This window comes from Muscardinus avellanarius, assembly GCF_963383645.1.
Source record: "Muscardinus avellanarius genome assembly, chromosome: 2".
Taxonomy (NCBI): Eukaryota; Metazoa; Chordata; class Mammalia; order Rodentia; family Gliridae; genus Muscardinus; species Muscardinus avellanarius.
In genome coordinates this window covers 31,264,992-31,409,170 of record NC_137787.1, presented here as the reverse complement: position 1 = coordinate 31,409,170, position 144,179 = coordinate 31,264,992, and the positions used below count along the sequence as shown (strand labels likewise).

At 42.1% G+C, this 144,179-nt stretch overlaps 1 protein-coding gene across 2 annotated transcripts; it reads right to left on the bottom strand.

Annotated features, from left to right (window-relative positions):
• Positions 1-44,233: 44,233 nt before the first annotated feature.
• Positions 44,234-127,809, bottom strand: KLF7 (KLF transcription factor 7; the record flags this gene model as incomplete). 2 transcript variants are annotated; one of them, XM_080689543.1, is made up of 4 exons in its annotated part: positions 44,234-44,285; positions 50,295-50,418; positions 84,894-85,524; positions 127,708-127,809. In XM_080689543.1, 4 exons carry the CDS (start codon positions 127,807-127,809, stop codon positions 44,234-44,236), a joined length of 909 nt encoding a protein of 302 aa, XP_080545669.1. The 2 variants fall into 2 exon arrangements, with proteins under 2 accessions (XP_080545669.1, XP_080545670.1); XM_080689544.1 differs by having other exon boundaries at positions 44,248-44,285; positions 85,096-85,524.
• Between the last annotated feature and the right edge of the window lie 16,370 nt (positions 127,810-144,179).

Below are 144,179 nucleotides of genomic sequence, written 5' to 3'. Positions count from 1 at the left end.
ATATATATCTTCTAGCTTTGTTTTTGCTTCGAGATTGTTTTGGGTATCTAGAGTCCATATTCCATATCAGGATAGATTTTTTTCTGAAAAATAAATATATGATAGTTTCACCTAAAAAAAAGAAAAAAATATTCTCTGGTAAGAAAGAAAGCAAAAAGAAATATTGAAATGTTATCTTTAAGTCATCAAAAGCTTGGTATCAGACAAATGAAACTGTTATGTGAGATTATCATTTTTAATTTTGGATAAATTGCTATAATACTAGATGTCAACCACTAAGCCAAGCATGGGAGAGAGGGATGGGGAGAGAATGGGGTGGGGATCGGGTGGGGGCTGACTGGGCGATGTGTGCATGTATGTCTACAAAAGTTTGTATCCCACTATGATGTATGAATACAGTGCACCAATAAAATAAAATTAAAAAAAAAATAAGTGGAATCTGCACTGTTAAATAGACCTGTGATGTGTTTCTCTTCTAAGCAATATTGCTTAGAATGTTCCACATGGTCAAGGATGTCTAAAGTTTTAAGCTTTCATATAAAGTAAGATGAAATCCACTTTCATTCTACTTTATTCTGGGCTGTGTAATGTACTAATGTCAGTCCCGCAGGATGTGTAATTAACATACAAGGAATTTACATGGATTCTTTTAATGGAAATGTGCTAATAGAAAAAAAGAGTTTGATGGGTTAGACCACATTTAAAGTAAAAGCTTTCACTTATTCATATACAAATTAGCAAACAATTGGGGAAAGCTCTTTACAAAGCAATGTGGAATTGATATCTAAAACATATAAGGAATTTTGCAAACAAGAAGAAAAAGACATGAAATCTGAAGGAAAATTGGGCAAAGAACATGAACAGGCAATTGACAGAAGGGGAAATTGAAACAGCTAGCATGTACAGGAAAGATATACATCCTCATTAGGAATCAGAGAAATGCAAATTTTTTTGCAAAATGAGATGCCATTTTGTAAAATGCACCCACCATATTGGCACAGATTAAAAAGTGCTGGCAAGGATGTGGGAAAGTTTCATCCTCGCTGGTGGTGAATTATAAATTGGTGCAAACAGTCTGTATAGCAATCTGGGAAGTATTTAGTGAAATAAAGAATGAGTATACCCTCACAACTCAAAAATTCCTCTCCAGGGAATATGCTCCAGAGAATCTCTTACTCAGATCTACCAGAAAACATGATAATAAAGAATTGTTGTAGCTTTATTTATGGTATCATAAAGTTGGAAGCAATCTAAGTATCCACTGGAGAATTTAGGTAACCCTTAGATATCCAGTAGGGAAATGAATAAGTAAAATGTGCTACATGAAGGAGTCAGAAATGCTCTGTGCATGTATTGGAATGGTTTGCAGAACTCAGAAGCAATGCACTAGATTAACAGAATATATATATATATATATATATATATATATATATATATATATTCTCTCTATATATAGACATATATACATATATAGACATATATATGAAATATATATGATATATAGACATATACATATATATAGACATATATATATATATATATATGTCTATATATATGAGACAGAGAGAGGGAGAGAGAGAGACAGAGAGAGGGAGAGAAAGAGAGAGAGAGATCTCAAAACCACGATGTCACATAAAAAGAAAAAGGTGTGTAACCCTAAGAAACATTTCTAAAGAACACTATACATTCTTCTAAATAAACGTTAATAAGCTAAATAAACACCTGAAGGTAAATTAAAGGGATCTGTAAAACACACTTGACAAGGTGCTGATGGGAGTACTGGAGAGTGACTGAGGATGCAGACCAAGAAGTAAACAAGAGAAAGAAAAGAGGGCCTTGCAAGGACAATAGTGTTCCATGAATTGTCTGGACTCTGTAGACAGAAGCTGATAAATAGTAGTTGAGTTCCTTTAACAATTATCTCCACTGCTTTAAAAAGTGCTGTGATCAAAACTATGTTTTCAAATTCTTGAAGAAGTCCAACAGCAGAAAGCACAAAAGGATTGAAGAAAACAAGGCCATTTATAGATTTTTCTTGGCTAATCATTCATTTATATGCAGCAGTGGGACAGTGCTGATCTAGGGAGAAGTTCTATTGGTTTTAACAAGTCTGCTGCAGATGAGTGATTGAACAATGGCATTTATGTAAGTTAAATTGTTTCCTCTTTGTTCTCATGCACTGACCATCATTTGAGAACTAAACACTCTATCAAATAACTCTAGATTTCTGACCAAATCGCTGATTGCCAGGAAATGAGCAGGCTGAAAACATTCCTACACAAATCAGGCTGCTCCAAATCTCTGTCAGTCTTCTATTTAAACAAATAGAGATATTAAGAACGGCATGGCCTATAAGCAAGTAGAAAGTTCAGACTGAGCACCTAAGGTGGCACCTCAAATAATTTTAATGAGTCATCTTCTTATTCATTATGGGGAACATTAGTGTAATGGGTTGCATTTCCCTCTATTTAGAACGTGTAAAAGTGCTGCTTATTAATAAAGATAAATGGAACTCAATCTGCAAACTAGTGCTATGATGTGATTGTCTTCCAAGCAGAGTTTCAACATGGGGAAGAGTATTTAATGTTCTTAAGGTGGTTGTCAAGAGGGTTTTGTTTTGTTGGGTTTGGTTTGCTTTTTTGGTGGAACTGGGACTCAAACTCTGGACTTGGAACATGCTGAGTAAGCACTCTGCCACTGAGCTACACCACCAGCCCTCTTCCCTGGAGCTCTAACACTGAGTTAGATGCGACCCTTTTACATCTGGCTCTATTCCGTTCTGAGTTGCTTAATGTACTAGTGCCAGCTCTTTGCCACTAGATGTATATTTAGCATCTTGGAAGGGAAACCCAAAACAAGGATTTTACATAGGCGCTAATCTAATAATTACATGGATATCTGAAAACCAGACAGTAAGGGATAGTGAAAACAATATAATTAAATAACTGGCACAAGGCAGGGAAACTAGAGGAGAGGAGTCTGCCTCTGAGACTGGATGCTGCAAACACTTTTATTAAAGAAGGAAATATGAAAAAAAAGTTGATAAAGAATTTTCTCTTAGGAGACTGATGGGATCTAATAATCCCAAACCTTCCCTTGACCTAGTGTTCAATTTTAAGACAAACTCAAATCATGATTCTAAATGAAAACAGAACAGCAAGGAATTAACCTGGCAACACTCCAGGTCAATTCTTCCAGTTCCTGAGGGTTGGGAATGAATATAAGCCAGGAGGAATTTGGGATTCCTCAGAATTTTATATATAATTTAATCTATTAATTTTCTTTTTACTGCCTATGTAACATTTCAATTTGCCAAAGTCTTCCCACATATTTTCAAAACTATCCAAGCAATGTCCCCCAGGGGTAGGACATCATTACCTCCGGGCCCCAGATGGCGAGGTTGAGAGGTTAAGTGAGCAGCATCGAGCCACACACTTCATTCTGAGGCATCAGGTGCCGATGTGGGATTCTCTCTTCAAGGTTCTGACTCTGTACAGCAAATAAACCTTCCCATGGTAAAACTCATCACGTGGCATCTGCTGTTTATACAATAGGAGGAACTCTCCAGGGCGGTCTCCTGGGATGTAGCATCTGCCTTGGAGGCCCTCAGCTCACCTTCACCTGTGACTTCTCTTTATGGGAGTAGGAGTGTATGATCTATCTGTTTGGAAGCAAGTACAGGGGGCTTGTTCAAAGCACCAGTGTTGAGTGTCTACCAGCATGATTAAGAATGCTGCAGCAAACACACTGGTTCATAAAAGGCACCTCATGTCCTTACTGTCCTGAGAAGGCAGCATGATACGAACGCAAAGAGGACAGACCTTGGAATTAGACTTGGATTCAATCTTGTAACTCCCAATTACCAGCTTAGCAAGCTGGAACCTCATTTTCCTTGTCAGTAAAGATGGGAGGAGGTGCTGACTGGATAGGTTTTGCATGTTCTGGGTTGAATTGTGTCACCCAAAGGTCCTAACTCTCAGTATCTCAGAACGTGACTTTATTTGGAAATAAGATCTTTACAGATGTAGTTACATGAAGATGAGGCCATTAGAGTGGGCACTAATCCAATATGACTGGTGTCCTAATAAAAAAGGGAAATCTGGATGCAGATATAGCTCAGTGAGAGAGCACTTGTCTCGCATGTGCAAGGCCCTGGCTTCAATTCCCAGCACCATAAAACAAAAATAAAAAGAGGAAATTGGACACAGGCACAGAGGAAGAATATATGAAAGGACAGCAAGAAAGAATGTCATGTGAAGATGGAATAATGAATCTACAAGTCAAAGAATTCTGAAATTTGCTGGCAAACCAGCAGGAGCTGGGAAGAGGCCTGCATGGCCCTTTCCTGGAATTTCAGAGTGAGCATAGCCCTGCCATCCTCTTGGTTTAGACTTCTAGTTTCCAGAACTGTGAGAAATATTAAGTTCTGTTGTTCTAAGCTGCCCAGTTTGCAGTACTTTCTTACAATAGCCCTGGAAATTAATACAGTGCAAATATTAAAGGCAATCAACTACATAAGGCATAGAGCAGCCTTTTAAGCAATCCAAGTCCTTGTCTTCAAAGAGAAAGATTTATACCCTGATATGCAGACACATCCTGCTCACTTTCTCTCTTGAACTCCACTATGGTCTGATCACAAGGTTGATGAGTCTTTGAGTCTGATGGAGCAGGCTTCAATTCTACAGATCACTGCCAGAAACGACCAGGTCCCTGGGGGATCTCAGGGTTAGGAATGTTACCTGCGGCTGCCAGCCAGAATGGACTTACTTCTCATCTCAGCATCTGGACTGTCCCTGAAAAATCTGCCCAGACACATACAAATGGCCTGGGAAGCCCCCTGTTGGCCTCAGCTTCCTGTAGCAAAGGAGCCATGTGGAAGTGTAGGACGAGACATTTCCCCAACCTTCCAGAATGGAGTTTGCTCATTTTGAGCACAAAGTTGCCAAAACATTCAAAATATCGGGGCCTAAATAGGTGCTTGATGATATCTATTTAATAATGACAACCCCATCATTCACAGGTGTTGCTTATAAGACTAAGCAGAACGGTCAACGTTCGGAAGCAAGTTTCTCTCATTTTGCATTATTCATTTTCTCTAGCTGCTCCAGTGGGTGGTACTCAGAGAAACACATCAACAACGCCATAGAAAATGAAAAGCGTTTAACCGTTTTCTATCTCTCGTTTCCCCAGGATGACTCTCCCTATATTTGTTAAATTCCACAAATTATAGAGCAGACGAAGCCACTGAAATATTGTATGTGCAGGAAGGAAGGCTCTGAGACTAACATTTGTTAGGTCCTAATTATATTTCAAACTCTGCTAAGTGTGGCACAGAAGTAATATAAGAACCGTGATACGCTTGTACATTAGTTATTAATCCTGTCTTTTTATACAGAAGAAGAAACTGAGGCACAAAAGAATTTATGTAAATTGATCACAATCAAAAATCTACTCTTGGCTGAGCTTTGAACCTTGGTCAGAGACCAAACCCTGAGCACCAAGAAATAAAACCCTCTGCACACTGCCTTTTCCAATTGTTTTTTATTTTTGGAGCATGACACTTTCCAGCTAAGCGGGATCCTTCCAAACATATTCAGTGACATTTGCTTGTGAGACCCAGAGCCAGCAAACGGTAATCTCATTGTCCCAAGCATAATGCAGAGTCACCGTGGCCCTGAGCCCTGGGCTGCAGTTTCTTTTTAATTTCATTAACTAACCTTAGTAGAGGCTGGAATGAGGAAAACACTGGAGCTGACTGGTTCTCCCCTTCGCAGTCAGCCTGGTCAGGGGACACAGTTGTGTGACCTATCTTAGGTGATGGTTCACCTCTGGCAGAGAAGGACCCTGAAAAGTGAGCTTCAGAAATTTCAGTCGCATACTTTGAGGAAAATGAGAATGTGGAAGAAACTTGGAGAAAATTTTTAGGAATGAAGACAGGAAGTTAGTAGCAATGGCTCCCACCCCACCCCCTACCTCAAATGGAAGGAAATGGCTTTAGGAAGTTGAGCCTCAACCCCTGTTTCTGTTTCCTCCTCGTAAATCTACCCCTAAGTAATCTTCAGGGAAGGAGAGCGGTTGCTTTCTCCCTGGCAATAACGGGAATTCCAACTACAGGCCAATTAGAACACACCCAGAAGTGCCAGTAAAATGTTTCACTGCCTTGACTTTATTGGTTTCATAAAACAAGTGAAAGAAATCCGTGAGAGTCCAAAATCCTGGCCAAGATGCTCGCCTCTTCGTGAAGCTGATTGAAAGGACGGTGTGGGCTCCTCGGCAGCCCTCCTCCAGTGCCCCAACCCCCGCTGATCTAGCCCCATCTGCACAGGGCCTGAGGTCCCAGGAGCATCAGCTTATGGCACAGACCTGAGATTTAATCTTTGCTTCCCTGAATAATTGTCGTGCATCCTTGGAGGAGCCACTTAGGTTTTTTCTGAGCCTCGGGGTCCTGGCTTGTCAGTCTCAGGTGATGCACTGGGGTACCTGTCTCAGGCAGAGAGTTAATTGGAGATTGTGAGGCTGGCCAGCTGCTCAGCTATGCAAGGGGCTGCACTTTTGTCTCCTCCCTACATTATACTTCTGGGTTGGTGTTTAAGTCTCAGTATCAATTATCCTTGCTCTTATTGACTCCCTGTTGCAAGCGGGGCGTGTACGTGTGCGTGCATGCGTGCGTGCATGCGTGAATGTGCGTGTCCGGCATGCTTGCCTTCTTTTCATCCTTTCTTTGTTCCTTCTCGAGGCTTCAGAGAGAGGAGCAACTAGAATGGAATGTCCTTGTCCAGCCCAGGATGGGGAACAGCCGCTTACTACCATCCCCTGTCCTGAACCCCCTCCCCATCCTCATCAGAGCAGTCAGTAGAATGAAAGCCCAGGAAGAGTGAATGCTTCGATTATGTATCTGACCTTTGCCGGTGCGGGGACGTGTGTGGACCTGGACGCTTTCCTCCATCCCCTCCCGGCTTCCGCCTCCGGGCTTTTCTGAACCTGTCTGCGTGGGCTTCATTCTGCAGCTCAGTGGAGTCGGCCTCAGTGGGCTGGATGTGGGGGAAAGACAAAAAGGCCAGAACCCACCCCATCCTCCTGCGTCATGTTGGCAGCAAACAACAATTACTGGTAGTAATTAGCTGTCCAGAATAACAAGGACATTATATTTTGCTCAGCTGTCCTGCCAAAGCCCGTGAGCAAGTCTTATGTACCTCAGCACAATGAAGTCCATTTGAAAATCTCCTTCCAGGATTCTGGAAAACGTGACTTTTGTCACTTCTTTAGAACCAATTCCCCCACTTGTCAGGTTGGATTTGCCTTTGGGGCCCAGTTCAAACGGGTGAAGAGAAAACTTGAGTTTAAGAAAATTGTCACTTTGTCCATAATTTTTGGCCAATCCTGTTTACCACTCCTTTGCTCTCTCGTCCACAGCTCTTGGATTATAAGGCTTCACGTGGACGCGATGTTGTCAATATTGAGGCAAAAGCAACAATAAAAAATTAAGCTCAAGGGGGGAAAGGGTGAGAAGAGTCTATTTAAACCCCGGGAGGGGTTGGAAAGCCAACTCACCAAAATAGCAGTATCAAAAAAAATAAAAATCTGAAAAACAAATTCACCACCAAACCGTTTCTACTGCTCCATTTATTTCTACTAGTGTGGTATTAATAGAACGCCTAACAGCAGGGAGTAGGAAAATAAATGTATTCTCACTCACAAGGGAATGACTAAATGACTCACAAATGCAAAAATAAATAAATGGCTGCCTATGAAAACCCGAAACTATATTACCCCAACTGAAACAACTAAGCTTTTTAACTGTAACCTAACATGTTAAATTCAATCAGTTTTATTTGAGGCCATAGATAGATCGAGCAATCAATCTCCATTATCCTGGGCTTTTTTTCATCTTCATAGTGCTATTTTTCTTCCTATGAAACATTTCAGTTCATTTCCTTGTGCCTTCTTCAGCGTAATGGCTGATCTTCACACACACACACACACACACACACACACACACACACACACACACATCTCCCTTTAGAGGGAACAATGGGAAAGAGAGCAATGGGGAAAAAAGAAGTTGAAGAGAGACATGTGTTACGTCTGGATTCTGGTAGCAGAGAGGAGGAGGTGCCTGTGACAGGACGGCAGGTGGGTAAATGCTGTGTACCCCGCTTGCTTCAAATGTTATGCCGTTAACAGGCGATGCCTCCTGACACTATAAATAGATCAACTTTTTGTCTCCCTTATAATTTGTGAACAGGTAGGCCCTGAGGACCTTAATGGGGTCATGCCAATTAACTCTCAGATTTCTGCAATCAGAGTGATAACAACATCCTTAGCAACCATCCTATCACCACGGCACCAGCCCACTGCTGTAAAAAACCTTCTCATCTATGAAGCTCCTGGGTTGGGCAGCCAAAGCTGTGCTCCTGAAACCCACAGGCTGGGAACTTAGAGTACCCCCGCCCCTTTCTCATCCAGTGGCACAAATGACACATTTCCTCTCTCAAAAGAAGAAGAGTGAGAAAACAAAATTTCCATTGGCCCAAAGAGCTGAAGATCATGGTTTCCTTCAAGTAGTATAGAAATTCTTAGTTGGTTCTTTGGAATCATCCTCTGTGAAGGCAACTAATGAACTTTATCTCTCAACTTTAGCCTGATAACACATACATACCCTACTTATTATTAGGCTACCTTTATCAACAGACGTTAATATTTACTTCACAGAATAGTAATTGATACCCCAAAGACAACTAAATAGAAAGCATCAGCAACGTCTAAGCCTAATGGTCATTTTACTTTTATACTTTTATTGGTGCAATGTAATTATACATCATGGTGAGACTCAGTGTTATACAAATGTTCGTGCACACACCTCTTGGTATACTTTCTCCATATACCCGCCTTCTTCCCCTTTTCTTCCTCTCCATACATGTTAGGGAGATTGGTAGTGAAACTCTATATGGACATAACTTTATTTGAATTTTTCTTTCTTCCATTTTCATTTTCCCCCTCCTTCCTGGAGAAAGATTAAACATATGTAACAATCAGGAAAGAAATCAAGAACACGTAATTAAAAATATTTGGGGTGGGCAAATTTATCTTAACAAACTTCTTCAGCTATAAGCATTTCAGTATGAACGGACATTTATTATACAGAACCTTTTCCTACTGACTTGGGAAATCCTTAAAAATCTAAGGTGATTGAGTATGTTTTTGCCATCAAGGAAGTTAAAATACTTTTGGAGAGGGGCGGGGAGCGCGCGCCAGGCGTGGTGGCGCACTCTTGTAATCCCAGCATTTGGGTGGCTGAGACTGGAGGATGGTGGTTCACGGGCAGCTTCAGCTACTTAGTGAGGCCCTCTGCAACTCAGTGAGACCCGGTTTCAAAATAAAGAATAAAACATAGGGCAGGGGGTGTAGCTTAGAGGTCGAATGCCTCTGGGTTCCATCCCCAGACCCTCAAAAGAAAAAAAGAAAAGAAAAGAGAAAGAAAGAAAGAAAGAAAGAAAGAAAGAAAGAAAGAGATAACAAAAGCTGAATGGGAGCTGTCTTTATTGTGCAAAGTCAGTCTTTGTGACCCTAGACTTCCTTATATGATCTCTGACAGTACATCTAAATAAATAAAATGGAAAAAAGAAAGGAAGGAAAGGAGGAAAAGGAGAAAGAAAGGGTGGACAGAAGGAAAGGAAGGAAGGAGCACCAGTCTGGGTAGCAAGCAGAGTCTGCAGAATAGCTACACACCCCAGGAGAAGGCAGTAGCTCCCTCTTATCTGAGGTTTTGCTTTCTATGGGTTCAATTACTTACTGCCCATCATAATCTGAAAATATCAATTTCAGGAATAAACAGTTCCTAAGTCTTAAATTGTGCCACTTCTGAGTAATGTGATAAAAGTGTATGTTGTCTTGCCTGGTCCTACCGGAATCATCCCTTTATGCAGAGTATCCATGCTGTGTATACTACCTGCCCATTAATAGTTTAGTATACTTCTTGGTTATCATATTGGCTTTCATGAATATTGCAGTGCTTGTGGTCAAATAACCTTTATTTTTACTTAATAATGGCCCCAAGGCACAAGAGTTATGCCAAAAATTCTATTACAGTATGTTGTTTTTTGTTCTATTTTATTACTAGTTATTGTTGCTAATCTCTGACTATGACTGATTTATAAATTAACCCTTATCTTAGATATAAACATATAGAAAATACATAGTACTACAGGGCTTGGTACTATCTGTAGTTTCAGGCATCCATTGGGGTTTGGGAATGTGCCCTCTTCTAAAATCCACTGGGGCTGATATGCACCCCAGGGGCTCTGCATTTGTTGATCCCCTGGATGGAATGCTGTTTACTTGAGTCCTCACATCTCCTTCATTTTTATTTAGTAGGAAAATGCTTTGTTTTGTATCGTGTGTGTGTGGGGGGGGGGAGTGCTGGGGACTGAACCCAGGGGCATTCTACCTCCAAGCTACATCCCACCCCAATTTTCTATTCTTTACTTTGAAACAGGGTCTCATTAAGTTGCAGAGGGCCTCACTAAGTAGCTGAGGCTGGCCGCGAACCTATGATCCTCCAGTCTGAGCTTCCCAAGAACTGGGATTACAAGCGTGTGCCACTACACCGGCTTGCTTTGTACCTTTTTATTGTTTGTATTTTCTTTCTGTCTCATACAGGATCTCTATCCGTCTTAAATAATGCTAGCTTAATGCTCTGTACAAACGCTGAATGAATTAATGGGAAGAGTTTGTTCCCGGGGATGGAAACCGCATATCGGAGGAATGCCTGGTAAGAGCGGAACTGAAGTGAGCTGTGTTCCCAGATTCCCTAAGTACCGGTGACAGCGCTGGCAGGCCTACGACTTCAGAAATGATTTGTAGAGCCAACGTTATCTGTAATGTCAGCAGTTACCATATATTTCTCATTGGAGGATATCAATTCTCCGTTTTCCTAATTGATTCCAGTAACATAGATACCTTGAGTGCTGTATACAGCTCACTGATTGCTGGGCAAACATTATTGAAGTGTCAATATTTGCTCTTTTTTCTCAAGCATCATTGTTCAAAAGACTGCAATTCATTTGGGGACACCGCTCTTATTTTTAATGCACAGAGAGTGCTGATACAAACTAAATCTTCATTTTATTATTCTTTATCCTGGCCACAGAGGTGGTTTCACCTACCAGCTACTGTGGCTGTTCTTAGGTAAGTTCAGAAATGTTCAACTTTTCCAATGAGGCCCAAGAAAGAGAATCTAGAGTGGCTTGGGCTAATGATGATCAAGGTTCATAATCCTCTTCTGAACAGCATTAGATATGGCAGCTAACTTTCCTGTCTGGCCACTTGCAATACAGCCTCTTGCTTTAACTTGAACCAGACATTGACCAGAAGTCTCACCATCACGTGTCTGCATTACTGCAAAATTGAACACATGCAACATACTTTGGAATGTGCTCTTCCATTAGGGCAAACAAATGTGCATTCCCCTTTTTTTTGGTTTATTTGTTTTGCCCTAGCGAGAGGGGACTTTCCCTTGGCAGAGTCAGTGACCTTGAGGCTAGGTCCCCATTACTCATATGGAGGTGATGTGTCCTATTCTTATTTCTAGGTGCACAGAGAGCCATACTCAAGTGCTTGGTGTGTTCCAGGAAAATCCTATAGCTTGCTTTTCTTGGAACATGTGCCCTGCTACTTCACTAAATTAGTATGTGTCATTCTGGTCCTGTTTTTTCAGATTACCTTCCTTCAATTCCCAGTGGGTGAGAATTCCAGACTTGGAATCAGACCAGACCAAATCACTCATGTACACGGGGCTTAGAAAACATTTTGTGACCAGGAATTTCAGTTCGGATGACTCTGGACCAGTGTTTTTCAATTCCTTGATATCTAAGTTGAGGATATTAATAACTGCTCTGTTCATTTCATTCCAGCATGTTAATGGCAGTTGGGGTGCTTCTGAAAAATGAAAACAACCTGAGATGACCCTGAGATAAGAACTTATGTGACATGCCAGGCAGTCATATTTCTGATTAGTCATCATTGGGCCACCTAGACTTTCAGTTTACTTCTAATTGTGTTTCAGATAATGCTATTCCCAGTTAGGCACATGATCATTGTAATTTCTGGTAATGAAATGGCTGGGGAGCCCATTCTGTGCTGGGAAGAGAGCCAGAGCTTGGCACTTTGTAAGAAACAAGTGTTATGGTCTAGGACAGAGAGATGAAGTGCCCGTGCTAGTTACGCATTTACAGCACGCATCAGATTGAATCTTCATCTACTGCCCTCCCTCATACCTAAGATTGATATATTTTCAAAGGGACATTCCTCAGCTTAAACACTGCAGAAAACACAGACACCTGCAATTTTTCTCTCCCTTTTGTGCCCTTTAACACTGTTGGCCTTCTATGATGGCAAAGTCATTTTCTCTCCTCATGATCAGTAATTTACCCAACCAGCATCAATAAATAATAATAGAACTTATTTTGATGAGTTAATCAGATGATTATGGATAAGACAGGAGAAGGAAAATAGCTTCCCCAAGGGTATGAGATCATTAGTTTTTCCACAGTTTTTTCCTGTTTCTTAACATCTTATACCTCAGATGTGTTCATAACAAAATATTCACTTAGCTTCAGATTTCTGGGTCTTTTGACATTCCAGTGAAAACCGAGACCTGGATCTCAGTGGCTTCTTTTCAGTATATCAAACAGTTCCTTACTCAACCTCCTATCTACAAAGAGCCCATTCTCCTTCAGGGCAGAAACCCATCTCTGCTGAGTCTCCACATACTGGTGACCCTGCACACATTTACTGGGGTTTCTTTGTCACTAAGCTACCAGCTAGGTCCAGGCAATGGGAGGCACTTGAAGGCCAGAGGAGAAAAGTCGATTCTCTCTTTCTGCTTAAGGTGGCAGCTTACAGCTGTGGTTCTGTCTCCTCTGTGGCTGCCCTTCCTCAGTCCCTCCCTGGCTTCTGTCTCTGGAGCATCACTTTTCAGGTATTTCTTCAGACCTGTGGATGGCAGCAGCTTCTGCTGTTGTTAATCTCTGGCTGCTTCGTCACTTCCTGTGTGGCTCCGTATCCCTTCTATCATTTGCATAATCAGTTCTTGTATTATATTCCTTCTGTTTGAAATTCTTAGTGGGGCTGGGAGTAACGGCTCATGCCTGTAATACTAGTAATTCGAAGACTGAGACAGCAGCCTTCCAAGCACCTAAAGACAGCCTTAGAAAAGTAGTGAGATGCATGCTCTGCAACCTAGCAAGACTCTGTTTCAAAATCAAAACAGGGTTGGGGGTATAGCTCTGAAGTAGAATTGTCCTGGATTTAATCCCCAGTAACACACACACACACACACACACACACACACACACACACACACAGAGGGAAAAAAAAGAAAAGGAAGGAAGGAAGGAAGGAAGGAAGGAAGGAAGGAAGGAAGGAAGGAAGGAAGAAGGAAGGAAGGAAGGAAGGAAGGGGAAGCAATACTTAAGGTCTTTGCTTTCCTGACCTGACATGATCACAGCCCATTTCATTCATTTCTGGGAACTTTCATTGGATACAAATATGGATTAAATCCTTATTCAGATTTTAAGTAATCTTGCCAAATATTAAAGTGAATAATATGAGCAAAACAATAATAATAGCACCTCTCAGTATTCGACCAGTTTCCTTTGTACCTACATGCACCCAATACTGTGCTAACATGTCGCTCACATCAAGTCACTGAATTCTCTCAGAACATCCTGAGCTAAGTATTATGAGCATCACCCCCATTTTATAGATGAGCAAACTGAGTGTGAGTGAACTGAAGTAACGGGACCACAGCCACACAGATGACAAGTGTCAACACTTGCTTTGAAAATCTATTCATCCCATGCTTCTTGCCTTTAATCTTCCAGTCATCCTGGCTCTGAAACTTGTGATGATCGCCCAGGACCACATGGGGATGGCGCAGCAACTCAAGAAATGAATCCTTAAGGAGTCCAAGCAGCTTGGTTTTGAATAATACTGCCCATTCCCTGGCTTAACCTTTTGAGACTATTTCCTCCACTTAGAGGCATTAAAATGGATATTTTCTGTCTCGAGGGCACAGGGAAAGAACAAATGCTGGAAGCTGCGGATGGACGATGGATCTCCCTCAGGATGCTTGTGAGGGATGAGAAACCGGCTTCTGCTCCAGGAGGGGGCCTGAGCACCCTCAGATGCCTGCTGCTCCCTGGGATCCTGAGCGCCCTGCAGGCCCTGGCTGCGACAAAGCAGAAGAGCAGCAGCCTCTGGAGCAGGTGCATAGCCTCGGATCTTTCCTAACCTAAGGGCTGAGAGATAAGCTGCAGAGAAAATAAGATGAAAGAAGAAAAGGCCCTGAGAGGAGGAGGGGAAGTTTCTGCAAACAAAGGGAGATTGTGTAGACACAAGTTACATCCTTTCTGCTGGCTCCCCCTCCACTTCTCTTTCCATTTTTTTTTTTTTGGTAAGCTTTATTCTCATCCTGATTTGCCTAAGCGTTCCTTTCTTAGCCTTTCTTTCTCTTTCCATGTCTAAATATGGGGGGGGGGGTCAGGAATGAGAAACAAATGAGCCAAATGTTTTACCTTCGGGACCAAGTGATAAAAATAACAGCTCCGTTTCTGCTCTGAATCATCTCCATAGTACTGAAAGCATTCAACACAGCTTGGCAGAAGGAGGAGCTGGGAAGAGAGGGGTTAAGACTCACGCTGTATTAGAACTTGATTTATGGCATGGATCAGGTTCACATTCCTCTCAGGGCCTGGTTTTGAGCAAAAGAAATGACAATCAGCAAATATAAAATCTGAAATGGTCACACAGCACTCGCCACCTTGGTCTGGGGGAGGTTGGTCTGAGTGAGACTCTGCAAGCGTCCCGCCTGCTTTGAAGTATACAAAACATCTTTGGTCCTTCAGTGTGTCCAGAAAGAAAGAGGAACGATGGACTTTTGTGTTACCCAGGAGCCACTGACCCAATCTGAGCTTGATAAAAAAAAAAAAAAAAAAAAAAACTCTTTGATCTTCCTGTTTTCTTCCTTTTGCTGCTGGCCTTCCATCCCTTCCAAAAATGTGGGCAATGGAAAAGAATTCAGAAAACCAGCAAACTGACCAGTTACAGCTTCCTTCTAAGCAGCACCGATGATGTTTGTTTAGCTGCCCTTTTCGTTTTACTTTGAGTTCACAAAAAGTTGTTTTTGAATATCAAAAAAAAAAAAAAAAGCCAGGAAATTTGGTGACCCTTCCAGTCAAATTCCAGCTTAGACCTGTGTCTAACAGATACCACATTTTCAATTTGACTATGTGAAGCCGGGGGTGGGGGTGGGAGAGATACTCTTGTTTACCTTCTTGCACAAACTGGTGAATGGTCCGTGTGTGCTAGCGCTGAGCAGCCACATGCACACAACATCTTTTTATACCCAGCGCCAGCAAATGCTGCGACGATTTAATGCAGCAATCACAGGAGCTACTGAGGATGCAGGTTTCATGAAAAGAGGGCATGTGCGTGTAAATACGATGATGGTGTGAGATAAAAAAAAGCAAAACATACGCAGATATGTCCTACAAAAGCTAAGTGCCTGCTATTTTGATTATTATTAAAAAGAAAAAGAAAAATAGCAGATGGAGAAAACAGAAGGCGCATAAGTGTGGTCTGAAAGACAAAGGAAAGGGGAGTAAGCGATGTCTTAACATTGAGAGTGTCCCCTTCACAGCAATTATCGCTGGCATATTCCTCCCTGATGCGGGGAGACATGGGTTGATATAAAAGGGCTTTTTCATTTTTACTCCCTAGAGTTTGTGACTAACTGGCTTCCCAGGTGACAATTACTCTGCTTCCTCCCAACACAACGCTCTTCCCTTCTTCCACCCTCACAGGAAAGCACTTCAGCAATAACCTCCAACACACACACACACACACACACACACACACACACACACACACACACACACAGTCATTCCTCTAGAGCTCTTCTTCCTCCGCATGCTGCAAGTCTGGCCTTAGTGGTCTGGAGAGTGGAGACTGGACACAGGAAGAGACAGGCTGTGCAGAAGAAGAAATCTCCTTTTCAGAGTTGAGCAGCTCTCCAACCTCACCTGGAATTAAAACATATTCCCCTGCCACCTTGCTCTGTGAGCCTGTCAATTAAACACCCAGATAAAGGGCCATGTGTTCCCTTAAGCCACTTCCATCCTGCCGGAGTACCTGACTGTCAGTGTCTGAATGTTCCGAGGCCAGAGGGGACTGCTGACCCGCAGGAGGTTGCTGGTGTGCTGATTTCAGGGCCTCTGCTCAGGCAGCGCTGTCTGCAGGGCGCCAGCATCTCCTTTCACTTACAACTCTCCAGGGTGCCAGAAATTCCATCAAGATTGAGTTGTCATATTGAGGTAAAGCAATAGGCCCCATCTATGCTTTGGAGCAGCCCAAGGATTTCAGTAAGACTGTGCGAAACCTTTCTCCTTCCCCAAAGAACTCTTTTTCCTCTTTTGAGATCCCAGCCATCACAGGGAAATCTATCAGAATTGACAACAAACATCCCAGTACAAATTAGGGGATTCAAGTTATGTGTACTTGTATGAAATAAGGTACATAGGTTGCCTTTGCAGATACTGGAGATTGGGGAAAAGGTCGAGGTGAATGTAAAGGTTAGAGAAAATACAGAATAGTGCATCCATGCCAAGTGAATTATATGAATATGATATACTCTATGATGATTCAGAGCAGGAGTAAATCATGGAAAGCTTCCAGGAGGAGGTAGGGCTGGGATTGGAAGGGAAGATAAAACAGACTTGGGGAAATGCTGTGCTCACCCCATTTCTTGCAATGCTCCTTTGGGGGATTCATCTGGAATGCACAGGTGCTATTCTGGCTCCTACCAGCAGGCTCTCTCCCGTGTTCTCAGAGGCCACCAGCCTTCAGCCCTCCCTCTTCCCATCTATTCTAGCAGAGCAGCGCAGGGACCTGCAACACTAATTGGATCCTCATGTAACTCTTTACTGACTGTAGGAAAAAGATCAAACTTCCATCCATAGTTCATAAGGTCCAGCTCCAACTTGTCCCTTCCCCAACTCTGAGCTCCAGCCATACCCCTCTCCTCCAGGCTTAGAACAATAAATTTTCTCCACTGCCACAAATCTGTTACCTTTCCCCATTTTTCCAGCCTCAACCTAAAGATTCTTTCTCCCAGAAACCTCATCTGGCCAGACTAGAGTCCTCCCTAGCACGAGTCGGCTCTTTTGTAGACCCGCAGCAGTGCTGCTAGCGTATGAGTCACGGCCCCTGCCTTGGGCAAGCTTCCTGCTTAGTGGGATGAGACACAAACCCAGCAAATAAACACTTGATAATTTCAGATGATGTCAGGAACTGTGGTGGGACAACAGAGAGTTTGAGAACAGTGAGGGAAACGAGGAGGGCAGTGGGAGCAGAAACCCGATTGTGCCTGGTGGTAGCAACAAGCGTAGAAGCTTTCTCATTCACCCTGACCCCAAAAATGTTTCAGTAGAAAACTGAAAGTGACCTTGGTGGCTAGAGAGTGGCAGAGAAAGGTGGCTATTCTCACCTGGAGCCTTGAGAGTACATCAGTGGAAAGGACCCTACCTAAGCTGGGAGATGGAACAAACATGGCATCTGAAACATCTCTGGAGGAACACAGGTTAGGAATGCATCAACAGAGGGACTGTCTTCAGAGGGGCTATGGCTTGCATCTGGAATGTCCCCACGAGCACATGCACTAGAGGTTCACTCCCCAGTGTAGCAGTACTCCAAAAAGGGGCCCAGGAAGGTGACCAGACCCTAAGGGCCCTGACATCATTAATGGATTAATCCCCTGAGGGATTTGGTGGCATTATTAAAAGGTAGTGGAAACTGTAGGTATCTGGGCTTAGTTGGAGAAGGTAGGTCCCTGGGGCTGTGCCCTGGTAAGGTCTACCTTGTCCCTGACCCCTCCTCACCCCTCTGTTTCTCCGAACAGCTCTCTTTCCCCATGTACTTCCGCCATGTTGTTTTGTCTCATGTTGGACCCAAAGCAACGGAGTCGGTCAGTCATGGGCTGGACCTTTGAAACTGTGAACCAAAATAAACCTGTCCTAAGTTATTATCCTGGAGTATTTTGCCCCAGCGATGAAAATCCAACTAACACAAGAGGCGTCATCAATGAAGAGGTGCTTCAGCATTCAGACTGCGTACCCCACAGATCTCCCATCAGCCTCTCGTTCTCATTTCATTTTCAAGCTTCCATTCACTTTAATCTGAAGTCTTGCCTCTCTAGCTCTGTGTACTTTTGAACACCAAATTTTAACACTGTGTCCAGCGTCATCAACTTGGAACTGGAATGGTGCCAAATACACTAAAATGGCATATTTATGTGAAAGCTAATCTAGAAGAGAACCATATTTCACAATTGCAACCTGATTCATCTGGATGCTGTTCTGAAAAACAGGCTCCTTCTCTTAAATTGAGAGCTCTCAGGGGCCTGTAACCCTGGGATGGAAAGGACAATCTATGTTCTGCCCCGAGCACAGAGCCTGAGACAGCAAGAACACAGCAAACGTTAGAGGTTCTTATTAATATTATCATTAACAACCTTCCCCTGGGGGTCAAAGTTGTCATCCCATAAATGTTATTACCAACATTAGAGCCAAGGGGTCATTGATCATTAAAGCTGAAATACAGGACTTTTGTGGCAAGGGTACTTGCTGGGTGGAAGGTGAAGAAAAGGAGGCAGGATGACCATTGGGACTGGGCTTTCCATTAACAAAGAATGCCTAATTTATACTTCAATCATTTCACCAAATGAGGTATTATCGTCAGGCTAGGGGATCATCTCATAAGGCTCAAAGAAGTCATTCATTACACAAACTTAAAATTGTGTTCCATTTTTGGATTACACGGCCTATAGTTTTCAATAATTATTATTTTTTATAAATCTTTTAATTATCTCATGAGCTTAAATTGCACTGCAATCTTATATTAAGTGTTATTAGGTTAAATGTAGATACAGGTAATAGAATTCACAGTGTGCTTACCTATTTAAATAATTTTTGAGCTCCACTTTGATTTTTATTTTTTAATGAAGTAAAAGCCTCCATACAATAGAAATGAGGCTGCCTGGCCTTTTGACCAATGAGAGTTCCAGGTTAGAGATTAACTATTTTAGTGATTTTTAATCACAGGAACACACTTGAGTCATTGGTAGAATTTCTTGAAAACAATGCCCTGCCCACCTAAAGATTCTGATGTAGGAATTCTGAGGTACATCTGGAACCTGTGTCTATTCTGAAATGCCCTTGGGTGTTCTGGTCCATAGTTCTGATTAAGAGCCAACAATGTGGCCAAGTCATCTTTCTTGCCTCCCCATCTGGGGCTCCACCATGGGTTCACAGCCTGCATGTCATTTACAAACATATGCCCAGACTTGGAGGGCCTGGGGCAGGTGCGTTTGTACTCCTTCAATATCAGCAAGTGAGTCGTCTGTTTTTTGCCATCATTATTAAATCAGAGCCCTGAAGCAGGACCACAATGTGGTGCCTCCTAAAAGCCATGTGCATTTGGCTCCAAAAAACCTTTTTTTCTTTACCTTTCTTTTTAAAAAAGTCTCTCTCTCTCTCTCTCTCTCTCTCTCTCTCTCTCTCCTCCCTCCCTCCAGCCCTCTATCCTCATGAAATTTGCTGTGGGAGGCACATGTCCCCATACTTGAATTGCTGATTAACTGAGAAGCCTGCTTTATGGATTGACTGGACTTTAGTTCCTACACCACTGGGCATAGAAACGTGATCAATGAGTTCCCGCTTTCTTAGCATAGAGACTCCTGAGTTGTTGGTCTCTGACTCCTGAAACTGCATATCTCACCCTCCAGGCACTCCTAAAAAGGAACTGAAGTCAAGTGAGCCCTCTTTCCCCTCCAGGACACAGAAGTCTGCCGTGCATCTGTGCCTCTGAGGCTCCAAGAAAAGATCGAGCCTTTGTCGATGGGCTGTGCACTCCTGAGGGACAGCCCAGGACACAGATGCTCCCCATAAAGGGATTGACCATGTGTCAGCTTTGTGCTTGCAGAGGGTCACGGCACATTAGCATTAGGCTTAGTGTTTCTCAGAGGGACAGGGCATGCTGTCTCCAGAATACATTCAAATTCTGGACTTAATGTCAGTGCATTTGACACTAAATCATATCCTGTCTCATAAAATCAATAATCTTGTCTTTCTGTTGTTCTATAATTTTGCATGTGAGTAGTGTATCTTGTCTCCCCCACTGGACCATAGATTCCTCTGGAGAAATTGTCAGTAGCCATTTTCATGTCCCCACTGGACCATAGATTCCTCTGGAGAAATTGTCAGTAGCCATTTTCATGTCCCCACACCGTGGTGCACAGTGTGGATTCAGCAATTTCAGATCAAAGCGACAAAAGACTTCAGAAAAGGAGGCCAAATCCACTTCCAGGTTACTAGTGCTATTACATGTTACATGTTCACAGTGTTTAGGCCCTGTCCTTACTTGGCAGAAAGGTAGGGTGTGAGGAAGTCAATCACTGAATATATTCATTCCTGTCCTGAAAGGTAGCTCTCTGCAAGTTAAGAGCTCCAGGTGTAGCCTCTACCAGGTAATCACCTATGAACATCACTGGTTAAAATTCCTGATATTTATTGAATATTGGAAATCCCAAGACAAAAGGCAATAATGATAATAGACGGTAAATGAGGTATATGGCTTCAAGTTTTTCTTATTTGAGAACCATGTTAGGGATAAGAAGATAATCTATCAATTGAAAAGGGCCTGCAGAACCCTGAAACACAACCAGTGAGGGTATAAACTCATTAGCGTGTGGTATGAACAGGATTAACCTATTTAGCCTATCAATCCTTTAAATAATTCATCCATTCATTTTTTATATCAACAAATAAAAATTGCGTGTATTTATCATGTACAACATGTTGTTTTGCACTATGTATACATTGGGGAATGGCTAAATCAAGCTAGTTAACATATGCAATCCATCAATTCTATTTCTAGGGATTTAGCCTGAGGAAGCAATATGACCAGTGTGCAGAGATGAACGTTAAGAAGCTCCTATCAATACTGGAAATGACCCCCAAGTCTACTGCTGGGGGAAGCTGCATTTCGTCATTAATAAGATGCCTTTTGTTATTGTAATGTCTCTGAAAATTGACTATTAGTGTCTTACAGTCAAAGGAGTCTGCCAATTATAATCGGCAGCAATTTTTCCTCCTTACAGCCATGTAATCTTAGAACTGCAGGCATCTTTGGCTCAATGAAGTATGGCCTATCGATGTGGAAATAGGGCTACCACACACGAAGTTCAAAAGGAGTCCCACAGAACAGTCCATAGAGAAGATCCCATTTGTGTTAATATATATGTCGATTTCTGGAAACAGATACATCATTTGTGATGGTGTTTGTCTCTGGGTAGAGTTCTAAGAGCTTTAACTTTGTGCTTCTTAAAAATGATTTACAACGACTCACATATACTAGGGGAAATAAAGATATCTTCAAGTGAATCGTCTGCTTTGGCTTTTTCTTCCCACTTATGGGGCTAGACTACTCAGAATGAGGAGATTTCAAGACTGACTGCCCATAAAGGAGATAGGTGAGCAAAATATATTGTCTTTCTCATCTACAACATAGGCAGCAACGTGGTCACAGCTCCACGCCCGTGGCTCTTGGCTGTCAGCTCCTCGATCCAGGCAGCTTTGATGAAAGAAACTTGTGTGGATGAGCTCCTGCATGATATATTTTAAGTTTAGCCTAATAGAGTTATGGTGAGGGCAAGGAGGCCTTATCAGGGAATCCTGCTTGGGGGTGACGGGAGAGAGAAAAAGTAGTTATCTGAGGAGAGAAGTTAGCTATTCTAATTACAGAAGAACAAGGGATACATTTTTTTTTCTTTCTTTTTTTTTTTTTTTTTTTTACAAAAACTTAGAAGCTATAGACCCAGCAACTGCAGCAACTGCAGTCATTTGGTAAAGATGCTGCCATCCAGGTAGCATCACCTCCATCCATCCCTGGCTTCAGAATTGAACACCACTTGCTTAAAAGGAGAATGGAAAACACAAGAGTGATTCCTTAAAAGTATTAGAGATTTTTCGGGGTTTTTTGCACTTAATTTTATTTCGTTATTTAAACAACCATAATCGGATGATGACAAGAGTCATTTAAATTTATTTAACGTGTGATTTCTTACATTTCTAAGCATTGTGCTAAATATAAAGTTACTATCAATGAAATCAGCGTTCTTACCACTTTGGCACTCAATAACTTTTCTGCCTTCCCCTGCTATTATCTGAAATTTTAGTAGCATCTCATCAGTAAAGGCTGATTGTGGCTGCCCGTCTGTTCCGTTAATAATTTCTTAATTAAGTGAAGTGACAGCTGTCCTTCCTCGTCTGTACTACCTTGTCACTATCTTTCTTTCCAAAGTAATTTTGTTCTTGTCTTTCTCATTTTCGTTCCTTATTTTTTTCCCCACATGACAAGCTTAGCTCTGATGTCTTCACAAATGGATCTGGAATTTCTTCTCTGATCCTCACCCCGCCTACCCCAATCTGTTCTCTCTCTCTGTCTTCTCAGTCTCAGGTCTGTGTTCATTTTTCCCCTCCAGAGGCTTTTCTCCCGGCTTACTACTTTTTTTTTTTAAATCTCTGGTCCTTTCAGTTGTCTTGGGTTCCTTCCTTCCTTCCTTCCCTTCTTTCTTTCTTTCTTTCTTTCTTTCTTTCTTTCTTTCTTTCTTTCTTTCTTTCTTTCTTTCTAGTATCCCCCTCCCAAATAATTTAATCAGGTCACCTTCTTTTTCAGTCTATTTCTCTATAAGTTTTGCCATACAGTCTAGCTATCCAGTCATCAGAACATAAACCTCATGCAAAAAGACAAAATGAGTGCCAGATGCCTTTACGGAAGCCCCCGGCGATCTCAAAACTGTGGCCTCATAAGGCGGGCCCCGCTGCAGGCGGCTCTTTATTTATTCAACTCCAAGTATTTTTTTCCCTAGCTATTTTGCTTAATGAGAAAGGGAGGATGTTAACTTTGGAACACGTATTCTACTCGGTACCCAAATATAACTCTCCCAGGAGAACGGGTTTCTTAAGCCGTTTGTCTTCCAGGACTGCCTTTTACTGGGGACTGTTGTCATTGTTTTGAAGTGTTTCCTCTTGTTGATACATAAACCATCTATGAACTTTTAAATGTCTAGAATTATCTTTGATGCAAGAATTTAAAAAGTGCTCTGGATCCAACCCTTACTGTATCTAAACTGGCTTATCTATTTCTGAATTGCATATGTAGCAGCAGAGATGGAACAAGAAAAGACCTCAGTGGGTTCTTGTTTTATGGATGAAGGCCCTGAGGAAGCAGTTTGGGGACATGTGCTGGTTGTGACAGTAACCACTAGCCACATGTGATGAGTTATATTTAAATTAATCAAAGGTAAAACAACAATATGCAGTGTCTCTTAGTTATGTTAGCCACATTTCAAGTGGCCGCCATGGTGGCTAGTGGCTACCATATTGGACAGCACAGATACATAACATTTCTATGTCAGCAGAATGACCTATCGGGCCACCCTGGGTTGGGATGTACAAGGCTGAGGGTCAAGAATCTGTGACTCCTTCAGGCTAAGGAACCTAGTGTCCTATGCTCAAATTTATTTTGTAATCGGGTCTTACAGTATAAAAACCTGAGAGGTCTCATAGAGAGGGAAATGGAATTAAATAAAATTTCATATAAATGATTGCTCATGAAAAGGCATTTTTCTGCTTACCAAGCATCTTCGCATCTGTCATCATATCCAAAGCTCACAATAGTCCTGTATAAGACGAGTCCCAAGGATTCAGCATCTTCATTCAGAGGAGGAATCTGATTCAGAGAAATTTAGGCTTGTCCAAAGCCATACTTTGCTTAAATTAGGACATAAACTCAAGTCTCCTGTAAATCCTTTGATCTTTTGGTCATGTTGAAAAGTACCAGGAAGATGGGAGTTTATGGAGGAGAAATTTTGATGGGAAGGGAGAGGGAAACTGGGGGCCCAGAAGGACTCAGGCTTTTCACATTAGGAATTAAATGGATGCTGATGGTCTTTACCGAGACAGAAGGATCTTGCCATGGGATCAGATGAGAATGCCTATCTGCCTAAATGTCTCTATGGCTCCTCATTGCTCTTAGAGCAGCTCCTCACCCACAGGGTGCCATGATCTGGTCAGTATCCAGCCTTTCTCCTATCAAGTATCCTTTGGAGGGGCTTGGCCCAGCTCTGTGGTCCTGTCTCCTTTATGGGCTTTTCTCATGCATCCTCTGCCCAGAAAGCTCTTCTACAACTCTTCCCATGGAAGCTCGTTTTTCTCTCTGTAAGCCTTATTTCAAATGTTACCTCCTGAAAGAAGCCTTTTCTGACCATTCTATCTAAAGTGGCCCCACTGTCAATTGCAGTACCCCGTTCATTTCTTTCATAGCATTGTTTCAGAATTTTAACTAAATTCTTCACTTACTGTTTCCCTCATTTATTGTCTAGGAACCCTGCCACCTGTGCTTTCTGAGGTATCCCCCAGACTCTGAACAATACTTGTCATAGTAGAGTCTATGGAACGTGTTCTTGACATTTTAGAACCTTATTTGCTCCTCAGGGGATAGGGAAGGAGGATGAGTTATAGTACGGAGGGATACATACTGCGGTTCCCTCTCTTCTCTTTTCACTCTCCTCTCTGCTGTTCTCTCTGCCTGGAATGCCTTTCCCTCACTAATTGCATTTTCATATTTCAAGACCCAGATCCAACCTCACTTTCTCTGTACAAACTCGCCCATTTCTCCCCTATACAGACCACTTTCTCCTTCTTCTGTGTTCTTTGAGCAATGTGATATGCTTCTGTACTCACACCCATGTTAAGATTAGTGTCACAATCTGTTCAGAGATCACTAGATTGGGAGCTTCATGATGGTGGTGACTAACCAGCATTCCTAGGGTTGTCTTCCCCTCACACTCCTTCCAGTAACAGCTCCTATATCCCTCCACCCCCAAAGTCATCATGGGAGCCACCATAGTGGCCATGTGATCCCATGCATCACCCTTGCTGATTGGTTGAGAAGCAGAGAATCCTAACCTACAGGCAGAGTCATTGGTGCAAGATGGCCTTTCCTGAGCATTTCAGAATTGAAACCAAAAAAAGGGAACTCAGCCTTTCTGGTTTTGAAGCAATAAACTTCAGAGACACGGGCAGTCATGTTTTCTGACATGAAGGCAAAAGCAGTGGAAGTCTTTAGAAAGAGAAGAATGAAATAAATGAGCAGAGGGGTAATAAATGAAAAGAGCTAAGATGTGAGGGTACGTGGATCCCCAGTTTTAGAGGTACTAGAAGTCATGTTACACTCCTGGGGTTTCCACAGAGATATCCTAGTATCCCTATAATAAATTATTACACACCAGAATTCTTATAATAAAATCCCCTTTGTGAATAGACCACTTCAAGTTGAGTTTCTGTCACCACCAAAAATAGATGGGTAAATATAAATACACAGTTCTAACTAATATAAATTGCCTTGTGCATCTTTGAATCCCCAATGTTTAACACAATCTTTAGCTCATTGTTTACTCATTAGCTGAATTAGAGAATTAATTAATCCTTATCCTAATTCCTCTGTCACATAATACTAAACAAAAATGCCACTGATATTTCAAGAAGACCAAATACAAGAGCATAGTTATGTTTTAACTTTTAAAATTAGATTAACTTTAATAAAATATGGTGTAATTCACCTTTGGAGCAAAGTTCCAGAATATAACTTGAGCATAGACATAAACATCGATGAAGTGAAACAAATCTCTGGATAACCCATCACAGTGGGGTAAAACATACTTAATGAGTGCTGGTCAGCACATGGATGAGAAAGAGAATTAATAGAATGGCTTAAGACCTTTGCAACAGTGAGATCAGCCAAGCACAGAAAGGAAAAGGACATATGTTTTCTCTAATATTCCCAAACTAAGGAGTATTGAGGATATGAAAGGGACTCCAGATAATGGAGGGGAAACCTCAGCAAAGCTAGAATGGAAGGGTAGAAGAGGAAGAAGGCTGAGGTTGATTGATTGAGGAGCTACATTCCAATATGTGTAAAAGTATGAATGTAGCAGTGGACACTCATTGTTGGGAAGGGGAAAGGGGAAGCGGGCGGGGGGCCAACAAGCATAGTCTGAATGTATGCCATTTTCAATATGATCTACATAAAAATAAAAAAATAAAGTGAAGCCAGGGGAAAAATACAGAGGGGAGAAGAAGTTGGGTTTATACAATATCTGTTTCCTTATCCTACAGGTTTGCTATATTAAATGAGATGATATATTAAACTTCTTGGTAGAATTCTCACTACTATCCTCTCATGTCACTAGTAAATACTTGGATACATATTTTTCAATTCCTTTTATACCTATGAGAGCAGTTTTTAAAAATATAAATAATTAAACCAAATCAGTAAAACCAGCTTTCCTGGCATAGTACCCGAAGTGCTATGCCCTGTGATTGGTTTGTGAGAGCTATTATGAAGCTCCTCTCATTGGGGTGCTCAGCATGGCTCGGGGATGCTCTTCTGAAATGCTCCTGGTGCCTTTCTCTTTGCTCCCCTTTCTTCCCAAGGCACCAGGCTTATAGAATAATGACAGCATGTTAGACTTGCCTGGCATCTTGCTCCGGAGGGAAGCCAGATCACTGACAAGCAGGCACTGTCTCCTATCACAGCCAAAGAAACTGACCCAGCAAGAGGGTGCTCCCAGAAAGCCATGCTGAGGAGTAACAGAACCAAGGGGAAAACACAGAATCTCCTGCTCATATCTGAAATACTTTACTAAAGACGCTGTCTTCCCTGTACAAAAATAGCTGGTGTGAGGCCACCTGAGGGCTGCCATACTGCAATGGGGAAGGGAAGAGATGGAAAGGGGTGGGTGCTGTCATAGCCCCTCCACATCCAGCTCCTTGCCCTCCTTCCTCTTAGGCTCTCCAAGAATTGCAGGAAATCAGACCTGCAATATGGAAAAAATAACATTTGGCAAAGAAAATGGCAAACATTCCCACTGGGCTTCTGTTTCCTGAGAACACACGGAGCAGTGTTTCAGGTATGAAGTCTCTGGAGGAAGAACAGAAGGGCCCTGGGCAAGGCTCGTGTCAGCAGTAAGAGAGCCCACCATTGGGGAGTACCTTGGCTCTGCACAATGGGGGCCACAGCACTTGGGGAGCCCCAGGAGAGCAGGTAAGAGAGAGACCAGGTGGCACGCCTGACTTACCGCCACTGTCTTTCCTTCTGAGCCCAGCCAGAGGCCATCGAACCAAGACTTGGGAAACAGTGAGCAGCATGTCCTGCATCCCAAGAGCTATGCTAAACCTGGATCTAGGAAGCCCCATCAGTCAACTACAATTACAATTCCCATCAGTCACAATAATGACTAGCACTCACAGCATGTAACGTGTGTCAGGCCGGACTGGTTGTCTCCTGTGTATGAACTTGCGTGATTCTTAGAATTATCTTTGAGAAGTTAATAGAATAGTGACATGGTAGAAAGGCTGGGCATGGTGGCACATGCTTGTAATCCCAATAATTGGGAGGCTGAGACAGGAGGATTGCGAGTTCGCAGCCAGCCTCAGCTACTTAGTGAGGCCCTCTGCAACTTCATGAGGACCTGTTTCAAAATAAAGAATTAAAAAATAGGGCTGGGGGAGTAGCTTGGAGGTAGAATGTATCAGGGTTCAACCCCCAGTATAAAAAAAAAACATGGTGGATAATTCATAATTACTGTCTGCTGGTGTTTCCTCAATATTTTTACAACTTATCTTGGAATACTTTTAGAGGTTCTTTCAAATTGAAAGAGGAAGTCCTGTTAAAAAAAAAGAGAGAGAGAGAGAGAACTGATCCAGGAGAGGAAGAGTGGCCCATTGTCTCTCTGCAGCCATGTCCGTGTTTCTCCGTTACTGTAGAAGCTCAGCTGAAAGAACAAGCCTCAGAAAAGCTTAGGAATCTGCCTTAGGTCACACCGCTCACCAGAGGCTTGGCTAGAGGGGGAAAAGTGCTTCCTGACAGCTCGCCTGCAACCTTTTTGCCTGTGCACCCTGCTGCCTCACAGACAAAGACAGAGAAATGCATCTTTTTCCTCCCTGTAATGGGATTAGGTGTTTTGCCTCCATTGCACAGGTTTCCTCTTGAGTCTCAGGGAGCTGTCTGGGAAAGTGGTCTTATGCAGCGAATTGCGACTGAGAACGAAGTGGTGGTTCTCTATGATGGGCGGGTGGGTACAAGTGTTAGAGCATATGAAGACCTGTCAACATAAACAACTGGACTATTTGCAAGGCTGTGCTGTCTATTTTGAGAGGGTTGACCCCAGGATGAAGGAGAGGAGACAGCTCCTGGGCATTGCCCTGCGGGAACCCACCTGAGCTGCCCACCCTTCCTGCCAGCTATGTCTTTCCCTGGGCTCCTGAAGGATGAACCTCCGTGCCTCGCTTCTATCCCCTGGCGACAGCTGATTCAGCCAGGGACGAGCCACAGGCCTGAGCCTGGCCCATCACATTTTCTCATGGGAAACCGGAATGGGGACCCAAAGACTGTGTCAGCTTCTGTGAGGAGCTCTGTGGCAGATCATGTAGAGAATGACTCTAAGGGAGGATTTGAGGGTAACTATGGTGGGAGCCTCCTCGAACAAGATGCAACGGGCGAGGAAGCAAGTAAGTATGTAGAGGGAAAGACAAAGCAAACGTGTGAAAAAACCAAGAATGGAACCAAGGGAGAAGAAGCCATGGCTCAAATTCCCACAAGAACGGTTTTCCCCCACAATAGGGTTTCATAAAATCCCTTTGCATCATCTCTTAATCTTTCCATCTTGATACAGTTGCGGTACATTTGCATTCTTTGTACAGAGATGTTGACTTTTTACTGGGCCTGATAGCACATGCCTGTAATTCTAGTATTTGGGAGGCCGAGACAAGAGGATTGCGGGTTCTCAGCCAGCCTCATCAATTTATTATTATTATTTATTATTATTATTATTATTATTATTATTATTATTATTATTTTGGTGGTACTGGGGTTCCTGGAAGCCCTTCTACCTCCGGGCTACACTCCCAGACCTATTTTATATTTTTGAAACAGGGTCTCTTACGCCAGCGCAGCTGGCTTCGAACCTGCGCGATCCTCCTGTCTCTGCCTCCCAAGCGCGGGGATTACAAGTGTGCGCCACCACACCTGGCCAGCCTCGTCAATTTGTAGAAAGCTCCTGGGCTGAATCCCCAGCAACATGAGAGAGAAGGAGGGAGGGAGGGAGGGAGGGAGGGAGGGAGGGAGAGAGAGAGAGAGAGAGAGAGAGAGAGAGAGAGAGAGAGAGAGAGATATTGAGGACCAGTGAAACAGGAAGACCATTTTGCTTTGAAAGGGGCAAGCACACTAGTGCCTGAAAGGGAACGTCACATTCAGAATCAGAGTAAGAGGATAAGGGGACAGGCTGCAGAGACAAGAAATGGGAGCAGAGGAGACCAAGGCCTTGGGATACCAGGCAGGCAGCCGGGCCAGGGAGCTAGGGGAGGTGGAAATGGCTGCCTTCCAGACAACCTGCCGACTGGCTGCCCGGCCACTTGCATTTTCCAGCCCCCAGAGCCTCATGGGAAGAGCATCAGGAGGATTTAATAATGGCTGGCAAATGTCAAATTACACTGAATCTAAACCAAATTCCAGACATTTGGGGCTGTGCAGTCATTAACGATCAATTAGTGCCCTCACTTCTCAGTCAAAGCATTTTTTTTAAGCCTCTCTTTTTCCTGACAAGGAAACTCCTGCCTGGCTGCCCCCCAACCCTAGGCCCCCTTCCCAGCAAAGCAAGGCATTGCGCGCCTGTGATTCAGTCAGCGAGGCAGCAACCAAGCCCCTGTTCTCACCACGGTTTCATGTCCCTGTTTTTCAGGAATGGAAGGAAAACTGAAGTGACATTTTGTACATCTCGTCTTGCAAACACGGGCAAAGGAGGGAGAAATCAAGCATTTTTATCTTTCTTGGGAATCACAGAGCAATGAATGGTAAAGGCAATGTAGACAATTTTCTAAAACCTTACCTCTAGTTAGAAACAAGTGACCAGGGCTCATGTGTTTGGAGGAGTGGTGTGTATCAACCACACTGGGAGGACATCCTGTGAACTCTGTTCGCCTCTGGTGGCCCATGTTCAGACACAGCAGCGGGATCCCGTTCCTGCACCAAGCAGTAAACAGTTAGCACAACAAAAGATGTTGCTCTATTGATAGCTGCGTATCTGCTGTATCCTTCCCTTTCCAAATTAGCTCAGATTTATGGCAGTTCCCTTCCTGTTCCCTGACCCAATCACATCATCTCTGGGTCCTGCAGGTCAGAGGAAAGAGATTAGCAGGAATCTGCGTCCGAACAAGTTCAGGAAGAGCTTTCACAATCCTTCTGAAAATTCCTCTCCTGCTCATGCTTCTCCCTGTGTGGTCTTACAGAGACATTATTTTTTAGAATAACTCTCTCAGAATATAGGAAAGCCCATGTTCTCCAACTGTATCCCTTCCTCTAAAGTACTTGCTAAAATCTGGACTTAAAGCCAGGCCTAAGTCGGGCATGGTGGTGCACACCTGTAATCTTAGCATTCGGGAGGCGGAGACCAGAGGATCTGGGTTGCGGACAGCCTCTGCTAATTAGCGAGGCCCTTCACAGCTCAATGAAATCCTGTTTCAAAACATAAAAAGACTAAGCCGGGCACGGCGGCGCACGCTTGTAATCCCTGCGCTTGGGAGGCAGAGACAGGAGGATCGCATGGGTTCGAAGCCAGCCGCGCGTGCTGGCTTTAGGATACCCTGTTTCCAAATAAAAATGTAAAAACAGGTCTGGGAGTGTAGCCTGGAGGTAGAAGAGCTTCCAGGAACTCCAGTACCACCAAAAAAAAAAAAAAAAAAAAAAAAACATAAAAAGACTAAGTCGGGCATGGGGGCGCACGCTTGCAATCCCAGCATTTGGGAGGCTGAGACCGGAAGATCACAGTTCGCGGACAGCCTCAGCTACTTAGCAAGGCCCTCTGCAACTCAGTGAGACCCTGTTTCAAAATAAAGAAAAAAAAAAAACAAAACAAGGCAGGGGGTGTAGCTCGGAGTGTGAATGCCCCTGGGTTTCATCCCCAGACCTGCAAAATAAATAAATAAATAAATAAATAAATAAATATAGAAAGACTAAAAAATAGGCCTGGGGTTGTAGCTCAGAGGTACAAATCCCCTGGGTTCCATCCCTAGTATGGCAAATAAAACAGGTTTAGCTCAAAGTGCCTTGCTGACAGACATACACAGGTCTTGACGCTGTCTTATATGGAGTTCTTTAAGTGTCCAGCTCTCAGTCATTTCTGTTTGAAAGATGAGATTCAACAGCATAAATGTGGGAGTGAGGAGAGAGACAAAGTTTTAAGAGAACTAGGACTTGACATGGAGAGCGTGTCATTGGTTCCTCTGAGTCAAGGGCGGGGATGTGGTCCTTTGCTCTTGGTCACAGAGCAGTGTTCCTATGTGCAGGTTAAGGCTCTGCCATCTCAGTGCAGTGCAGCAACCACAAGCCCAAAGAAGAAGACTGAGTCAAAACCAAGAAAATAAAAACTCACACCAGCAAACAGTTACGGCCATAGGTCTGTTCTAAGCCCCAAAGGTGGAGCGTGGCAGCACACCTTAGGAGGGGGCGCTGCCTTCTTGGGAGTCACCCTACAGTGAGTGGGGTATAGTGTTTCTCACTGGGATGAGCCCTGAAGAAATGCAGCCAGATAAACAGATGTCCCATCCCCTGACAAATCACACTGCAGATGTTTGAAATGCCATTTATCTCTCTTTTTTTTTTTTTTTTTTTACTAAGTAAAAGTAGAGAATGCTCTTTGCTTTATAATATTGTTTCATTGTTTTACAAAGTGGGTTGGGCGCTCTGAAATGACCCTGAGACACCTGTTTAAATGCTCTCCCACAGCCCACACTCCTCTCCTCTTCTTCCCATCCCAGAGTGCCTGAAGCAAGTCTGCGGTGAACTTCAGAAAATTGTGTTTTACAAAAGAGCCCTCCGTGATTCTGATATGGGTGGTTATTGGCCCACAAGCTGAGAAGCACCACACACAGTGGGCTTCTTCATACTTTGAAGTGGAAGTTCATTTCTATTTGAGGAATAATGGTATCATGTAAACCAAAGACCACCTCTACAGTAATGGAAAGGAGAAGGTATACTTTTGATTATGTTACAGTCTTGAATCTCAGATCCATTGGATAGTTATCTTATTAGTATTATTCTATTGCTCATGTAGTCTTGATGGAAATCTATAAGTGTACGGCTGACACATCTTATATAACATGTGTCTTGAGTGGCTGACTCACTGCCTGGCATAACAGTGTTTAACAAAGGAAGATACGTTGGAATCCTCCCTGCCATCCTGTAATTTTTCTGTCTCTAACTGTACCTTGGGAAACCAGGACAGCGACCAAAATCATTCTCTTAGCACCACCGTTCTAGACTGTGCTGAAAAAATGGACACTGGGAGATAGTGACCAGTACAGAGGAAGAGGAGATGAGGAAGAATAAGCTCCTGGGGGTGCTGGCCCGGGTCCTTGGGGCAGCCCTAGGGAAGGAAAGCCAATGTGGGTTGGGGAGCCTGCTCTTCACCATCATTTTGTAGGTAGGAGGAAGTAGAGAGGAGGGAGAACAGAAAGACAGGAAAAGAGAATAAATGGGAAGAAAAATAAAAGAAAAACAAGACTGGAAAACTGGAAACAAAAAGGTGTTCCAAGAATCAAGAGAAGGATTTAGATTTTAATCTCTCATTAATAGTGTCATCAGATACCATGTATCTTAGAGTATAGTTAGGTATTTCTAGGAAGCCATGGGAAAAAAATTTTTTTTACCAATCTGACATTGAGTCAACTTATGTAAGGTTTCATTGGCAAATCTTCTAGCCCATTTTTCCATTTCACCAGAGCAGGTCAATAATATTGGGGTTTTGATTTCTTTTGTAGCTAAGGATCTTTGAGCAGAAGTTCTATAATCCTAGCTCATGTCTTCTCAAAACAGTCTGCAAACTTAATCTCAAGAACATAGTATTTTGTTGAGCTACAGAAAATATATTAATATTGCTTTGGGCCTGATGTTCAGCGTCCACACATGGTGATCCTTTTTAAAAAAATATCTCACCATGGACCAAAATATATTCCCATCTTTATAAAGGGACTGTTGACATAATGCCCTTAACAAGAAGAATGGTGAAAGTTGTTGCTTCAAAGAAAGCTCAACAATTAGGGGTATGTAAACGCCATTATAATCTAACTAGGGCTACCCTTTTGTTGATAGCTGTTTCCTGTGATAAACTGTGCAGACTTTCATTTTTATCACAAAGGAGACTTTACTGGCAACACATTACTGCTTCAGCTCCTTTATGAAGTTGCTTGACGATCCCATGGCTCTGCACTGATGCCTTCCGAAGGGTCCCCTGCCTACCTACCTGCTTCTTTCTAACCTGGTTCCCAGAGCTGACCACTTGTTTCTGTATTTTTTCTCATTCATAACTTCTGTATCTTCCATCCTTTTTGCACTTAAAACCTTTCCATGTGAAAGGATGAAACCAAGTCCTTCATGAAGACACACATGATGGAGAAGATATAAGGAATCACCTCTTCTTGGCTAGCTATAGTTTAAACATAGGAAAGGCTCACCAAGTGCTGCGTGCGTGTATGTCACTATCACTGTGAATTGCATTATGATGGGAGACTAATAATTCACCAATAAAAGTATTAAACAAAATGTTGGAAAGGCTTTGGGCAAATAACAAATATTTAATGGCAGAGTATCAGGTATCTGGAAGCTGGTTAGAAAAAGTATTTTGGGGGCTGAGCTGTGTGCTTGTGTGCACGTATAGGCAGTGCCTTAGGCATACCAGGAGCCACGCCATGAAGGTGAGCAGATGTTGAAACTCGGCCTCCCTGCAGGCGCTAGTTTCTAAGCATTAATCATTGACTGAAGAACATGGGGAAAAGATATGACTTCCTTGGTGCAGGCCTGGTGCCCTAGGGCTTCATTCCCAGGATCATGAGCCCACTCATTTCCTTTCCCTGGGGTAAATGGTGCTCCAAGAAGGGGAAAGTGAGGCATAAATTGTGCATTCACTTTACTCTCAGGCCACAGTATCTCTTCCCTTCTAAGAGACCTGTGTCCTAAAGTAACTTCCCCGTCATCCAGTCAGTCTTTATTGAATTTTCACATGCACTTACTTTTAAACTCAATTTGAAATGTGCTCCAAGGAACACCCTATGCACTAAATAATTAGGTAAAGAGAAATGGTGAAGCATAAATTTTAAAGAATGGCACACAACAATGCTTCTTAAGTACCATCAGTAGTAATTGAGTGTGTGTATGTGTGTGTGTGTGTGTGTGTGTGTGTTTGTGTGTGTGTGTGTGTGTGTGTGTATTGGGGACTGAACTACCCAGGGGCATTCTAGCACTGAGCTATACCCCCTAGCCCTTTTTTTTTTTTTCATTTTGAAACAAGATCTCCTTAAGTTGCCCAGGATAACCTCAAACCTGTGACCCTCCTCCTCCACCCCCACCCCCGCCCATCTCAGCCTTCTAAGTACTAAGATTACAGGCCTGCGCCAACCATGCCCGGCTGAGCCTTTTAATGAAAGATAAATATGAGTAGTTTCATTTTTAATTATTTTGATTTAGGTTTAAAGGGAAAATAGTTTATCAGCTCAGTAATTTGGGGAATTTTTTTTTTCTCAGTACAAAGCTAAAATACGTATTTGGAGTTCTGGAAACTGTTCACTTCAACAAAAATATGAAGGAAAGAGTTAATAGTGCAAGGATATCACAAGCATCAAGGTCACACTCCAGTGGCTGAAAGTTAAGAAACACTGCCAAGACCAGTCAAGCGTTACTGCATATCAATATCCCTGGGCTGGTCCTTGTTCTGCAAAGAATGTCCTGAATGACCTTGGGCAAGCTGGAACTCTCTGAACCTCAGTTGACTCAAGAAGTGCAATGACATCAAAGGACATCTCCAAGATCCCTTCCAATTCCAGCATGTGACGATCTATATTATTAAGTTCTCTTTATGGCTGGCTGCTGCACCCTCAGCAGTGAGGGACAGAGGGAAAGCCACTGGATTTAGGAGTCAGGGGACCTGCAGGCCATCTCCCATGGGACTTGATCAAGTCACATCCCCCCTTTGAATCCCAGTTCCTCTACTTGTTTTTTCAACCAATTATTTTAATTGATAAAAAATAGTTTGTATTATATATATATATATATATATATATATATATAACATGATATTCTGATACATTGTGGAATGGTTCAATAAAACTAATATATGCATTACCTCATATGTTGATCATTTGTTGTGAGAATACTTAAAACCTACTCTCTTGGCAATTTTCAAGAATAAACACATTGTTATTAATGATAGTCACCATGCTGTCCCATAGAGACCTTGAATTTACTCCTCCTGTCTAACTTAAATTTTGTACCCTTCGACCAACATCTCCCCAGCCCTTCCCATCTGACCTCTGGTAACCATTATTCCCCTCTCTGCATCTATGAATCCAATGATTTTAGATTCACTATATAAATGAGGTCATGCAGCATTTGTCTCTCTGGGCTCACAGTTTCTCTACTGGGGAGGGCAAAGAGTCATGTTGGTGAATAATACCTGCTATTCTATATACCCTTCATGGACAGTTCAAATGCAGTGTATGTAAAATGAAAACTTCTTAAATCTTGTTTCCCCATCCTCTTTCTTTACATCATCTCATTATTTTAAAATATAATGTGGTCATATGTATAGCCGTTTTGTGATCAGACTGAATTTTTTAAAGTAACAGATTAAGTTCAAACCAGTCAACAGTGATCGTTTTTAAAAGTTCAGAAAATAATTTAACATTGAATGAGAAATTGTGATTTTGATGATCATAGATAAACAAGAAAACCATCACCTATCAAACCTCAAAATCTTGTTTCAGTTAAAAATTTTAGCCACCTCCCATTCTAAACCTGTAAGTGGAAAAGCTAGAAATACTAAATTATTTATCAATTCCACTGAACTCTGCTTTTTATGAGGCTCCTTCCTATTAGCCCAGCCTTCCCCACTGGATTCACAACCTCAGATTATAGCTGTCACAAGGTTCACACAGTTGCTCCCCTCCGACCTCCAGGTTGCACTTTCAGACTACTGTCTGTTGAATTCCAGTTATGGTTACTTTTTCACTTAAGTTACCAGTTTACTTATTTGATCTTCTAGTTGACAAGGAGATAAATACTGCTAGAAGGTAATGCACAAAGAACTTGAAACTTTCAAAAAGGAAGAAAACCACCGAGAACACAGCCCTACCCAAAATCAAGTGTAAAGTCATTTAGTGCTGGGGCAAGTGACCCCACAGTCTGGGTCATCCCTGAATTCATATTATATTACAAAAGTGGATGCTCTAAAAGGTTGGAAAGTGGGTAATGTATATTTAGATTTATTGTAAGCAAAAAAAGTCTCTAAATGTGGATGCTTCTGTCTTCCTCAATATTCACTCACATAAATTATCTCATTTCCTTATGACACACAGATTGGACTTAACATTCTCTCCTCTTAACATTTCAGCACAGTTGCAGGTGGTGAGCCACCTAAAACTTCCAATTTGATATCATTTTGTAAATCAGAAAAGCAGAATAATATGCCTTATTCTGGGTGTGTTCAACAAAGCTATCTTATCCCTCTTTGCTCAAAGAAGTTTCTAGGTAGATGATTTTGGGGATTACTCAGCTAGTCCTAGAACCTCAGAGAGGCCAAGGAATAGGGGAAATGTTTGTAGCCTTCGGGTCCTGTACTTTTCCCCCTGGGTCAAACTATAGTCAGTCCAGTGCTACTACGTGTCCAGTTCCCTTGCCTGCTCAAAAGATGTGGCAGCTGATTTTTCCAAACCAATTTCCTGGTGTCTGCAGCACCCACTGTTTTCTTTACCATTTTAGTAGGATTTAGTATGACACAGTCACTCCATTCCTCTCTCTGCCCCTTCCTTACACTGGTTTTCCTGTTTGGAAATCAGGGAATGTCTGTGCCTACACAGCAAGTTTGGTGTCTGAAGCAGTAGTCCTTATTGTGAAAATTTATTGGGAAGTTTGTCATTTGATTCACGTGGTTAAGGTTATAGGTTTCTTGGCATCATATCCATTTCAGTAAGTCCAAAGAATGAGAAGAAGGTGTGAGTTGTACCATGCCCCCAGGGACCAATGTGTTTCGTGGTGTTTCCAGTTAATGGTACCCCATCTCCTGGGGAACAGCCAGGCAAGGAATGCTGGGGTAACTCCATCAGCTGGATGCTCGACTTTCCTCCCTACTGTTGGTCTTTCCTGGAAGTCGTGTGTGGAAGAGCAGATTTGAACCTTTTCAGTTCTGAGAACTTTCCTCAGGCTTTTCATCTCTCTCTGGGACTCCCAGGCTGCTTGTATTTGAACCTACCTTTTGCACGCTGGATTCCTCTACCCCTGGTTGCTCATTTCCTTCCTGCTTTGTTACCATCTCCTATAAATACACTCCCCCTCTTCTTCACCTCAATTATTCCCTCCTCCTTCTTCCCTCCTCCACAGACCTCTTCAAATGATCTGCTCCAGAGATGCTCCTATTTAACACTGTTCCAAAACAAACAGCTCCCTTCTCCCACCAAATAAACGGCTTTCAATAAGGCGCTCCCAACCCCCTAAACAAATAACACCCCATAATCTACCTCATTCTGAAATATTGCCTTTCATAACCTTCAACCATTTGCTCCCTTCCTTCTCTAAAAGAAATTGCCTTCAGTGTTCTTTCTTATTTGGGCACTGAGCTGCCTGCCTCACTGAAATCATAATGTGCATGTGCACACACATGGCCAACAAACTCCGAAGCAAAGAAAAATGGCCTACTACCTTGGACCCTGCTCTTTCTCCAAGAAAAAAAAAATTTTTTTTTTTGTAAGGCATATAAGGACCCATTTGTGTCTCTTTGGGGATTTTTTTTTCCTTCTCTAGTGAAATATGCTAAGGAGAAATACAGTAAGGCATTCCAAGGCCAAACACATTCTACTGTTTATTACACATATTACATTCTTAAATAAAAATGCGTCACATAACATTTTTTGCATAGATATCTTACAATATACCAATTTAAAAAAGAATTATGAAACAGACCAGTAACAAAAATAAATTTTTCTTCATTAATAATTTTGTAACATTAACATACCACCATCATATAATACAAATAATAGTTTTAAATCTTAAGACTTTTGTACAGCAAAAAAACTTGACAAAGTAATATATTTATATATATATATATAAAAAGCTTAAAAAAAATAAAATGTCAAAAAAAGGCATAACCGAGGGCTATAAGACTGGGTACTTCTGTGATATATTATAAATACCAGAGAAGGCCTGAGAGAATGTGACGGGGGGAGGGGAGGGGCTGGGAGTAGGTCTTTCCAAACACACTTGTTAGACACATCTGGCAAAAGGAAAATGTATAGTGCAAAAATAAATTTCTTCAAGCAACTGTTAAGAGGATAATAGAGATTCGAAAGGAAAGCTGTGGGAGCTGGGAAGCTGTGTGGTGAGCGTAGGATGGGGAGAAGGGGCTCGGGAGGGGTCTGGATGGAAGGGGAGGCTTCAAAAACGTTAAACATTTATTTTTGCCTTTGTGTTAGCAAGGAGATCTTGGCCATAACAGGTGTATTTTTCCTCCCTGGAATGAAGCAGAAGTGAAAAATAAGGAAATTAAACTAAGTCTGGGTTCGGATAGGAAGTGCATGCTGGGAAGAGCAAACATAAAGGTTGAGAACCAGCCAATGAGCCCCAAAGCCTTGAGGACCTAGATATGCAGAAATCATTCTGCCTCCAGACTAAAGGCCTAGGAGTAAAATGTCCCCTCTCTCCACCCACTGCCCCTCCCCCTCTATGTGGAACTAACTCCCGGTGTGGTTTTGATATACTGGCAATTACAAGCATCCATCCCCCCAAAAAAAGATATTAGGCACTGGTGGCTACTCCTCCTATACGTCAGTAGCCTGTTTTCCTTCTGCGAAGGTACACTAGGTACATCAGCATACACATCTGGGTGCGTGCGGACATACCACCCTCATTATTCTGACGTGGGGTCCTTTTTATGGCAGTAGACAGAAGCTGGAGGCAAAGCAATTTACGATTCCAAAGCTCACAGTTGAAAAAATTGTATAAACAGTCCCCAACCAAGAACACATCAATATTCCCTCAGGACCACTGAGAGGGAGCCCTGTTTGAAAAGAGTATCTTGTTTGGGGTATTGGTGAAGTGACAGCCTAGGATTTCTCTCTCCTTTTTGATACCTGTTTCCCGAGGACTTATACGTAAATGCAAAACACCTGAACAATACAGTACTATATTGGAAGGATGCATGTAAGAAAGTTAACTGCAGCTCTGTTCCCTTCCTGGGATTTAGTATTAGGATTCCAACAAAGGAGATTAGAAAGAATGTTAAAAGCAAGAGAAAATCCGGAAGCCTTGGGCAATTAGTCATGAGACATCACCTTATTTACAAACAGGTTTTGCTTCCTTTGACACATTTCTGCCGGTCCATCTCAAGTATTTCCAAAGATCCTCCAAGAGGAAAACAGGCCATCAAGAAGGGATTGCTGTATCCTCAGGCCAGGCCCTCTAGTTTCTGAGCAATCACCATGTTTACCGATTTTTAATCCAGGCATCCAGAATTCAAGTTCTCCCTTTCTGCCCCCACTCCTGCCATTCCAGAAATTGCAAGGGAAAGCTTTCATGAGTAAATTTCAACTCAGTTCTACTTAGTGGATTTCCACTTTGGCAATGTTCTGGGTGCAAAACTGTGGCCAGAAATGCTGACCTTGATATGATTATTATTAAAGATGGAAGAAATAACGAGTATGATAGTCCAATGGGTTGCACCTCTGACTTCCCTTTCTTTTTCCTGTTAAGAACAACTCAAGCAAAAGAGAAGACAAAAGCCATTTCCCACTAGATTTTGCAATTTATAAAATGACTTCCATGGAGGAAATCATGTCAAACCATCACATCAAATCAATGGTTCTTGTTCTTGCAATCTTCATTTATTTCTTTTGGCTTTCCCATAGAACACAGGAGTGAAGGCTACAGGCAGAATGTTCTGAATGTGCTGGGTGAGCCATCCCCAAACCCCACATATTTCCCCTTTGATGCAAATAGACATGGATAATCCGAAAGTTTATCCCAAACTAAAGTCCTTAAAAAATCTTCTCTGGCTTCAGAAAAGATTTTTTAAAACCAGAAATCCGTTCCGCTCATTGTGCATGAAGGTTGGCTGTCTTTTACCCTGTTATAATCAGGCAATCGAAGATGTAAAAGGGCACAGGAGGTGTGGATGGGGAGATGGCATTGAGAGAAGGGGGCATTTAAAGGGCTTTCCAAGGAAAAGCACATAGAAGGAAATGGTCAGCATGGAGGTCATTTGGGGTCTCCAATATATATATATATTTTTTTTTACAAAATGCAGCTTTGTCATGGAATCTAAATATTTCTTTTTCTGGACATAATATTCGTCACCACCAGGCATAAGCTGGGCCCGTGAACCAACAGTGGGGCAGGAGGCCAGTAGCTAGGAGCAGCGTTATCATTTCAGGTTCCCATACCTCTGACTGACAGCCATATGGAAGGAGAAAGAAGCATAATTTGAAATAAAGGAAATTGTCGATGGCTTTGAAACACTTTTACTACACACCAAATCGTGACCCCTGGATAAAGCGTGCTTGAGAGGACAATCACAAGAAACACCAGGCCAGGTTTGTCCTTTCAAATTAGGGATCCCCTGGTATATTAGGAGGTAATGATTTAAACAAGAAGGGAGTTTTATGTGTTTCAAATGTCCATAAAAGAAAGCACTGTTAAAAATAACCAGCCCTCTTGGAAGCAGAACACATTTAAGGTTATTCCTTGTAAAACCTGTTCATATCAGAGATGCACAGGTTAGCACAAATCCATTTCTGAAAAGATCAGGGCCACCTCACCCCGTGGTGAGGACTGGTTATCATTCACAGGTGTCAATCTGGGCTGGAGAAGACGTTTCAAAGCCATACTTAGCACCCACCAAATTTTCAGGCCAATTCTCAGCCAACAAATGACTGAAACAAGCAAGCAAGCACCATCATCTGTTTCAGTGCACCCTGCTCAGAAGGAGGTCAGGGGCAGACTACAAAGGACCTCACCAATACAAAAGAGAGAGAAGTTACCAAACATTTTAGACACTGAAAAGGACGGAAGGGCCTTTGTTCTGCCACATTCAAATGAGACCACAGATGACTACGGGGAGCAGACTGCAATGATTACTCTTTTTTTCATTTTTTTTTAAAAAAAACTTTCTCTTTAATAGAGCCTTGCATTGGTCAGTTCAAAAATTAAATTAAGTATTATAAACCCTTAACAATAGCATTTCGAGAGGCAAGAGCAGCTCCAGCTTGGGAGAGAACATTTGTAAATCATGGCAGCCATGGCAGGATGCCATCACTGGCGTGTGCGTGCGTTCATGCTGGAGGCTGCTACAGAAGGAAAGTAAACCAACAAAACTCGGGGTGTCTAAAGTCTCATCTAGTGCACTGACTGGAGGCGCTACAGTTTAATACAGCTGAGGTTCAGGATCCCTCACACATCCTGCATCCAGAAAGGATGTATCACACATTCACATAGAATCCCATGGTACGCCCTGATGGACTGGCCATAAAATGCACTCAAATGCAGTAGAAACTACAAGATTGTCAGCAAACAGTGCTCCAGAAATGGTTTCTAAGTCATGTCTAGTTTTAAATCTTTGGAATAAAACTGATTTTTTAAAATACCCTCCAACTAACATATACATAATTGCCTCCGGCAAATGGACATTTGTGTGTGTGTGTGTGTGTGTGTGTGTGTGTGTGTGTGTGTGTGTATACATGTGTATACGTGCATGTGTGTGTGTGTGTGTGTGTGTGTGTGTTTAGGATGCTTTGTCTTTTTTTGTTTTTCTTTTTTTTCTTTTTTTGTTCTTTTTTTAAAATTTTTGGTCTAAACTGAAAAAATGGAAAAAGAGAAAGAAAGTTCTAAGGGCCAGACTTCAAAACGCCCCAAGTGTCCAACTGGCAGCTACAGCATTTGTGATAAGGAGGATCCTTAACCCTCAGACAAGTAGTTTCAACATTTCAGTAAAAACAAAGGTTGCAGAGAGCTGGAAACTCAAATGCCAGAGATCTTGAAGGTTGCTGTCATATATGTGTTTGTGTTCCTTATATTATGATTTCCTTTTAAAGACTTCAGTTTTGCATCCCAAATGTGCATGGGGTGGCATTTTAACAGTCAGTGAGTCAAACAGTCAAAGGAGGGCAGGAAGGGAGCCAGCTGGTATGAAGGAGCAGCAACCGTGTGCGGACCAAATGCCATGTTTGTTTTTTGAGACGTGTCTTGAAGGGATGGTCCCAGAATATACAAAATATACAAGCTGTCCTAATAACCACCCCACTTACTTGCATAGGCCATTTAATGGTCCTAAAGGCAGTCTTTGGAGTTGAGGCCAGTGCCAGCTAGCTAAGAATGTGGGTAGATAGAGACCAATATCAGATGTGTGTGTGGGGTGACGGGTGAGGAATGTTAACCCCCTTGGAGTCAGCTTGCAGAGTAAATGTGAGGCCTCCGTTGATCCCGGCCGGGTGCTTTAGGTCACAAGCCATGGTGCGCCTAGCCAAAATAAACCCTAGAGCACACTGCGAGAGAGAAACTTTGCCACCCTTTCCTTAAAGGCCAACCCTTCATCCCGCAGTGGCGTTTGCATGGTGCATATTTAACAAGTGGGTAGTATGAGCTCAGTGGATATGAGAGGAAGATAGGATGAGGTTTGTGAAGCCACTAGACGTGGGAGGCATCCTCAGTCTCCCTCACTCCTGGACAGAGGGATATTTTTGGCTTTTTGTCAGGTCAAAACCCAGAGTTAGATTAAGTACACAGCTGCCCTTTGAGACTAGTGACATCTATGCTGTGACTGGTTCTAGGGTGGCAAAGACACACAGCACAGTGGCCGAGCACTACGAGCTGAGGTCATCCTGCCCCAAGGCGGATGAAGAACTATGATGTCCCATCTGATTGGCTGCCGAAAGCTGGACATCCAGTGCCGAGAGAGAAAGAGAGAGAGTCCTGGAGAGGTTTAGTCCATGGAGAAAAGATAAAACATTTAAGCTTCCAAATAAGCTTTTCAAGTTTTCGTTAGCAAAAAACAGAGAGATTTAAAAAAGAAAAAATCTAGCACTGGCAAAAAGGTGAGGCTCAAGGGATATACTGTGATTTATCATCAAAGACTTTATTCTCTTGGCCACTTTGCAGTCATGCTAGAAGTTTCCAGAATCCCTAGTGCATATGGTGTGCAAGAGTCAAAAAGTAAGAAAAGAAAACTCCTCCCTGGAGAGTGAAGTAGAGAAATGCAGACCAGAAAGGCGTAAGGAGTTATTCCAGAATCTGCCGCCTCTAAGGCCGTCGGTATCGACTCGAAAGATCTCAATGGTACTAGGAAGGACCGAAAGCAATCGACAGTTCTGTGAGGAAGTCTGACGCACGGAATAGTGGGACTTTTCACACACAAAGGACAAGTAAACCAAGAGTTAATTTTGGCTACCAAACTGCAATTTGGTTTTCTAGGTCATTTTCCCCCAACTATTTAAAAGAAACATTAGTGCTACACATATGCAACTTTAAGACGTTGTTTTCTCCTATCAAGCTGCACCGAGAGAAGCAGGTTAAATGAGCCCCTCGTCCTGCCGTCCACCCGCAGAGACGTCACATCCATTGGCTTTGATTTCCATTGGCCACAGCGGGAAATAATTCCAATGAGGATGAAGTAAGCAGCCACTCTGCCTTGCTGAGTTCACCTGGTTTCCTCTTTCTCCTCCTCCTCTTTCTTCCTCGTCGTCTTCTTCGCCTTCTACCATCTGACTAGAGCAAGGCATAAGGAATAGACGTATATATTTTAAATATAGTTGAGTGCATGACAGTGCGGATGTGTGTGGGTCTGTGTGGGAGAAGGTGTGTGTGTGTGTGTGTGTGTGTGTGTGTGTGTGTGTGTGTGTACAGAGGTTTATAAGTGAGAACTTTCTTCTGCGAGGCAGTGGGTCCCTGCCGGAAGTCCAGCTCCCTGCCTCGCGGCATTTCCTTCCAACATCGGCCGACACCATGGCAACTCTGGCCTTTAGGGCTTTTAGATATGTCTCTTCATGTGGAGGGCAAGGTGGTCAGACCTGGAAAAACACCTAGAACATATAAACAACAATGAGAGTATTAGTGACATCCAAGGAAGGAATTTTATGCCCAACACCCCTTAAAAAAATGATCAACCTTACTTCAGAGAGAAGCAGGGCACACACATGTTGAGAAAGAAGGCTGTGTGTTGGGGGAGGGGTTGGCTCAGGGCTCAGACTGCTTGAGTTCAAAGCCCAGCTCTTCTGGCAGCTGTGTGACTCTGAACTAATTACCCTCTCTGGGCCTTAACTTCTCCTCAAATGGGGATAACCACAGCCCTATCCTCATAGGCTGGTTGTGAGGATTAGTCAAGATGACAGATGCAAAATCCTCATAGTATTACCTGATACACAGTAAGATTTCAGTGTGTGTTAACTATTAGGGTCCTAAATGTAATTATTAAAGAAGAAATGGATTTGAAAGTGCTTGAACACCATGTGTCATGCTCACATGCTGCAAATATAGTAAAGAATAATTAGCCTGTGTCATCAAGGAGTGGAACTCTGATGTTTGAACACTCAGATTTCTGAGCCAAATTTTTCAATGAAAAGCTCAGAATCGCTGCCTGTGATTGCTTTAGGCCCATGCAGATACTGTATTCAAGTCAAGAAAAAGGGTGTAGAAAGCACACATTTACTGAGTAGGCTATCAAATGCAGGTTCTGTGCTGCAGGATGTGTTCAACGACCCTCCGCAGTGAGTGTCCTTGCCCTGTGTGTGAGTGGTGAACACGCCAAGTTAAGGTCACACGGCTAGCGATGGCAGCCTTGGCCCTGCAGCTCAGATAGATCTGTGAGCCAGTCTTTGGACTAGGTCTTGGTTCTTAAGATCCATAACTGAGTGCCTTTCTCAGCGTCAGAGTGAACCCAGTGGTCACCTGGCCTCTTCTTTCCTCTGACATCAGATACCAGATACTCTCTTGAGTAGCTCCCCTTCTGTGTACTTAGTGGTATGGGGCTGACCTTCCTCCTGTAGGTAAAGTTATGTCCATATGACCTGCTTTGTTACAGTCACGTGATCCATAGAGGCCAATGGGAGGTGATCCTAACAGCTGCTGAAATTATTGGAAGAAAGAAGCTCTCTTTCCAATGGGATTGCTAAATTGTTAAGACATGAACCTAGAGCTGCTGGTGTCCATATTACCATGGTGTGGGAGAGTCTGCTTGAGAAGCAAATCATCAGAGAAACAGAGGACTAGGGGGATGAAAAGATTAAGAAAGAGTCCTGATGACTACGGCTGAGAATCTGGATCCAGCTGAGCACTAAAGACAAGTCTAATTCTGTTCTTGTCAGTCACCTGAGCTAATAAATACCCTCTGACGCGAGCACCCGTCTGGTCAGGTTTCTGTATCTTACAACTAATAGTGTGGGTGTTTCCATATCCCAGCAGCCTGCAAAGTAAGGTTCTAGCTGGAAACCCAGTTAAGTGAGCACGCAGGACAGCTGCCATGCTCGGCTCCGCTGTGTGCACCCCCTCTGGCCCCTTCTCTTGAAATGACCACTTCCTTTCCTATGAGAATGTTCCCAGGCTCTCCCGAAGCCCAAGACGCCCCAGCAGCCAAAACTCTTGTTAGAACGTCAGCAAGCTGCCCTGCTCAGGTTAGCAGAGCTTCCTGTTCAGAGCAGGATTTCCCTGTGTTTGTTCAATCTTAAAACAAACAAACCCCCAAACCAAAAAATATCCACCCTGTCCCCTGACCTCAACACTCTCCACACCCTCTATTTGTGTCCGTTCCTCAACTAGGTACCTGTACAGGACAGGACTTCAAGGAAATGAAGCCAAAGAGGACAAAGGTACAATGAGAAACAAAACCAAATAGGAAAATTATAGCAGAAAAATCTAATCCAGTAACACACTGAATAATAACAATGTCCATTACACCCATGTATTTTAGGCCCTGACTTGATATGAGAAAGCTAGCTGGATAATCCCTTAGAGATCACTGCAAAGGAGATTTGATTTGCTCTGAAACCGTGAATGTTGCTTTGGTACACAGAAAAAGCTATGTAGCCTGCTGGGAACTTAGTATTTGCCCGCTGCCTGTTCCCTTTGCCCCCTCCTTCCTTTATCTGAGTAAACTAGGAAAAGAAGATCCAAGTTGGAGATTTCTCCTTGTAGGCACTTCTTTTAGAAAGTTACCCTCTTCCCAAGAACTCCACAATAAAAGGTCTGATTCTTGTCCCCAGTGCTAGTTGATATGTTAACAGAATTGCTGAGGCTGGCTTCTAACCTGTAAGCTTCCTGTCTCAGCCTCTCAAGTACTGGGATTACAGGTGCGAGCCACCACACCTGGCTGTTTTGCTTTTTTAAATTCAATACTTTAGTGAGATATTTAGTTATAATTAATTTATTAATTTAAACTTAGAGAGTTCCACATAAGAATAGTAAAAGATAATAAACTCAGCATCTAGAATGCAGAATCAAATACTTTCAAGGGTAATATACCCCCCAGAGCGTATTTATAACTGTATAGCAGCTGCTATATAGTTACAAATAAGAAGGTCTTCAATGACTGAAATCCATACATTACAGAGCACTAGTCACATCCCACAGGCATTTCTCCTGCTTATGAAAAGGGCACATCAAAGTCGCATGGGTACTGACAGCAATCCTCTGAGGGACCAACGGGCCAAGATACTGGCTGGAATTTCTCACCATCTATCAGTACAGCGGCATCAAGATTGAAGCGCCCCATAAACTGGCCCAGATCTTGGATGCACCCCCCCTCAGGGGTCCCCTGGACTGTAGCTGCTGAGCCGGTCCAGCGCTGTTCTGCATATTGCCTCTAATTGAAGCAGAGCCCTGTTCACCACCATCAGCAGTCTCATGCGCTACAGGCTGCGAAATGACCCATCCCTGTAGCAACGTGTCACTCAGTGGGCTGCGCAGTTCTATCTCCTGGTAAGGAAATGGCACAGAGGCCTCACTCATGTCTCTCCACACCAGAATCTTCAGCCAGAGGTCAGGAAACCCAGTGCCTCCAGGGGCAGATAAAGTATGTGCATGCAGTGAACTAAGTGTTGGAAGCTCACTGCACTCTTGAACTCCTTCCACTTCTGATAATGCATAGCTACAAAGTAATACTGCTCTTTGGCAAGAGAAAACAAGCAGAGCAAGGAGGAGAATACTTGGCAACAAATGGCTCGCTTCCATGTTGGGAGGCAACAGGGAGTGGTAAGGACAGCGGAAAAATACTTGCTACGCCACGTGGTCATCACAAATGGCCCGTGGTAGCTCATCAGCCCCAGCCAATGACAGCTACGCGGGGCTGTGAGCCCACAGTGGCCAGATCTGATTCTTTTCAGACAAATCCAGAAATACAGATTCTTTCATGTGATGTTTCATGAGCTTAAATATTGGCTAAGTAAATAAATGACAACAGCTCATGCATTTTAAACTATCCTGTGGACAAAATAATAGCCTATGCTGGACTTAGCATGTGCCTTAAAAAAGGGAGTTCTAAATAGTCTGATTGCTCAAATATTAAAAGGCAAAAAGTAGTGTGCAAGCATAGAATGTGGTATCTGTCTGCAATCCTGCCAAGGGCTCCATTGAACCCTCAAGGTAAAAGTCTCAATGCCAACTCCAAATCACTCCAGACCTTCCCTTGTCTGCTTTGGGCCCACTCCAATTGCCCACACCATTTCCCAAGACTGTCCATTCTGAGCACGCAGGATGTCATTGAACACAGGCTCTGCCTGTCAGGAGACACCCAGTGAGGTCTCGCTCCTTATTTCCAGCACTGTAAAAAATGCCTGTGCCAAGGGACCTTGAGGATACAGCATCTCCCCAAGTACCACATCGCAGAATTCATCCCATCTGCCCAAAAAATATCTAGCTCTGAAAATTAGAGTGTTGTTTTTTTTAGTTACATTGTTTTTGTTTTTGTTTTTAGGTACAAGGGATTGAATCGAGAGACATTTTACCTCTAAGTAATACCCTATTTGATTATTTTATTTCAAGCTGCTGAGGCTGGCCTTGAAGCTGCAATCCTCCCAAATCTCTGCCTCCCAAGAACTGGGATTGCAGGCGTGCAGCACAACGCCCAGCTAATCATAACGTATTTTAATGAGGAAAATAAAGCAAAAGACTAACCAAATTACCCATCACTGACATCTCCTTTGCTGAAATATTCAATAGGTTCTGGCTATTTCACCATAGAAACCACACAAACAGCTATATCAAATGTTAGCATATTGACTTTGGAAAACTTGCAAATTCCTTAATAAGTGGAAAGACTGGAAGAGAGGAACAGTAATTTTGTCAATTTCACCCAAGAACTCTGTCTGTTTCCAAGAATTATGGCAACTCATAATGCTCACAATCTCCAAGGAACAGCCCCAACACCCTTCAAGGACAAGTGACTAGTGTGTGTACCTACAGCTTTCATACCATAACAAGTTACAAAGAATTTGTCTTCCTCTCAGGTGGAATCACAGACTGTCCTCCCTCAAAGGATGGTGCAGTCACCATCTGCCTGGCCTCTTTATTAGCCAGGGAACCAAGGAAACACGAGATGGGAACTGAAGGGCTGCCCAAGGGGAAGAGACTTTCCCGGGGCATACTCTATAGAAGAACGGCTGCTGCTGACTCAGGGACACACAGGGGGCTTCTAGGGAAGGGAGCGGAAATTAAAGGAGCTGTGTTCCTGGGAGGTGGCGCAGAATTCCAAGGGAGTGAGACACAATGGCTTCTTGGTGGCATGTGCTTCCTCAGCCCTGAGCGGGAGGTTATCACTGGGCTCCAGGAGGCACAGGGTCCTTATTTAGTTCTTCAAGAATGAAGATAAGAGGAAAATAGCCTCTTCAGGAAGGGTGGGGGAAGGAAGGAGGAAGAACATAATTGCCCTTTTGTAATCATCTCAAAGGAGCACCAAGCCAATTTGGCCAACCATGAGCCTTGGACATCCCGGCCCTGCTCATCCTCCTCCTCGAACAAGCAAATACTACAGAGGAAGGCCCAGCTGGCGGGAGGTGAGGGCACCGGGCCTGGGGGAGGCAGGATGCACCAGCGATCATATTTCCTCCAAGGAGAGCCAGACCACTGCCGACATCCTGCGAGCTGCTGCCCGAGCCGGGGAACCCTGAGGCTTTCAGGGGCTTTTATCATATTAGAGGCATTTTTCTCATCATAACCGAGACCTTTAGTATTGCATTAAAAAATGGTTAATTTTCTTAAGCTTCCTTTTAAACACAGAAATAGGATTAGAAGGATAACACGCTCAGATGCAAGCCCATTATTTGATTATGTCTAAACCTAATCCTGCCTTCACCTTGGCCTGCAGAGTCTCCATTTTGGGGTTTATTGGTTGATAATGCCAGGGCTGTCAGATACTATTACTTGGGTGGTACTGGTTGCTATGTGATCCCTCCTCCACTATTGAATGCTGAAGGCTTTAAATTGAATTACACGGTGAGTTCTCTAAGCGTTGCCATAGTTTGGACCCTTCTGCCTACCTTCAAGGAGGAAAGAATGGTCTAGGCCTCCCAAGAAGCCAAAGAATGGGGGCTTTCGTTAGTAAATTCATCTCCAGTAATATTTTGGAAAAAAGCCCCGTAAGCTAACTTTCTTCCATTAAGCAAGCTTTTTATTGCTTCATATTAGGAAGGGTGAGGGGAAGCAGTATTGATGTTAATAAAAAGATGAGAAGAAGCAGCTTTAGGTAACCATCCTCTACCCTATTACTTTTCCTATTATACTAAAATGATCTGTCCCATCATCTCCCTGAGGGCAGAAACCATATCATGTTGATATCCAGTGACCAACAGAGCTCTTGGCCCAAAGTAAGGGTTCAGTAAGTGCTCGTATGACGAAACCAGGAATTCATACTACCTCTTAATTACAGGCAGGAGAGCACACTCCCTCATTGCTTTTCCCAGTGGAGAAGTAAAAGGCATTCTCAGGCTCAAATATCTGTGAGACTGGCTTGTGGTAAATTCAAAAACACTCATCTGGAACATCCTTGCACACCCACTTTGTCGCCTCCCCTCGACATCCCAGCAGCTTCTATGCCCCCTTACCTGTCGCAGTGGTTGCATTTAAAGGGCTTTGCACCTGTGTGTTTCCTGTAGTGCCTCGTGAGCTCATCGCTCCGTGCAAAACGCCACTCACACCCTTCCCAGGAGCACTTGTAAGGCTTCTCACCTGCACAAGAAATGGAAGGACCATGGTCAGCAACAAACATCCCATTCCTGCTTCTGCTGCTGGTGGTCAGTCTTAGAAAAGGGCTGCATAAATCATTCTCCAAAGGCTAGATTTCCTAACATTTTTTTAAAGTATGCTACTTTAAATATATATATGTCCTGGTGCTTTTGTTTTGTTTTGTTTTAACCTTCAAACGTGGTTTCATAAGATCCTCAAACCTGAAGCTGTCATTTCAGTTCCCAGAGTCAGAGCATGTCCTTCGACTTGGGAAGGATCAATTTTTATTTATTTTTTCTTCCCCACAGCACTCTGACCCCCCACAGTCCAAGCAGAAAGGAAATGTGCTATTTTCATCAGAACCACAAATGCTTCTCATTCTATTTTTCTCTAGAACCTACAGCAATTTGCCATTTCAGGCTTTTTTGTCGTCTCTCTCTCCTCCCCTGCTACCACAAACCATCGCCAGGTATCTGACTGACAAGACAGCCAGCCCAAGTCTCCTAGAACCACTGTTCCATCGAGTAAATGTAACTGCTGGACCTTCAGGAAAAGGACTATGATTCGAGAGAAACAAACAAAAAATAACTCTTGATGATTTCTGGCATCTTGAAAAATACTGTCATAAAGTGCTAGTTAGGAAGCCTGTAACTTAATGACTCTCCAACTTTCATATTAGAGAACAACATACATTATTACAAAGTATTTTAAGAATTCATTTGTAGAGCAAGGTTTTAGTCACAGACACGATGCTTAGAAACATGAAATCCCAGCCTGTGCTCACATAACCTTCCCCTAGAGTAAATACAGAAGAAAGAATATGTAAAAGAAAGGACATGACTTTGCCTCACGCCTTTTTATTTTTAATCTGTCACACCTGTCACCAAAAATGACAAATATAGACCTTTCCAGCTGTATTATGGGCTGGTTCTAATTAAGAAGAAAAATAACCTAAATGCCCCATGAAATCGAAACTTGGCCCTTGCCACCGACGGGCAGGTGAGCACAGCAGGTAAGACTGCTGAAGCCAACCTTCTGAGGCTCAGTTTCCACTTCTGCTCTTACTGGTCGGTTAGGCTGGGCAAAGCTGGGTAACCTTGGGCACGTTAACAGACCTCTCCATGCCTCTGTTTTCTTAGAGATAACGAAAGAATGCACCATCAAATGTGTGGAAAAGATAAACCAACACACATACAAATGGCATCTCAATTAGAACATTGGCCAGCACATATGAGATTCAAATAACTGGCAACCATTATAAACCTTATAACTCAAAGTGTGAAGGTGCAGAGGTACCACAGCACTACAGACGTGACATTATTTCTTCATTTTTAATAGCTCAGTCTTCACTATGTCGCCCTTCAGAAGACATCGCCCCGCTACGACACTTGACCTACTTTCTTTCCATCTTTCCCTTCCCTTTAAACGTGACTACAAAGCACTCACAATTCTCTGTTTGTATCACCTAGAATCAAACCAAACATGCTTGAAATTTTTATTTCATTAAATCGGTGCCCTAGTGAGTCACTGCTCTGTAAGACCCAGAGAGAAGAGGAATGAGACACACGGGCCTTTCTTTTAAAAAGAACCAAGAGGACATGAAGGAGTGCTGAAAGCCCAGGAGGAAACCCATTCATTTTTGGAAACCAGGAGAAAAAAAAAAATGAATCACTGAGCAGTGTTAAAAGTTCACCTTCTGGATCCTTAAAGCCAAAATTTTAGCAAAACTGTACCTGCTGAAGAGAAGGTACTGTGTGAAGGCATCACATCAACTTGGGGGTCAGCACATTTGGGACTTTATTGACCCTGGACTCTAGACCTCTGTATCCTTATCTGTTTAATGGGGGACAGGCTTTGGAAGTTTAACAGGTTGTCATGTATAAGACACATGTCTTGAGCCTGGCACCCAACAGATATTCAATTAATCTCAATTCCCTCTCCTCTCCTGATATTTTCAAGCCCCCTATGGAGAAAAGTCTAACTAGCTGTCAATAAAACCTTAAGAGCTCATGGCTTCTAGAATCACTCTGGGCAGCCTAAATATTAGGAAACAGGGAACCTGGTTTAAATATTTTCTCAGTATATTGATGGAGAATGGTTTTGAACCAGAGTGTTCTTTCAAGTCTGTTCTGAGCGAGTGGGACACTAAAGGTGGGTAAGAGACCCCCGAGTGTTCTCTCTGGGTGACGTGCTGGCGTCATGTACTTAATGCCATCAATTACCCACCAGGCGCTGTTATTTCAAGTGGAAATGTGGCACAAACAAAAATAAATAAAGCCGGGCGTGGTGGCACACGGTTGTAATCCTAGAACTTGGGAGGCTGAGGCAGGAAGATCACACAGGTTCAAAGCCAGCCTCAGCTACTTAGTGAGGCTCTCAGCAACTTAGTGAGACCCTGTTTCCAAATAAAATATAAAATAAAAATCTGGAGTATAGCCCGGAGGTAGAAAGCCCCTGGGTTCCATCCCCAGTACTACAAAAAAAAAAAAAAAAAGAATTAATTACATTTTTTTTTTTTGTAGTACTGGGGCTGTAATCCAGGGATATTCTACCACCAAGCTACACCCCCAGCCCTATTTTTTTATTCTTTATTTTGAAATAGTGTTTCACTAAGTTGCAGAGTGCTTCACTAAGTAGCTGACTAGCTACTATCTCAGCCTCCTATCTCAGCCTCCCAAGTACTAAGATTACAAGTGTGTGCCACCACTCCCAGCGTAAATGAAAATTTAAAACAGGAGAAGTAGGCGTCTAAGACTTTAGAAATTCAAAATGTCCTCACTCCCAAACACCTTGAAATTTAAGTAAAATTACAGCTTCCCGGCACCTTCAAAATACAAGATTTGAGAAAAATCCCATGAAATTCTTCAACAACAGTCTGAGACATCCAGTCCCCCAAATCAATTCCACAGTCGAACTGACCCATCCATCACAGGCAGCCACATTCTGAAGGTCACTGAAAGGACAAAGAAAATAAAGGAGACTGAAGTGGGTATCTGTGAGTGTTTCAAACTATTTGATTTTTTCTTTTGCCAAATTCTTTTAACCAATTTTGTTTTATTTTGACAAATCACACCAAGGTTTTAGTTACTCCCCAGAAAACACTGTCGCTGCTTAGTTAGTTCCTGGCACACATCGACTCTCCGATGCAGAAGCTACCTCAGTGTGCTTTCAGAGGCTCTGTCACCACTGGCCACTGTCTAGAGAGAAACTGCAGAGAGCCTGATGTGGCTCAGAGTCTTGTCATCTAACAGTTTTCTGCTTGTGGCCAGGTGCTCTACAGAATCACACACAGAGGGCAGGCTCCACTGTGCCCTGATATTTTAGCCACGTTATATTAAAGTGATTCATCAAGCTATTTCCCCAGTGTCTAACAGGTTTACCTTCAAGGTGCCATCTCTGCAAATACTCACTACTAAGAAATTTAAAAGTCAAGAAAAGTTTTGTTGTTGTTTTGTTTTGCTTTGTAGTACAGGGGTTGGAACCCAGGGGCATTCTACCTCCGAGTTACACCCCATGTCCTATTTTTTATTCTTTATTTTGGTGGTACTGGGGTTCCTGAAAGCCCTTCTACCTCCGGGCTACACTCCCAGACCTATTTTTACATTTTTATTTGGAAACAGGGTCTCCTAAGCCAGTGCGAGCAGCTGGCTTCGAACCTGTGCGATCCTCCTGTCTCTGCCTCCCAAGCGCGGGGATTACAAGCATGCGCCACCAGGCCTGGCTTTTTTCTTTATTTTGAAACAGGGTCTCACTGAGTTGTAAAGGGCCTCACTAAGTAGCTGAGGCTGGCTGTGAACTGTGATCCTCTTGTCTCAGCCTCCCAAATGCTGAGAATACAAGTGGGCGACACCATACCGGGCTAAGAAATGAGTTTAGTCAAATGAAGGAGTAGTGCCCCCAAACAAGTAGACTCCAGAGACCAGAGAAGGAGAAAAAATACACGGAATTGGAAATAAGTCTTTTTATTTGGGTCCCAGAAATAGTGGGCTTAGTTTGGCCTCACTCTCAGATTTTGTATTCAGTCCCATAATTCATCTCTACTGGTGAGGGAGGTCAGTGAAATTCTTCCTGACAGCATTTTTTTAGTGTGGCCAAGATAGTAACTGCACACCAATAGATCTGAGGGTTCGACACACCTTTTGCCACAAAGCATTAGTTTTCATCCTAATAGCCTATCTGAAGAGTTTTGCTCATTCTGTAAAAGCTTGGGTCTCTTTCTTTGTAAAAGAAAAAATGTTTCCTTACTTTTTGAGAAAGAGAAAAAGAGACAAAGAAGCAGAGAGGTGGGAAGCTGGTGACAGTCCAGTTCTAACTGGAGCAGTTTCCTGCTAAATCAGCTCTTCTCCCTCCTTCTACCTTGTCTTTCTCTCTCCCTTCTCTCCTCCTCCACTCCAGATACTTCTCCTGGGTATAAAACAGAAAATGCCACCCACACATTTACAATACCTGGAGCAACACACATTCCACTTGCTGCACCTCAAGGTGAACTCGAATGTTCACGAGTGCTATTTGAGATGGGGAGAAAAAAGAGGCTTAAAAACACCAGGACTCAAGTCCAGAAGGGTTGTGTGCGGGGAACGAAGGGGGCACATTGCAGAGATGGAGGGAGAGGCTGCACATCCTCCTGCCCTGCCCACAGCTCTACAAGCAGAGGACTCTCCGAACCTCCTGAGTTTTAGGGAGAATATCAAGAACCAATCTCCCCATCTGGTAATAACCTCAGGAAGCCTGTCCCTCTGGGGAGCACATGCCATCTCAGAAGTGACAGCAGTCTAATCAGGTGTAAACAGATTTACAGCCAGATGAGGGCTCTTAAGGAGAGGAAAGGGTGCTTGAAAAACATGACTGACATTTAGTGAGGTTGAATCATAGCAAGAACTCGTGTTCTCCCACAAAGTGGATCTGAAATGGAGTGTGGTCTAAACCACTGTGGCATTTATTCAGTTTTCTACAGGGTCACTCTGCCTACATCGTGATCATCAGATTCAACTGATCAAGGCACCTCATCATAAATACTTTCTGTGCATACTCCTCTGATGTATGTAGATTTATTCATGAGTTATACAGATGTGCTAACGTTCTAGTATATTAGATATTATAAAATGTGCATTCAATAGGACAATTAAAAAGAATGAGAACAAATTAAATATAAATAGAACTTATACATTTTTCTTCTTGCACTCAAAGGATTATAAATTAAATATAAATAGAACTTATACATTTTTTTCATGCACTCAAAAAGGCTGTAAATTAAATATAAATAGAAGTTATACATTTTTCTCCTTGCACTCAAAAAGACTGCATTGCACAAGCATGCCTCTGAGGCCAGTGCCTGGTGGGATATGTGAAAATAACTGCTCCCGCTGGCCTCCCGCTGCCATGCCCGGCCCCGACAGTCTCTTCTCCCTGCAGTGGTCAGAGAATCCTTTGAAAATGTAAATCACAGCATGTGTATCCCGTTCAGGGGACCGTAATATATTACATATCCATATAATTGGTTCCTTTGACATTCCCTGGTTTTTATTTCATGCATTTAAAGACATTATTCTGTAAAAGGTACCAGAAGGCTTTGCTAGACTGCCAAACACATTTCTGACCCCAAAAGAGGTTAAGATGAAATAGAAGTAAGTACTCCACTGGATCCCTATCACTCTATGCCCGGAGGTCCCTGCAGTCCAGTGTCTGCATGGTCCAGCTCCTGGCCACCTTCCCAGTCCTGCCCACCACCCTGCCTGCCTTGAACCACCACACTCCTGATCAGGGTCTTGGCACCTGCTACTCCCTCCGCCTGGAACACTCCTGGTTCCCTCATTTCCTTCTTCATTCAGGTCCCTGCTAAGTGCCTCCTCCCTGGAGAGTCCTGTCCCCACTCTTCTCTATTAAAAAAAAAAAATTGGCTTGTGCCACTTTATCCCCAACACTTGATCACTCTGAAATTAGACCGAAACGTTTGTGTGTGTTATCGGCAGCTTTCCCCACTAGACCGGCAGCTTCAGGCAGGCATCCATTTTGTTCTGTGCAATACCAACGACACGAAACAGTGCCACCTCATCCTGCCCCAAACCCTGGATGAATGAAAACACACCCTGACTTGGAACCGAGATCCCAGCACACACAGAGGGGTGGGAGCAGGACAGCCTGTTTGATTCAACCTTTTGCTGTCAATGTTTTGAACTGGTCTAAGCAGAAATGTTTGCTTGGCTATTTAATCCTGATATCCCTCTTTAACACAGACTAAAATGTGTTCCTCTACAGAAACATCTCTTCCACTTTCTCCCCATCTCTTGAAGTCTAAGAAAGGAAGCCCAAACCCCTCCTCAAACCTCCATCTCACGTGCTCCTCCTGAGTATCAGCCCCCTGGGAAATGAAGTGCATACTTTTATGAAAGTCACTTGTAAAGGTTCTCCCTGAAGCTGTATTTGAGAAAGTGTAAATGATATGTCAAATGCACCGTGTTATAAAGTTGCATATAAGGTATAGATTGTAGCAGAAAATATGAATATGTGACAACATCTTTCAGGCAAGGTTCAAAAGTTCCTTAGGGAAAAAAAAATCCATCACTAATGCAAATTTTCTCCATCCATTTCCTTATCTGCAAAATTCCAAGTTTCTAATCCAAGTCCTAAAAAAATTAGGACTTTGATATGCCCAGGTTTGGGTTAAATTTCATTTTATCTGTTTTTGTTTATAAGTGTGATTACTAGATATCTGGGCATGTTATGGTCCTAGTCTCTCTGGGACTTAGATGAACAACTTGGAGATTTCTTAGATCAGGAAATGGAAATGCAAACTGGAAAGGAGGGAGAATACTTTTAGTAGGTTTAGATTGCTACCAAGTACAGCCAGAGGAAATCAGTAAGGACCTGTCAATTGCTTTCCCATCACATTCAGGAGCACTAGAGAATTTAAGCCACCTGGGGAATAAGCCATTGCAGAGAGAAAATGTCACTACGCTTTCTTAACTTCAGAAACAGTAATGAGTAAACGTCACTTCACAGCTTGACGACATGCCTGCTCAGGCTATAGGTACCACAAGTAAAAAATACCAATATCCAGGTATTGACTGGCTGTGTTTTGTAGAATTGCCTGAGTTACTCTTTGATTCCACCTGCATCTTAAATATTTTTTTTTCTAAGATTTTTGTTTAGTTGATTGATGAAAAATAAGCCAAAGGCTATATTTTCCAGGGTTTCAAATGCATTTATAATAGCTATTACATAAAATAAAATGTGTACTCACTACTTTTTGCTCCATTTTTAATTTCTTGTTCTTCCATTAATTGCTCATCCAAAGGCCAACTAGTTGCTTGGACCTGTGCTATTGCATTTACACAAGGCACTAGCCACTTTCCTGGGAACATACACATCTACTCTATATTTATTTTTAATTAGTGAAACAACCATAAAATTAGCCTAGGTTACATACTCAAGGCATGGCTTACAACCAAAAATTGAGGTAACTCAATAACTCAATTTTTAATTTTAATTTTAGTCAAATATTTAAAAATGAAAACATACTTTGTTCTCTTGATAGGATTATATTTAACTTTCATTAGTGAACATTTAGCACATGGACTGAAATATACTAGCAGCTAAATATAATACACAGCAAATTCTGAGGACTTACTATAAACAAAAATATAAAATACATATATATATATATCATTAGTAACATTTTTATTTTATGTTGAAATGATTATATCTTTCATATACTGGTTTCAGTAAGACATATTATTAAAATTAATTTTACCTATTTCTTTTTACTTTGTTTAAGTGACATTACTAGAAACCATAAACTACATATGTGGCCTGCATTACATCTCAGCCCTCGCTTAACACATATTTTCTCTGTACGGGGCCCACCATAGACTCCGGCTACAGGGCTCGTCCCTCTGGTACTTCTGCCCATGCCTAGGCCATGGCCTCCCATCCATCGTTTCCATCTCTAGATTTCTACCCACAGTGGGAACAGTCTCCCACACTCAAAATTTTTACATAATTCTTAACTGTGAAAAAGATAGTGGGGGAAAAGACTCAGTAACCAAGCCCTATTGCTCCACCTCAGTCTCAGTGGACTCTCTCATCTCCTCTCCATTTTTTTTTTTTTTTAGTATCACGGCTTCCAAACGTAACTGTCTAGAGGGCCCTGTCTCTCCCATAAAAGGCAACAGCAAACCTTCCCTGTTAAAAGGGTTCCCCTTCTTATTACTGCATTGGGATCACCCGAGACACCTGTTAAAACGCATATTCCTAGCTCTCATCTTGGACCCTCTAAGATCTCTGTGCATGGGTTCAGGAATCTGAGGAAGTGATGTTTAAGCTGAGATATGAAGAAGGAAGCAATGATCAATTGGTGGGTAGTAACTAGAGGGTGGGGGGCTTTGCAGGTTAAAGGAACGACAGGCGCAGAGGTTCAGGAGCATGGGAATCCTCTGTCTGCTGTGGTGACCCTCATGTTTCAGTCACATTTGAATTCCCTGAAGGACTTGTAAAGAAAAGAAAAACAGGACCCCGTCCCGAGAGAGTCCATTTGAGTAGGTCTGACTCTCTAGGTGTGAGCCCAAGGCCTGCATCTCTAGCAGGTTCCTGGATGATGCTGACAATGTTGGTCCAGAGACCACACTTTAGGAACCACTGCTCTTGTAGGGGAGGGGGAAAGAAGCCCTTCATCAAAACAGAGACTGTTCTAGTTCTGGCCTTGCTACAAGGTAGCAGTGTGGCCTTACAGTCAGTTAACTTGGTTGAGAGTTGGGGAAGGAATTAAAACAACAACAAAAACAATAAATGCATACATACATACATACATACATACATACATACATACATACATACATACGTAAGCAGTCCTGTTTCCCTTGTAGTTTTGAAGGTTCAGTAGAAGCTAGTCTGTGAGCTTGACAGGTCCATTACAAAGCAAATGAATGAACGGTGTTACTATGATGGTGGTGTGCCACCACGCCCAACTATCAAGCTAATTAAAAATTTTTTTCTTGTTTTGTATTTATCCTTTTTATTATTGTAACTCAAATGTAATTATCAGCTTTTTAAGAGATTAATCCAATAAAAGTTTAATGTCACCTGGAAATATATTCTCATGATTAGTAGTTACAATAAAGTTAAAAGCCAGGTATATATTAAATGTGAAGGAAAAAGCTACTGAAACATTTATTGTTCCTCTTTCAGGATGACAACTTCACTTAGTTAATTATCTGAAACTGACTCGTAGGATATTTCTTCCATGTACTAGTTCCATGTATTATTCCATAAGCCAAGGTATTATTCCCACGAGTCAATATTATCGGAATCTCATTGTTAAATACATAAACTTTTCTACTCATTTTTAATCAATGTTTGGTTTTCACTTTCAAATGTAAAGGTAGTCATAATGCAAAACAGACTTTCACTGTAACGATGACTCAACTATTAATGTTGGAATCCCTTTAAATTTTTTTAAGAATAAAGAGAGAATTTTTTAAAATTTAAGCTACAAACCACATATTCTATTTATTTATTTATTTATTTTGTGTGTGGTACTGGGGGCGGAACCCAGAGGCTTTCTACCTCCGGGCTATACTCCCAGACCTATTTTATATTTTATTTTGAAACAGGGTCTCACTAAGTAGCTGAGGCCAGCTTCGAACCTGCGTGATATCCTGTCTCAGCCTCCCAAGCACGGAGATTACAAGCGTGCACCACCATGCCTGGCCTACAAACCACATATTCTAAACATGGTCAATCTGAAAGGCATCACCAAGTCACTCTTAAAAGGAACATTTTGCTAAACTACAGACACACGTCCTCTAAAAGCAAACCAGCACGGAAGACAAACCTCCACCTAAAGAGCCGATTGGTTTCAGAAGCTGGCAACTCACTCCAAGGTGAATAAAAATAAGCAAAAGACTTGTTCTTCTTGGGTGGAGGTTAGAAGAAAGAAAAGAGTGTCTGTGGAGCACACATCTTTGAGGAGGGGAGGTCCACCTGCCTCCTCCTGGAGAGGCTTCTGAGGACCTGGGGGTAGTGTGAGAGAGTCAGGTTTCTGGGCATCATGGAAAATGGGGGGAACTGAACCACCAGTCCAGGCGGGGAGGGAAGAAAAGATCAGAACAAGTCTCACCAGATCAGAGACCCATGTGGTCAGCAATTGGTACCTTAATTGCTGACTTCTGTTTTATGTTTCTGGATACACAGATTTTTTTCTGTTTTGTTACTGAAAATTTGAATAAGTCTGAATCATTTGCTATTAGGATGCAAAGTTATCCTTCTGCTACATATGTGATGTATATGGAAAGAGATGGACCAATTGGAAAAAACAAACATAGGAGAAGGTAAAAAAGAAAAAAGCTAAGATTTGCTTTCAGGACCTATAAATGATTGGCTTCATCATCGTGAATTTGTTTTGGTAAAGCTCATGATAACACTGATTGTCTTTCCCTGTTATACGCACAGATGGTGGAGAAGCAGCCTAAACACATCAATAGTTCTTAAGATAATTTGCCTTAAATTTAAAACGAAAAGGTAACTTTATCAATCTTTTACAAGCCCATATTGGGGAGTAGGCGAGCATTCAAGTTTAATAGTTGTGGATCTAGTTCCCTAAAGAAATTAAGAGGCAAATACCAAATCAGGGAAGGTTTAAAACATCAATAATCTATATAATTCTCTTCCAAGATGACCAAACATTTTTTTTCAGAAATTGAACTTCCCTATTGGCTAAAACAACCCAAATAATATCCAAGTATGAAGTCTAAAAAGAGTAACCCAAAAGAAGATTTTAGGTTCGTATTTGGACAGATGATAGCCTAGCCTAGGCCAGACACTCTTTGTTACCACTGAGTAAGTAACTAGGGAACAGGTGTCCTCAAAACTCTGCCACCTATTTCTCAACACTTATCACTATCATGTCTTACACAGACCCTCTACTCTCCATCAACTCTAAACATGTCTCCCCAGACTTCCCACCTTCTGAGGTGTCTTCTGCTGCCAGGTTTGTCTTCCACATGCCATCCCTGCCCCGAGTACTTTACCTTCTCAGAAAACCCTTGTCTCAGCTTTCATTCTTTAACCACTCATCTACTATTTCTTGTAGATATTTATCTTTTTATGCCTTGATGCCCTGCCCTGCTTTTTCCTGTCTACATTAACTGTAAAGTGCTTTTAAATTGGGGACATCTTATACCTGCAATTCAGTAAATACCAACTGAGTCTCTAATGTGTGTCCAGGCACTGGGTTGATGCTATCTTGTTTGCTCTTTGTAAACATTCAGTCTAGCACAGGCTTTAAGCCCACTATATACGTTGACCATGATACCTGTTAACTAATAGATCAACGATCAATCAAAACCCAATAGTTCAAAGGACTTGATGACATCTTGCTTTCAGATTTATATTCCCTAGCATACACTCTCTCTAAAATACCATGTCTCTGTCCATGGTGAGCAGGCCAAGTCAAATACTCAGACTTCTGGTCTAATTCACTCACAAAGAAAATACTGTCTCTTCAGTGTGACACACCAGATCCCACCAGCATTACTTGGATCTAATTGGTACCTACTAATGACACAGCCAGAGATGAAAGTGAAAAAGCCAGTGCACTAAAGGGATGAGCGACTGCCATTTATCACCAGGGAGGTGAAAGATGAGCTTATGAGGTGCAATTTCAAGAATGCATAGAGAGGTGTTAACGGTCAGCCCCTGAGGGCCTTGATGGCAAACTCCCCCCTCAGTACTGACTGCCCATGTGTATGTTCAGAACCTGGTATCTTGCACGGCTGTAGAATCTACAAAAGCACATCCTCTGGGCGGAGATTCTGGCAAAGGTGAGTGTTCCTTCCCTCTGCTCCTACGATATCCTCTGGAAGAGACTTATCACACTGAGTCATTTGTTTACACACCACAGCCCTACAAAACCAAATGGTCCCTTCCAGGCCAAAGGCAAAGTTCCATTCACACATGTATTCCCAAGACTTAGGATGCTGGAGACCAGTCAAAGACCTTCCATTCACTTGGCTGAACAAACACATGCACATGCTACTAATTCATCTTCGGACCTTCCTTCTTGCACGATCTTCCTTCATCCTCTGTCTGCTGCTCCCTAGTAAGAACCATTAGGAAGGAAACACGTTGACCGAAGCCGCCTGTGGGATCTACATTAACAACGCGACCCTCCAATCTACAAACAACTGAGCACAAACTTATTGACACCCACATATGCAGAAACACCCACACACAATCTGACTATATACCCTAACCTCAAACAGCCTTATTTTTGTGTGTGCTAAACCCACAGCTATAAAATGCTTTCTCTTTACCTGTCTACCAAAGAATAAAAGTACCCTTGGAGGAAAACGTCACTGCAGTGTAACTTTACACCATGGAGACAGAGAAGAAAAGATGCAAGAAATATTAATTGGGGGTGGAGTTGACCCTCTGTGCTTGCCCTCTCAAGTTAATAATTTCCTAGTAACTTCATATTATTCTAATAATACAATATTCTCATGAAATGAAAAATGAACATTAAGTTTTCACTCAGAACTTCTGCCATTCCACAAGAAACCAGTGTTCACAAAGTTATTTTGATTTTGCAATGTGCCACAAACTATAATGCACAAGGATTTCCCCTTTGCTCTGTTACTCATTTAGGGTTTCAAAACTCAAGCTTTTTACATGAAGACATGTGCATTAGAGACTAAAAAGAAATGATTCTTAAGCCTAAAAGCACAGCAACAACTTCCTGTTGTTATCTAGTTGTCTATATTCATTCTCCTCTACAGCCTGAGTATGTCTACATTTTATGTACTGGGGATCAAACCCAGAGGCTCATGCATGCTGTGGCAAGCTCACCACTACTAAGCTAAACCCATAGCCCTTATCTTATTTATAGATCTAATTTCTTACTCATTTGTTTTATTATTTTATTTTATATTATATTTTATTTTTTATTTGACAGGGCCTTGCTAAGTTGCCTAGCCGGCTTTGAATTTATGATCCTCCCATCTCCACCTCAAGTACCCCTCGATTTTAGCTGAGCTCATGGCCACCCAAAATAAAGATTTTCTTTCTCAGTTCCTTTGCAGTTGCTTGTTGACATATGACTAAGTTCTGATGATGAAATATGAGTAGAAGTGTCAAGAGCAATTTCAAGCTGTACTTTTAAAGGCTGAGACAGCCCCTCCCCATACCATTTTCCACACAGCTGCATGAAAACTAGGTTCCTGGAAAGCAGGCCTGGTGGCAGCCATCTTGAGCTGCACCAACCTGGGCAATGTCTTAGGAACGGAAACCCAGGAGGAAAGGGAATTTGGGCTTCTGACGACTTCTCAGAACAGAGCTACTTAAGAGCCTGGACTTCATATAAAACAACAACAAAAAATCTTACATCTTTAAGCTTCTGTTCGCTGAAAGCTTTACTTATGATTTAATTCATTCATGGGGTAACAGAAGCATACAAATAAACACGATGCACCACAGGCCAGTATCAATGGTGTAAAAACGATTTCACTTCTCAATCTCACTTCTTCAGAAAACTTGCTAGGGCTTCTAGAAATAGTATCCTATACGCAAAGAAGGTTTAGTGGAAAACATGTCCACACCTCAACTCTCAGTCAGGAGGCCTGGGCTCTAGTATCTGCTCTTATAATCACTGTGTACCCTTAGAAGAGGTAAGTAGTCTTTGAGTCTCATCTTTCTCCTCTACAAAATACAGCTGATCTGTTCTCTGGCACTGGTCTCACACCTATTTTTTATCTAGAGACCAGTGTAAAAGTGGAAGGAGCCCACTGCTTCCTGAGACCTGTGTTTTATTTAATGATCAGAAATAAGAATCCCTTACCCCAACTCCTCAAGTTGTGATGTATTACTGATTAGAAAGCCAAAGGGTTTAGACCAAGCAGCAGAAACTCAGCATCATATGTAGAAAAACAGCTCAAAGCTCAAGTACCACTAAAACCGATACATATCTCACCATATCAATTATCTACAGAGGTGTTTCTGGCTTTTACTATTGGTATGGATGGCAGAATTTACTCTAATGGGATGACCATCCTTTTCCTCCTCATACAGATAATAAGATTATAGGAACCTAAGCATGGGAGAAAGGCACAACATGCTATATATAAGCAAGCCTGACAATCAGTGTTTCTTTGCAGAGAAAACACCTTGAGTGATCATGCTAAGCCAAGACTTGTGGCCCAATTCCACCCTTTTCTATGCTTATAGTGTTTTAAAAATCCTAGGAAAATGAGCTCTAGTCTAATATATCTCATGCACTTCCTATATGCTGAACTCTATAAATACTAAAGGTTTTATATATGTATGTTGTCCTTTAATCTTCTCATAGTCCTTTGAGACACATGCTATTAATCTCCCTTTTTTTCTAGATGAGGAAACTGAGGGTTAAGCCAACCCTCAAGTTCACCCAGCTTACATGGGGCACAGTCTCAGCGTAAGCCCAGGCAGTGTCACCTCAGAGGTCACATGCTTCGACGCTACCACACTGCCTCTTACTCAAGTGTCAACAATTAAGACAGAATGAATGCTTACGTTCCCTTTGGAAATATGTTCTGGTAAAAAAAGTGTTTCAACAGGAAAGAATGTCAGAACTATTCAGCTGCACCCATGTAATAGCTGTTCTAATGTCTGAGAAATGAACAAGCCAAGGAATGTAACCTGAGGCTGGAAGCCCTCCCCAGAGCCCAGAAGCACTTGCTACAGGACCTTCGTGCGGGCAGGCACTCAGTTTTTCTCAGAGAAGACTGCCTGTCAACATCACCGGCATTTCCTCATTTCAATCCCTCCACCTTCGTGAAAAAACGTCAATGTTGTTGGACACAGCTCCCAGATAACCCCCCAGAGGAACCCTCACATCCAGTAGCAAAACGAGGGTTTTGCTCTTTATCCCAAGAAGGCAGAACAAAGGCGGGCTATTTCTTCCACCTCCTTAGCAGGCAAGAGGGTCTCTCATTCCTTTGTCACATCCTTTCCTACACGCAGCCCAGAAGCTGGGCAAAGAGGCCCTCCAAGGAGCAAGAGACACAGGAGACTGGAGAACAGTCAGGGACCAGACTGCAACAGATTTTCAGACCTGCACAGTGTCACCTGCCTGGAATCCAGGTGGGCAAGTGGCTGCTGAGCACTTGAACCGTGGGCAATCTGAACTGAGAGGTGCTCTAAGTGGTAAAATCTGCATGGGATTTCAGAGTCTGCAAAATAGTGGGGAGGGAGCCAGGCATGGTGGTGCAGGCTTGTAATCCCAGCATTCGAGAGGCTGAGACAGGAGGATCATGATTCATGGACAGCCTCAGCTACTTAGTGAGGTTCTCTGCAACTCAGTGAGACCCAGTTTCAAAATAAAGAATAAAAAACGGGGCTGTAACTCGGAGGTAGAATGTCCCTGGGTTCCATCTCCAGTATCATACACACACACAAAAATAGTGGTGAGTGGCACAAAGGAAAAACTGTTAAGTGGCTCACTAATAATTGTTCATGCTGATTAGATATTGAAAAGATAATATTTTGAATATATTGAGTTAAAATACAGTAAGATACATTATTAAAATTACTGCAATTAATGACTTTTTGATTGTGGTTGCTAGAAAATTTAAAATGATGTATGTGGCTCTTTTTTTTTTATTTTTTTCCTGAAAAGCATTCTTACTGACCCTCATTAGGAATTTGGACAATGGTGGTCACTGGGAGCTTTTAAGCTGAGGCATATAATGATCAGAATTGGGGTTTAAAAACATCACTGTGGCTACAAAATGGAGAATGGGCTGAAGAGGGCAATGAGTGGAAATTGGAGGCTCTCTATGAAGTTGTATAACCATGCAGGAGAGAAGAGAGTGGCTGGAGCACAGATTTTACGACTCACATCAGCTGGATGGAGGGAAGCAGACAAATAAACATATTTAGATAGCAATGCACACAAGATAGGGCGATTGATCAGAAGGGTGCGCATCAGGAAAGCCTTCTGGGTTCTGCTGTGTGCAGAGCAGGGGATTGTTCAGCGTCCATCCTCTAGTATTTATGGTTCATCAGGCATCCTGGGGTCGCAGTAGCCTGTATGCATGAAGCTTCCCTGCAAGGGGCATGAATCATAGATGCTCTGGGGACACTGGAATTAGCGCATGCTGTTCCAAAGTGCTTTCCTTCTGAAGAGCTCCCAGAACAAGTACCTCAAGATCTGCCAAGACAAGAAACACTCTGGAATGCTGCCGGAAATGATGCTGGTGATTGATGCTAAGACCAGGAAATGAGCTGAAAGCACAGCAAACGAGACTGACTGGGGTGAACAGAGGGTGGGGTCCTTGCTCCCGTTGCTCCTTTGTTGGTTTCCTCTCTAGGAAATTCTAGCAGAGTACTGCAAGGGAAGAGGCTTTGGAGTCAACAGTCAGCTCTATCACTTACTAGCTGGGTATCCTTGGGCCCTTCTGGGTTTCCATTTTCTCATCCCTAAGATGGGGCAATCTCTGCCTGCCTTGTAAAGACTCTGTGAAATTAGTCAGGTAGAGGACCCTTGGACTGCTTGATCTATAAAGAATATTCCAGAAACAAGGGCTATTATTGCTCAGCATTTCTGCTTTACTGCAGCCTGGTCAGTACCAGTGCCCACAGAGGGTGGTGGTGTCAAGAAATTTTGGCTCTTCTCGTCCTCATAGGTGTAAACAGGCCCTGTCTCAGGAAAAGCAAGGCAGGCTGTTTTAGTGCTAACTACGCAGAGAGCCAGAGCCCAGCCATCCACTGCTGTGACACTGGAGGGTGGCTCCTTCCAGGGCAAGCATTATCATGAATAATTAAAGCAAAGCTCTGCTTATCAAAATAAATGAACGAAGGGAAGGATGCCTCCAACATGGCGGTCCCTGCCCCTACGGTTTTTTGGTTGCTTTAAGAGACTGCTTTATTCCAATCTACTGTTCCTTCCAATAGGATCATCTTCAGAGGCCTCCCCATCAATTTGGGTAAATTAGCAAGCTTCTCCTCCATATGGACCTGTGGCCATAAATCACAAATATGAGCGTGTGTAAAACTATATAGCATGAACCCAGTGTAATAATAAACACATTTATATTTTATAACTGCTATTTTCTCCGCATTCAAGCCGTCTCACTGCCTGGGCCCCAGAGGTTCCCAAGGACTCCCTGCCGGCCCCTGAGAGCAGCAGACTGGCTTGGTGTGCAGTTTCCTTCTTGCCTGTCACAGATCGCTATCTGCCAAATGCCAGCAAGCTCGTCTTTGTATTGTGGGCACAGGCAGGGAACATGCAGGCTTATGGCCCTCTCCGCAGCAGAACACAATCACAGAGGAGCAGGGGACCTTTCAAACCATGTCAAACTGGGCCCTTGACCCAGAGACCTCAAGACTTCAGTGGTTTTGCTGTCTAAACCACCCAACTGAAAAGACCTATGTTTGCACAATGTGATTGTGTTTACACAGAGATTTAACGCCTCAACAGAGCAAAAGCTGTTCGGTTAATTTTAATTATTGCTTTATTCCTTCTCACAACAGATTAAAAAAATGTTTAACAGTGAGCTTGAGGTAATTGATGCCAGACACTTTGTACCTGTGGTCCTTCAAGCTCACAGTAATGGTAATGGGAAGGAGATGCATCAAACTTTCCTTGGCTGAAAAGGGTCCTTTCTTGGCCTTAGCTTTGATCATTAGACATTCCCATTCCTTACCGTAGACTGTAAGGAAAACCACTGAAAAACTTCAAGAACTGACAGTGTGTGGGGGCTGTACACAGGTGGGTTAGAACCCATTCTAAATGCTCAGCAGCAAATTCTAAGCCAGCCAAGAGCTAATATCATCAAATGGAGACGGGGGAGGGGGGCTCTGCCAATTATAATGCCTTCTGATTTTCTTGGCAGGTAGAATAAAATAAAAGCAGGAAGTGAGTTCAATAACACAAAAGCATACAGGAACACAGGATCACACAAAGAAAAATCTATAGGCAAACAACGTTCAAAAGAGTCAAGCTCTCGGGGGTAATGTGTGCTATTCCTTCTACCTTCCAGGAATTCGTCTTTTGGTGTTAACATTTTTTCTTTCCTTGAGTCTCTAGAAGACAATGCAAGTACCCATTGTTCTGAGGTTCCTGTAGATCCTTTCCAATATTCTATGGGGAGGCAGGCTATTCTTCTGAACAGAGGGGAGAATACTACACATACCAGCAGAGTCATACCTTGAGTTTGGGATCTCTGCCCATTCGTGGATTTATAATTCTTGTATTCACCAAGGGCTCTTCTCCTTGAGACATTTAACTCATCTATAAACTATCCTCAAATCATTCTATACCACAGTATGATATATAATTACAATGTACCAAAAAAGTGTATTAAAAAATAGTGGCACAAAAAGAATCAAACAGAATTATTTGTAGCTCCCACAGCTTCCTTCACCTTCTTCTCTAGGGCACCTCCACTGGGTTTCCCAACTTTGTAATAAAAAGAGGACTGATGAGGCATGTTCTTTTAGGGGCAAGGGAGAAGTTTCTATTTATTATTCTCTACAATATGCAAATGCAATAGCACTCAGCTCTCTTTTAAGAATCAATACTTTGTATTTTTTGCATCTTCAGAAACAGTTTTCCTCATTAAAATAAGGGAAAAATCCAATGAACATCAAAGGTTCCTAAGTTAAACCAAAACAGACCGACTGCACGAGACAATCACTGGTTTTCTTAGCTATTCTGAATCTGCAGTCTTATGGGCAAGACAGATAATACCGCCCATGTTACTCAGCAAGCACATGTGCAAAAGCAGAATGGCCAACATTAAGCCATTTACATGCCTGAGCCATAACCACAGCCAAATTCATTATATCCTATGCTGTCAGGCCCCTAAAAGAAATCACCAGTCTCTAAAGGAGAAGCAGAGTGGAACGAGCTCTGCCACATTTCATCGGTGAGAACTGTATCAACCTTTCTCTGAGCCTCAGCTCCCTCATGTAAAATGGGTACAATCAGAATACCTACCTGATAGGTAGAGTAAGGGTTAAATGACCTGATATATGTGGTGGTACTTGCCAAGCTAGAAAGATCGATATGAGTGATATTATTGCTTACTTGGGTAAAAAAAATCACATGGAGGCAGACATTCCCAGGTCAGGCAACCGACTGCTTCCTTGCTCCCAAAGCCAATCTGAGTAGAAATGTCTCAACCTACCCTTCCTTCTTGCACATCTGCTCTGGGGAACCGACTAAATAACCATCGCAACTTCGGGTCACCGAGACAAATACTACTAATTCCCTACAGGGTCTAAAACTGAGGCCCAATAACAACTGTGATCCTAAACATGGTCTGACACTTACCATGACCCGGGGGACCACCTCACTAATGGCAACCTCTCCAAGAGGCCAGCGGTAAGCTAATCTGTGTGAAAGCCACAGATGTCACGCACTCCCCACAGCCACATTCACATGTATGAGAGGAATAATGTCAGCAGTATTATCTGCAAACACCAAGGACAATGCCATACAATTATAATAGCATATTGTCCATTGTATCTGGGGACGGCGCATCTGACAATGTTATTTTCTATGCATGTGAATGCAGCTAAAAGGGCCAATGCATAATTCACATCTCCTGACAACATTCGGGCATAAAGTGTGTGTCCACTGGATAATGCCAGTGCAATCCTTTTACCTGAAATAGCACCTTTCTCCGTGAGAATTCAAAATGCTTCCAGAACTTTCTTCATGGTGCTGGTACAAACCAGGATGGTGAATAACAGGAAATGTACTGAGGTTAAAAACAGCGGTACAATGTACAGCTTTCCCAATAAAAGTTCTACTTCCTGACTGAAAACACGTCCCTCTTGTTTCTGCACTAACAGTTAATCTTCTTTTTGATAACAAGGAAGCGAGTGTTTAAATGAGGGTGCCGTAGCGCAGGAGAGGGCAGACATAGTGTGACAGCACCACATGGCAACGAGGACCCCGGGGGCCTGGCCAGCAAGGCCCCTTCCTGGCAAACCGCCTCCCCCCCACGTACCAGCCTGGCAGCTCATGTGATTCAAATTCCTGCCTCAGCAAAATTTCAAATCATTACGGGTCAAGAGCCTTCAGCAAAATGAAGGGGTGGTGCTCAGGAAAGACCACAATCACATCACGTATGCTCAATCTAGAAAGCAGCTAAGCATCTGGCAGATTAGGGCTGATTTCCTTCACATCACAAGGGGGGGAAACAGCACTTGTAAGTCTTGACAGAAACAGCAAATTACACAATTATTTCTATTTATTCAATACTGTTAAAGAACATAAGACATAGATGGTAATGTGTGTGTGTGTGTGTGTGTGTGTGTTGAACCCAACGACATTCTACCTCTGAGCTAGACTCCCAACCCTTCATTTTTTGTTTCGAAACAGGATCTCATTAAGTGGCAGTTGCTGAGGGTCACGTTATGTTGCTGAGGCTGGCCTCAAACCTGTGACCTCTTGTCTCAGCCTTCCAAGTACTGGGATTACAGGCATATACCACCACACCGGGCTCCTGGGTAGTAATCTTAAAAAGGATAAGGAAATATATTGCCAGTGGTTCAGAAAAACTCAGAAACAAGACAAAGATACATATGGCTGCTTTAGTTAGGCTGGCGTTCCTCTCCCTTGGTACTGTTGACACAAAGCTGACGATTCTGTTGTGGGGCTTGTCTCTGCATTGTGGGATATTTGCTGGGATCCTGCCCTCAATTTACCAAATGACAGCATAACACCTCCTAGTTGTGACAACAAAAAAAAAGTATCTGTGGACCCTGCCAAATGTCCCTTGAGGGGAAAAAAATCTCCCCTGCCCGTACCCACAGCATTAAGAAACTCAGGATCTCACCTTTTGGAGTCCAGCTGGACAAAAAGGTTTGCTTTTACATTTAATGGTCTCTCTGGCCATTGACAGAAAGTCCAGTACTCTCCTTGAACATTCATATGACTTTCATGTTCCTACAGTACCCTAATCGGTTTCAAGGTTCTTAAAGAGCCATGGAAGGTCCCTCAGGGTGGGCTACATCCTGTGAGCACCGAATGCCCAGCCAAAGGGCTGAGGAAGCATCCCGCTCTGCTCCTCAAGCAAAGGGCTGCATCCTTGCCAGGCAAGAGGCATCTTTTTGTTTGTTTGTTTTTTGTTTTGCAGGTCTGGAGATTGAACCCAGGGGCATTTTACCTCTGAGATACATCCCCAGCCCTATTTTTCATTCTTTAGTTTGAAACAGGGTCTCACTAAGTTGTGGAGGGCCTCAATAAGTAGCTGAAGCTGGCCACGAACCTGTGATCCTCCTGTCTCAGCCTCCTAAGTACTGGGATTGCAAACATGTGCCACCATGTCCGGCTATCTTTTTCTGATTCCCCAAAGGGCACGCCATGAGTGAGCAGCAGCTATCAGATTGCTAACTGGTTGACCAGACATAATAAGAAGCAGCCTGGCAGCCAGGCATGGCATAAGAATTAGCAAACCTGTTTTTAGGCCTGAGGAGAATACAAAGGTTAAAGCACCTCCGTGGAATATCTCCTTTCCCATCTCCCAAAGCATGCTTGCTTGTATATTTGCACTCTTGCTATTGATTTAACATGTTTACAGCCAAAAAAAATTTTTTTTACCCTGCCAGAGTATGAAGAGAAGGAGCTCAGAATTATGTACTGGATGTTCACTTATCACTGGGACTAACTGACCACATAGGCCTTCAAAGCACCCCCCCCCCACACACACACACACCTTGAGTTTCCTGGGGTTTGCCAGGGCCCTGATGGCATTACATAACCCACATCCAATTATTGGGTAAAGAGTAGAGTTGGACAAGACAAACACCCAGGATGTCTTTGTACTATGCAATCCACATTCTGCTTAAGTCAAACAAGGCCAGGCATAGTGGCACATGATTGTGAGCCCAATACTTGGGAAACTGAAACAGAAGGATCACAAGTTCAAGCCCAGCCTCAGCAAATTAATGAGACTCTCAGCAGCCTAGTGAGACTTGTTTCAAAATAATCTTTTAAAGAGGAGGGGGAAGAAAATACTGGAGGTAGAATGCCCCTGGGTTCAATCTTCAGTTCCACCCCTTGACACACCGCATAAAAGTCAAATGGGGATGATCCAACACACTTCAACAATGACTAAATCCCTCAACAATAAAACCCGCTCTCTCCCAAAGTCAAGATATAAAATGTGTCAAGTGACAAAGGAATATCCCAATCAAATCAATATTTGATTGCGATGGTTCCCCACAATCAAATGGCTAAGTTCCTTAGTGGACAAATACTTAAGAGTAATTAACAACTGGCCATTTTAACAGAGAACATGGAAATCATACTATACCAGCTCAGTAGTTAACCTCTCACAATAAGATTTTTCTCTTGCTCTTGAATATTAATAATGGCTAGCTGTTTTTTTGAGACATATGGAATACACAATATTTTCTTCATCAGCCTCGCCTGGCTTGAGGCCTTCCACTGATTTAAAGATAGGCTAAGCAAAAATGATTCTAAAGAGACTAATCTTAGAGGGGAAGGGCTTTTAGCTCAGAATAAGGTTCCTTCCTGCCTCGCTTGTGAATGTGGATAGGAGACCTCATTAGTGTGTGAGAATCCAGTACCAGCCACTAATGTCAAATAAGAGTTGCCTCTGCTAACTATTTCTGTACACAGTCACACACCATGCTCTGGTTTTCTCAATAAAACAGTCCCTTCCCAGAGGGATAAAGTTGCCTTTTTAAGGGGCCCCAGTTGACATACACTTTCTCAATCATTTAAAGTTAAATCTCCTTGGAGCATGATTTCATTTCTGAAGAATCTTCCTCCTTAAACTTCTGGTGAGACTTTAAAAAATGATGAAATGAAAACTTCTACTTCAACAGCAGATGACAAGTATATAAAAAGTGATTACACTTTTCATTTTTTAATCACAACATAGATGTCAAGTATATTTTGCACACATTGGTTTCTTTGTCCTAAGAAGCCAATGTGTGCGAAATGTGCTGAATTTACGTGAATGAATTGTACCATGCATGAGCACGGGGACATGTGCTGTACTCATCAGAGGAATAAATCCCATAATGGAAAATGAGGAGGGTCTAGAAGCTCCCTTTCCTCGACCGTGAATAGAAGAGTTTGGAAAACCCCATGAGGCTTTTAGTCCATTTTATCTGTACTTTGCACTCTATATATCAGAAAATTCACTAGAAAAGAATTTAGCTTATTTAAGAGATAAAGAGACGCTATCTTTAGGACATTAAAGATGCTGCTTTGTTATTAAGTTAGTCATTTTAATGTCTGTGCAAAGTCTACTGGCGCCCATATCAAATATAGGTTATAAATGTTCTGCCAGTATTTTCCTTAAGAAGACCAAATTCATTGTTTATATGACAAGTTTTCAAATGTCCTATTTCTTTTAAACTATACTCATAAGGTATGTAGGAAAAGAAAGACTTCAAGAGTCTAATGTGTTTTCATAGCTAAAGGATTTAGTTGAGAAAGCAGGATGAGGGGACGCAGGTGCCAGACATTGTGTAGAATTTGCACTTATGCTCCATTAATTGCCAGCATATCTTCGTCTCCCTTCTCCTCCCCTCCCCCACTAAATCCCTCTGGAAAACAGCAGAGCAGCAGGCCCAGGCTGGTACCCAGCAGCAACACCAGGAGCAGAAGTAGCCAATTACCCTCCAGAATACAAAAAGGGCAGGGGGGGGGATGATGCAGTTACCTAGCAACCAGAAAGAGCAGAAACAGCTGTGTAGCAGGCCCAGGCTGGTACCCAGGCAGAAACAGGATAGCCAATTAGCGCACTGTATTTAATGCTGATGTGGTTTCCTAGTAACAAGCTGTACAAGTCTGTCTGTTGCATTTTGTCCCCCACCACAGACACACACACACATTTTCCTCAATCATGCACAGTATTACTATTTGCCCTAATTACTGTTTCTCAACTGCTTCAAGCAACCATTATTTTGTCCCCAGAGAAATTGGAAGAACTCAGAAAAAAATCTTCTGTAATGACAGTATTTAGTTTCAAATTCAGTTTAGCTGTAAGCCATGAGACACTAAACAACAACAACAAAGGATGAAAAAAGCCAGAGAATTAGTCCTTTGCCTAAATTTATAAGCAACCTATGGTACCCACCCTACATGCAAGTATATTTACATGTGAAATAAACAGAAAAATATTTAATAATGCCTCCTATCATTTTGCCATACACAGGATTTTCAAATAGGTTGAATAGCCCGTGTAGCTGAATTTATTCATATTGATTTTCTGACACTCTCTTCCTAAACACTAGGAACATAAAATGTCTTATTACCCATATCAGAGAAGGGAGATGTATCTTTTGTTGCTCTTTTTAAAATACCAATACCAGTTTCAAAAGGCTCATGGCCAACTGAGAATTCAATATGAGGAATCATTATTTCCTTTCTATATGTTGAGTACAAGTGAAGGAAGTTGTATATTCCGTGGTGAGGGGATTCAAAACACCTTGTTATATGTTCATAATCAAACAATGAATTGCATTAAAGTGACAGTAAGCTACATGACCACACAAAATGAAGACAGAAAACTTTTAATCATGACTCCACAGTTACTCTAAATACTTTTCCTATCTCATCTTGCTGTTTATATATAGAAGAATATGTACCAGAGTAACCTTCTTTGGAGCTTTATGCATTTGCACACAGATTATATAATTCTACATTTCTTAGAGCATCCATCAGACTCCTAGAACCTCTTTCACTTAACACTAGCTTCAATATTGGAATCATCTATAGTCCTTCTTTAAAAACATCCCTGATATAAAAATAGCAAGGGTTCTAGAGAAAGATGTCAGATACCATAACAGACCTAAGAGGGCAATTCTCTATCACTAGGAAAAGGCCTTTTGCAACTGAGGATGGTCTCTACCATTTGCCTGCAACAAATGCATAGCTTTTACTCTCTTTAGTTCATCTAGTGAAATATGTAAAACAATTCCCCAACATACTTGGGATTTTTTTAAAAAAGTATATTTTTTTGCCTGAAAAAATGTATGCACCACTTAACTAAATTCCATAGATCAAATGTCAATTACAATAGTAAAAAGAGGATACAATCAGAAGTTAAAAGGAACAAAAGAAGCCCCAGTATGTTTTATGATAGGTGAGTGGTTTGTAATATGAAAGTGCTTTACATTACAAATTCATTTTATTGTGCAAACAAAAATGAAAGGGATCTTATATGAAAGTAGATAAATTTTGAATAGAAGAAAGGAAAAGATACAGGGTCTGAAAAACAATGGGATCTAATAAGTAAGGAGGCTGGGTTTAGGACAAAGCTGAAACTAGATTCTATAAGGAACTAGAAACAGGGTGCCCTAATCTTCTGTTCCCTAAAAGTTTACAGGGTCCAAATCTGGGTCAATCCCAACAGACGTGCAGTGGAAGGTAAGGTAAAAAGAAATGGGAAAGACGATGGTGAGCTTGTCACTACAGGCATGCCTGAAAAATTTAGCTGGACTGCACTACACTAATATAAGCTACTTAGGTCCTATGACTGGTGACTGCGCATGAGAACATTGCAAGAAAGAGGATTAACTCTAGTGCTGGTTAGTTGAATAGCCAGCACACTAAAAAGTCACCACCTTTTTATTACTTCAAATGGTCTTGCCTCTCCCAACATTTAGCTTGATAACTGTCATGTCTTTATCTTATACACACACACACACACACACACACACACACACACACAGTATTTAAACAAATGATTGGGAAGAAGCTACTCTTAGATAATGTAGCAAATCCAGTGTGAGGGGAGGGGGAACAGTATGAAATGGGGTAGAGATGAGAATACAGCCCTAGTTCCCAACTGTCCCCCATAATACCTCCCAACTAACTTAAAGACTCCTAAAACTCTATTCGCTGTCTTTCATAATTGACAAGTAAAATAAGAAGCAGAAAGTAGTGTGTTACAGCCCGGTTGATACAGGTTATGTACTCATCATTTGCGTATTGCTACCAGATCCTGAGTGAAGGAGGGCAGAGGAAGGCTGCCGAGGTAGGAAGAGAGGAGTGGAGGGATATAAGATTAGGTACTTAGATGGGAAATTCAGAAGAAAATAACTGAGCTTTAGGAAGTAGGCTTGCCCAGGGCCACCCAATTGCCTCCATCAGGGTAGGAACAAAGAGACATTACCAGATTGGGAAGAACCAGGCTTTCTCCATTTGGTACTTGGGAAACCTAGAAGAGTTCACGGTGAGAGAGATTCTCAAACCATTCCATTGATTTCTCAGAACTAGCTTCCTTAAATAAAGAGTTTTCCTGATTATCCATGATCAAGGAAATTTCTGCTCAATTCAAAACTGAGTAATTTTCAAAGACTCATCATTTTATAAATATCTTTTCATCTGTCCTCAGATTTTAACTTTTTATAAAAGAAAATCATTCACAAGGTTTTGTTGTTGTTGTTTTTGCGGGTCTAGAGATGGAACCCAGGGACATTCTACCTCCGATCTACACCCCCTGCTCGATTTTTTATTCTTTATTTTGAAACAGGGTCTCACCAAATTGCTGAGGGCCTCACTAAGTAGCTGAGGCTGGCCGTGAACCGTGAACCTCTGATCTCAGCTTCCCGAATGCTGGGGTTATAAGCATGCACCACCACGCCCGGCTCACAAGTTTGTTTTTTAGAAAGGTCTTCGTAAGCTACACATGACTTTCTTCAACTCTACTTTTTTTTCTGAATTCGAACAGAATCGCTCCATTTTTGTTTCAATACCAGGAGATGTATGAAAATTATGCCTAGCACCAGTAAGTTCTAGTAGCATCCTGTTAGCCATCACGCTTTACAAAGCTCTATTTTAGCTTTCCTCCACCTTCTCAATATAACATGTCCAGCATGGCCACGATCATCATTGTCATTAACACTCTCACTGTACCAGAGAGCTTCTGCATATTATCTCTTTATTAGAGGGACAATCAATCTAAAGTTCACACTTGACCTTCCCAATATCTGTTTTTTTATTTGCACAGACATCTCATGACCCACTTTGTCTCCCTCTATCAAACAGAGCTGGCCTACCCTTTAACTCTCAGAATTTATAAATTGTTATTATGCCCACTGCATGCTCTCAAACGAGATTCTTTTTTCCCCTTCCTATCCAGCCCCCTGCATCCCGATCTGAGAACAGGTTCCAGATATAATGACTTCATTAAACTATATTTTAGGCTTTTGCATAAAAATCTCAGAGACAGAGGAAGATATGACATCTAGTATGGTGTCTCAAAAATTGTTTATAATGAAATACTCATTAATTTTGTGTTTTTTTCTTTCATACCAATTCTCATTTTAACATGGTTATTTACTGTGTGACTACCAATTATCTATTAAAAGGACATCTGGAATAGTCATCCAGCAAAGCCTACATTTATTACCATATTATGACAAAATAAATGTATTTGCTGTGTGAATGCTAAGTTTAAGTCATTCTACTCAATATATATTTACATCTTCATAAATGTTAAGAGCTACTATATTACTAAATTATCATATCATGTAAAATTCTAAGATTATCCCGAAACATAAAATTCTCCCATCAATTTTCTCCACCACTTCTTTTCATACTCCTTTTAAAATTGCTTTAAGTTCCTATAAATGCTAAATCCAAACTATCGAACTCTCCCATTAAACTCCTCCACCTTGTAAACTGAACATTTAACCCTTATTCTAGTTTCTACTCTGTAATCGGGGCCTAATGAGTTTCTGCCTCAACACATAGATAAACTTCATTAGCAGCCATGTGTCTCAGCATATTAAAGGCCCTTCAGTGTCTTAAAATTGCCCTGATTTAGTTGCTATTGTAGAAATTCAAAGAATTCTGATCTGTGGCACTGAGAAGTTTAAAGTGGGTGACAGGCCCCCTACAGTTTGACATTGAGGTATTTAATTTTATCCTGCTGATATGCCTGACCTTGAATTACATCTTCTATTTATATAAATCACTGTATTATCACATTGGCACCATTGAAAAAGATGAAAGCATCAGTAAACACCCTGTCTAGAAACAGAAAAGGGAATTTTTGTTCCTGAAAGTTCCATGGTGTCTCCTGCTGCTGATGCAAGCCTCTGCTTCCAGTCGCCCTCCCTTTGCCTCTGTCGCGGAATGGCCTGCCCTGGTTCTCCTTCAATGTCTACTCACGGCATGGCGCCGCATACCTATGGGTACCTCACACTTGTTTGTCAAGCGAATGAAGACTACGTAAAGAAAAAAGAAGCAAGATGACTTAGTAAGTAGGACGAGAGCTAAGGGACAAGAGGGATAGGCCAGATTTTAATTTTGCCAATGTGGGGTTGCAAAGCCTAGGCTGAGTCAGTTTTACATTTATGGCCCTCAGTTTCCCCTATGCGATAATCTTCCTCTTTCTTATTTCATAGGGATACAGATTAACATGTGCCCCTTTGATGATTGAGCTGGGACTATTATTAGAAAGTCTTTCCTCGATCATAAGGTTTTAAAGAAAACAGTAACAGTAATGAACATAAAATACTAGCTAGCTGGGCATAGTGGTGCACGCCTACAATCCTAGTGCTTAGGAAGCTGAGAAAGGAGGATCTCAGGTTCCAGGCCAGCGTCAACAACCTAGAGAGACCTTCAGGAACGTACCCACACCCTGTTTCAAAATAAAAATGGCTGGAGGTATATTGGAGGTAGAATGTCCTTGGGTTCAATCTCTAAGACTAAATAAAGAAATAAAGAAATTTGCTACCATAGTAGGCCTGGAAATAGAAAAGCATTACTCTGTAATTTCCTTCTATTGGCTCCCCCCCCCCCCTTGTGGTACTGAGGTTTGAACTCGGGGGCATTCTACCTCTGAGCTATAGAACTATACCCCCCACCCTATTTCACTTTTTGTTTTGAAACTTGGTCTCACTAGGCTGCTGGGTTTCGTTACTTGCTAAGGCTGTCCTTCAACCTGTGCTTCTCCCCATCCCAGCCTCTCAAGTCTGGGATTACAGGTGTGCACCGCCATGCCCAACTCTTGCACTCATTTGTCGGGGGGGGGGCACTGGGAATTGAGTCCAGTGGCATTCTACCTCTGAGCAATACCCCTAGCCCTATTTTATCTTTATTTTGACACAGGGTCTCACTAGGTAAATGAGAGCCTCACGATTTGCTGAGGATGTCCTCCAACCTGCAATCCTCTTGTCTCAGCCTCTCAAGTACTGGGATTAAAGGCTTGCATTGCCACACCTATCTTGGCACTATTCTTAAATACTTCATGAGATAATATATTTAAAGGTCCTCCAAACTATTTAGAGGAGTTTTCATTATCCTTTGCATTTAAGCTATGTATATTCCATTTTCTTTTCAGAACAGATTATGAAAATAAGTTCATCTGACATTTTTGTTCACTGTTAATATCACACAAGAACTCAGACTGAGGCAATAGTTTTTCCAAATCTTTGCCCAACCACCTATTAGCTGTGTCTTGCTGCGCAAATGATTGACCTCTCTGGGACATCTCATTTTCATCATCTATAAAATAAAATAACATAATACCCCTGCCATTTAATATAACAACAAAAAGGGTTAAGGTTTATAAAAGACATAAAATAATGCCTGGCATATAGCAAGTGCTTTGTAGGTATTTGTCGAACAACATAAACAAATTATAATTTAAACTTTAAAGAGCTTTCATTATGTGTATGATATAAGTACTTTTGTTTGCCTTCAACACATTTGTCCTTTGGTTTGAAATATTTTTAGCTACCTTTGCCAAACAAACTAGAAATCCTGATTAATCGTAGAGATTGTGCTCCCCCTTGATTCAATACAGCTTTCCTCAAAACAAATATAAAATGCTAAGCAAACTGCACACTTATATTACCATTCCACCTGAGAGCGCATCCTCTTGTATCTTTCAGTGTATAACCTACCACCACCTGGGTTCTCTGTTCCATCAACTCTAGAGAGAGTCCTCCAGGTAGGACCCAAGAGAACATGGCTTCCTCATGTCTCCCTCCACAGTGGCCAGGGACCCAAGAATCGATTGCTTGCCTGCATCTGGACTTTACAAATATGACTCACTCTTAACAACATAAATGTGGAAATGCTTTTATATGAATCTCCAAATTTAAAAAGTCTGCTCACTTAACAGGAAACACTATTTCAACTTTGGGCTTTTCCTTCTTCCAAAGAGTAACCAAGAAGAAATATAGAAAATAATTATTTCCATTTTTGCACTGAAAGTACTAAGATGTTAACGAATCATGTTTTGCTTGAAATGGGCATAATAAATTTTTGTTAATTTTGAGAGTGAAGGTTCCTTGTGAATGAAAATATAAGGATTCTTGAGTTGATTCTGAGAAGATGGATAAAAGTATGGTTGTAGTGTGTGAATTACTCAGAAAGAAAATATATTATACAAAGATGAGAAAATAGAGTGGGAGACAAAGGTGTGCAGTGGCTTGGCCGTTGAAGGACATCTGTACACTCGTGCCAGCTCTGAGTGCTCTTCCCAATGAATAAACCATATGTCCATTTTCATAAGCTTCCTTTCTCTAAGATTTTGCTACTTCACAATACTCTTTGTCCCATACCCTGCCTCATCTTCTTCCACCTCAAATCTGGTTCCTCCATCCCCAACTTCATCTCTTTGAACAATCAGTATTTATGCCCGCGCTAGCAGCCTGAGCATCTGCTACCTTAAAAAAAAAAAAAAAATCACCGCATTGTTTTCTATCCTCCAGGACAAAAAGTTTGAAGGATTCAGCATCCTCAAAACACAGCCACAGAAGGAAAAAAAAAATGCAGATATTTTCCAGCTCAGTAAATTCTATCTATATAAAGATTAAATGAATACACTTTAAAAAATCTTCAATGCAAGCAAATGCATGTTACCAACAATGTATTTTCTGTCTTTATGCAGAGAAGATGAAGACTCACACTTTTGTTTTATTTCATTTCATTCTTGCAACTGTGTCTCCTTTGCAACATATTACCATATAAAAGAGATATGGCATATATATAACTCTGGAGAACAAAATGTCAATATTCCTCTCTCTGGAATGGTTTTTTTGTCTTTTTTTTTTTCCTGTCTCAAAACACCTCTCTACCTGAAAGATAAGACATATTTCCACTGAATTCAAGTGAGTTCAGTGCTAAAATAGCTTTCCTGAATCCATGCAGAGCCCATTTTTTAACACTTCATTTCAACACTTGGTCAGCAGCTCTCCCCACTCCACTCCTCCTATCATCAGACTCTTTCCCACCCGAATCACCGTAGCTATATACCTTTGCCCTCGAGCTTTTACCAGCCATTTCCTTTATATGTTTACACCTAATTCGATCCCATCCTTCATGCTTTTTTCATTATTCTGAGTTCATCCACACCACATAAATTATCACCTTTGTTTTCAGTTCCACATGTGCCCCATTCACACCAATTCCAAATAAATACTTCTGATTCCCATCCATTTAAAACAAATTAATTCATATTCTCACTCCCATCCTCTAGCCCTCGCACTACCTCCCCTCTCAGCTATTTCTCTCTGTCTTACAGCGCCTCATTCTGTATCTATCCTTGTCTGTGAGGAAGGGTTTACAGGGAAAATGCCTTGGTGGGAGCTTGGCAACTGCTTCTGAGGTGCCTGAGGAGAGCCTTTCTCTACATCACTGCCCACCTCAGGGGCCGGTGCTTCCAGGGCCAGTTTTCTCCCCACACCCACTGGTCAACCACCCACTGAAAAGCTTCTTACTTTTCGGTGGTACAGGTCGAATGTCCCTTATGTGAAATATGTGGGACTATAAGTATTTCAGATTTTTAATTTTTTTCTGATTTTTGAATACCTGCAGACACATAATGAGTGATCTCCTTTATGTTTTCTATTCACCTTATACACACAGACTGGAGATAATTTTATACACTGTTTTGAGCATGCCTGAGTTTTGATGGTTCTCAAGAAGTTGCAGACATTTGGAGAATTTGGGATTTTCAGGTTAGGGGTACTCACGTTGTTTTTAACTCTGGCTAACTCGCTCACTTCTAGTTTCCATAAAACTGTTTTCACTCTATCACTAATCAATGTCAGTAACGATAGTAACAGCTACAATCAACAACAACAGCAATAGCTGAAACAATACTATTTTTAACAAGCTTTTACCTTTTTAACCAATTATCATTCCTCACTGTCAACAACAATAGTAATAGCTACAATCAACAACAACAATAATAACTATAGTGATCCCAGTGCTATTTGTAATCAGTTTTCCCTATCTGCCAAATGGTTTTCCTTATTTAATCCTCAAAACAATCTATGAGGTGGATGCAACTCTCCCTATTTTACAGATAAGGAAATGGAGACTCAGAGAAGTAAAGTAATTTATACAGGTCAAAAGTCTAGAAACTGGTAGAACCAGATCACAAACCCAAGTGTACCTGGCCACAAAGCCTGCTGTCAACCATGAAGCTGCCTTTCCACGGAGGAGTCTGTCTTCTGCAATCCACTGTAAGGCATGATGTGACTAGACACTAGATAGAATAGTAAGCACCAACTTGGTAATAACCCCGAGTAGATAATGTTCACAAAACAAAGCATCAAATAATGCATCAATCATAAAAGTTACACTTTTGACGACTCTGTTGGTAAGAAGGGATAGAGAAGAAAAGAATGCTTTGGATTCCCCAAAGAATCTCTGCTTCCCCAGAGGGCTCCAGCTTCGATAGAAGGCAGGATATAGCCTGTCTTAATGTCAGCAATTTAGGAAGGTGCCCACGATCATGAATTCTACTGACCCAACAATCTCAATGTTCTTGCCTCATAGAGCTTTCTCTGGTTTCTAGGGTAAGGGTGGGCAGATGAGTCATGCACAGAAGCCAGAGAGCACTGCAATGCCATCATACTTTACTCACTGAATTTTGAAAGGAATAGAAATGTAAAAAACTACTTTTGGGACAGAAGCAGGGAGCATTAGCCTTGGTGTATATAGAGGGGAGCGTAGAACTCAAATTCTGATGGGAAACCATGGATGGAACTCTACACCTGAGCCACAGGATTCAAAAGTTCTATCAGGAGACTATGCCATGAACCAAGCAAGAGCACATGAGAAAGTATGTTCAGAATTACAGGAATGGATGCCTAAGTCCTATGTGCCTGGAAGCCACCTAGTTCTCAGCATCTCATAGAGTGACTTGAGGTTCAAAGCAGTGATTTCTTCTAGTCACCTCTTATGTGTTCATACTTCAGTAAAGTTCTTCAGTACTGCAGAAAGACATTTCATAGACCACCAGAACATCAAAGTTTAAACGGGCCTCAAGAGATGGATTATTTGATCATTATTATTTGCCTCTTTCCACATGTGGAAAATGAGGTCCACAGAAATAAAGAAACACACTTGAGGTCACAGAGCTAGCTAGCTAGTCACAGAACTAGAACCCAAACCCAAGTTGCTCTAATTTTCCAGTGTATCCATTCATGGATGGACAGTCCCCAGCCCCCACAGAGCTCCAGACACCACTTCTACCTCCTATGTAATCACCCACTTCTCTGAGAAGGCTCCTATTCTCTCAATTATATCTTCAGGGATTTTCTGTATTTGGCTTGCAGCAAGTAAGCTGTAAGCAAAAGCCATGCAAGTAACATACTGCTAGCCACCCACTTAAAAACCACCAATCACAGTAACTGGTCCTAGTAGCACCCTAGTAGACCAAGAGGATCTAATCTCAAAGCAGAGAACAAATACCAGTTTAAGGATAATGCTGATCGCTCTCTTTTCTGTGTAAACCTTACTCTTCCAAATGACCTCACTACTCAGAAGATCAATACGATTCCTTGGAATTGCCACAGACATACTGAGTAAAACATACAGCCCCCATCCCTGCTCCATCCGCCCCTACCACACACACAGCAGTGTAATCACCTTAGCAACTTCTCAGTAACAAGCTCATTAAAAAGCAATCCTGCCATCTCTCCATAAAGCATGCGCCAGAGAACAATGCAAAAGAGGAGATACCAATTAATTACAGAATGATCACATCTAATGAACTCGGAAACCCTCCTGCTGTTGGTGACTTTGATGAAAAATCAGGGATGCTGGGAAAACCATGAACAGGGCCACCAGAGCCACCTTGTTTAACTGTGAACACTTTTAATGTACCTTCTCAGTTTCCAGTGTTGATCAAACCTGCAGAGCTACACTCATAAAACAATGACAAGAGTCTCTCTTTCACGTACATCCATGAGTCACGCTAGCAGAGCCCCCTTCTGTCAGCCTCGGGACCCTTGGATTCTAAGCTGTGGTTGGCATGGCTTCTGACAGCAGCTCAGGGCCAGCTGGTAACAAACCCACGTCCTGTGCCCGGGACATCCTGACGTCTCAGGGTAAGGAGTGAGTCGTCCCACTTCCCCACCCAGCCTTCCTGCCTGTCATCTTCTAGTCGGCACCAAGGCCACTTCTTAAACAAAGAGAAGCCCTTCCCACCAGGAGCCTAAAGCAGAGGAAAAGGAAGAACCCACATGCGGCCAACTTGTACCACTACCTGTGTGAGTCCTCTGGTGGGCCTTTAAGTGGGAGCTTTTTGTATAAACTTTCCGGCACCCGTTAAACTGGCAGCGGTGGACCCTCTTCTTGTTCTCAGGGCAGGCTTCCGTCCCTACCCCTCCTTGTTCACTGTCGCTCTGTCCACTCTTAACTGCCCCAGCTGGCGCCACGGTGGCCGCGGCTGCTGCCACCCCTCCCACCTTTACTGAGCTGAGCGCAGCTTTCTTGGCCACCAGTTTCAACGTCACCGTGCCATCCACGGCTGAGAGAGTCTGTGAGGTTTTGACCAGATGGCGGCTGAGCTCAGGGGACGAGGGGGGCGTTAATGAGGTCACTGCGTTGAGCTGGGCCTGGTTGACGGCTGTGTAGCTGTCCAGAGAAGAGCTGGTTGGCTGGAGGCTGAGGCAGGTCTCAGATAGCAACTTGTCCCGAGAGAGCAAAATGTCCACTGCAGAACTCTTCTCACAGATGGCGGCTTCCACGGGGAGCAGCAGGGGGTCCAAGCGCCGGAAGCTTTCCTCAATGCACGGGGGAGGAGAGGCATGGAGGAAACAGTCCAAGTCCTCACCAAAGGTCTCTGAGATCCGCCTGGGCTCCGTCTGTAGGTAGCGTTCCAATTCAAGACATGTCTGCAGAGAGGAAGGAGGAAGGGAGAGAAGTAACCATCAGAGGCAAAGAACACCGGGAGGCTGCACGTTGACAGGCAGAGAGGGAAAGACAGAGCGTGGCTGGCATAGAAGTGTGTTTGCTAAGAGGTCTGGTTCTGCTATTTACTCTCTGAATAATTCTGAAGGGTTCAGAAGGGTCACATCCTAAGACTGCAACTACTGTAGCTGAAGGAGAGCTAGAATCTCCAAAGGACTATCTCATACCTTCAAGACTCCAGAGAACATCAAATGCTAAAAATGATGAGCTCCTGCCTCTCAATTCAACTCAGCAGGTAAGACCTTTCAACTATCCCTAGAAGTTCTTAATGGGAGCAAGATACGGCAAGAAACAGACATGACTTCTGAGACTCGATTCAAAATGTGCTTGAGCAAGTCACAAAAAGAGGTTGATTTTTCAACTTGTTCTAAAGAACAAGTCATGGCCACTCAAACCACGTCCAGCAAACCGCCAACAGCAAGAAGCACCACAGCCATGAGTTCCCCAGCCAGGAGGAATATATATTGTTCTAAAGAGTGCCTACTGTAAACCTTCTAGATACAAGGCAAAATCCATTGTTTACAGCAAGTTATTAAAAATGCAACTGCTATGTACTATGTGGCAGGGGGGATGAATTCCATTACAGTGGCTTAGCATCTCTGACTACACAGCTACTGAGACTTGTTAAAGACAGGGTTCAATATATTCCTACATAAAAATTTTACTTGGTGAAGAAATAGATAAGAACCCCAAAGTATTTTTTCAACAAATCTTCACTCACAGTGCTCATAAGTCTTTGTAAGAGAATGGAAGCACTTCTATGGTAAAAGCAGGATTTAAAAGTTTGTGTTCTAAAGCTATGTTCAATAAAAAAATTCTGCTGTTCTACACTATTATAATAAACTATATTACTAACTTGCACCATTGGGCCAATTTGCACCATCTTCTGGCATTCAGCAAGAAAACACGAATAGCAAATTTAAAATGTAACTAGCTCCAAATTAACTGCCTCCATAGTTCTGACTCTAGGTTTCTATTCTGTTAAGGTTATATTTTAATGATATACCTAGTTGTGTTGTATGTGTCAAGGAGTTTATTTTGGTGACATTTCAAAAGGTTGGTTTTTAAGTAGACTTCTGGTAAAACTCTGCATTACTGAACAGAAAACCAAATTCTTAACTGTGAATAAGCCTTGAGTTTCACGGTTGATTTTGAAGAATATGAATTAATGAATGGTTCCAATTTATATCCAGTATCAATGTCACAAGTATTCATTCAGCCACTGTGCTCACAGCAAGGCACAGGGCATTGTATGTACAAGACACAAGAATAGATCCATGGGATGTACATGCAGGTGCAGAATAAACATTCACAAGCTAAAGGTGACATGACTTCATATAGCAGTGTGATACCAAAGAAATAACACACGGTAAGGTATATTGGACAGCTGTTAGGTAGTCAGTGGGTAATGAACCTTCTACTCCAAAATGGAGGTGTCCATCAAGGAAAGCTTACTGGAAAAGTAAGTATTGATTTTGTTTTACTTATTGATTAATTAATAGCCCCGGCTCAATATCTTCTTATCATTTTATATTATAAATCAATACTGCAATGTTATCATCTTCTCAGTCTAAATATTGGTATTCCATGTCTTAAAATTCCATGTCTTAAAATTTTCTCTTCCTTTTTCCTTTTTATTGGTAGAAATCATTATTTGCTTCTCCCCAATACTGAAACCCATAGCTCCGGTCAGTTCATCCTTCTCCAGAAACCTCTCTTAAGCTTCCCCTCCTCCTTTAAACCATGACCTATCAAACATAGTAGCTTGCACCCATCATATCTGGCAACGATACAATTAACTGTATACTATTATTTTGGCCATTATACCTCCTCTACTCCTCACAACCCAACTTCTGACACCCTACTCTGGTACCTACCTTACTCTTGGTACCTATTCAAGTTTCCCAAAACTGGAACTGTATCTGTACAGGTCTCACACTCTCCTCCTCCAAGTGTGCTATTTTTTTTAAATCAAAATCTGTCTGCTTCTGTTGTCTGCTTCTCCAGTGCCTCTAGGTAGTTGCTTTTATATTATGCTCATTATTTTATAGTTATTTTCAGTAGGAGAATCCAACATCAGCGGGGGTAGAAGTAAAAGTTTGCTGTTTAATTTCCAGATATTTGAAGATTTTCTATGTATCTTTTCATTACTGATTCCTTGTTAGTTTGTGATAAAATAGCATACTTTATAGGATATTGATATTTTCAAACTTACTGAGGCTTATGTGATGGCCCAGAGTATGGTCCACTTTGCTGAGGCTGGCACTCTTAGAAATGACCACTAATACATGTCTTTGGGAAAGCAATTGTAATGCTTCTTGAGCTTTGCCCAAAGAGATGAACTAGATCTTTAAGGCATGGATATGTTCCAGGTTAAAAAAAAAATTGCTGAATCATGGGTTATAGGATGTCCTTGAGGTAGTTTCCTGCCTCCCACACAAGGACTAAATCACACACCCAGTCCCTACTGTCTATGGATAGAGTTTTAATACGTCCTGTCCCTATATACTCTCCAGGGCAAAGATTTGAAAGTCACTAAGAAATTGATTGATAGGGGCTCATCTTTCTTCAGAGAGTTCTGACTAAAATATTCTAAATACGTTTATACACTATTCCAGAAGAATTAAAAAAATGACTTTCCCAGAATTCTCTGATTTGCGTCCCCGGAGCAATGAGTCCTACATATGACCTAAAAACAAAGATACTTCAGTCACTAAAATCTGGTACTCTTCAGAGTGGCTGTAACTTTCAGTCCAGATGTAGGGCACTGTTGTTCCATGTGAGACTTAGAGAAGCAGGAATGCCCATACGAGGGTACTGTGCACCCTTGTAAAACTCATTATAGAGATATTTCTATCTTGAGACGCCCACCTTTTATAATATCTGCTGAAGATGAAGCTTAGATAGGAAAAAGCTTGTAAAACTGAACCTATAGTGACGGGTTTAACGATTTTCTCAAGAATGTGGAGATGAAAACACTATGGATGAAGAGGACGTTAGGATGAGACTACTTCCAAGCCAAAGAGAACATTTATTTCCATTGTTCATTGGAAATAAGTAGGAAAACTTCCTTAATCAATGCCTATGATGTTTAATTGGAGTTTGAGGTATCAACATTTACTCACGGATTTTAATATATGTACAAACATGTAATATGCACACAAAGTACATAAGAAGACATGACAAACTAATAAAGTTCTTCCTAACTCTAGCCACTGAAGGAACCTATAAACAAAGACAATCCAGGAGCAATAAGCATAGAGATTTTGGTTTCTAAATATAATTATCCAGAAATAGGAAGCAGCACTCCTTGGGGAAACAGTTGTTTTAAGGACTGGGGCAAAGAAACTATAAGGTAAGTCTAGAAGAACTTGCAATCCCAAAAGATAAGGAAATGCTCATAAAGAAGCCAGGTCTGACAAAAAGACTCAGCTGCCAACTTTTTATTTAATTTTTATTTTTTATAAGTGGAACATATTAAAAGTGGTGTACTTTTAGGTTGTGCTTCATGCACTTCCCCCTGTCCAGGTTAACCATGTTGTATTTATGCTATTACACATATTTGTATGCAGCTCCTCCATTGAACAACCTCAGCTTTCTCCCTCTTCTATCTTTTTCATTCAAGCTTTGCTGAGATTCCCCCTCCATCATCTGGAGTCCCTCTGGTATTACCACTACTCCCTAGCTTGGGCATATTAGAGAAAACATATATCCCTTTTCTTTCTGTGCTTGACTAATCTCACTTAACATAATGTTCTCCAGTTCCTTCCATATTCTTGCAAATGCTATTATTTTATTCTTCTTTATAGCTGAATAGAATTCCATTGTGTGTATTTCCCATAATTTTGCAATCCATTCATCTGTTGATGGAGATCTAGGTTGGTTCCATATTCAGCTGCCAACTTTTAAAGGCACTCTCAATGGCCAAATCTGGACAATTTGAGAAAACACACACACACACACACACACACACACACACACACACACACACGGATAATGCTAATAATGGATTATAATGGCCAGGTGGTGGTGGTGCATTCCTGTAATCCCACTACTTGGGAGGATGAAACATGAGAGGACATGAGGACAGTCTCCACATTATTGTGAGACTCTCAGCAAACTTGCAAGACCCTGTTTCAAAAACAAAAATTAAAAATGGACTGGAGGTCTATCTCTTGGAGGTAGTACTGCCTCAACCCCCAGTATCACAAAAAATGGATTATAACCCACAGAATAAAATGTAACTCCATACTGATATTAACAAATGATTGAATAAATAAGTAAATGAAGGGGGTCAGTTCTTCCTTACAGTAAATTTACAATTAATAAACACAGACAGGTTGATGGAAATAAAAAAGATCACCATAAGGCAAACAACCAAGTAATAACAATAGCAAGTAAGAATCACCAATGATGCTAAAATTAGTAAATGAAAATACATTAAAAATAAGATACCTGCTTACTCTAAAGTTATCCTGCAAAGATATTTATTAATTATAAAGACAAAATCATAATTTTTTGGCACAGTAACCTGGCAGATACCACTTAACCATTTGATCAAAGTTAACAGCACCAGGAATAAAACATATCCATAATGTATATCACTAATATGATATAATACACTAAAATATTCTGTGATATTGTGACATTCCTGCCAAAGATGCAGAAAAAGTTCTTTCATAAGAAAATATCAGACAAATCCATACTGAAGAGCATTCTCCTAAATAATTAGCCAATATTCATTTGTTATATGTATCAAGGTCATAAAATAAGACCAAGAAACTGTCGCAGATTAGGGGAGACTTAAGTAGATCCTGGCCTGGATCCTAGGCCACTTAAAGGACATTTGGTTGGAAGAGCAATGTAATTTAAATAAAATACATAGATTATTAATGATATTTTATCAATCATCATTTACTGGTCATGGTCATTGAACTACAGGTAGGTAGATGGAGGAGCAAACTAGGAGTGCCTCTAGACTATAAGTTTAGATACAAAGTTCAAATGTTTGTCCACCTGAACCAGAAATTTGTTCTACTCCAATGACACTCTAACTCGCAAACTCCAAATCTGAGTCGGCAGACATCAGTTTAATGACATCAAGTCTGCTTGTCTGAGGTCTCACCTTGGGAGAGATAAGGCTTCCCTCAGCCTGACCTCACAATACAACAGAAGGCTTGGATCACTGGATCAACTCCCAGCCCCTGAAATCTCCTTAGAGTCTGCAATGGGAAGAAAATATTCCCAGGTACAAAATTATTTTCTTACGTATTTATGAGTCACAAATGAGCTTTATGAAAACTCTGTGATATCTCAACTTTGAAGTGCATGGCTGCTGCTTCTCCTCATCTCTAATAAATATTACCTGAAATTGGTTTTGAAATGATCATCCTGAAAGCTCTATTAATACTGTCTTCATGCTTTTCATAGCCTCCTTACTTGTTGAAACATCCTTATTAAAAGTAATAATCCAAGACCTAGTTTATAAAAAAGAAAAAGTTTCCAAATGTATTACTGCCATATCTACTACTACTGCTTCTATGATAGGTTCCAGAGACAGAAGTTGAAAGACAACAGGATAATGCAAACCTTGCAGTATATATTAAGCCTATGAAAATCTCCCTGGTAATTTTCATGGGTTCAAGAAACATGTAAGACATTCGGTCATATATGGGCATGATGCCAAAGTTACCAAATGGCTTTCATCTAACCTGTCCCCTATCTCGTCATAAATCACAAGAAACTTGCTGGTCATGATGGCAAACATCTCTGTCGCTTTTACCATTGCACCCACAGCCCTTCCCTAAAATGTTTCCATCACCTATTTTTTTCTCTCTTTACTTTCCTTCACTCCCAGGTGCTTCAATCTTTCACCTACCCTCTCACTACTGATTTTATTTTTCACTTAAAGTTCAACATAGATCTCCTGTAGAAAGCCTGGCCTAAAAACAAGATAAGGACAATGTGCTGATTGCCAAATGATGACAGACATCCCTCCTCGACCCTGGACAAACAGCATCTCCAAAATGCATCTAAACATCTACGGCTTGATGGAATGCCTGGCTTATTAAGACAATGATCTTGAAAACAATGAGTGCAAGCTGGGTGTGGTGGCAGATGCTTGTAATCCCCACACTTAGGAGGCTGAGACAGGAGGACTGTACAGGTTCAAAGCCAGCCTCAGCTACTTAGTGAGGCTCTCAGCAACTTAGTGAGACCCTGTTTCCAAATAAAATATAAAATAGGGCTGATGGTTTAGCCTGAAGGTAGAAAAGGCCCTGGGTTCCACCCCCAGTACCACCAAAAAAAAAAAAAAAAGAAAAGAAAAGAAAACAATGGGTGCAAACTCTAGACTCAGTGCCACCGCCCTTTAAATAAAGTGTTTAGAAAATAAAACATTCTAATTTAATTTATTTGTGTTTTATAAGTTGAATATAAGACAAAACCATTGGTACAATATTATTTGGAGGCTTTGGATCCATATATGCTAAAGTTTATAAAAGGAAGAAAGAAAGAAAAGAGAAGAAAGAAAAAGAAAAAAAAGGAAGGAAGAAGAAAGAAATTGCATTTTCTAATGATTTTTTTTCTGGAAGAATACAGAGTCAAAGAAATAAAAGGCCACCAACCACCACCTATGTTACTAATCAATTATCAGTCATTTGGGGTTCCTTTATCCAGCTGCCCTTAATCTCCATTATTCCACTTATCTCACATAAAAGGGCCAAGGTAAAAAGTAAAATGGGATGAAACAAATTCAGGAAAGAATATAGATGAAAAATCATGGAGAAATGTAGCTTTCCACTTCTTGGAAATGCACAAAATCAGCCTTTCTCTGAAATCAGATTTTGACCTAATGATGATAACTGATGATGATGTTGATGATGATGATGACGACGATGACGACGACGACGACGACGATGACGACGATGATGTTCTTGTTGTTCTGGCAAGGAAGGGGTGAACTTTAATTCCAAGAAAGAATTTTCACCCAGGTAATTACTCACACAGGTGAGCTGCACTTGGCCACCCATGGGAGCCTCTTTCTGACATTTATTATGTGTGGTTTTGTCACATGCTATTAACTATGGTGCCATATTCCCCTAAGAGTATGAAATACAGAAAGAGAGAATGAAACCCCTGCTTTCTCCTGGGAGGGTCTCAGACAGAGCTCAATTACTTTTTTCTGCTTTGAAATCTTCCTACCTATCCCAGAAAGAAAGTTCAGAATGACATAAAAACCAGCTACTAACTGGGGGGCAGGGAATCTGGGTTTCTTTTTCAGGCCATCTTCTAAAATACTCATTCTTTTCTAACTTCTTAGATGTGGAATGTCTGGCTTAGCAAAAAAGGCGGTCCTCTGGCTCCTGAAACCAACTTAAAAGAACTGCAGGATTACAGAGATTGATACTGATAGGAACTTTGTGGCTTTCCCCCTTCAAAAAAATGATATGATGTAATGATTCTGACCTATCTCTAGTCTTTCCAAATTAGGTCAGAGTTGAAAATTGGGAAAGGCAAGTGGGAAGCATAGCCAGAGAGCCTGGGCATCATTTTTCCCAGGGGGTGGGAGAGAAGAAAGCAGCTCCACGATTAATATGCTCAGAAGCCCATGGGAGAACCGCAGCTGCCAAGCACTTGAACTTCATTGCCTACTTTTCTGGGTTTCAGCATTTTAAACTGGATTTGAGGGAGAGGATGGTCACACTGAACTTACTCCTAGCAGAAAGGACACATGAGCCAGTGGCAAAAATCAACCTCTTAAGGCCTAGAGAGCGTGTCTTAAGATGATTTAAACAGATGCTTGTTTTTCTTGATTTTCAACACTAGATAATGTTAGGGTAAGTTAGGAGAGAATGAATTTTGTCTAGAAAATGCTGGTAAGCAAGTATACAGTAGATGTGAAAACCTCTTACTGCATTTTTTAACTATTAGGTTAAAAAAAAAAAAGCCCACATCAATAGCACACCCCAGAGGTACAACAGTATTACACATTACTGTCAGAAATGCTGAACTCCACAAAATAACCACAGCACTATATCCAATGTAATGTCACATTCCTTTCCACTGTTTCTCACATCAACTGGTTGCTGGAGCTAAAATCAAATTAAACATTTCCCTCCAGTAATCTGTAAATTCCAAGAGACAATGCTGTGAAGATTAATTTAATTCTAAATAAACATGAAAGTTGGAAGATTTCTATCAAAACTTCTCCAGTGTTTCTCCTCCCCAAATTATTTCCAACATACAAAGAAAAAGTATTTGTTTGTATATTTTTCCATGGGGAAGTCGAGGAGGAAGGAGACAAGATTAAAGGCCTGGGGGAGAGGATGATGTCTTTGAAATTACTTTCCCTGGGCACATGATGCAAAGCAGCCTCAAATACCCCTTTCATCTTCCAAGGATTCCTTAGTTGCAGTGCATAAAAGAAATCCCCAGAACAACTCAAATCTAAATTAAAGGTTAAACTTAGCCTTAAAAGTCACAGGGATTGGGCAGAGCGAAGAGTGGTGGCCTAGGTCTCAGCTTCTTGGAGAAAGGCACAGAAGTCCCCTGTACCCCCAATAACTTGCAGACACCTTTTCCTCATTCACAATGTCTGTGGTCCTCACAATTAACAGAATCCATGAGGGACAAAATGGCCCATGAACAGACAAGATCTTCCAACTTGCTTCCACGTTGCCTCCAGATGTTGCCTCTCAGAACATGCAGACCTGAAGTTGACTGGTCCTGCCTCCACCCACAACTGCGGTTAGATCTTAAGAAGAGTTGTTGCTATTCCTTGGCTACTGGACTATACATTCCAATTTTGGTGTGGTCAAGAAATACCTCTATCCCCTTAGTATCCGATCTGGACTCTACTTAGGTTCACATAAACTAGTGGGAATCCCACTTGCTAACCTGTAGCTTGAAAGCAAGTTCAATAGATGTCTCTCTTCAGTCATTACATTTCCATGGACAAATTGAGATTCACACTTTAAGAGTCAATGAAAAAAATACACTACTGCTACTACTACTGCTGCTACCACTACTACTGCTACTACTACTACTAGTACTAAGAGCAAAGGGTTAGATGTGGACTCAAAGTCCACATTTTGGAATAAAAAATGCAGAAGCACTAGTCCAAACTCTACTGTGGCCCATGACAATGCCAACCATCCCAGCTCCACAAAAAAGTCCAAGGCCTTGGGGTAAGACCTCCCTTCTGGGGAGTAATGGCTTCCCAAGAACAACAATGGATCTGACAGGTTTTCAGCTTCACCATTAATTTCCCATAAAGAGCAGTTTTCTTGACAAGCACTTGTGTCAGGCAGGGCCTGATGCTTCAGAAACCTGTAATTATTCTTGGCTCCCCGCCCCCCACAGCCTCTGCACCTGTGTCAGTTCCAGGCACCAGCTGGCCATGTCTTGCCTCCTGCCTCTTAAGGGGGGAAGGGGAGGGGACCATCACTGAAAACCCAAATTCACATTATCCACTTCTTCTTCCAACATGCAAAAACAAAACAAAAATTTTAAACTCACCCATCCCATCTTTCCCTTCCCCCAACGGATCTTGCTAAAGGAAACAAATAAACAATTGGCTAGAGAGCCCGCATTCAAACCAAAATTACTGAAAGACATAGTAACACGGAAAGGTCTGACAAGGGGTTATTAATGCTGTTTTGTAGCCCACTCTTACACCCCCCCACCCATTCCTATTAACTTTGCACACACATTCACACGCACTCCTCAAACTCCCCAGGCCCCTTTAATGTCGATGGCCAAGACTGGAACATGCCGAACCAGTGACATCATCTCCCCTTCCTCTCCCAGATCACTTGTACAGGCTGACTTAGGCTACTGGGATTGTTTTTTTTTTTTTTTTTTTTAATCAAACTCATTCCATTGACTGCCTCCTGGAATACTGTTATATCCTTCTCAGTTGGGTTAATTAAATATAGCCTTCTCCTAACCCCCATAAAAAATGTACACACACACACACACACACACACACACACACACACACACACAGAGTTACTTCTTTGACTCCAATCACAGTTGTACACATGTTCAGCGTTTCTTTCTCCCACTGGCAGCTTGAGTTCCCTGAGAACAACAGGTTCAAAGCTCTCTGGACCCTCAATGGCAGCTGTAATTTAGTGGCTGGTGATCAGAAGAGACCTGCAGAACTGGGCACTTTCAGGAACCTCCAGTGTGGAATGTGGAAGGCAATGACCAGGCACCAAGGGGAATGTTTGCTGTACTCTTTTGACCTCATAAAATGGCAGCCCTAAGCAGAATGAAACCAAGGTCTACGCTGCTTTTCCTGCCTACCTGGTGGTACCTTTACATCATCTGAGATACTTGGAATCAATTTCCCAAAGTATTTGAGGGGGCTGATGGCTGAACCACTGTATTGCTCACCCTAGTTGAGGAAAGAGACTGGTTCATGGAGAGGCAAAAGAAGAGAAGGTGAAGAGCACTGGGCCTGGAGCCAGATTGCCAGGGTTCACAGGTTCTACCACTTACTGACTCCCCTACTCTGGAGGGTTACTTAACCCTCCTGTTTCTTAGCTTCCTCATCTGTAAAATGTGATAATAGCAGTACCTACCACCTAGGAGTGTTGGAAGAGTTCAATTAATGGAAATATGTCAAGTGCTTAGAACAGGGACCAGCATGTATATTGTAGCCATTACATAACAAGTGCACTTTTCATTACCCTTCCAAGAGGACAATAAAGAAATGTTATGAAGGGCATGGAAATGGAAAATAAAAAACATCAAATAATTACCAAAATAAAGCAAACTGGCTGGATATCAAAGTCTATGTAAGCAGAGGGCTCTGAGTGAGACAATCAGCTCTGACTTCTGGTTGAGTGATGGTAATCTCTCTGAGCTCAATTTTCCCATCTACCAGGAGAGTAAGCTCATCTTCTACAGAACCTAATAGTCTGGGATTCTTATAATGCCCTGAAAAGTAAGAGAAGTGTAAAGACCCAAAAGTGCACGGACCCATTCAGAATAGTGTCATAGGAACTGATACAAGACTCTGCTGACAATGGAGTGGAAAACAAAGGGCTTTGGGATGACCAAGGAGAGATGGGTTTTGGATCCTCCTCTGAACAGGGATCTCGGGGTCTCTATGAGGCCTGAGACACTCAATAATTCAAATTTACAGGATACCATGAAAATTTAATTCCCTGACTTCCCATGGACATCAGTTTTACCTGCATCCAAAATGCAAACTTCACTAGAATGTGAGTCCCTTAAAAACTGGTACCCAAAGTGTGTCCCGCCACAGGCATCTATTGAATGAACCATAAATGAATGGATGCTCAAGCAGTCCAACTCAAATGATAACAAGGATCGCAATCCTAGGTAATCGTGGAGGATCCCCCAATGTGATAAGTGACAGAAATTCTTCCTCTTTCACCAAGAGTATAAGAAATATTCTGTATGTGTTTATTACCAACAGTTCTCATGTAATTCAGCAGTATTTTAAGCTTTAACCATAAGTGTTATTGACTTATTTTTCTAGTTTTTCTCATTTGGAAAAAAATTTAAATGTTTACAATCTGGGATGAATTCAGTATTTTAAACTGAGAGGCAAATTTATTTAGGTTCACAGGGTGGGTCTCAGAGTACACATGTGTGTGGGAATCAAAGCCATTTCCTTGCTCCCCAGAATGTTTCTGTCCCTCTCCTTCTGTTCCCTTCTTTCTCCGCAGAAAGAAAGAAAGAAAGAAAGAAAGAAAGAAAGAAAGAAAGAAAGAAAGAAAGGAGGGAGGGAGGGAGGGAGGGAGGGAGGGAGGGAGGGAGGGAAAGGAAAAAGGGAAAAAAAAAAACCACCACGAAGAAAAAAACAATAAAGACAAGCAGACACATTCCTGTTTTTAACTCTCCTTTTTCATTGTGATAAGACCCCCAGCCTGGGATTGGGTGTCATTCCTCTCTTTTTCCCACCCCATACCTCACCTTTCCAATAAATCACTAATCCTGAGTGGAAGTTCCCTTTATTCTCTGCAACATGAGTGAACCACACTCTCAAAGACCCTTCCCACTCAGGCTTCCTGCTGAGCACCTCTCAGTGGCCTGCTACAACTCCTCACTGTGACCCACTGGCCCTTGCCTGAGCTGGGTGACTTCTTCTACCCTGTCTCCCACCCATTCCCCATGCCCCCGTTTCCCTTGGAGCCCTAGTGTCGGCCTCCATGAACCCCAGGATGCGGGCTTACCTGCACGAGAGCCTCCTTTCACCTATTAAGACTCAGCTCACTATCACCTACTCAGATGGCACATCTCCGAGCCACCTGGAGAATCTAACCAAATGATGCTCTCCATCATACTACCTTGCTTTATTTGCTTTTTAGTGTTTGCCAAGTCCTAGACCCATCCCAATTATTTGTTTGTATGTCAATCCTCTATTTTTTCCTATTAGAGAAACCCGAGGAGAATGAGGACTTAGCCATATGTGTCAATGAATTCCCGGTGGGTGCCTAGCACAGTGCCTGAAAAAAATATCCAAAACATATTCATTCATGAATAAATCAATCGATGAAGTCATTAATCAGTCTGGGAATTCTAAGGAACACTTGAGCCAGTGTCTCCAGTCAGAAAACCTTTCCTAAAATGCTTGCCTGATTAGGTCAAAAGGCCCCATCGTCTTTTCTCTTCATTTCAAGTTTTAGCACTAAGACGTCACTCACTGTTCACACTCATCAGACGACAGTGAAACGGAGCCTCTTTCCAAGACAGAGAGGTCTGTCCCAGGTGCTCACGCCTGCCCATTTCCTCTCCGTGGTGTGTGTTGCATCATGTGCCCGTAGTGTTGCTAAGATGAACGGAACCCGCCTTCTCCACACCTCCATGACAGGTGCTTATTAACTGGGGTCCCGAGGGAAGAGAATAAAGAGGCTCAACCCACTCTGTATCATTTATTCTAAATTCTATCACCTAAAGGGATCTCCCTGAGAAAGGCAACCCTGGCCGCTGGTCTCTGAAGCACCTGAGACTCAGGGCAATTTGGTCCTCAGCACCAGCAGACACACATCCTTCTGTCCTTAAATAAAAGGTCCATTCCAATGTAGAAGTCCTCATGGACTGGCGTTTCCTGTCATCCAGACCCACACGCCACTCATACAGGTGAGGTCCTTCAAAATTCTTATCCTGGCCCATTCTGGTGTCTTTCCCATAAATTCCCAAACACAGAACTATTTCCTTCCCCTCTGTTCCCTTTACAAATTTTACATAAAAAGATATCTCTACTGAGAGGTGCTATTTATTTCAGGATCATTATTTCACAGATACAGAACTCTCAGATACTGGAAGTAAGCCAAAATCCAATTAAGAGGGTATGGCGTTTGAACCAGGCAGGAGCTGAGGGTGAAGATATTGAATAGAAGCGGTACAGGATTCCTCTGAATGCGTGTGCATGTGTATGTTTTCACACATGCTGCTGACAGTGAAATGTATATTCTTTTCAATGCATTTCAGATGCCTTTCTCTAAAACCTGTCATTGTTCCCAGAGCCACAAAGCTGTTCCCTTTCTTATTCATTATGTTAGGCAATAGGAATCTTTCACATGCTGACGGGGGAAAGATGAAGGAGAAAGGAAGAGACGGTTTTCCACCATGTAAAGAAAAGTACAATTGTGCTCGGCCCATTTCTGAACCGCATTACGACGACATCGCAGATTTCAAATTAACAATTCAACCCAACTTGACAGGGAAGAATCAAGTGCTGAGACCCTGAAGTTTGGATTCCAGTCACTCTGGCACTTCATTTAACCTTAGGTGGCTCGACTGATATCAGATGACATGCGCTTTCAAGCACACCAGACTCATTGAAGAGGAGACACTAATTTGAATCATCACTGCTCTCCCCTCTTCCCTTTGTTCCTGTCTGAACCAATTTCCATACAGTTTCAAAGAAATCATCAGTCCATGCAAAGGGAAATCCCAGTGGAACGAGAACTACATTAACTGCATGGGGGGGGGGGTGTCTAATTTCCAATCCAGTTGCTTGTTTCAACCTCCAAGGAAGGTTGCTACATATGCACAAATTAAGTTTTAAAACATTGCCATGATTTAAAATTAATAACAAAAAATCTCATGGGGAATAGGTGGTTCTTGGTACAAACCTCCTCATACAATGATGTTCAACTCTACCAGAATTTGTGTGCAGTCTCTGGGTCTTTGAGGTCTCAATCATCTCAGCCAACATCATTAAGAACAAAAAATATTCACTGAAAGCGTGGCATGTGTGACTTATTGTTTATGGTGAATTAATTCTTACTCTAAGGTTGAATCCACATTAAAAATTCTTAAATTACCTGGTTGACAGACCTCATAGAAATGTATTTTAATGGTCCAAGTTAAGGATTCCTTTTTGGCATGGCAATATATGCCAATGTGATTTCCTAGTGCCCTGCTTACTGGAATAAAACTCATGGCAAGACACCAGTGTGACTACATCATTAATTAACCTAAACCGCATACCGGAACATTGCTGCTAATAAAACTCCCCTATAAAGAAAACATGTTTCTCTACTGAGAATCCTGGAATGTGGGCCCCAGCAGAGTCAGTGCCTTAATTAAGGAGGTATTTTGATATCTGTCTCTATGTTTTCAATTGCCACAAAGTTCGGTCATATTTGGCCTGATTTTCAATAACTTGGTTTCTTCCTTGCATGTGCTTTTTTGGAAAAAGAAAATGAAAATCACATCCATGCTCTTGGGATTTGCTAGCAGCTATGTGAATGAAAGGATCACTTTTGCTAAGGTAAGAATGCTTTATCCTCAGATTTCTTAAAAGCACACACTGAGCTTTCAACCCATGATTCACTGAATCAGAGATCTATAGAAACCTTCCATTTTCTCTAGAAAACAGGCTGACAGACACAGAACAAACTTTTAACTGTACCATTCAAGTGAAACCAGGACTTTTCCAATGCAATCCATATGATATGACACAGGCTTTTTTGTTTGTTTTTTTGTTTTTGTTTAAGGAGAAAACCATTTGGTGGAAAGCATCTAAAAATCCTTGTCAAGATTTGTCATGTAATCTTATACCTTGGAGTTTCCCTGTAAAATCATACAGGCAGCAAAGACTAAAATCCTATCCTATTTATAGGGAACCAAGTCTAGTAGAGAAAATTCTATAGACATGCAATCATATTACCAATAAGACCAGGAACAGAACCAAAAGTTTCTTGGCTATTCTAACAATTAGGCTACTTTCCACTATGGATCTTAGAACACCCCTTAGTAATATGGGAGGGATAGGAATTCCCAGGGAAGGTTTAGGATTTTCCCAATTAGAAACACTACAAGATTCCAAACTTCTTTTCATAAGCTTCTGGACTGTATTTCTCTGTCTTTTCTTCTAATGAGATTGGGATGAGTGGTCTTGACTTTGAAAATACTTTTTATTATGAGATTTCTTAGTTTTCTGTGGTCATTTCACATTTTGGTGTAATTGTTAATAGCAAGTGGGATTTCTAATCTGTCAACATCAAGTATAATGATTGAAAATAAATAAAACTAATATCATTTTTAAGATGTGAATGAGAAAACATGTAAGTCTACTGAAGACCTTATTTTATGTATCTGAGTCATGCCATATTTATGAAAACCAAAACATATATTTTAAAGGAGGGATTTGATTCTGACATCCAAAAAAATGAACGTTCCCCAGCTTTGATAAATATAAAAATACAAATTTGATTAAATGATATTCAGTACTTTGTAAAATAGGGTACTGTAGGTTTCTTGGCTCATTTCAATACCAATATTACCTATCACCTATCTTTTTTCAAAAATCAAAGAAAAACTGCAATTAAAAAAAAAGAGCATTCAAGACCTATTAGAAGCCTCAAGTGGAGAAAGAGAAATGGGAGCAATAGAAAACACAAAGAAACAAGCAGCTCATTCTTACATAGAAAATTCTAGATGCCAATAGCTATCTTTTTTTTTTTCTTTTAATCAACAACATACCTTTAGCCAACATTTGGGAAGCAGATCAACTACCAGGCAAAATTTACCCTTGACTCTGCTTCCTAACTGGAACTTAAACATTAATTTTAAAGTGTTTTGTCTTCAATCCTCTAGTAGTAACAGACTAAAAGGAAGGAAAGCCATGGGTGAGTGGTGGCAGATGATCATTATTGTTAAAAATTAAGTAGCAAATAAAATAATAGGTCATTTAGCAACTTTGGGGGAAGGGGCGCCTAAGCAGTTTTGAATATCAAAGTTCTTCAACTTTGGGGCTTTTTGTAAGCATCTAAAATCAAAGTTAAGGTGTGTTCATGGAGAAAACACAGACTAAGGTCAGGAGGACTTTCATCAGCTCCTTTTACGTAATTAGCTATGTGCCCTTCTATGATTCACTTCCTCTTTGTTCTTTGGATTCTTTACCAAGATATCAAAGGTGTTAATAAAATGACTAGATACAGTCAATACTTTCAATGCTATGGAAATCCTCTGACTGTGAATATAAAAAATTTCTCATGACCAAATCTTGCTTGACTAAGGGAAGCAAGGCAGGACACAGACAGGAATTGCTTCTCTGATCTTTCTGCATACAGGAGAGCCATACTTCCAGGCATCTCAATTAGACTCCGGACTGTAGTTTTTGTCCAAACTCTAAGACACAATCCATTGATACAAGGCAATTTGGTTGTCCTTGGAGTCTGGGGCAGACAAGTTATTTCTAAAGATGATTTACTTTAGAAGTTGAGGTCCTTCCTGATAAGTCAACACACACGGAGCTGCACAATTCACCATAGCCAAACTATGGAACCAGCCAAGATGTCCATCAACAGATGAATGGATTACAAAACTGTGGGATATGTACACAATGGAATTTTATTCATCCATTAAAAAAATTCAATTACATCATTTTCAGGGAAATGGATGGAACTGGAGGACATTATGCTAAGCGAGATTAGTCAGTCACAAAAAATAAGAAATCCGATGCTTTTCCTAATATGTGAGAGTTAGGGAGAAATGGGTCATAGGAGGAACTCTAGATGAAAAAGGAAATCCTATAGAGGAACAAACAAGACAACCTAAATGAGGGGATGGGAGGAAGGAAGAAAGAAATTCTCTAAAACACAAAAGTACTTAAACATATCGAAGTCAACCACTAAGCCAAGCATGGGGGGGAGGGAATGGGGTGGTGATTGGTTAGGGGCTAAATGGGTGATATGTACATGTATGTCCACACAAGTTTTTTTTACCTCAATATGAAGTATGAATATAATACACCAATAAAAAATAATTAATTAAAAATAAAAATAAAACAAAGATAACATGGCATACGTGAGAGTAGTAACTAGTGCGAATAAGATGCTGTGGCAACATAGAGAAGGAACCAGTTTACTCTTTCTGCAGAGCTCAGTGAAGCCTTAACAAAGATGTCACCTTTGAGCTAGACCTTGACAAGACAGTGAGCTTTTGCCAAACAGAGAAAGACAATGACATTCCTGAAGAGGAGAACACAGAGGCATGAAGGCCCACTGTGTGTCTGTTCACAGGTGAACAGTCCAGGGGCTCTGATGCATAGGGGAGCATGTTTGGGAACAGTAAATGCCTCCCCCGGGCGGGGCCTAGAAAACGCCAAGTGTTTTTGGCTGACAATGAAGTGGCTGGTTTGCTCTGGCCTTGGCTTTACCAAGAAACTTATTAGAAACCAGTGGCAATTGCTCTATGTCCTCAGCGATAGTTCAGGGAAAAATTAAAGCATCCAAAGACACCAGTGAGGACCAGTAATAAATTAATGTTGCCAAGCAATAGTCCCGAAACTAAATGTTTTAAAAGTCACCAGGGGCATCGTCCGTTCAGCTTTATACTACCAATATAAAGCATGCTTAAGAAGTCCCTTATCAGAGGAGAGACCACAAAAGGAAAGCAAGTGCAAAAGACATTAAGAATAAATATAAATATTAACCAAAAGTATTGGCTTAAAAAAAAAGGTCACTGAATTAAGTTCAGCCCCAAGTCACCTGGTAGCTGAGGCAGAAGACATCAACAATGAGTTCAGAAATTCTCACCATCAAATTAAAAAAAAAAATGCCAGTTCCTTAGTTGTTCTGTGAATATAAGGCTTAAAATAAATTATTGGGCATATTGGCACATTATTGTAATCCTAGTAGTTAAGAAGCTGAGACAAAAGGACCTCAAGTTTAAGGCCAGCCTCAGCAGCTTAGTGAGGCTCTCGGCAACCCAGCAAAACTTTTTGTTCAACACAAAGAAACAAACAAACAAAAAAGAAAAATTAAAAGAGGCTAGGGGTGTAGCTCAGAAGAAGAATGTTCCAGAGTTCAATTACTAGTACCAAAAACAAAATGGAAGAAGGAAAAAAATGGAAGAGGAAAGAAGAAGAAAATAGGAAATTCTATGATGAAAAAAACCTCCCTGCCAATTTATACGTGTATATATATTAAAAGATGGCATTGCTTCATTAACAATTCTTTTCTTGATAAAGAAATCAAAGGTTCAGGAACTGCTTTTCTCTTCAGTAGCGTCTGTTTGTCTGTCGGTGTCTGTCTGTCTCTCTCTCTCTCCCTCTTCCTCTCCCCTCCTCTCTGGATGTTTTTCTGGCTTTCTAAGCAAAAAGGAAACCTCACCCATTCCTGTAGACAGGCATTGATGACCACACTCTGGGCCCACAACCCTGGCTGCTCCTAGGTACTTCTCTGGGATAGCATCAAGCAAGAGCATCCAGTTTTGGAACTGCTGCTGCTGCTACCTCTCGGGCTCCATGCCAGCCAGGCTGGGAGGGCTCCAGGGCAAGGCTCACTCATTAAGGACAAAATGTGCAGGCACATATGACCTTTGGAAATCCAGCTCCAGTCTGAAGCTTCCAAACTGAAAACTGAAAGCTCCAGGGCTGGAGAGGGGGTTGCAGGAGGCGCACTGCAAACTCTACCCATCCCCCACACCTCCCTGGGACCAAAGCTCACAAAATCAATAGAGCCGCATTATTAACTCTGCAATATCATAAGAGAGGGCTTTGCTATGGGCCTAGGTGGGGGAGGGGTCGGCCGGCTCAAAGGGGGTTGGATGCTTCATTAAAGTCTCAACTCCTGGGAGGCCTGCTCAACAGAGGTGCCGGCGTCCACAGGCTCCCACAAAAATGAAAATCTTGCCCCTCATCCAAGAGCTGTCATGCTGGAAAAGAAAGTACAGCTAGACCAAGCAAAGCCTGTTGTTTCCTCTTGGCAACTTATCCTATTCCTTATAACCCAGTGAATTCACTCTTCCTTATATCTACGTCTAGAACCATATCCCTATATCTACATGTTGTTCGACACAGGCTTCCAATATGCTGTTGGAAGCCGGAGATGAGACAGGCCAGGGCTAACCTAAGGGGAAAGTTTTAAATATATCATATGAGAGGGACACTCCTCCTTCACCATCAGTCACAGATTTAAGGCATCCCATTTCACCAATTTTTGACTTTCTTTTTTGAGTCACCAACAAGTACCAAAAATAAGAGACTTTCAATTTTTTTCTTTCTTTTAGAACAAAACCCAGAGCAATTGCTCAACCCGCATAAAGATGAAATCAGCACCTGGCCCTGGGTTCCTTCTGGTCTGCGAGGACTCCCACCCCCCAGGGTCACTGTCTCCTTCCTCAGGTCACACAACCCCATCCAAAGGCCTGTTTCCAAGTAGGCATCACCAGCACACCTTTGCCTTCCTAGGGAGAGATGCCTCAGTCTCTCATGCCAGTGCCCCTCGGTACTGCCAGTGCTGTCACTGAGAACTGTCAATTTGTTGACATTAAAGGTAAATAAAGTAAGTTTTCAGGTACAACTTAATCCCAAAATATTTCCTCCAGATGCAGTAAATGTCTTCTCTTTGCAAATTCATAGTTGTCTTCAGCTCCTCAGATTCTGGCTTTTGTTTCCAGACAGAGAGTTAAGCATCCCCAGCTGCAAATCAGACTCACATGGGCTCAATCCATTTGCCATTAAGGAAGCATCACTCTTCCCAGAAAGGTTGTTTTCTCTTTAGCCTTGTACCAAGCCAGAATCAGACAAATGCAGCCCACTCTATTTACTGATGCTATTCACATCGGTCAACAGGAAATGACGGCCATTTGCTAATCAGCACTAGGGCAGAACCTGAAGAATGGAATGCTTATCACATCCATATTCAAAACACAGATTGTCACCACTGGTGACCATAAACCACCTACCGCCTTTATGTTTATGAATTTTGTCAGGAAGCGCTGTCTAGTAACATTCCATTAAGGCCACTCTTACCTAATGAGACTTGATAGGTAACATGGAAAGCCACATTAACTTCTCCTTTTATTCACTTCACTTTTTTCCAATGGAAGAAATAATATAGATCTACTAGGAAAGAAGTAGAGCTTTAAAAAACAGAGTTTAAACAATAACACGTTTATTCAATGTTAATGGTACACAGTCATCCTTCACTGTTGTGAGGAAAGTTTTTGGGAACCTTTCCACCTGCCCCAGATACCAAAATCTGCTCAAGTACCTTCTACAAGACAGTGTGATATACCCTATGCACATGTAAATATACAGAAGACTGTATACTTTAAATCATCTCCCCATTATTCATAATACCTAATAAAATGTGTTATATAAATAGCCAGTACACTGTTGTTTGATCAAAAAAAAAAAATCTGTACATGTTTACTCCAGACCTAGTTTTTTCTGAATCTTTTTGATCCACGGTTCGTGGAATCTACATATGTGAAGAGCCAACTATACAAGAATATGGAGTGTGACAACATCTTTGCTTAGCAAGATGAAAACTCCAGAAAGGAAGTTATAAAGACTGAGACTCATAATTAATGAAATACAGGTGTTTAAGGTTGTAAGTATTCTCCAATGTCTGTTTCATTTTAAAGTTGTTTTTTTTTTTTTTTGTAGTAACTGTAAACTTCTGGGGAAAAGTTTTGGAAGAACATTTTTGGGAAGATGAGTAGGAAAATTCCTTGACTGTGTCAGTCATGAAAGTCACTAAGGAATGTTCCCTCCTCACAGCCTAGCCTTATATCCCAGGGAACGCACTCTCTCGTGTCTGTACCTACATCCCCTATACCTCTGGGTCTACCTCTAGACTCTAAACTCCATAGCAGCACAGGTCATGTCTGTTTTACTACAGCATCCTCAGCTCCTTGTGCAATGCTCAGCATGTTGAAAGCTCTCAAGAAGTACAAAGAGGAATAAAATAAGTGAATTAAAGAGAACAAAATCCACAGAAGAAAAATAAGACTACAGCAACAAAATCAAGCACTCTTTGCTTCCTTCTCAAGAATCCCAGTTTATTATGAATGATCTTTCTAATGTCTTCATCCCTTATCTGTGAGTGACGGACTCTGATCCAGCAAGGGCCAGGAGACTTCAGGACTAGGAATAACTACTCTGTTGGAAAGTGACAAAAGAACAGACAGCTGGCAGGTGAACAAGAAAAGGACGAGGCACTTTCCACAGCCAGAGAGTTTCAGACACATAGGATTCTTTTGTTCTCATCTCTCCACTAATACCACGCTTCTGTTAAGGCTCCTGGCCCAGATTCCCAATCATGTCTCAATTTTAATGTCAGGTGAGGTTGGCGGCATTCAAGACACACTTCCTTGACTAGTTTCACCCACATTCTGGCCCATGGTCCTCAAATACCAAGGGATAATTCCCTTGAACTCCCCACTTAAGTCAGACCAATGTTAGCTGTCACCACCCTCTGCCTGCCCCGCCCCTCCCGGGGTACCCTGGAACCCCCTCCATCTCTCAGTCTTCATTGTCCCTTGGGGAGGCCTGTCCCTTTGTCCTATGATTCCCTAAAAGGCCCCACTCCCATAAGTAAATATGGCCCAGGATCCCCTAAAAGTAACCTCCCCTTGCTTCCCCCCCCCTCCCTTCACTATCTCCTGCCAAAAAGAGAAAACAAGAAAATAGAAAATAGGGGTTCACTCATCTGGCCTCCCCTGACCTCTGCTGGCAGGCTCTGCCCAGCCTGTTTCCGTGGAGGATGCACCCTGGGCCAGGAGAGGGAGGCCCCACTGAAGCCCCCGCAGGATGGTGGGGCAACCCGTTGTCCTGTGCAACATGCACCTGCCCGCAGGTACGTCAGGTAGAAGGGGCTGGAGACAAGGTAAACACTAGGAGGCTGGACTGAGATTTCAGACAACAACTGGGTCTAAAACTGGTATTTGAAGCCCTAGCTGTCTGGATCTTATTTTCATTTTCTCAATAGGCTCAATAGGCTGAGAGTAAAGAGAATTGGGGGTTCATTTACTGCCCCCACCAAAAGAATAGCAATTATGCTATAATTAAAGGCAACTAAATGGTCCAAATTACTGATCTTCTCAATAAGCTTTTTTTTTTTTATGGTCCCTAGGATTGAACCCCTGGGCTGCCCCTAACCCTATTTTATGTTTTGTTTTGAAACAAGTTTTGCTAGAGTTACTGGACGCTGGCTTCAAATTACAATTCTCTTTTCTCAGCCTTCCAACTACTGGGATTTTATGCTGTGCCACCACATCTAGCTAAAGCTTGCTAATTTTTAAGTGAATATATAAGACTTTAAGAGGAAAACATAAATGATCCATCATCCCATTATCTGGATTGTGCTTAAAAAAAACAAAACAAAAACTAAAAGCCAAGTGTGGTGGCAGATAGTTATAATCCCAAAATTTGGGAGGCTGAGACAGGAAGATTACAGTTTGTGGGCAGCCTCAGCTACTTAGTGAGGCCCTTTGCAACTCTATGAGACCCTGTTTCAAAATAAAAAATAAAAAATAGGGCTGGGGGTGTAGCTTGGAGGTAGAATGGGTTCAATCCCCAGTACCGCCAAAACAAAAAACTAAAAGCAATAATCATACATAAAAGTCAGAAAATAATGTAGACAGGACAGAAAAAGTATAAAAACTAAAAATAGCCCTTTCTTTTCCTCCCAATATCCTCCCCTAAACTGTCAATACGTACTCATGTATCCTTTTATTTGAGTTGTTACACATATCAGAAAATATAATAAACATTTTAGACTATTTCCCCCTTCATTTATAAAAAATAATTGACTTTTCACTCTGATCAGCTCAAAGACCCCAGGTGCAGGAAGGCTGGTGCAGGAGAGGCCTGGATGCCTCTCTCCCATCTCTCCTCTCCCTGCCCATAGGTCCCCTTGTCCCATAATGCTTGACCAATTTTTTCCAAGCATTCTTCTTACTATACCCCCCCACACACACACAACACACACACACACACACAACACACACAACACACACACAACACACACAACACACACACACATACACACACACAACACACACACAACACACACACAACACACACGCACACACACACACACACACACACACACTCCCTCAGAGCAAATCCCTCAACATGAAATAAGTCTCAGAAAAGCTGTGTATGAGGTTGCCGTTGTGGGAAGCTGAGTGAAGGGTACACGGGCCTCTGTACAATTTTTTGCAACTTCTTGTGAGCCTATAATTATTTCAAAACAAAAATAAGTCAATGTTTATTGGGGAAAGGCACACTGGAGGAACCCTAGTGAGAGGGGAAAAGGAGGAATGAGTTACTGATGACAAAACTCTTTGATAATATAACGCACTGAATTGGAGCACCAGCTCTGGCCTGCCTGCCTCCACAGTCCCTGAGGGCCAGGATGGTAGCATGAGCCAGTTCTTGAAATGTTTTAGGACATGTTTGATTTTCTTTGAAGAACAAAACAATGTCTTCCAATAAAGCTAACTGTTGGGAGTGTGGTATGTGACCACTTGATCTGAAGCATTTTATGTTGTTGCTGTTTTAATAGTTGAGTGAGCTTCTATGCTCTTTTAAAAAATCAAAACTAGACCTTAAAAGTACATAAATATTTAATTTTGCAGAGAAAGGTATGGCTCCCCAGATGGGGAATCTGTCCAGCTCATGAGCTCAAGCATTTTATGGCCACACTTCCCTGTAAATCACGCTGGTGGCAGAAACCCAGCTGCACACTCCAGCGTTTCGTCACATTCCTGACCCTAGAAGCAAACCACTCATCTGGGAGGCACAGCCAAACATACCTCTCAACAAATCCCAACAAGAGTGGGTCGTAAGGCTAACATTCCCACGCCCCTCCCCTCCCCATCTCCATGGAAGTCTACAGCCTGGGCCAGTGGCAACTGGGGACCTTCGGGATCCCACCCAGCACTGCTGTGGTCTACCCAAGAGACAGAGCAACTGAGGCCCCTGCCAAACCCCTGACCACCACTACCTCCCAGGGCTGTCCTGGGTGTAAACTTTCACTTTGAACAGACATAAAAAGACAGAGCTACTAAACCCCCAAACACTGATGGGTTAAACACCAGGTGGCCCAGGGCCCATTCCAGCCCACAATGTGTTTGTTTGTTTGTTTGTTTGTTTGTTTGTTTGTTTTTCTTGGGTGTTTCTACGGGGTACTGGGGATTGAACCCAGAGACATTGTGCCTCCAAGCTATACCCCCAGCCTTATTTATTTTTATTTTATTTTTTGTTTGTTTTGAAACAGGGAGGGTCTCACTAGTTGGCTAAGAGTCTTCCTACTTGCTGGGGCTATTCTTGAACTTGCAATCCTCCTGTCTTTGCCTCTCAAGTACTAGAATTACAGGCCTGTGCCATCATGCCCAGCTCCAAAATGGGTTTTGACATCTTCAATATTTTTATTCTAATCATGGTTTTTAAAAAATCAGGGAGCCAGGCATGGTGGTGTATGCTTGTAATCCCAGTACTTGGGAGCCTGAGACAGGAGAATGCAGGTCTGTGGCCAGCCTCAACTACTTATAAAGTCTTCCGCAACTTATTGAGACCTGTTTCAAAATAAAGAATAAAAAATAGGGATAGAGGTATAGCTTGGAGGCAAAATGCCCCTGGGTTCAATCCTCAATTCTGAAAAAAAAAAAAAAAAATTAAAGGAACTCCAAGTCAGGCATGGTGTCACACACCTGCAATCCCAGTACTTGGAAGGATGATGATACAGGATCTCAGGTTTGCAGCCAGCCTTAGCAAGTTAGTGAGGCTTTCCATAACAACTACTGAAACCCTGTTTCAAAATAAAAAATAAAATAGGGCTGGGGGTGTATCTCAGAGGTAGAATACCCCCCCAAAACAAACAAACAAAAAAAAACCATGGGACTCAAAATAAAAATTCAGATATCTTAGTTCTTGAAAAGCTAGAAAGATTCTCCATCCATCTAGAGCAGCATTTGGCTAGAGATGACTGGCAGCTGCCCCTTAGGTGGAACACATGGTTACAATGTGGCTATAGTCTCCACCACTCCCTAATGCTTCATCTGTCTGCCTCAGCCTTAACACTGCCATCCTGGCTCCCAGGGACAATCGGTTGACTTGACTTTTCCTTAGCTGTAGTGGGGGTTCTCCTATCATCTCCCACTTCTCCTGCCCCATTTCCTATTCTCTAAATTCTTGGTGCCCTTGGCATACGATATACCCAGCCATCACCTGTGCCCTCTAATGTCTTCCCTTTGGCCTAAGACCACAGGAGCAAAGGAATGTCTCCTACCACTCAACTCTTTGCTCTATACAAGCATGAAGTTTCCACCAGCTCTCAGGAGCTGATAAATCTGTCTTTTCTCCTTGACACCCAGGCATGTTGATTTCTTAATCAAGACTAAGGAACTGCTGTGTTTTCCTTTCTGTGATGGGTCTCCAAGTGTTTTCTGGGGAGAAAAAAATTGAAAATACATTCAAAGTAGAACCCCCTGCTCAGAGCCATCACTGTGTCGTCCCAAGAGGCTCTGCCTCTGTCTCCTAGATGGGCCAGACACCTTTCTAGAACACTCACAGCTGAAGTTCAGTAAGGGTGCCAGACTCACACAGAGGAAGGGGCCCCTGGGCCCTGACCCCAGGCTCTACTGGGCCCACGTTTGTCCAACCGGAAACACTGCTAGTCACCAATGAACCAACCTGCCTGAGTTGTGCCCAGGCTCGGCTCAGCAATGGCGCTGCCCGCTGTGGACTTTGCACTCCCGCCACAGCCACTGACAACAGGAATCCTCCAGGGAGCCTCCCACAGACAGAGATGCATTCCTCGCCTCCTCCAGTACTCCAGGGAGACAGGTGAGACTGTGCTCTGTACCTAACTCCTGGCTTCCTTCTGAATCTCTGCAAGGAGGCACCTGCCTTAACCAGCAAGTAGACCTAAGGATCTTCAGTTAAGGAGTTGGCGGGCATGGCCAACACATCCCTGTGATCCTCAACCTTGCTTTCCAGTCTGCAGTTACCTCCTACCATGGTTTTCCCCAGCTAAGAGCCCACATCCCACACAGACACATGCTGCTCTGTCACTCCACCCTCCACCCTCAGTGTGGCACAGAATGACAGGTTTCCCGGGAAGTCATGCTCAGAGGTCCTGGTAAGCCCAGGACTTCCTAGTCAGGTAAGTCCCGGTCGGTCTCACACTTCATGACGTGAGGCGGCACTGTTAATGAGTCATTCAGCCACGTGGACTTCCACTTTCAGAAGCAAACTGTCCTCAGGGGTCTCACTTCCACTCGAAACTCAGACTTCCTTTATCCCTGAGTAGTACCATTAACACACACACACACACACACACACACACACACACATAAATGTACACAATTGTTTAGTAAATGTGGATTAGGGCACAAGTAACAGCCCCGTTAGAACAAATAAGCTACTACGTTCTTGCTCAGAAAACAATAAAAATCATCAAGAAGAAGGTCAACAAAAAGTACTAGTTGAAAGCTTGAAACAAGAACCCCCTCACACCACAGAAGAGAAAACAGTAACACTGTATGCCAGTGACAGCTCACAAAGCACTCTCACGTCTGTATATCATTTGATTATAACAATCCTATTATTATAATTCCCACACTGCAGAGGAAAAATGCAGTTTAGTAATTTGTCCTGGTTTATACTTAACAGAGTCAGGACTAGATTCCATGTTTTCTGATGACAAATCCCTCAAAATTTCCACAACACTGGCATTTTGCAAACTTCACTTCCATTCCTACTTCATACATTTTTACTAAAATCACCAATCTCCATAATTGTTTTCCTATTTTTATTTTTAATTGCCTTCTTAAAGCTGCATGTGTTTTAAATTTTTTCTACAAATGTCCATTGATAATAAAATTAATAAAAAACAAAATCAAAACAACATTATGAGCTTTTAAGTGGATGTTTTCCTGCCAGAAGCTGAGTCTAGAACTTGGTCTGTTTATTAAAAACAACACTAATAAGGCAGGAAGGCAGGAAGGCAGGAAGGCAGGAAGGAAGGAAGGCAGGAAGGAAGGAAGGAAGGAAGGAAGGAAGGAAGGAAGGCAGGAAGGAAGGAAGGAAGGAAAAGAAAGAAGGGAAGAAGGAGAGATTCTGAAGCCTTGAGAGATGTTAAAGACACACGACCCCAAAGCTAACTTTTTCCTTGTGTGAGAAGGATGGGAAGAAAACTGAAAAGGGACTGCAGCTGCCTCCCTAGGCTATTTCGTGCTATTCAACACAGTGCCCAGAAAGCCCCTGAAGACCCCTTGGGAAGCACGGCCATAAACCCCACTGCGCCATGTGCTGTGTTACCATGCAAATGTGTTTAAAATATTGAAAAGGGATCACAGTTCTGGACTTAATGATCACTGGCCTGGACTTAATGATCCCTACAACTCAGGCAGGTTATTTGCAAATTGAGGGGGAGGAGGAGACATGCAAATGAAATGTTTAATACTCCTAGGGAAGTTCTAATATTTGTAAAAATCCAAGTCCTGTGGATACAAAAGCTGGAGAAAACAGCAGGCAGGTGCATCTTGGGTAGAGGGCCGATGGCTGGCATCCTGCTTCTGCTTTATTGTGAAGACTGCACAGACATCCCACGGCCACATACTATCTGTCTTTATTCCTTTCTCTCTCTTATTTTCTTCCTTTCTTCCTTTTTAGAAACATTTTTCAGAAATATTTGAATATTTTCTAATTCACAGAGGAAGAGAAAGGTATTGGTTTTGAAAAATTTGAAAATATTATACACACACACATACACAAAGACGATAATGACCTTGGGTTGTCACTCAGCAATGAGAATTTTTTTGAAAAGAAAAAGTAATCGGAGATTGGAGAAAAGGAAGAGCACCTCGCATCAGACAATTCAAGGGAACAGTTGTTTTTAACCGGAAAAGATGACTCTGTAAACCCCCATCTGGTCAACCTAAATGATATCCTGAGCAATAGAAGGAAGCCAATATAAAAGAATAATTATTTTAAATACCCCTAATGTAGAATAGCACCCTGAAAGCATTAGAAAATGAAGGCCAAAGGCTTTTCTGGCAGTTTTTGAATGCCAATGGTTGAAGAAAGCAAATTACTTACTTTTTGCAGGAAAGTACTTTACTATAATACCCTGGTCTTCTCCACATAAAAAGCATCACTTCCTCAGTGAAACGAGTCATATAAAATCCACTTCCACAAAAAAATAAGCAGTTAGTGGAATGTGTCTACATCAGTGTCAGAAAATACCCGAGCTGGGTATATATGCTTCTTCCAGGAAAAAGAGTTTTTCCCACCAATGACCAGTTGGGTGTCTGCAAGCGCCAACAGAAACCATGGCAATAGAATCTTTTTTGTTTTGTTAATGTGGGATGTCCAATGGGGGGAGGGAGATTTGGGTTGGTATTCTTCCATGTTATTCCCACTTAGACCAAGAAGAGGCTGCAGGCACAGGAAACTCAGAGACAGTTTCCAAGTTGGAAAATGTTGCAAATCCCAATAAAGAATGAACGTGCTCAAGAGCAACTGCTCTCTCAGCCCAGGCGAGGGGAGGGGATGGGCGAGCCAGATGGATTTTTTTCCCTCCCAGACTTCGATGATCTACAACAGAACCTGGACAACTAGGAAAAAGTGAAATGCAATTTGGAAATTGCTTTATAAAATAGAATCCCCTACAAAGACATTCAACAAGATGGAGAAATTTAAAAAGATGTTAAAATGGATTCTAAAAGAGAGCAGAAAGCAAGCAAGCTTGAAATGGTGGTGGAGAAATAAAGGTTGTCCCCCAAGCACAGCTTTTTGGAGGGGAAAGTGCCTTAGAGAACTGCTAGTTTGAGGGTCAAAAAGCCAAATGCATACCCATTGGGCCAGAGATCAGACACTAAGTGAGGTGGAACTCATGGGGACAAGGTTAATTGAAGAGTACATGTCTGTGTCTAAAAGCATTCAAGTTAAAAAGGAAACTGAAATATGCATGCTGGCCAAATAATGCCTATCTTCAAGCCAGTTCAGCCTAAGAGCTTTCTGACCATATCTCTGATAATCTCACTGCTCCTAACTCTATCCCCCCAGCACCCATTACAAAACCGAGGACCAGAGAAGTCACCTCATTTGATGAGAGGCACCGAACGGTGACTGTATGTAGCAAAGTGTTAGTAAGTTGGTGTTATGTAGTGACCTGGGGTTAAACAGAAAAAAATTAAATGACATTAAAGCAAAAGTCCTCTGCATTTCTTTTGGTTCAGGTGTACCAGCTCATGTAGTTTATTCTTTCAAGAACCACTTAAGCTATCAACTAGGTAAGTACAACTTAAGCTATCAACTAGGTAAGTACAACTTAAGCTATCAACCAGGTAAGTACAAAGAAACAAGGGTAAGTTGTGCGAAGAAGAAGAAGAAGAAGAAGAAGAAGAAGAAGAAGAAGAAGAAGAAGAGGAGGAGGAGGAGGAGGAGGAGGAGGAGGAGGAGGAGGAGGAGGAGGAGGAGGAGGAGGAGGAAAGGGGAAAACTAAGTGGTCAGAGAGACAGATTTTTTTTAAAGTCAAATCTGTAGTTAACTGTGCCACAATGACCTTGAGTGAGAAAGGACAAAGAGAACCTATAATTTCCATTTTACAGGTAGGAAAAGCAAAGCACCTGTAATAGTTGCTTCACAGATTGTTTCTTAAATGCATTTTTTAAAGTTATGAATTCGTGGTTCCTTCTGGGTGCTCCTCAAAGGGAAGGTAAGAAAAGTATTTTTCCATTCCTGGCACTGATTGATCTCTATTTAAAAATGACTAAGCTTAAGAATATTTTGTAAGTGTAATTCCAGGGGAAAATTTTTTTGAGATATATGAAGTGGTAAGAAATCTTCCAAGGAAACCCCAAGAAATGGAGAGAAGGATGAGAACATTCTCCCCTGGGGCAGATGGAAACAGACCCGACAAAGCGATGGAAAGTTCTCTCAGGGAGCAGACCTCCTGCTAGTCGAGGGACTTTCCTCTCTGGTTTCTATGTATCTAAGCAAGAACAAATGTACAACCCACAGGAGGGAACTCAGCCTCCGTATGGGGCTGTCACCTCTAAAATAAATCTCTGCATAGGTGCTAGGCTAAACCTTAAACATGAAGAAATAAGCTTTGAATTTTATAGCGGCATATGCATGACTCTGCCCCCTCCCCCATAAAACTCCCAACAGGAACAACCATATCAAATGACTGCTTTTCAGAGGCCAATTCAAAAACACCCTACTTTATCACAGAAAGAACATTCCTTGTATATGTGAGCACTTCCATTATGTCTTATTTGAAGGAGGAAAATGAAATAAAAATCCTATCTGAGATATTTATAGATCTCATAAAACCTGATTCACTCTCATAAGCCGCAGTAAACTCAGTCATCAGGTAAGGCAGAAATGGCAGGTGTAGTAACCAGCACTGTATTATGTTATATGTGCCTAATTCTGGTTCCTAAAAAAATAATAACTGCATGCTGAAAAAAAAAACTAGGAGAAGTAGGTCATAAGAAAGACTGGAGAGAAGGAAAGGGGGGCAGGTTGCACATTTGCATGAGCAAGCCAAGCAAATTCCAAGGATGACACTCTAGACCCGATATCTGGGAGCAACAGAGATTGCTATTCATTCCCCAGTTCGAAGAACTAGTCGCTTAATGAGGGCTTTTCTCCTGGATGGATAAAGGAATGCCACATCCAATGCCCAGTGCTCTGCCTCCCCCACTTCCCTCATTTATCCTCTGTGGACTCTCCAGGCTCACTGGGATCTTTGAGAGACTAGTAGTACCATTTAGAGAAAGAGCACCGTGCCAATTTGGACTAGTATTGAGAGAGAGAGAAGGGCAAGGAAGGAACATTTGTTGGTGGCTGCTATTGGGTCAGAGAGTCAATTTTTATGTAGGAACTAATACTTCATGCCATAGATGACCAAAGAGACTCCAAGATGGCCTGTGACTTTTCTCAGGATTCCAGCTCTGCCTGATGTTGAAACCTCCATGTAATCTTTCTCTATGAAACACTGTGACCTTAAGGAGCATTGGTACAGTCCAGTCCATTTACAGATGAGAAAACAAAGGCCCAGAAAGCAGATGGACCAGTGAGATGTTTAAATCCACACAGGCCCCCTCACTGCCAAGCCACAGCTTGCACTTCTGCACTGATGTCTCCAACTTAACCAGGAGTCGGTATCAATACAAAAATTAAGAATTCTGGGCATCCTGCCTAGGTTTGGATTCCGACTCAACCCCTTCTGTGTTGTAAGGTTTTAGGCAAGCCATTGAATGCCTGGAGCCTTACTGTCTTCCTCTGTAAAACAAGGATAAGCAGAATATGTCTTTAATGGGAAGGTTCTGAGAAATAAATACAATAATATACAAAAGGAGACAATCTTCAGGAGGTGCCTGACATATAGGAGATATGATCATGCTGATAGGAAAAGGAGCCAAGTGGAGAGAGAGAAACATGTACTTCACCACGGGTTTTGCAACTTGTTAGCTTTGCAACCACAGTAAGGACAACTTGCTTAACCATCTTTTGCCCCAATTTCTCACCTCTGAGTGCTAAATTCTATAATATCTGCCTGCTCTCTCATTACATAAAGGATGTGCCAATGACAAGAGACCATGAGCTAAATAAATACCCTGAGCCCTTCAAAACAAACATGTCTGCAAGACAACATGAAATTCCCCATCATGAAACAAGCCATGTGTTGGTCCTTACAAAAAGAACCAAGAACCTTGAAGATAGACATAAAAATGCATAGATTATGGTGGAACAATCTTGGAACACAGAAGTTAAGTCTCAAGTCTGACACTGGGCAAGACTTCAGGTAGCTCACAGGAGAATCAGTTCTGCATATGGCTACAGAAGACCGTCCCTGCAGATGGCCTTCCCCAGCACCATGGGAGCAAATGCACACCAGGGTCTCTAGTGGCCTTATGAGCAAACACTAAGCACTCAAAAAGAGGGGGTAGGATGTAGGAAGAAGCCATTTCCACTCCTTTGTATACTGAGCAAATTTGACGCCTCCCCCAAAATAAAACTGTGCCAACACTCTAACCAGTCCATTGAATTCCTGCTAACCTGGCTCTGGAAGGTAAATGTGAGCACAGGGTCAAGAGCAGGCAGGACTCCCTTGCAGGACGATCACTCCACAGCTAATTGCCATTTTCACAGCTGGGTTGAGCTTTCCCAAAAGCCTCCTTCAAGCCTGAGCTCTGAGCTTCTCTTCTGATGGTCTCTCTTGCCAACCATACCCCCATCAAAGAGAGTTTATAGATGAAAGGATGTAGCTGTAGTACATACGACTTTGCAAACATCACAGTGTGAAGAAGAGGTATTTCTAAGGCCTCTTTGTGAAGATCACCACATGCTCACGGTCATTACCACAGGAGTCAGCCTTCTGCAGATGTGAAGGCTGCCTCCTTGCCTGACTGTCCTCGGCAGCAATTCTTACAGTTTATTTTTGTTCCTCTTACTAGAAAGACAGTTCCTTTGAAGTCCTTTATAAACAGAGTGTACTTCCAAACGGTGGTCAGTAAGAAAAGTGAAGAGCTGGTACCTAATGCCTTTTTGGCATCCTCCAACAGACATACATGCACACATTCATCCCTTTAAAACCATGGACAAGGCTGAGGTAAGTGGAAAATCATGGCTGAGGGCCCACCAAGAATGAATTATTTCAAACACTGCATGACTGGAGCTTAGTGCCCAATACCACAAAGTTTCCAGAAATGGAATTTGACCAGGTTAAGCAAACCTGGGGTGGGTCATAGGAAATGTGAGCCAGACAAGACTGCCTCAGACACTTTAAGGTAAGGGAAATCAAAATAAGAAGGGTGAAGCAACATTTGGGCTGCTGCTATTAACTAATGGCTGGATGAAGTTCATCTACCAGCTCTGTCCTACTTTTCATAAACCTCTGGTACGGCTGAAATACAAATTATAAAAGAAATTTAATGTTTCAATATAAGGAGTGGGCCTCCATAAGTCCGATATACTGTTAACCTTCTATAGATCAATGGTGCAAAGCCCTGGTTACACATTAGAATGACCTGGAAGCTTTACAAAAACTGATGTCAGGGTCCCTCCCAAAAGTATACAGATTTATTTGGCCTACAGTGCAGCCATGATCGAGAACCACTGCTAAATATATAGTCAGATTCTAAGTACTAGGCAGAATCTAACTCACCAAATAATATTGAATTTCTTACTGTGTGCAAGGCTAAGAAGCAGGTTACATATTAAAGCTTGATTATCAAACTCATAAACAATATATCAACTGGTTTAAGTCATACAACCTAACTGAAAAATAAAAGGAGATTAAAAAATAAAGAGGGAGAGAAAAGCAGGTAGGCTTAATATTTCAAGATAAAACTGAAAACCATTGTAAGGAAGTAAAATGTTCTACACAGAAGTGTAGAAATAGTAGCAATTACTGTTGGCGGGGGGGGGGCATTTCCTAGAAGATGTGGCAACCATTTAGTAGTTAAAGGATGGGTAGAATTTGCACAAAGAAAATTGGAAGTGGTGATAGCGTGAAGGAGAGAGGAAAAAGCATAGGGACAGAAACAAGAAAACTGCAGTAACCTTATTTGGATGGTATTTATCATAATTGAAGGGGAAAACTTGGCAAATATTATGGAAGTTCAATTTTGGAACACTTGACTTTTAGACGTTGTAGCTCATCCTAGGTGTAATAGGGAGTCATTGAGAGTCTGAAAGCTGGCTGTACCAGGTGATGAAATAGATATAAAAACAATTCCAAGGAGGTTACAGGATCTGCCTGGGGGTGATGGCAGAGGGTGCAGAAAATTGACCATAGATGCTAATGTTTCACAGAAGCCAAATCAATAAGACCATAAAGTTAATTTTACATTTCAACTAATGGAATTCTTAAATATAGAAGTTTTTTTGTTATTAGATTCAAGGGAAAGAGAAGATGAAGATGCCTGACAAGTCAAACTAAATCAATGGAAGAATGGTCACAGTAACAAAAGAACTGGGGAAACATATTAGATGTTGATGAATTGGAGGTTTGGGACACACTCAGCGGCAACATCGTTGGAATAACTTATAAGGCTTTTACCACCAGTTCCATCTCTCTCATTCAGAACTGTGAACCTGAAATGCAGGTAAATATCTGGAGTTGGAGATGCATATTAGAGCACTGATGTAAGAAAGAAGTCTACAAATAATTTGGGAGGGAAATTTCAACTCCTAAGATGGTAGAGAGAGATTTGTGAGAGAAGTTTCATCAGAACTACCAGAGATGATGAAGGAAGGGGTAGAGAAGAGAGAAAAAAATAAAGAAAACACACACACACACACACACACACACACACACACACACAACCAGGACACAGAAGCAATAATCAGGGAAAGGTGTGAAATTAGGCCAGCTTCATCCTCCAGCCCCTCTGCAAGTTGAGTTTCTTCACAATTTTTTTTTACTAAATTAATAAAACATTACAACCCCACTGCCCATATGACTCTCTTAAGAATGTTCAAATACTTCAAAAGAGTTTCACGCACTGGCACATGGGTTGCTGTTTCATTCAATCCCTTTATTGGCAAATCGTCAGGAACCAAGACATCCCACATTTGCTGCTTTCTAAATTTTATCTCACATCTCAGCCCCTTCCATGTTGGCCTGTCTTGACAGACCCTCCTTATTCCTACTCCATTTGTTATTATTTAAATTGCAGTGCTTTTTATAAGACTAGTATTGTAACTGGAGTCCTTTTTTCCAGTACAATGGATATTTTCCAATTTAACACACTTTATCAAAAGTGGAAAAGGGATTAAATTCAACAAGTAAGCCTTCTTAAAATATTCAATAGCTTGCTTTAGGACCCAACCAACTCCAAAACTCCATATACTAGTATTCTTCAAAGCAGAAAGGGGGTTTTTCTTGTCTTCCTTTATGTTGCAAGGGAGAAGAATAAGAAGGGAGCCCAAGTATATTCAAAATCAATGATGGAGAGCTAGTAAATGTAGTTGGGTATTTGAGAAAGTCCTGAGACCCAGAGCCATGAATGTTAAAATGAAGCAATGTGGCCTTGAAACAAATTTAATGCCTCATCTGGCTTCAACAATAACTTGGTCCTATACCCTAGTATTTTAGCGTTGAGAAAGCCAAGACCCTTTCTACATTTGAAATTCTAAGATTCTAACTTCCCAGCTTTGGAAAGTCAGGCTGGGGGCCTGACTTTCAAAATGACCCTTCCGAAATGTCAGTAAGTCATATTCAGAAATAGATATAGCATATGGTTCTACATTCATTATTGTAATTACCTTGAATCATTTCCGAGTGACACAGGCATAGATGCTGTTTCCTGGCATTATGGATGTGTGTATTCACATCCTATGCTCATCTGCCCTAAAAGTATCCAGCCCCCTATAGTGCCCCTAACCAAAAGGATGCCCACAGCACCAAAGAGTAAATCTCAGGCATGTTGTGTAAACAAAGTTGTAACACTGCAGACCCATACAGACAAGCACAGGTCAGTTGGTATTCAGAAATTCACAGAATTTAATCGTTTTTCTTTTTAACTGTGTTCTATTCTGTTGCTTAATTATCTCATTTATATATTTGTTTATATTTATTTGTGTGTGTGTGGTGCTCAAGATTTAACTCAGCGGCATTCTACCTCTTCTATACCCTCTGCCCTACTTGTATTTTTTATTTGGAAACAGGGACTTGTTATGTTGTTGAAAGACTTGCTGAGTTTCTGAAGCTGGCCTTGAACCTGTGATCCTCCTGTTTCAGCCTCCCATGTACTAAGATTGTATACATGCATATGCCACCATGCATGGCTTGTTTTACTTAATTTTGAACAAACTTCCTCTACCCCTACTAAAGCCAAGCTCCTGGAGGGCAGAATCTATATCCAAGTCAACTTTGCATCAGCCAAACACAGTATTTTTTTTTTTAAGAACTGAAGTGTTTGCTGTGGACTATTTTCTCTATTTTAATAGAAAATGAGAAACTCCCACAGATGTAACTGAGTCCACCCACCAGTTCAGTCAGGAATGGCACCCCCTAAAAGCACATGTCCTTCACATCTCAAGCCAGCTGACACTAGACTCATATCCCAAAGCTGCTACGGACACTCAGCTGTAACAGCTACATACCTAGCATATGGCAGATAGAGCCTCTCTAATGGAGAGAGTGGAACAGACACAATACATTTAATAGGACCATGTTCTTAGGGGCACACCAAATACCAAGAGAGAACAACAAAAGGGACTCGAAGCAATAGAAACAACCCTGCAATTTCACAGGAAGAAATAAAGGCAGAAGAAGGTTAAGAGCAAGATCAGGGCCAATCTTAGATAAAAGCACTCCCTAATCATGGAAATCCTTTGTTTATTTGAGGGACTCACAAATTAGATTTAATAAGGACGATTTCTCCTTTGGATGTTCTAAAAGGATCATACAATGTAACAAAAGGTGGAGTGCTTTTTAACTCACCCATGTTACATGGAACATGAATGATCAGATTCTGTAACTTGTTCCAATTTAACATAACTGGTGGTTGTAGAGTTTCCTAATCACTGCACTTGGTAAGATTTGGCAATTTGGGGTTAAAACATTTCCACCTGTTTATGCTAAGCAAGTATCCAGTTAATTCCGGGAGAACAAAGGGATTTGTAGAAGAGGAAATCACTGCCCTTCACCCTCCTGGCATTGCTCAGCTGTTTGGGGAGCTGTCCTAAACTTTCAGCAAGTCCCACGTCCAACATATATGCTGATACATTGCGTGAACCAGCATCAGAGGATTTCTCTGCATTCACTAGGCATGAGGTCCAGCAGCAGGGACTAGAAACTCCCTGCACACTACTACAAATTGCAAAGATGGGAGCATCTACCAAATGGTCAATTTTCAGAGCCGCTATCCTATGGACATGAGCCGGCGATGACGGGCCAGGGTAAACTCTATTCTTCTTTCCCTAATAGGCATGAAGCGTGATGAAAGACTCAAAGTTAGAATACAGAAAATCTCTGAAGGGAGAAGAATCTGAAAATTATAAGAGAATGGCTATTAAAAGCCCCATTATGACCCTCTCTAAACTATCCCCATTTAAGTGGAGAGGCAAATTAGCCCCCCCAGGCATTTATAAATAGAATGAGCTGGAAGAGAGGAAGAGCCCACATCTGAACACTTAAGGTCTCTGACATGCCCATCCATAAATCATGTCAGGGCAAAGCTGTCACCCTGCCTCTTCTGCTCTGCCTTTTAAATAGATGGGACCCCAATATCCCATTCTCCTCAGGGTAGAGAGTGGGGGTGGGAGATTCATGGAGAACAAAGAAGGGTGTCTTCCTTTACCCCCTACTAAGGACAGATTTAGTAAAAATATCTGTCTTCAAATCCTCACCCACTTTAAAATACTAATTTGCTAACAGGTAGAATGAGAATGTTTGAGAGCCCCTAAATCTACACAAAGATGTGTCTATTAAAAGAACATGGAAATTAATGTATTTTAGAAAAGGCTAAGTGTGTGATTGATTGCATTCACATGTGCTTTCATTTTTAAAGCTACATTTATTTAGTGATTGCGCCCTTATAAAGGAAAATCTAGATAACAGGGACAGTTCTAAATTTTTTTCATCAATCAAGACTGTTTCAAATAAAGAAATAGATTTCCAGTAACTGAAGAATGCACAAATAACACACTCTCTCTCTCTCTCTCACTCACTCTCTCTCTCTCTCTCTCTCTCTCTCTCTCTCTCTCACACACACACACACACACACACACACACACACACACACACACACAGCTATTCTATCCTTTCAGCATGGTTACCAAGGCTCCTTTGTGTCTACAAATTTCTCAGGGTGGTGCTGTTGCCAAGAAATTCTAATTCATGACAAGGTTTTCTGCAAATTGGGGACAGTGGCAAACCTGCGGATAGACAGATCCCACAGTTTGCTTTGTCTTTCTGCCTGAGACAGCACCTAGCTACTAAGGCCTGTAGACGGCAGTGCAAAGGTAAGATCATATAGAAGGAAAAGCAACGTGGCTTGTGGACCAAATCCACTCCTAGTACCATGAGGCTGTTCTTGGAAGGCAAGGATTTCTGTAGGTTTTCCACTAAAGATGCCTCATACCAAAGGCCCTCATAAAAAGTATTTCAGGGTGCCTGAAACCAAGATGAAATTGCAGCATTATGGGGACACTTTAGTCCTTATGGTAGCCAAGTATGCCATTAGTTTAAAACAATGGGGAATGGAGGAGGAGGGAAGAATGTCCTATGATTTATTTATTTGTTTCCAGTAGCAGTGGAAAATTTTCTCTAAGCAAGAGGGAGTCCTGAAACTGACCCCATTTGCCAATTATGAATCAGCATTAACAATCAGCATAATTCCATAAGAGTTCTCAAGTAAACATGCCATCCATCCTTTTCAATGACATGAAGCAGAGTTAAGTCCAAATAAGACTCAGAGATCACTACTTGATCTCTGCTCATGAAATAGCAGGCCAGGTAGAACGCATATATAAAATCCTAAAAGTCTTTGTATAGTCTGGAGGAAAATAATTAAGAGTATCTAATCAAATCCTTTTTTATTTTCCAAGTTAGTAAAGGGTCTACAATCTTAACTTCTGTTGGAAACAAGTCATAAATAGGTGGGTCTCCCTTTATCTACCCTCAAATGGTACTCTATAGTTTAGCCAGCTTCTGTCCTATCCTCGACTTTTTCCTACTTCTGCTCAGACAGCTCTTGGAAATTTTCCCGCAAGCTTCCAAAGAGCTTAAGGCTGGTAGCCTTAAGAGTTGTGTCAGCTAAATTCCATAAAATAATAGACCACATAAGCACAGTGTAATTTACAGTTATATGACAGGCAGAGATGATGTTATTGGGCCAAGTGCCTAAGTATGCAGTTGGGGCCCAAGAATGGAGAGCTGTTAACGTGGGATGTCCATTTGGCTTTTTAAAATCATACCAGCAACCATTTTCAGAGTTGGAGCTGTATGTAGCTAAGGCACCACTGCCTGAAAATCCAATGTCAAAATGATGGTCTTCGTGACAGGAGGTGGCCCTGTCACAAGCTTACTGACACAGGAAATTATCCTCGATCCTAAGTTTGAAATAAAATCCCCAAATAGTTCATCCTCAATTTTCAAATGCACAGATGTTCTTCGGTTTATCATCCCAGCCACTCATTCCCTAAAAATCAAATCAGATTACCCATATCTCAGTATTTTGCTCATCTCCCGAGGCCAGGTACATTGTTCACTTTAAGAACATCTAATAATTACTCCTCATTTGACCTCTGAAATCCGATTACCCCACAGCATCAGGAAACTTCCTCCTGCCTGAGGTTCTTTGTAGCAACCTTCTCAAGCTGTTTTGAGCAAAAGAGTCTCAAAATTTCACCATCTGATGGTTGATGTGGAACCAACAGTTGCATATAATCACCGCCAACCCTTAAGCTCAGAAGCAGCAAAGAGGTTCAGGGAGGGTCGGAAGGAAGAGATGGAGATGGAGGCTAGAGGTTTTGTCTGCAGTGTGAACTTAGGGTTCTGGTTACCTTTATGATGGAGCAGCTATGACTATAGTAACGACAGCAGAAGGCTTGATGGTGTGCAGTTTTGTGTATAAGTGCTTGCCCACGAGTTAGGCTTTCTATGGAGTCTGGGTATGCCTCTGAAATAACTTGGAGAATGGCTTTAAGGTGGCAACGGCTGACAGTCGGAGAGGGATGAGGCAAGAAATAAGGAGGGGGTTCAGGGGCATGAGAATTCCTTTGCCTGCAGATGGAAACTAAACTAGAGGTTCTTTGAAGGGAGGGGGGGGGGAGAGAAGGAGGAGCAGAGCAGGCTTCAAGGAGAAACAAAAGATCTAATACATCTCGTAATTGTCAGGTCAATGACATTTCTTTTCAAATCTAGAGTTTCTCCTGGATGGTCTCTCCAGATCTAGAAAAGCAGGTTTCCTTTGGAGAGGCCTTCCGCCCCAAATCAAGCTTTACTACTGTGAAAACTTGAACCAAAACAAAGTTGTGTGATTCATCAGGAGGGAACGTTCTAACAAATAAAGCCAACTTTCGAATCTCCAGCACTGCTTAACAGTTACAAACAAGGGCTGCCTTGGGCAGGCTGACTAAATCAACAGATTCCCTTCCCTAACCTGTTTAGACAGTTGTTAATATGCAACCGATTCGACACCAATGAGCTGACAGTGTGTAATGAAGGTTATTTAGAAAATGAAATTCTAACAACATTTTCGTTTAATTAGCATGCAAAATAAAATAGGAAAAGGGATCCAGTGAGACTCCTCATGAGATAAACTCCTGTTGAGGATGAGGGAAAAGATGCATTGAAGAAATGCTTTATGCTAAAAATGTGCGAACCATGCATGTGTTGAGAGAGAGACAGTCAAGACTATCTTCCCATATCTTCATACGAAAACACATGTGTAGACTCACAGACACCAGGGGAGATACCTGGAGGAAACTCGCAGCTTCTAATCAGAGGGGAATAACAACTAGTAACAATGGTACAGCCAGAGACCTTGGGCTTTGCCACTGGGCTCTTAGACCCCAAGGCAACCCTCTCTGGCTAAAGCAGCAACTGTTACATCCCAGCCTCAAGCTGGCAAATCCTGCTTTGGATCCTGGCAGAGGAAATTCAGCCGTTCATTAGCCTTAACAAGCTGCTGTCACTGAGCAGAGAAGTTACATGAGCAGCCACACACCAAGCCTCTCACAGCCCTCCCCAAGGGCAAGCGGGTTTCTCCGGGACGGACTACACAAGTTCACACTTCCAATGTGCAAATCCAGACTAGTCTTTTGGACTTGCCATGGTGCACACTGTAGAGTTTTTAAATATCTGTGTCCCCCACCCCCACCATCTTCCCTGCAGAAGGTCTCTCAGCAGCTCCTGATTGCTGCTGGGGTTAAAAAAAAAAAAAAAAAAATTAGTTTCCACAGTACTTTCCACCGTACTTCCACTGACCAGCACTTTTCTTTATTCTACTTCACGAAGCCTCATGAACTTGCCCCCAGCCCTGCTTCACCTCCCTGGGATGCCTAGCCAACTTGGCACTGGTGCCCTTCAGCATCCTCGGAGTTTCCTAACTAGTCCTCCAAGAAGAAGTCAGAGGCACTGAAGCACACATCACCCTTTGTCCCAAGGTTGTGCTAACTGGAGAGGGGCCCTGAACAAACAAACAAACAGAAAAAAAAAACAAGGACACACATGGAGGGTGTTTTCTTTCTGGAGGCATTACACGGGGGAACCTACAAGGCATTGTGGAGGCAGCGCACCTTCCTGTCTTCCTCGTAGATATCCTTGAATGCCTTTTGTCACTGGGCTCCTCTGCCTTCTACCCACCTTCTAATTTCAAAATTAAGCTCCTATTCTTTATTGACACTCGCTAATTATAGGGAAAACACTCCCGCTTTGCTCTTACCCCCCCACCCCCATCTGACGGTTATCAGCACCAGTTGAAATAGATGAACCTTATTTAAGGTACCAAGTAGGTCGAGCTCCTGCATGAGGGGACGTGGCAGCAGCGATCGCTCCTAAAGCCCCAAACCCTCTTCCCACCCGGCTCCTCCGAACCCCAGAAGTTCGGCAGGTCTCTGCTGGGGGACAGTGAGCCCACAACGTGTGCGCATGGTTGTGTATATGGGTGACTGAAACGCAGGCAGCTCGGATCGCTGCTCGCTCTACTCAGCACACTGAGGGGTTAGGGGTGGGTGGAGAGGTAAGCGCATATGACTGGTTTAGAAAACATTTTTAACAACGTACAGTCCAAAAGAAATAAAAAATAAAAAACAAACAAACAAAAATTCAACCCAAAGCCCACACCAACGCAGCCCCTGCGTCTCCGCCGCCACCGCACGATTTACACAAGTAATTTAAATCATTCACCTGCTGCCAGGTCTCCTCCAGGGATGGCAAAGCTGAGAAGTAGCCGGTGTCGTGGACAAGTTGTAGCTCCTGGAATATACTATAACTAGCCAACACGTCCATGCTGCTGCTGCCGGGTAAAACGGGAGGAGAAACCCTCCCCCGAGCACAGTGGGGTCTGTTTGTTTGTCAGTCTATCTGGCTCACCCCCCAAGAAGGCAGACATCCAGTGGCCCTTTTGTTTTGTTTTGTTTCAGTCAACTAAAAAAGGAGAAAAAAAATCAATGCAGGAGAGAGGGAGAGAGGAGGTGCGAGAGGAGAGAGTGGAGTGGATGGAGAGAGGCATCCAGCGTGTTCCGCGCAGATGACTGCCAGGAAGAGGGGACTTCACGGGAGTAACAGTTCCCTTCCAGGGCTCTAATCACTCCAGCTCGTGGATCAGGAAGGGGATGCAAACTCACTGACACGAAGCTGCCATCTATTTCTGCAGCGCTGTTAGCTCCTAATGCAATCTTTGCTCTTTATTTTGGGAGGTTGCATATTTTTTTCTCGCGATCGCTTCTCTCCCCCCACCCCTTCCCTTCCCTCCCCACCCCCCACCCCATCCTTGCTAGTTTGTAGTCCCCCCCCTTTTCTCCTCCTCCTGCTCTTCCCCCTCCCCAAACTCCCTCCCTCCGCCCGGCTCTCCGCGCAGCCGTGGGATCTCGGAGGAGGGCGTCGATTAGGCCGCGTGTGACCATGTAAGGTAAACAGGGGGCTCATGAAGTCACTGAGGACCAATAGGGAGCTCGGAGCGGGCCCTGGGGCGGGGCTTAGTCCTAGCGGCGGGCGCGGATTGGCGCGCTGCGGATCTCCCTGCTGCCATACAAGGCGGTGCGAGGCGAGCTATTTTTAGAGGGCTATATAAGGGGGCTGAGGCGGCCGCCGGGCGGCCGGGGAGCGCGAGCGCCGGGGAGGGCCGCGGCGACACTCTCGCCGGCGCTCGGGACGCCGGGGCGGCTGGGCTCAGGCTCGGGCTGCGCGCCGGCCTCCGACCCGTCCTCCGGTTGCTGGCGGAGCCCCTGGCTGCAAGAACTGCGCCCCATGGAAGAGAAAGGGGCCGCCCAAGGGCGCAGATGCCGCGGGTCTGGTGGGGAAAATCCAGACAGCTGGGTTAGGATGCCTCCTGGAGGAGGAACTGTGAGCACAGCCGCCAAGGATCTGCCTGGGGGGAGATGACACTTTGCACTCCTCCTAGGCAAAGGAGGGAGGGAGAGGTGTGCAAAGGGGGGCCTCGCCTACTAAAGAAGTAAAGCCCCCAAAAGCACGCAAAGCCCCTTCACGAGCTCCTCACAGCTCTCTGGCTGAAGAAGCAGCGTAGAGGAGGAAATGCTTCACAATGGCAGAGAACAAAGGGGAACGGCTGGGAAAGAGTGGCCTGCACCCGCCCAGCCCTGCGCGCAGGCCCCGCCCCGCCCCGCGCGCGCCGCAGTGCGCGCCGCCGCCAGCGCCCTCCGCAGCCAGAAAGGCTGCGGGGAGTCTGACGCCCGACTAGGGTTGATTGAAAACCGGCCTACCCTCAAGTGTTCCTTAAAGAGAATAGGGGGAACCCGAGTAGACCGGGAGCGCAGGCCCAAGCCAGCAGCTTGCTAGGGGGTCTTTATGTGAGGCTCACAGTGTGGCTTCCAGCGGGGGCGTCTGCAGAGGTGGGATGGGAAGAGAAGGAACCAATTGTTTCCTGGAGCTAGGATACAGAGATAGAGATCCCCTTGTCTCTGAGATGAAAACCCTGCCCAGTGAACGTTTTTTAGAGTTGACCAATTGTTTGCGTGACCTTAAATGGTTACTGCAGCTCAAGCTTCTCTAAACTGCACTGTGAGCTGAACTTCTACTTTTGGAATGATTGCAAAATTTAGTACTTGGAGATGAGAAACTTCCTTATTCCTTTAAGGGAAGAAACACATCCACCTTGACCGACTTGCTCGCCTTTTCCTCCCTTTGACCAGTGGGCCTCCATATCTCTATATCTGAAAGATTCTGTTTTGTAGAACAAGCACAACGTGAAATTCAGTATTTGCCAGGGGAAATTAAACAGAATTATTGAGGTTAAAGAAAAGATGATTTATTTACCTGTTAGTGCCTGGGGTTCTGTTGGTCAAATTTACAGCATCTATTGTATAATTGGTGCCCGCACCGTGATGTAGATGTAAGGATGTGCAAGGATGCTGCAGCTTACTAGTTGAGCAAATCACTGGGTCAGAGCCTCTGCCCACCCATCTCAGAAACAGGAATACTGATATCGGTCTTGCCCCGTTAAGAAGACTCCCAATAAAATTGCCACTCACCTAGTGTCTGGCACTACTAGGCAAGTACTAAATGTTACTAACCTTGACTCCTGACTTGGGCTAAGTAAACTAAATAATATCTGGACTAATAAGCCCAAGGGGAACATGCCAGAGGCTTAGAGATGGAGGAAGCCTAGAACACCCTCGCTGATCGTCTTAAGATCTGCCCTTTGACATTCTCCACCCCACGCGCTCTGCTTGGCCAGGGGGGCTCAGAAACATTAAAACGCTCTAGAGCAGAATCTGTGTTCCTGAGTTATAGAACTTAGATGCAGATAAGGCGAGACCAAAAGATATAATTTGGTGTTTAAAGCTCAAGGAACTTTATTTTTGTCTTACACTATTAGCATTTTTGAACAAAATATGTATGACCTGTTAACTTTGTTAACTTGTGAGCTTGAAGATTTTATAAATAGTAGTTGCCATTTATTATTTATTCCCAATTCTATGGATGAAGATACTCAAGCTTGGAAATATTAAGTGGGTCAGGGTTATACAACTAAGAAGTGGCTAGACAGGATTTAAACTCCAGGAGCCACTGACTACCAAGATTTCTTTGCATTGGACTCTGCATGGTAAAATATTATGTTTCTTAGTCTTAAGTCAAAATGTATTTATAAAAAGCGCTTGGGTACCCAGGGGTTGGAGGGCTGCCAATGAAGCTTTCCCCATATACCAATCCGCCATCCAACTTAAAAAAGAACTCAACCAAAATTTCAAAATTCTGCAGATCTCATTATGATATTTTTCTAAAGCATTATGATATTTTTCTAAAGCATTATAGGATATTTCAGAATTCATTCTAAGAAATTTATGGAACAAGTTTTTCCAAAGGGCACCTTTTCAATACTTGTCATATTTAGCTACATTTTATACCTTAGAGACCCTACCTTCACATCATAACACATGCAAAACATTCATATATACAAAACAAACAACAAATTGACATCACAAGGGAATTTTGGCAGTCAAGCAAACCAGAAATGAACTACACGGTTATAACTGCTGTGTATTAAATGCTTTCTCAGTACATGGCATTTTATAGATATTTGCCACTATCATACGAGGGAGCTATTATTGGTCATTTTTTAGAGATGAAGATACTGAAGTTCATAAAAAGCATATAATTTGTCCATTGCCATATGTTGCTGGGCTAGATGGAACATACCTATAATTCCAGTACTTGGGAGACTGAGACAGGAGGATCAAAGTTTCGAGGCCGGCCTCTGCAACTTAGCAAGGCCATTACCAACTTAGTGAAATCCTGTTTCAAAATTAAAAAAAAAAAAATACATTTTATATATATGTAGTTCAAAGTTAGAATGCCCCTGGGTTCAGTCCTCAGTACTACAAAAACAAAACACATATGTCTATCAAGTGGCAGAGGCAAATTCAAATATAGGTTAGCCTCCAAATTGACTCCACAGTCAGTCTTTATACAAGCATTTTATTGGGACATATACTTTGGAAGTAACCCTATCGGAACACCCAAGAGTAAATAATATTATTCCCTAAGAACTCAGAAATTCTGATATTTTTAGGATAAAATATTAAAAAATAAATATGTAAATAGACACAAGTTATGAGACTGTTACCACCAGAGAAGTTCTGCTGGGTTGATGCAGGAAGGCCTTCTCCTGGTGTGATTAGTACTAGTGAAGGCTCCTCACTACCATATCTACTTAAAATAAGAACCACATTTTAAAGCAGTTAGTGAAAATAATTTGCTTGGAAATTTATTTGAAAATAAAAACCAATTTGTCAAAACCTTCTATCATATTATATTGAATAAAATGTATGCTATAAGTACAACTATGTGCCAGTTTCAGAAGGAGTAAATAATAAATCAAGAAAATTATTGTTGGCATAATTTTGCCTATAAAGTGCATGAGTTCAGAACAGAATTTCTCAAAGTCTGGTGCCTTGCATGCAAAGTATTTTGAGCTAAAGGTGGTTGGGAGAGCCACAGAAGCAAGATCTTTCCAGACTTCCACTACTGTTCTTCCCTGCGTTCCAAAAGTAAGTCACAGAAACTGGAATTCCCCTCCTACAAAGTGAGCCATAAAAACCAGGAAAGTCACTTTCTGACCAGCTCACACTATCAGAGACCCTCAGGTATCCTGCCCCATTCCTGGAGGAATCTGAACAAACAGTTTTCCCCAAAAATGGGAAAACTGGCTAAGTTTTCCCATTTTGTTACCATTAGGTAAGACTTATTTGTCCAATCGTACTTCTATATTTCTCATCAAACCGACACAAAAAAAAATGCAGTTTTCCTTGAATCTTTGGGTCTTAATTTCTGAAGATTTCCATGTCATGTAAAACTTTGTTATGGGTCAAGGAAGAGACTGAATAGTCATCCACCTGGAGAGTTGCGAGTGGTCCGGATTGGCCCACTGAGTCGCCCACGTGGTGGAGCGGAAGTACGTCTGCTTTTAAGCCAGTATTTTGGGGGGTGGGACTAAGCTTGGGAACACTGATTCTCTCACAACATCTGTAGTCTCGCGGCACCTGGAGCCACCCAATATCTCCACTTCCAAGATTCCACCTCCTGTCCCTGCCGTGGTTACTTGGGGGAGAGGAGAGACCCAACTTATCAGAAACATTTTCAGTGTTAGATAGTACTATGTCAGAAACTTAAAAAGGCATTCAGAATATCTGCATGCTTCAGCAGACTCAACATTTCTTCAAGAAGATGCTCAATGGCCCCCAATAATGGGGGAATCTCAGCAGACACAGGGATAACTCTTTATGTTTGTACCTGGCTGGTCAATCTTCCCCATCTAAGGATAGCATCACAAGCTATTAAAAGATTTCCTGACAACGATTTGGGGGAAAGAGACCAGGAAGAAATGAGAGGAGATTTTTAAAATACTACTACTTCATGAAGTAATGCAATGCAGTGCAATGATAGAAATGCCAAGACAGTTGTAAAGCTGGTGAGAAGGCAAATCGCTGAAGGTTTGGGGGATTGTTAACCTCTGGGCCACATGATACACAGTTTGTAAGACGGTGATGTTTCATCCTGAGCATTTTTGTTGTTGTGGCATGTTGAATACAACAGAGTTAACTATTCATATATTATATACCACTGTCACTGTTTTATCAGGATATTATTGGTTTTCTTTTAAATGTGCCATTTCTGAAGGGTTTGGTTGGGCAGATAAAGGGATTAAACGGCAGAATGCATCTCAGATTTTGTCATGAAAATCAATGAGAGAATAAGATGGATTTGATAGAAAGTCTCTCTACTGCAAACTTTGCTGACAGTGACCATTCCTTTAAATAAGGAATACCTATTCCACAAGTGTCCACTGATGAGTTTTTATGTATATGATAGATCTGGGTAATTTGGAAGATTAATAATGTCAGCAGCAGGTTTTTTGCTGACTGGTCATTCATTTGCATTCCACTGAATTTTCTTTACCAGAGGATCCTGATTTGAATGGTTAGAAAAGTCAGCTGTGGCACAAAAGTCAACAGTAACCAGCTATTAGCACTGGTTACTGCTCTTCTCAGGAATAAGTGAGGCAAGGCTTTCACCTTCCACCTGGGCCATCGCCATGGGGGAATCGACGCTGCACTGCCCTGGCTCGCAGAGCTCACAGTTCTCCTCCCGCATCTCTTCCTGCTGCTTTGTAAGGGCCCGAGCTTGTCCTAAGCAAACGTCGTCATGTTTTACCCAGGGTCATTTCATTTTGGCTCCTCTCAAGCTGGATATCGTGGATGGCATGCTCTTTGCCAACTTCGCTTCCATGTTGGTTGTTATTTGGCAAGCGAGGGCAATCCTGTTGATAAAGGCAAGGGAAGTGAGATGCTTGTTACCCACACCCCGCTGTCCAAATATGAAATTCTGTCCACCCCTCGATGCCACATGTTAACATACGCTTCTCTGCAACGCTGATTCTCATCTTTGAGGAGTGTTTGTGTGAAGTCAGTTCCTATTGTTTTGTTCTTTTGGCAGGTTCATGCACACCATTGGTCTTTTGAGACAATATATTTCTGGAGAACATTTGTCTGATTACCTGAAAGAGGATCTAATATCTTCTATGGGACACATAAGTTCTCGTTTAGAAAAAAAAAAAAAAGGCTCATTAAATGTTTTTTACAAAATATTTTAAATAAAATTTAAAGTAATATTACTCTTTCTCCAGTGTCCTTCAGACAATTTACTGTTTATGCTAGATTCTGTCAAGTTGGGCTGAACAGGAGGAAATGAATTTAACTCAAATGGTGTTAAGTGTGCTTGAAAGAAAATAAAGCTTCTAAGACGGCTAGAAAAATCTTTGTGGTTGGTTCTCTAAATCTGTGGTTGCTGTGTCTGTGGAGTCAAGCAACTACAGATCAGAAATATTGTGATACATATGCAAAAAAATGCATCTGCACTGAAATGTATGGGCGTATTTCTTACTCTAAACAATACAGTGTAACAACTCTTTACATAGTATTTATTTTGAATTAGGTATTACAAGTCACCCAGAGGTGATTTAAGGTACACAGGAGGAACTCCATAGGTTATATGTGAACACTATGCTATTTTATATAAGGAACTTGGACATCTGAGGATCTTAGTACACGCAGGGGGTCCTGGAACCAATCCCCAAGGATACTGAGAAGTTACTAATTAAAATGACTAAAATCTACACAAAGCAAAATACATATTGTCAAATAACTTACTTTACAAAATGATTTAGGTATGACACATATATTTTTAAATAAGGTATTTTAAGTTGTGTCAGATTTTTATTACTATGACAAAATACCTGAGAAAAATCAGCTTAAGAGGAGAAAAGATGATTTGTTTTGTTTTGTTTTTTGTTTGGTACTGGGGATTGAACCCAGGGGCATTCTGCCTCTGAGATGCACCCCAGCCCTATTTGACTTTTTATTTTGAAACAGGGCCTTACTAAGTTGCAGAGACGGCTTCAAACCTGGCCACCAAACCCATCTGGAGGAAAGGTTTATTTTTTGCTCACGGTTCCAGCCTATTGTCATTTGGCCCCTTTGCTTTGGGCCTGGAGTGGCACAGTATATCATGGCAGCAGTGTGTGGCAGAGGAGGTCTGTTCACCTCATGGTGACCAGGAAGCGGGAGAGAGAGAGAGAGAGAGAGAGAGAGAGAGAGAGAGAGAGAGAGAGAGAGAGAGAGAGAGAGGAAGGAAGAGAGAGAAAGAGAGAAAGAGAGATGGTGAGGTGCCTGGGTACAAATCTTCCCTAACCTAACTTCCCTATGCCAGGCTGCACCTTCTACAGGTTTCACCACCTCCCAGTGGCACCACAAGCTTGTGATCAAGCCTTTAGCATTGTGCCTTGTGGGGGCATTTAAGGTCTAAGCCATAACACCAGACTGTCATCAAATAGTCATGCTTACATTTTTTACATTTTAAGAGAGACTATAATCCTGAATATTGTTACATTTTATTTCACAAAGAGGTGTAATAGCTGACCCTTCTGGGAACTTGCAACCACATCAGCAAAAGGAAAGCGCAAAAGAAATAATTTGTTCTCTGTAAGTTTCTTCCACATTGTCCAGAGGAAAGGTGTCCTGACACTAAATGACCTTTAAGGATCACTTAGAGTGAAAAAAAGATCTATTTTAATAGCTTTACAGTGAGTATTTGACAACCTTGAATTTCCCCTTTCTGACTTGTCTTTACCATAGCAACCTTCTGGTCTGTGACTCTGAATTCTGAATGGACTGATTTATATGAGATTGCCCTTGGTTAAACACATGGTATCAATTTTTATTTATTTTCATACTTATTATTTCTTCTAGTTTCAGAGAGGAAGTATGAATAAATGCAAAAAAAACATTTTTATTAAATAAGAAGAGACAAATACAAAAGGAAAGGGGAAAAGAAATTTAAAAGGTATCCATTACCATGCTAGCTGTGTATCTCCTTAAGCACTGATCAAACTATGTTGTTATTTATAAATTAGTTACTTGTAAATTTGCTTTGTGAATCATTGTCCCTAGAGCATCAGACCTCACCTCTGTGAATACAGTATTTGGTTTTTAAACTGGGCAAAACTGAGTTACATGTTTTTCAGTTCTGATAGGCCCACCACCCAGATACTCTCATCTAAAAACATATAATTTCATTTGCTCAACAATTACTGACAACCTATTCTGTCATGCCCTCGGCTGCGGCTCTAAGGATGAATGAGGCGCTTCTGTGCTTCTGGAACTGACACGTTGACTGAAGACTGGCTTAAATAAAAAGTGATGAGAGTAACACGGCAGAGTTGATTCTTGGGGCAGACCCTCTCTCCGTAGAAATGGATAAAATGCTAGAGGAAGATGTATATGGACATAAGCCCAAAGTTACTGACAAGATAATAAGGAATTATGGGGTAAAAAACCTAAATGAAAGTGAGATACAACAGGACTCCTACAGCCAGCATCCTTAAAGCCCATGTCCTGGCACTGGCTTAAACACTGCCCTCCGCTGGGCTAAGTGCACCTCCAGCAAAGGTAGATCAGCTGGTGTCCGATGGACACCCTTCTGAAGACAAACAAAATCGAGACAAAACAGAAAAATACATGAGAAAATACTCAAAGTAATGATGCAGCATGAACTCAGCAAGCTGAGGTCCAGCTGAGAAAGCTGGCGCAGAGAGATGAGCCCAGTCATCACGTGGTCCTTTCCTGACGTGACCTCCTAAGGAAAGGCTAATAATGAGAAGCTGAGCAGAAAACACAGCTGGAAGGTGAGATGAGGAAGAGAGGTTTCAGCAACTCCAAAAAGCTGGGATATGTAGTTTCCGCTACTTCATAAAGTTTGAAGCATACATATTTAGAGTTCAGAGCCCACCCAGCAGTTAGGGAAGAAGAGGAGCAGACAGCAGACACCGGTTATCCTTGAAAAAAGTCTGACTTGGAGATACCACCATTCCTGATTGGAGTAAGGTTCTGAGTCATTTCTTCCTAAGATTGAGATGAAGTCTATCTGACCTCCAAATTTTTTATATTGGGCATGGTCCTATCTTTTATTATACCCTAAAAATATCTCTTTCCCTTTCATATGTCAATCCTTAAAGAATATAAAGACTGCCAGGCATAACAGCACAGGCCTGTAATCCCAGGATTTGAGAGGCTGAGACAGGATGATCACAAGTATGAGACCAGCCTCGGCAATTTAGCAAGACTTTGTTTCAAAAGAAAAAAATAAAATAAAACTGTAAGTGTAGCTTGGAGGTAGAACCTCCACTCAGTTCAAATCTCCATTACCAAAAGGAAGGATCAGGGAGGGGGGAGAAGGAGGGGGAAGAGGCAGAGGAGGAAGAAAAAGGCAATTATCAAATTTCTCCTAAGTCTTCTCTTCCCTTGGACCAAAATTTCCCAGTTCCTCAAATAATCCTTTGTACAGTGTGCATTTAATCACTCTAGCATTTTGGTTTGTTTAGGTATGCCTTTTTTTTCAATTTTTTTCCAATGCACACTGTGAAGAATACTGGCTGGAATGGAATCCCTTATTCCATGGTCAGGTCAACCAATTTATGGGTAAAGTCAAGTCGGATTATAGTTTCCTTTGTTTCAAACACTATATTTCCATGAAGGCAACCTATATCCAATGTTTATGGGCACATTTTATAGTTAACTTACAATCAACTAAACCTCTATAAGCCATTTTCACATTGCTTCTGTAAAAACACTCTCTCTCACTTTTTACTTGTTTTTTTTTCCTCCCCCAGGATAGGACTTTTTATGGGTCCTTATTAAATATCATCTCTTTAATATTTGGGTTATATTTCCTTTCTGTCAAAAGTCATTTTAAGGCTGGTTGTGGTGGTGCTTGCTTGTAACCCCCACACATAGGAGACAGAGACAGAAGGATTGCACTGGTTTGAAACCAGCCTCACTGGCTTTAAGAGACCCTGTTTCCAAATAAAAATATAAAATAGGCCTGGGAGTGTAGCCTGGAGGTAGAAGGGTTTCCAGGAACCCCAGTACAACCAAAAAAAAAAAAAAGTCATTTTAGATTCTTGATTTTGTGGTTTAACACATTTCTATTTTTCTCAATTCCATGTCACCCAAGCCTGCAAATGGAGAAGCCAAATATAATTATAGCTGCCACACATGAAACATGTTATGTGCCCAACACTGTTTGGAGTGCTTTACATGTATTATTTTATGTCCACAAAACCTCTCTGAATTAGCTCTTGATCATACACCCAATATACCTACATATATATAACAACCTGAGGCATGGAGAGGTGACGTAAGCAACTCTGGGGCACACAGCTTCTAAATGATAGAGCAGGGTGAGTTGAATCCAAAGCCCACATTCTTAGCTACTTCCCTGTGTTTTGCCTTAACAGCTCTCTGAAGACAAATAAATACAGACAGCACAGGAATACTGAACCCTTTCAAAGATCACCCTCCAATCTGAGCTATAGCCAAGTCCCTTTAGGCAGACCTACAAAGCCAATGGCATGGTCTATCACACAATTGACATTTCATCCCTTGCCCACAAAATTGGGCTGTGTTGCTTAGATATACTGTGCCCAGCATTCCTTTGCCTGTGGCTGGGTCATCTCTCAAACAGCGATGCTGCAATGCTTGGCCTGATTCCAACTGAAGGCATAGATGCTAGTTCCTGAGATTCTGTGTCCCTACATGCCATCAACTTAATAATGAATTTTAGAGTTTTGTTTAGAAGTAATGACAAGAAATAAAATATAGTCTTGAGAGTAGGCCCAGGAGAAGATTTGGGTGAGCCGCCAAGTTGGTTGTTATAAGGATACCTGTGATACTCAGGAAAACAGGATCTTGACAATGGGGGTAACTCCTGGATACCCCCTTCATTACTCTTTAGGTTTAATCCTGTTTAAACAAGAAGGCTCACTCTCTTTTAATGTCTTATAGACATATCTACCCTATTTGTCTATAATTGCCCTCAGTTGTGCATCTCCCTATCCAAACTTTCCTCATTCTTCTGGAAGCTGAGTTTGTTGATATCCTCAAGACCCTCAGGACAGAATCTTTAGGTACTTCACATTTTTGTCCTCAGGAGAGTCATTCTCCAATATGTCCTCAGGATTTCAGTTTCAAAATTGTCCTCTCCCACCTGTGAAGGATGCAGTGATACAGACCTGCCTGTTCCAGGTGTGGTCCTTGGTCCAGGAGTACTGACAATGCCTGAGAGCTTGAGAGAAGTGCAGATGGTAGGCCCACCCAGACTGACTGAAGCCACAAGTTTCAGTCAAGTGCTTTCATAAAATCCCCAAGTCATCTGTGTGCACATTCAATTTAGTAAAGCATTGCTAAAGGCCCTGGGCTCCTGGCCCATCTTTTCCTAAACTCACTCCAGGTAAATGGCGCTCTGAAGTCCAGAGCGCATTCCATCTGGCCTCATCCCTCCCAGCCCCTGTTTCCTCTGGGTGGGTGGGGGGGGGAGTGGAGCTGGATGAGGCTCTGTCACTTGCCCTTCATCACATGAGGCCTCCTTGTTGGTAAGAATTACCCTTAGAGGTGCTGCCCTTCCCCTAGTCACTTGCTCTAACTTGTAAGAGAAGTTTAATTTGTTCCAACTCTCCTTTATTCTCTACCTGTAGAAACTGAAACATCATCTTCATAGAATCCTTTTACATGTAAATAGACTATTACCCTTTCCAGCAACACTCTTGTCTGCTCCCTTACTCCTCCCTGCCACATCTCTATCAAGTTGCCGGTGCTCAAATGCAAGAGCAGAGATTATTATTCCCATTTGTCAGATAAAAAAGGTGAAGCTTAGACATGAAAGCAATGCGAACAAAGCTGTAGCCACAGTGGCAAGGTAGGTGCCAGCATCCAGGCCCTTCACACCCTTTCCACCTCACAATTTCATCTCCAAAGTGTTCTTTTAAATCTCTGCTCACAAGAGATTGGTATGTTCAGAGTATAGGATAGACACACAGTAGAATTCTTCTCAGCCACAAAGAAGGATAAAATTATGTTATTTGCAGGAAAATGGATGGACTTATAAAATATTGTGCTAAGTGAGAGTAGCCAGTCACAAAAAGTTAAAGGTCATATGACTTTCTCTCATGTGGAAGCTAGGGAGAAGTTGAGATACAAGAGGGGCTCCAGATAAAGACAGAGAAACCCCAGTGGAGCAATGTGGGGAAGGAGAGGGGTAGAGACTTGATGAGGACACACCCAGATGACCTTATGGACTTATATAAAATTATCAAGGCCACTTCATTGTCTTGTGTGTCCCTATCGCTCTGAACCTCATTATGATGTATGATTACAGTGCACCAATAGAAGTACACACTTGAAAAATATTCAATCAGTGTTGGAGGGATCACTAACCTTCCTATGCCCACTTTAAAAGCACAAATACCTTCAGCTAAATACAACTTTGCCCAGATTCTTTTGTAGTTGGGGGAGGCCATGGTCCTAGTTCTGGTCAACACGATGGAAACAGAAGTCTCCTGTGGAGGGTTAGTGTACTAGGGCTGCCATGAAAAGTGGCACAAACTGGGTACCTTAAACACCAGAAATGTACTATCTCACAGTTCTGAGGATGGACGTCCGAAATCAAGGTGCTTGTAAGGGCGACTCCTTCTCAGGGCGGTGAGGGGAAGTTCTATCCCAGTATGGCCTCTTTTCTTAGCTTGTAGATGATTCTCTCCTCTTCACAAGATATTCTCCCAGTATGCATGTCCTTACTTTCAACACCGCACTCTTAGAAGAACACCTGTCATATTAATTAAGGTGCACCTAATGACCACTTTTTGACTTGACTACCACTGCAAAGGTCCTATCTCCAGCTAAGTTCACATTCTGAGCTACTGAAGTTGCAAACACCAACATTTTTTAGGGGAAATACCATTCGATCCATAACATGGGGGGAGAGTAGGTTTCTGGGAAGGTTTTTGTTTTCCTCATGGAAGGCAACAGCCATGATGTGCCTTCCTTCCATTACCCCCACACACACACCCTTTTCTCAATGGTTGGAGCTGTGCAGCCATAACATGACTATGAGAGAAGGAATTAGTCCTCTTGGACTAATTAGGATCGAGAGGACAAAAAGGAATAACTGAAACTACCTTTGCATGGTTTTCTCAAATAATGCCAATTGACCTAGAGTAAACATGTTAGTATCAGGCTATGTTTACAAATAATTTAGATTGAGTATAGATTTAAGTGAACTGAGTACTGAAAGTACTACACCTTTACATACATCTTAAAAACAATGTTGAAGAAAAATATCCTTATTGGAGACTGCCTGCCAGCTGCCCTTTGTCTTCTTTCCCTTGTTAGTGGCTGGTATCTTCCAGCCCCCAGTATGGTTCTTCACAAGCCAATAAAAAAGATCCTACTTGCAATGTGTAGTGTCTTTACTTGGAGTACTGTGAGAAAGAACGAGGTCATGACTCATTACCCTCCACAGTGGAAATGTTAGCGAGTCCTTCCATGTACTTTGAGGGCTGAACATGAGATCATCTCTGTAGTTAAGCTTTATGGGCTTAGATGCACCTCTGCTCCCTTTCACAGGCTGGGGCTTGAAACAATCTTCTGGAGAAGAGGCCTGGCAACAGTGGATGTTGTATCTCCAGTCATTGAGGGTGAAAGAAAGTGTTGGCAGTGGGCAAGCTGCCCAACCAAGGAGCCAGGCTGGATGCCCTCTGAACAGGCCAGGCACTAGGTAGGGCAGGAAGGTCCCTCGGTATATAAACCTGAAGGAAACACTCACACCCAGCACTGTGCAAGCATGGGCTTGTGGGACTCAGGCTGAAGGCCTCCAGGTGTCACCAGGTCTTCTCTTGCCCCTCCCTACTTCAGCCCAGCCTCCAGGAAGAATCAACTCAGAGGAATTCAGTCATCTTGTGGTCATCTCAGTTGCTGCATGTCGGCTTCTTGGTTCTAACCTGGATGTTTTCATTTTAGTTAAATATCTAGACTTTTCACGAGAATCCTAATAACATGGTCACAGAAAAAGAGAATTTTCTTTCCTTCATCTAGGCATTTAATGTTTTTTTAAATGATAACTATAAATAACTGAGTACCTAGGTTTGAGGCACCGTATTCAACTTGAAAAGGTATATTCCACATGCAGTGGGAAAAATTCACCTAGAAATTCTGCGAGCCCAAGCCAGGAATTCATAGCATGGCCCACTGTCTAGATGAGACCAGGAGAGATGAAACTCCAGGCCCCTGCACCTCAGAGGAGAGGGCCCTCGGTCACAGTCTGTCTCACCCTGGGCCCACACGCCAACAGAAGTCTGTCTCATTCTGGGCCCACCGTCCTTCAGGTCCCACCGATCCTACTAGCTAAGCTTTTCTTGTTTTAACTTCCTGTATCACCACAAATTCAGCCTCTTGATTTCCTGCTCAGATTTTTCTTACTGGTTTTATTGTTGTTGGCTTTTAGGATTATAGTTTCTTTCTATGTTACACACACACACACACACACACGCACGCATGCACGCACGCACACACACACACACTCACTCACTCACTGAATTTGAGAGTAGATCAGTATGTCAAGTTTTCTCAAAATATTCCTCAAAGCCATTTTCTGACTGAAATGCCTAGAGGGCAGAGCTAAATGGGGCCACCAGGTAAGAAAGCAGGACGGCCCACACACACATAAGAGCGGTGAGGAGAGAGAAAATGGAAAGGAAAAATCTTATTAGGATTTTTTGTAGGTCAGGGAAATCCTTTCTAGCCTGGATTTTTAAACCTTCTGAATTTTAATTGAAAGGATTTCTCCAGGGTATTTACTTTAACATGACTGTGCACTCTCAAAAAAAATGTTCCTATCTATATTAGAAAAATACTATGAATTCCAGGAAAACAAGATTGCATTAGAAGAAAGCATCTGATGATGGGCCCTCTGCTTTAGCTATAACCATGAAATTCCTGGAGACCACAAACTGCCAGGCTTATATGAAGCGCCCCTACTGGGGAAACCAGAGCCCCAGGTGTGATACAGGACGCCATGCTCCCACCTAGGAACCGCTACCCATTCTTCAAAGAAATGAACAATATTCCTTTCAAGATTTATGACCATCCACACTAGAAAACATTCCTATATTAGACAGCAAAAGATTAGTTTATCACATCTGGAGGCTGTTGTTATGAAAGTTAATGAACAAAACTTGAAGTCACCCTCATTTCCAGTTTTGGCCTCAAATGCAAAATATTGCTTTTTCTTTGAATAGTACACAAACATACACCGAGATAGAAATGCTCAATTGTTCTTTAATGCCAAATGCAAAACCAAGTGCTTGCTAATTGTTACCTTTCATCTTTTTTAAAAATCCCATCTTTGCCCCAACTAGAAATTACTCTGATTTCTTCTTTCTGCATGTAAATTTATTACTACAACTGACATTATTAGCAATAATGAGGATGAAATAGTTAAATAATGGTTTAAATCATGCACTTTGTCTTTCTGGCTCAATAGGACTTTATTTTGTATCTCCTCATCTGCACTCTATTTCTATGAAACGTGTTACTTCTCATTTCTGACTGGCAGATATAAAAATCAGAACACTGCCAAGCGAGATGAAGCAAGGTCAAATAGTCATGAAAAATCAGTCCTTTAACCTACTCCCTAGCCTGGAATTAATTAGCTCTCTCGCAAGACAGAAAATGAAGTGTGACAATAACATAAGAAGGAATTTTCAGCCTAAAGAGCATTTCAGCATTAGAACATGTTACCAAACCTGGTATTGGAATGGCTTGGATTTAAAGTGCCCCCCTCACCCTCATGGAAACAAGATAGTAATGTTGGAAGCGAACTTGTTTCTGAGGAGGGATCCCTGGGGTGTGGCTCTGGGGATTACATGGGTCCTCCTCCCACAGCACAAGTGTGAGCTAGCTATCTTTCTAACAGCTTCCCTCCCTCCGGCAAGCTCTGCAGACACTGGCCTCACATAGACTGAACCCAACTCTTCACAACACCCTAAAGCAAACAAATCTTCCTTTCTCTCCTTTTTTTTTTTTTTTTTTTTTTTTGGTGGTACCAGGGGTATTCTACCTCCGAGCTATACCACTAAGCCCTATTTTTTTTATTCTTATTTATTCTTATTATTCTTATTCTTATTATTTTGTGGTCCTGGGGATGGAACCCTTCTACCTCCGGGCTACACTCCTAGGCCTATTTTATATTTTTATTTGGAAACAGGGTCTCTTAAGCCAGCTCGGCTGGCTTTGAACCTGCGCGGTCCTCCT